Here is a 123,149-nt window from a genome sequence, read left to right as displayed (position 1 = left end):
TCCATATTAATATGTGTTTGGAGACCAAATTTTACATTTTTTGAAAAAAAATTTACTATTTTTTTAGATTTATTGAAAATCACTGTTTTTGGATGGTCCAGAATTTTCAGATCAAGTGATTTTCTAAATATCTAAATAACTACTAAACAATTTTCAAAAAATGTAAAATTGGATCTCCAAACACATATTAATATGGAGAACAAGATGAACAGTTCGGATCGACCGTTAGGATTTGAAATTCGAATATAGAACCGTAGCACGGTAACAACCCGTGATATGCATAGTACCATAGACTCACTCTTATATTTTTCTTTAAACTTTGATCTAGTTCAAACCCACTGCTTTAGCCCATTTCATTTTTTTTATTTTCAATTTTGGGATATTAATTAATATCCTTATTTATGTGCCCAAAAAACAATCTCAATCTGATTTTTTTTATATTATTATTACTACTATTATTTTTATAATATCATATTTTTCATGGCTAATCTAATTTTCTTGAACTCTTAAAAATTGTATTTATTTGATATGTTAGGTTGATCAAATTCATTTCATGCCTAGTCTAATTTTCATGCCCAATTCACTTTCGGATATTTCCGACCCTTTTTAAAGATAATTTAATTATTAGAAGATGGTTGAAAAAAAGTGGATTTTGTTGTGGGCCTGGCCCAGTTTGTGAGAAGTTTTTAATGTGGGAAGAATGCATGTAGGTTAACGAAAAATTTGAATTATTCTTTTCACATTTTGTCACCGACAAAACAAATGAAATAAATATATCAGTATTCAATGATTTGTTATCGAGTTTGTTGGTGGCTTAATTTATGTGTACATTATAACAGTGAGAGAGGGAGAGAGACAAGTAGAAATGCATGGTATTGTATTTATTGAACCTTGATAACATTTAGACTTTTGTACAAGCAAATTAACTAGCTGAATAACAACCTAACATAAAAAATGGTCACACTAATCCTATTTCCAATTACACATGTTTGATTTTTACTCAACTCTTTAATCTAGAGCCGCGGAGGCAGTCGCGTCTCGCGTGCGTGCAGGCTGCAGCGGAGCAAAGAAGCGTGGTTGGTGACTTGGTTCTATTCGCTAACGAAGCGGAGCGAAGGAAGCATTCTTCTCCTAACGGACTGTGAAAAAATTGGGTCAGGGGTAGGCAGATTTTTTCAAGCCCATTAGAAAACCTGGTCCAAATTTTTTTTTTTTCTAGGGGAAGGTAGCTGCCTACCCCTGATGAACAGTAGCTCTGTCCCTGGGTGTTTGGTGTGAGTATATGTTCATAAAAGCATATGTAGAAATGAGGAAATAAATATGCTGTGATTATGTGGGAATAGCATAAATCTGCGATTTCAAATTCAGCCGTTCAGTTTTCTTTAAAATTTGTGCATGAAAAAACATCTGTTTTAATTAAGATTCGAGTATAAAAAAATTGAACAATTTGAGTTGAAATCGCATGTTCTTTTTATTTCCACAATCACAGCAGATTTATTTCCGTAGAAATGAAAGTATGTTTCAAAAAAAAAAAAAAGTAGAAATATATTATTGATTTTTTTTAAAGTCAAGAGGATAAGTCCACTCCCTGATTCAATGCGATGCCACCACCGTCATTTACTAGAATTTAAAATATAAAATTGCTTATTTTATATTTTTTTTAAAAGTGATTGAAAAGTTAGGCATCATACTTTAATAAAATTAAATAATCTGTAGAGGTGAGTTAGGTTATGTCAATTTAGGTCAGCTTAAAAGTCGCCTTATTATGTCTTAATCTAGTTTAATTAAATCACATTTAGCAGAATAAGTGAGACTAAAACTCTTATTTCACTGTTTAGTTCAAAATTAAACATGACCATAGATAATAAGAATCAATTTTATAATAATATAACATTATAGTCAAAATTATACCAAAAAAAAATCATATTTAAATGTAAAAAAAAATTAAGAAAAAAATAGAGGTCAACCGATCTCATTCTCTTCACTTGTGTCTACTCCTGTGTATACATGCATGCAACTAATTAACTTGTTAAGTGTTTCTCTGAAATAAGTTTTCATTTTTGAATTCTCATTTGGTCTCCAAACACATTTTTAATATAGATTAAACTTCTAACGGTTTGGATCGACTGTTCGGACTTTAAAAATCAAAAAATCGAGTCATTTGCTCCAGAGACTAGAAAAAAAAATATTTTGAGCTCAGCCATTATCTCTCCATACAGTAGATTGTGATGTGATTAATATTAGTGGGCTTCATTAATTGATTAATTTGAGTCGGAGTGCGATGGTAGTTTAGGGGTGCAAACAGGTTGGATATTATCCGACCGTATCTGACTCCGTATCAAAAAATTTAATACAGATATTCGATACCCGAATATCTGTGTGGATACGGATACGGATATGGTTTTGAATTTTAATTATCCGTATCCAAATAATAGATATATATATATTATATAATTTAATATGAATTATGAAAAAAAATATGTTATTCACTATTATAAAAAGCGGATATCCATATCCGTATCCGGTTAATATCCGATCCGTATCTGTATCCGTCTAATATCCGATATGTATCTGTATCCGTATCCGTATCCGTATCCGGAAAATAAAAACAGATACGGATATGGTTTTACCACTATCCGATCCGTTTGCACCCCCTAGGTAGTTGGAATCCAATCCCCAGATGAGAGGAGCGTTACTGTAATTATGGACGTCACAACACACATTGCATCATCAAAAATTTATGTATTTTGTGAAAATATATTTATTTCCCCCTACTTTTGTTTACCAAATCAATCTCCCACCTAATTTTGACCTAGTCTTTTTTTTTTTTTTTTTTTACTCTTTCCATATTTATTTTTTGCTAAAAGCTAGTGCGTTTATTTATTTATTCCATATATTTTTATAGCATATGTCTTAATTATGTATTACCGTCATTTTCTTTAACAAAAATTTGAAAATTTGCGAACCATATATAGTGTGAAATTGCATGCTAATGTTTTTATAGGTAATTATAAATTGATTCTCACATTCCTTGAATGGTGATTTAATTAGTTCATTCATTGAATCAAAGAAAATGAGAGAAAAAACAAAATAGATGGATCTTTTGTGAACCATATATAGTGTGGTTTTGTTAACTCGGTATCGGTCGGGTCTGATGAGAGTTTCACGCGAGTCTTGCGTCGTCCATGCGAGTTTTTCAGCAAAATTCGGTTAAACAGTATTTGACTCGGCCGAGTTATCCGATTTTCAAGTCGAGTTAGTCCGAGTTAGGCCGAGTTTCACCCGAATCAGAGCGAGTCAATACCATAGGCAGTGATTAAAAGTTAAAACCGTTTGCTGGTAAAAAGATGTTTGCTGGTATTGCTGGTAAGTACCTATCAGACCTAATCATTATCAAAAGGCAACTTAGTTCTTTTTAGCTTTATATAAAACTTGTCATTATCAAAAGGCATGAATGATTCATCTTATTTGAAGTGCCGAGTGTTTTTGCAATAATTTTTCATAATGTACAAATACTTGCACCTAAGTTGTGAATATAATAACATATACATTCAGGTAAAAACTGCATATTATATAAACTATTTGTGAGCAACATATGTAATGCAGCCAACTTAATATAGTTTCTGGCAATAAAAAGTGTGTTCTATTTGTAATACTTGTATTACATTATATAATTAGTGGTTTATTTCAGTGTAATATTTTGTCTTAATATATATATATTTTTTTTACAAATTATTTTTTTACCAATTTTTCTTACTTTTTGACTACAAAATAAGTTTCTGCCAAAACAAAAATTCGAATTTCTGATTCAATTCTTCCGATTTTGATCAATTCATCCGATTCCGATTCCAATTCCGATTTTCATTTTGAGTTTCAGAACCATAAACCATACGCTGGTAAAAGATGTCAACAAAGTCTCCACATACAAAAGATAATCACTATTTTCTGTAAATTAAAATGGCTCACTTATTTAACAAAATGTGAAGCGTCGACCAGGATTTGATAGAAATAAAAATAATTATTCCATAATTTTCATTTTAGTGTACTAGAGGATGATCCACGGGTAATTAGTTTTTTTAACAAATTGTGTATGTATCAAATTTAGATCAATTTAAAAGTCGTTTAGCATTTTATAAAAAAAAAATTAATCTTTAATTGGTAGAAGAAGCTACCAATTAAGTTTTACGATGGATATATAATCAATTAAGTTTTACGATGGACAAATTATTTAAAATTTTAATGGTTGAGCTGTAACAGTTTTACGATGGATAATCAATTAAGTTTCAAATTGGCACAAATCTTAAAACACACTCTATCTAAAAGATGGAGATCATAGTTTTTAACTTTTTATTAATTATATTTTTTTTAAATAATTAAATATGCGATAAATGTTAGATGTATGTTAAAAATGTCATTACATGAGACCAAAAAAAGCACAATGGTTTATAAACCATAAAAGGGCTAAAATGATGCTTATCCAAATTCATGGTACTACTAGCTAGAATTAAAAAAAAAAATGAGAAAGCATAGGAATTTTTTTTTAGAAACCATAAATAAAAAAATAAATTTTACCAAACCAACTTGATTGCTTTGTTTTTTTACAAAAAACCATAAGAATCGAGATGTCATTTCGGTCCCTTTTTTTTTGGACCGAATTGCCATTTCGGTTCCAGCTATTTTCACAGATTTCGAGAAAAAAAAATACGTTGAAAAATTGTAAAAATACCTGGGACCGAATTACTATTTCAGTTTTTATGGTTTTTGTAAAAAAAAAAAAAATAATCATGTTAGTTTCTTAGTTACATATAAAAATCTTTTTTTCTAATTATGGTTTATAAAATAAAACTCAAAGCATAGCTAGAAATCTAGAACACAAACTTTATCAATACCAAACGTTGATGTCTGCCATTGCCAGCATGCACACAAGACAAACACATAACAACAACAGAAAACACAATAAAAACACAAATTAGGATTGACAAAATCCTGATTCGGCTTTCTTTCTTTAAACAAACAAAAACACAATACTTAACAACACACATTGAAACCACCACGTGGCAGACAATATAACTGGCTACCTCAAGGGCATATTAGTACTTACTTTTACCAGCACTCCCCTGGTTTTTGGAACCGAGTGAGTAATATTTTTTACTCTAGGAGCACCTACATTTCTGAAACTATTATAAATTATTAGAGTTTCTAATTTGATATAGCAGTTTTTAATTCAGTTTCAAAGATGTTAGAGGGTTTTTTATTTAGAAACTATACGATAAAGTTTTTTATTAAGAAACTGTTTATAAACTCCATGCTGACTAAATGATTGGCTCAAATTATTTCTCATTTTTAATTTGTTACTGACATAGCTTAATAGAAATTCTAAAATTAATTTCAAAAATGTGAGAGTTAGAAACTTTAAAGACCTAAATTTTAAAAAAAGTAATTAACAGTTATTTAGAAACTCAATTGAGTTGTTGGGATGTAAATGCTCTAAATATTAAAACAATTAGGAGTATAAATCTAAAGGATGGAATTAAGTCGGGAGACTCTGAAGTAGGGGTGTCAATGATATCTTTTTAGTCCTTTACCCGATTCATATTGTATTGGATAAGGCAGATATGGGTAAGATTTTTTTTTTCATTACCTTATTGGGTATGGTATGAATAAGAATTTGTTTTGTTAACCAAATGAGTAAGGGTATGGGTAATGACAATTTTGTACCCGTTACCCTATAGGATAATTTCTAAATATATATTCAATTCAATTTCCAATCCACTTAAATATATATTCGTGTTTTTGAATTTTCTTTCTTTATAAAAAAAATAATTTAGTTGGAATTGATTGCACATTTTTTTTTATTATAAATGCAATTACATATGTGTAAAATGAATGAGTTTTTGATGCTTATTTGTAAAATATAATAAAACTAATTATTATATTAGTATATTCGTTATTTACCGGCTACTGTTTTATTACCCAATAATATTAACCGGTAAGGATAAGATAGGATAAGTTAATTTTTAATGAATATGGGTAAGATATGAATAAAATCAATTTTAATGGATATGGATATAAAAATGTCTCCACCCGACCCGTGCCGTACCCATTGACACCCCTACTCTGAAGTTTGAAGCGCTCTCATTTTTCCAACTAGGAGCGTCTATTCCAGGTATAACAAAAGTATTTATGATAGGGTGGTTGTAGTGTATATTAATTTAATTTTTATGATATGCTAACTTGATACTTTTAAAAATAGAATTTTATTTTTGTATATCACTTATTGAAATTCTTAATGGTTGTGTTTTAATGTTAATTTTATGATGGATAACCAATTAAGTTTCAAATTGACACAAAACTTAATATGCGCTCTATGACCTCTATCTAAAATATGGAGATTAAAATTTTATAAACTCTTTTTGGTTTTTATTACTTTTTTAAATATCAAATAAATATGTTATAAAAAATTAGTATTGTATGTTGAAATTGTCATTGACATTACATGAAAAATGGTCATGATCAGTAGAATACATGATGTGAGACTGAAAAAAGAAAAATGGTTTATGGAACATATAAAGGGTTAACCATTTTAAAAGGCTTTCATGACTAGAAAATAATTTTTATCAAAACTTCATGGCACTAGAATTCAAATAAAATTAGAAAGCATAGCTAGAAGTTTAGAACACATGCCAACTTTATTAATACCAAACATTGATGTCTGCCATTGCCAACACACTTGCACACAACACAAACACATAACAACAACAGAAAACACAATAGAAGCACAAATTGTTATTTATCAAATCCTAATTCGGCTTTCTTTCCTTAAACAAACTAAAGCACATGGACACAACTACTTGGCAGACAAAGAAAAAGGCAATCTCAAGGGCATACAGACTAGCTAGTACTCAGTTTTACCAGTACTCGTCTGGTTTTTAACCAGGCCTTTCTCAGTATCCAGTTCAGAAGCCTTATTTTTGAGACACAACTCAAGCTTGTAATCTAGGAATTCACGCATCATACCGATGAGCGATATAGCAGTGGCACAAGAGATAACGGCACAAAGCCCCTTGGTAACAGTTTGAACTGTTTCGACAGTTTCCTTGTAGCCAGTGATGCTCCATAAGTTGATGAAATGGGTAGCACCACAAAAGACGATGAAAGATCCAAACTGCATAAGGATTCTGCGGTATGGGGCGAGAGACGACTTCCTGGACAGGTACAATAGCTCCAGTGGGATTGAGAAGTATGCCACAGAGATGAACAAATCAGAGACCAACTGGTACTTGGCTAAGGTGTTGTTAGAGGACCAAAGGGAACCGGTACAGTGGCATGCATCCATTGGAAAAAAGAAACTTGCTGCAGGAGAAAGACAGTAGGAAGGAAGAAGGTGGAGATATAGAGAGGAGATAATATTGTGCTGTGTGAATACTTGTGTTTTTATAGGTAATAAATTGATTCCCACATTCATTGAATAGAGATTTAATTAGTTCATTCATTGAATCAAAGGAAATGAGAGGGAAAAAAAATAGATGGATCTTTTGTGAACCATGCGGGTAAAAGATGTAAATTAAAATTTTGAAACAAACTTAATGTCTAAGTTATTTAAACAAATGTGAAGCGTCGGATCAGGATCTGACATATATGAGAAACTAGAATATAAAAATAAATAAAAATAATTATTCAATGGATATGCTCATCAACGTGTCATGTCTAATTGTCCATTGTGAAAACGGACAATTATCTGTATTCATTCATAGCATGAGATGTATATTTAGTTATTTACTGCTTTTGTCGTTTAGTACTCCAGAAATCACTTTAACTTACAAAATCTGGGTTTGATGAGCTGAGCAGGGGCGGACGCAAGATTTTTGTCAGGGAGAGGCAGAAATTGGATTCAACTAACTTATTAGTTAATTGGGTACAAATAAATAAAGTAATTGCACCTAACTTGAAAATTAAATTCTTATAACTAAATTTTAAAAAGTTGCTACAAACCTCAAACTACCCATCCCTTTTCAGTTTGTAAAAAGTGAAAAAATTAAAGGATCTACTTGTAACTTTTCAAATTCCCTCTTCTGACAGCTCTTTTCATTTACCAGAAAACGGAAAACTACATCTGATTCGCCTCCTCAGTCCTGATTTTTTTACCAGTGACTGTTCCTTCTTGTTTGTATATATTGTGTTGTACAGCCTGTATTGTATTAGTCAAATTAAGGCTAGGCAATTCTCTGAACCAATTAATGGCAGTTATGAGGTTCAACACACCCACATTTGTGCACCTTCTAAAGTTTCTGATTATGTTTTGGTTGGATTTAATTTGTTTCAAAGCTAGTAAAGAGATGAAAAATTCACAGGACCTATATATACTATTTTAAACTGCATTTGACCCGTGTTAATCAAATACTAAATTGCAATTATTCACAAGGCCTATATATAGTTATATACTATTTTGAACTGTATTTGACCCGTTGTCAATCAATTACTAAATTGCAAACTAAAAATAAGATCTGTGTCAAGGCAGCATCAAACATGATGGCACATTTCAATTTACAGTAGTTTGCAGGTTGGCATGATTTTCAGAAGGATACTAAATAAAAAGGCCTCTTAAAGCCCGGCCCATAACTTGAAAGAAAAAGAGAAGTTGCTTTTTTCCTTTCCTCTCTCTCGTTGCTCTTTCTTCTCCACTCCGCCGCAGCAATAGTTTCTAAGAGGGGCAAAACAAAATTAGACTCATTTTTTTTATTAAATCTCAAAATCCGGGGGCAACTGCCTCCCTCTGAGCCAACGTGGGTCCGCCCCTGAGCTGGAGGACCCTCCTATCGAATCCGCATCACCCCAGGTACCTGAGGTGCAAGTGGTGAATCTGGACCGTTCATTTCACTTGACACGAATCTCAAAGCAGACCCCCTACAGCCTCAACATGCACCGGATTGAGTTTGATATGAATGAAATTGATCTGGGCTGTCCATTGTTTTCAATTGCACCACCGGTACCAGGGGGATACAGACTCCCTCCTATCTGCTTTAAAATTTGTATACGAAAATTGACGCAAGTGTGTATAAATATTAAGAGCACACGGATCTTAAAGCTAATTAAACAGTCCTGAAACTCATCGAACCTAAAGGGTCCATTTGGCAAGAGTGGAATAGAGTGGAAAATATATTATATTCCCGTTGAACAAGAGAAGAAGTAAGTGGAATTGAGTTTGAACTTTTGCAGTCAAACTCCTGTTTTTGGCATTTTTGTCCCTCCTCTATTCGTCTATGAGCTAAATCCCTATTTCATAGAAACATGGACGGACCCACGTTGTGTCGAGGGGCAACCCCTCTGGAACTTGAGTTTTAGTGGTGATCTATCGGTTCTGATCAACTTTGTTCCCTTGAAATTTTTTTTAGATGGTGTTTAACTCGTAATTCATATTAAATTTAAGGTTAAAATCTTAATAAATTTCTTGAATTATAATTGATAATTACAATTATAAGTTAAAGCATCATAAATTACAAGTCAGAATATTATAAAGTATAAGTCAAAGTATTGTTTTTTTATTGAGTATCCAATTAGTTAATAGATTTAAACCCAATTAGCTATTTAAATCCGATTCGATAATTTTTTGCCCCCCCCGGGACAAAAATCATGGATTTGCCCCTACACTGGAAAAACTTAATATTCCGTATTCCAAATCACAATCTACCATAAAACAAAAAACAAAAAGGAATAAATACTAGCTAGGAGACGCAAACTTTTTTAACATTATGTCCATTGCAACTATAAAAGCTCACAAACTCACAATGACGAAAGAAAAATTAAGATTGATAAATTCTAATTTCATTTCTTTCATCCTACAACAAACAAAAGCATGGTAGTATAACAAGACATGTTTTAGCCCAATTGACCATTTATGGGCATTCTAGTAAATACCCTCCTAGATTTTAACCAGGTTTTTCTCAGCATCCAATTCAGAATCATTACTTTTGAGAGAAAATTCCAGCTTATAGGTTACGAAAGCACGGATTATGCTCATAAGTTCTATCGCAGTGACACATGACACAATGGCACACAGCACCTTGGCAACGGTCTGAACAATATCAACAGTTTTTGTATTGCCGGATAAAACCCATAAATTAATTAAATGGGTAGCGCCACAAAGGACGATGAAAGCTTCAAACAGGTAAAAGATCATGCTGTACGGGGCAAGGGACGGCTTCCTGGAAAGGTACACTAGTTCGAGCGGGATGGTGAAGTATGCCAGAGCTATCAGCAAATCAGAGACAAACTGGAACCAGGTTAAAACATCATATGATTCCATGAGAGAGAGAAAGAGAGAGAGGATATAGTGTGGTATGTATGTAAATTCTTCTGTTTTTATAGGTGAAGTGGACCCTTCCATTGAATTACCATAGCACAACATTTTGTTGTTTGTATCTGAATTTGTTACAGGAGGAAACTACCATCTATTGTTTGTTTGTGCATTTGCTTTGGTTCATGGAATGAAAGCAATTGCCATATCCACTGAACCAAAGGAAATTCAGAAACAAACAACAACTGGAAGCATATCCACTGCTTTATTGTTTTAGATAGAGACAATTGAGTATACTCTCAAAGAAGAAACACTGCTTGAAGAAGATGATGTCAAGTTCTCCGTATCCAACAAAATATCATTATTTGATTTAATGCCTCAGTACTTGACAAAATGTCAAGCGTCTGATGAGAATGTGACTTTAATTTCTGAGAAACTAAGGTATTGATAGAGATAATTAAATGGATATGTAATGTGACTAATTCATAAAAGGAAAAAAAAATAATAAATAACATGAAAAAAGGAGGCTCGCAAAATTTTAAAAAATAATTAGAATAACAAAATTGCAATTGCATATTGAGCAAAAGGATTCCACTTTGACAGCTACCTTTTAATTTATTTGTAACCTATAAACTACTTAGCACAGAATTGAACCTTTAATTTTTGTCATTGATCATAAGCTGCTTTGTGGAGGCCTTACATCATACCTGCATTCAATATATATCAAAGCAAACCATGGATGTAAACATACATTATACCACTCGCAAGAGGTAATGGTACATGGTCAGAATGCACAGGAACCATATCAAAGTCTCCTTCTTTGTGTTTAGCTTTCCAAGTTTTAATTCAAATTGGTTTATTTGCTTTTATGCTTCACCGCTTCAGTGCAGGGAGTACAACTCAATGGTACCGGGAACAATTGATTTTCCGGCATGGAAAGAGAGGAGATAAATGAAAAGAATCTGAAATTCCTTAAATTTATCTTACCTACTATGATCAATGCAATTCCTCAAAAACTGACAATCACCCCCATCATAGTCCACATTCAAAGCTACTTCCTACTAAGTTTCTTAGCTCTCTTGGGGAACAGTTCTCGGCCTTCGAGAAGAATTTCTCTCTGCATCTGGGCCCAATAGTCAGCATACATATGTGCATACTTCTGTTGAAACCAATTCTTAATTTCATTGTACAGAAAGTTTGGATTACTGCACCAAATTTCTCTCAAAGCTGATCTACTATCCACTGCCCTCATACCAGTACCCGTCTTCATTCTATTCAGTAGGTCCCCAACCCTTGTCTGACCCTGTGACTCTGGCCTCAAAATAGCAGATGGAGGTCCCACGAGGTACTTCTGAGCAGATTTAAGACATGGTAGAACATCCCCTTCGAGTAATGCACATGCAAAGACTAAAACCCTAAGACCCTTTTTCTCTATCTGTGAGCTGTGCAAGGGAATCGACCAGTTGTGAAGCCCGAAACTTGGGCTGACCCAATTGAAGACCTGATCATTTAATGGATCATAGAAAGGTTTCGGGTCTGTTAATGGTGCAGAGAAAGTACAGAGTGCACTAGCATATTTTACAAGCCATTCTGGCTTGATAGTTGTGACCCCATGCATGTACAGCCTTTTCTTGTGTACCAGCTCAGTGTATACCAAAAATTCAGTAGCAGAGCGGGCAACTGAAGATGAACGGTGAAGATATATTGGCTCTTTCAAAGCACAAGACAGGTAACGCACAGCCCGAGTCTTTCTATCTTCCTCAGGCAGATCACGGATCTCACTGAACTTGGCCCGTTTTGCAACACGGTCAGCCCATCCGGCACACACTGCCTGGGCTATGGCCTCCTCTTCTTCTATCTTTAACGGGTTCTTATCAGGTCGGGTCTCCCACCAAGCCCTCTCCACCTCCTCTATGGTCCCACCTCTCCATGTGAACTCTTCGCATGATTTACTATTGTGAAACACCAGTTGCAAGAGTTGTTTTCTAAGCTTTGACATGTCATCCATGGTCTTTAGATGGAGCGAATTATCTTTACAAAACCCAACCCGGTTTCCTGACAGCTCAAATTGGTGCAAGGCAAAAGCAACTGTTAAAGCATCACTGGTGGGGTTAGAGAACTTTGAAAATGACTCTTTTGCCCTTTGTTTATCCAATACAGGCTCGGCATTATCCTCCTGTTTCTCACCAAAATGAAAGAGGAAAGGATTGGGAAAGCTCAGGGCTGATGTGGCAGCAATTGTGTATGCAAGAGTTAGCTCAGGTCTGTCATGATGAGTTGTGATAAGGTTAATGGATGTGAGAAGCATGCGGGAATGACGTGGGCTCATCGGGTACTGTGCCATTCCACGACCAATTGGTGTTAATCTGCTGTTCGTGTCAATTGCTTGGAGAGCCTTGAGGCACTTCTCAGCCTCAACAAGTGCTTCCTTTTCAGGAGAAGTTGGAAATGGAAAGTTATCAACCTAGAAAACAAAGTGTATAAAATTTAGAATGTAAATACTTATAAAAATGAGAAATTATATCGTATAGTTCAATAAAACATAGCACAAAGGTATATTCACCACAAACACCAAAAATGATATTTAAATAATTTCCAACCCCAAGTTCTACAAAACAATCGGAATACGGCCTAGATACCTTTCTTTTCTTTTCTTTTTTTCAATTATTCAATTTTTGGCTTATTTGTTGCTAATTTGCACTAAATTAATAAACAAATCACGCAGAAACTTAATTTAAATTCAATATAAGCAACTACATTAATTCCATGATGGGTACTACCTTTCCGATACCCATGTTCTTCAAGAGAAGCACCACACCATCGACTGGTGTTTTCACAATCTCAGGAACAGAAAATTCTGGGAAGACTTCCTCTTTCCCATAGGCACCACTAGAGTAGAGCCTATAGCAGTGGCCAGGCCCCACACGCCCAGCCCGACCGGCCCGCTGGGCTGCCGAGGCCTTGCTTATCCAGTTCACATCATAGCTTGCCACCCCAATGGCATGGCAATAGTTCTTTACCTTCACCTTGCCTGTATCTACCACATACTTTATGCCTAATAAACAAACACCAAAGAAAATAGCCTGTTAGGCAAGCTTCCATTTATATGTATACCAACAGGTCAAACAGGTCAAACAACAGACAAGAACCCAACCGACCTCTGGCATAAAGTTGAGTAGTGTCGAACAACTCAACCCTGTATACTGGTATAACCAAAGCATCAAAATTGATTGCCTTAAGATACACGTTTGGTTTTGTTGTTCTCAAGTATTATAGTAAATTGCATGCCACACAGGGTTGGTTGAGACAGACCGTCCATTAGGTCAAGAAATGGACCTGGATCCCAAACAACTGACCCAATGATCAACCCTAAATGGCATGGATGGATAAACAAGTTCCAGCCCTATATTCTAGTACGTTGTGCAGGTACACCACACACAACTGAGTTATGTAAGAAATCCAATGTTACCTGGTATCGTCAGAGAGGTTTCTGCCACATTTGTTGCTACCACAACAAGTCTCTTTGACTGAGGTACATCTTGGAATACACGGAGCTGCGCGGATGCAGGTAGCATTGCATAGAGAGGCAACACGTGAAGTCCACCATGGCAAGCAGGGACAGAATTGTCCTTTTGTTGTAGTTCTTCTTTAGTGGTGGTTTCTTCGGCTGATAGTTTGGTTCCCTTACTTCCTAAGGCATCAAAAGAAGCCTTCAAGAAAGAGAGACTCTCTTCATCTCTGAGCAAATCCAGAACCTTGTTCGAATCTGTTTCAGGGGCATGAAAAGTAATCGGATCCTCCTCTTCTTCACTATCAGAATCTATCTCACAATCAAGTTCTGACCCAGAAGAATCAAAATCTGTATCCGGGAAGTGGTTTCCACCATCATAAGAGCTGCAGTTGCGAGAGAAAATGAATATTAAAAAAACCCAACCAAGTAAAATAAATCTGGTGTTCAATATCAAGCCTGTCAGGAAATTTACAAGTATTGCACCAAGAAGTAGGGAACTACCAGCATATCCACATTCTTTTAATTGAGGTTGTATGTAAATATTGAGGCATAACATAAACCAAAATACGAGAACAGTGTTGGTTTTTCATGATAGTTGGGACCATTGGCTTATATAAGATAAGCTTTGATTATACCTGTCATCTTGGTGCTCAGGTGTACAGTTCTCCCCATCAAATGCTTCACTTATTTCTTTGATGCCATCCACATCAGCATCCACGGGCTGCACAATTCCTTCTACTCCCTTAGCCTTTTTATCGTCTAACCGTCTTGACACCTTCCTTAGCTTCTTACACAAATAATCAACCTCTCTTTGTCCTGTGACAAACACCAAAATTCCACCTTCTGGAAGCCTCTTATGAATTGAAAGAACCTTTTTATAGGCCTGCCCAAGGTAATCTTCACGAGTGTTTTTGGAGAAGTGTATTGTTACAGGGAACTGCCTCACAGGAACCTCTATGACAGGCGGAGCTGTGTCAAAGAGCTTTTTGTTTGAAATGAAATCCTCTACTCGAAGTGTGGCACTCATCAGTATGAGCTTCAATTTTGTTATCTGTTTATCTAAAGGAATGCTGGCACCTGAGCATATCTTATGTTGTTGTTCTTCAAATAATTCCTGGAGAGTGGTTGAGTTGAAATAAATTATGAAAAAAGCAATAAAAGATAACTTTATTTTCTCAGGAAGAACACAAATATAGTCTAATGAAAATTTTGCAGAGCATTTTAAATTTTTTTTTTTATTGGATCAATGATTTAATGTCAAAAAAAATTAGAACATGTTACATTGCTTAGTCAGCATCCGCATTGACTATACCACCTGACTATTACATGGCGATACTGAGCAAATACCGATAGTGCTGGTAATACCATTGTTTACCAGGCCAAAATATACGTTCACGATAAAGCTCTATTAGGTTTTAGTTAATGTCAAAAAACCTTCATTCGCTCCCAATTCCGGCCTCTTTTAAATTGAAAGACATATATTCACTACAATTCTGGCTTTATACAATACTAATTAGTCATGGGATCTGTCAATTCAAAACAAGGAACATTTTTGGGACAAACTGTAACCTGGCGAGCCTTTATAATACGCGATAGCATGCCAATTAGTATGTCCGTGTTTAAGCTCCTCTCATGAGCCTCATCCAAGATAATCACAGAGTACCGTTTCAGCAAAATGTCACTCTGAGAAAAGACAAAGGAAGTTAGTGTCAGGAGGAAGAGAAATGATAAAGGCACATCATATGTACAAGTATCAGGCATGTATGTATGAATATCAACCAAGTTTATGTATGCTTAGTCTTTGGACCGAGTCAAAATGGCAATTACTATATTAGCATGGTTTGAAGGCACAATAAAACAAATACTCAGGTCAATAGATTCACTATCCGCATTATGTTATCTGCATTATCAGGAAAAAATCATGAAATTTCACTTGCCTAGTCTACTTACATCCCAAATTAAATAAGCATTCTTTGTTTTATTCATATCCTCACATCTAACTTCACCTTTTTTGAAAAAGGAAAAGAAAAAAGCAACCCAAGTTGACTGGCATAAACTAAAGTTTCTGGTACTGTTTCAGTTCTAGCTGGTACTGTAACAATACCTAATTTCATAGTAAAAATACTTGATTGATGTAAACCAGCGCCATAGAAGTGTTGCTGGAAGAAATTACCAGAACAACACCATAGAGATGTTGCATCTAATATACATAGTACAGTAAGATGAGCATGAGTTTGTCTGTTGTGGTACTTTATATCAGATTTTGAGTGCTCAATTAGGTTCTCTTAAGGTATGCTGCAGTTACAAGTACGGTTGAAGGAAAGTTTTGCTGTGCAAGGGCATAAATGTAAAAAGGACAATAGAGCAGAACAAAAAGGGAAGTCTAGCAAGTATGACAGAAGTAAAAAAAGAGGTGTGCCTGAAATGTCAGAGAAAGGAAGAGAATAATGCAAAATTAACAGTTCAATGTGGGATGTAAAACTTTAAGAAAAAATTAATATAGGGCAAGTGAAATGATTTGCTTGATGTAATATAAACATAGGAGAGTGTAAAAATAGTTTCGAGTAATCAGTAATGGCGGTACATTGGTACCACCTTTTTCAGAGAGAGAAAGAGAGAGAGGACCTGCAGTTCACGAAGCAAGATACCATCCGTCATGAACTTGATAGAAGAATCTTTTCCGATCATCCTATCGTGCCTGACTTGAAACCCAACCTCCCTTCCCAGATGAAGCCCCAACTCAACAGACACACGCCTGGCTGTAGAAAGGACGGCCACTCTCCGTGGCTGAGTCACCCCTATCATGCCTCTCTTGTCAAGATGATTGCTGGAACCAAACCCGGCCTCATAAAGAAACTGTGACATGAAGTGTAAAAACAATTACTCGCTATGGTATCAAGTCTGATGATATTTAAGGTATAGAAACAACCTTGAGCATAGCTTTTATGTAGAAAGAAGAGACTGTTCATATTAACCTAAAAAAAATTTAAAATGGGTAGTGCTGATAAAGAAAGCAACATAACCAGTGCCTTTCCGGCAAAATTACCTGTGGGACTTGGGTAGTTTTACCACAACCAGTTTCACCACACAGAATAACAACCGAGTTCTCATTAATTGCCTCCATTATTTCTTGCTCCATCATTATAATAGGGAGATCTCTCCTTTTCTCTTCTATCTCAGGGGGTCTCGACACTCGCACCACTACAGGAGCAATTACAACTGATTTCTTGTGTTCCAAATTCTGATTTTCTTTATTTAAAATTTTATCCGGCGCCATAACAGGAGGACAGACTTCTGATTTCTGGTTGTCACTTTTTCTGTCTTCTCCCTCTACCTTTGAAGTTGACAGCACAACAGGAGAAGTTTCATACGATTTTTGGCTTTCCATCTCTTGTTGCTCACTCTCTAACTGATTCTTTACATCAGATTTCTTGATTTTGATACTTTGTTCTTCTCCAACAAGTATTGTGGCCTGGAAAAAGAAAGTATAAACAAAAAATATTCAGAACTTACTTCAATCACTAAACCACCCTTTACCATCATAAATTCATAACCAAAACCAGCACTGTACAAATTAATATGGTTCCATTCTCCAGATGGCTCAAGAAAATACTAAAATGCTAATCAATTTACAACAGATGAAATAGTGGAAAATAAATTTAATCGATCCCTATGTAAAAACAAAAATTGATAAATCATTCAGCACCTTGGAATCATGAACACCTGCAGTATTGCAAGCCTTTAAACCAGGTAATAAACTCCCATCTTCTATCATGCTACTAACTCTGACTGAACCTTCTATCATGTTCTCAATCGGCAGATCATATTGTCGATCCACAAAGTTTTCATTATAATAATCCATATTAATTCCCTTCTTAAAAATTGAAATTTCTTCTGGAACCTCCAAACCAGCTTTTGAATATTGCACGGCTCGTCGACGCTTTTCCTTGATAGTTTCAACCTACAGTGTTGTAATTTACATATTGTAGATGAAGCATTGGTTCTTAATTCAATAAAGAATTGTGCCTAACAAAGTGAGGTATCATAAACTTTTAGTAAAATAATTAACAGCTTGCATTTTGACACTACATCAACAAGGCTCAGTTAGCTGCTAGGAGTAAATACACCCAGCAGGATTGACCAGTAAATAACAGCTTACATTTTTTACTATTCAATTCCCCGACTATTATGCTGGAATGTCCAATTGGTCATAGCTTTATCTTGTGTATAGCTATAATATAATGTAGTGTATAAATAAGATAAATCTTCAATTATTAGTTTCTTACTAAAATTAAAAAAATATATAGGTAATAATGGACAGTAGCATACTTGGCCTATAGTTCCAGAAGAATGGAGAAGTGAATATGCCCCATCAGATATCTTGTATTTCCTGTGTAAGTCAAGATAAAACTTTTAGTTTGATAAATTCAACTAATACAAAGACAAAGTATGTGAACATAATGAGGTAGACAGAGAGTTCAAACCCAAGTAGCTCAATGCTTTTAGCTTGTAGAAGCTTCTGCTTCTTCTCCTCCTATAGGTAACAAAAAATAAACAACAAAAAAAAGAGGAAAGAAAGAATTAAACAAAAGACCCATCAAATGAAATACTTGAGCAAAGACATGGAACCAAAAGCTTTACTAATACAAAATCAAGCACAAACAGACCTCCAATTTTCTTAGTTTCCTTTGCTTGTTTTTGCTCAAAGCAGGAGCTTCCTTCTTTCTCTTTAAACCCTGAATATATAAATAGAAGATGATTCAATCCAATATCTAATGTAGAATAAGAAAATTTAATCAAAGGTCCAATGATAAAGTACCTTCTCTTTCTCCTTTGATTTATTTTTCCTACTACCGGGTAAAATAAGAGCATTGCTTCCATCCCCACTCAAGCTGTAAATTTAATAAAAGAAACAAGCACATAACCCATTACTGCTGTGCACCCCAATAATTTTCAACTTCAAAATTTAGAAGTAAAATAAGGAGCACTAAATCAGGAAATATACTTACTCTTGTATTTCTTCTGGTTCCTTTTCCTTGCTCAATACCATCTCTCTCGCCTTCTATCAGAACTCTGGAACTACTTGAACTAAATCTCTTTAATAGTTGATATTGGGTTGTGCCTGCTAATCAAACTGAGGCAGTCGAATAGAGAGAAGAAGAGTCGGAGAGAGAGAGAGAGAGCACGGCCAGGGAGTTGGGGTTTTGGGGAGAGAATCTGGAGGCGGTATCTCTGTAGAATGCAATGCAAAGCGATTAGTGACGAACCAAACAAGTTGGGTTACAGATAAGATGGGCTCGATTTAATTTGATTAAGGAGCCCAATTTGAACATTCTATTAAAAATAGTCCAAATTTAGTACATCAATCACCCAATTTGGACATTCTATTTCTGTAATAACTGGAGGGTGGTTTACTTCTATGAGACAGCCTGGTTTTAACTTGTACCAACCTGGAATACAGAGAACATGTAAGAAAAGTAGTTTCTCTTATTTGAGACTAGGATGATATAAAATGAGTACTGGTTGCTAATCATATTTATATATTTCTAATAAAAGCATCTTCACTTCAATTGCAAATGCTTATATAGCATTTATATCCAGTGGCGAAGCTAGGAATTCAATCAAGGGTAGGCAAGCATAACTATATAAATAGTTGTAAAAAAAAAATTAACATAAATGAACATCAAAGGTTTCAACTAAGTCAAAAGTTTATAACAAATATTCTTTTACATATCAAAATATAGAGTATGGCTAATGCGCTTCCTCTAGCATATGGGCCGAAATGCTTTCGGTGGAAATTTGAAATTTCAAAATCCAAAAAGTCGATCTGAACCGTTCATCTCCTTCTCCATATTAATATCTACTTGGAGACCAAATTTTACATTTTTCTGAAATTTTTTACTATTTATTAAGCCACTTTAAAAATCGCTGATCCAACGGTGGCTTAACAAAACAGTAAAACCATTGGATCAGCGATTTTCAAAGTGGCTTAATAAATAGTAAAAAAATTCAGAAAAATGTAAAATTTGGTCTCCAAGCAGATATTAATATGGAGAAGGAGATGAACGGTTCAGATCGACTTTTTGAATTTTGAAATTTCAAATTTCTACCGGAAGCATTTCGGCCCATATGCTAGAGGAAGCGCGTTAGCCGTACTCCAAAATATATATATATATATATATATTAATGCTACAAAATGGGGGTATATTTTAAGCACAAACTGGTGTCTAATTAAGCAATTATCAGAGACCTATTTTCAAATCTTCAACAAAATGGGGGTATATTTGCAAACACTGGAAAGAGGCCTTTTTCGATCCGTCTTTATCATGATATGCTTTAGAAGAAAGGAAATTGTAGGGATCTTTTTGGTGAGACTTATGGGTTGCATAATATATATATTTTCTATGGTACTCAAACAGAAATCTCAAACCAATTCAATATCCTTATTTGCAATCATATCATGAAGTATCCTATCTTGGAGTAATCGCAGTTGTATGGATCTTGTGTTGAAATTAAGAGTTATGTTTTTGTCGCCGAGTACGATACAACAAAAAGAACCCTGTGAGCAATCAATTATATATGAGAGATTTAATAATACATCCATGCAAATTATTTAACCAAGGCCATCTACGGTAAAAGAGAACAATTTAAACCAAGTCGCTCTTCTAGGACTGGCATGTCCATCCTAAATTGTACTCTAAACTCAAAGAGTTATTGTTTTGGCCTAATAGTCTATAACATAGTAATTCAACTCTGTTGTTATGAGTTATGGCTAAGATTTCCAGAGAACATTGATCTGTGCAACTCTGTTCTTTGATTTCATTAGACGGTAAACTTACCAAAAACCTAGTTTCTCAGGCTTGGCTCATTGTGTATGATTGAATTGCAAAGGCATATCAGCCTTCGGCACGACGGCATCCAACGCGTAATTAATTTGAGAAATCTAAATAATAATCCTTTGTAATTCTGTCTGAGCAATATTGCCTATAAAAGGGCAACCTTTGCAACCAATTGGATTACGAATGAAAGTTATCAATTTCTCTGAGACAAGATCACATCAAGAAGCAAAGAACAGAAGAGAAAGGGGATTTACCGAACAGCAGTACTGCAGTACAGGCGGAGCGGGTTTCTTCTCCTTCGCGCAGGCGCGGCTGGCACAGGCGGAGGGATTTCTTCTCCTTCGCGCAGGGGTTTCTTTTTTTTCTTTTCTTTTCCTTCGCGCAGCGGAGCTTTTTTTTTCTCTGGGCTATGGGTTGAGCGGAGCGGAAATGAGGGTTATTGGGTTTGGGTTCTGGGTCCTCCGCTCAACCATCAGCGTGAAATGAGGGTTATTGGGTTTGGGTTCTGGGTTCTGGGTCTGGGATAGGCAAGCCCAGTCAAAAGGTCCGGTTCAAAAAAAAAAAAAAAAAATTTGGGTAGTTTAAAGTTTAAACCCTAAACCCTATATCATTAGTTCATTACTATTTTAGCAATCGACGGAAATTATCACATCAACATGTTCGCAAATTTTATAAATCACTAATGAGGGTTCAAATGCCTGCCTTCATTTTTAAAAACTTAAATAACTCAAAGTTTAAAACTTAAATGTCAAAATAAAACCGTTAGATGTGATCTATGTTATTTTCTTTATGTGACCATAAAAAATTATCACATTTTAATTTTGCTTTTATATGAATCAATAAATTGAAAAATCAACATCTAGAAATTATCCACATTAGTATACATTTTTACAAACTCAATATGACAACCAAAACAAAGTTGAAATGTCATAATTTTTTACAAGTGCATAGATAAAATGATGTAGTTCATATCCAACGGTTTTATTTTGAATTTTAAGATTTAAATTTTGAGTTATTAAAATTTTTAAAAATGAAGATATGATGGAGACACAAAAAATGGAGGCATTTGAACCCTCCTCATTACTAATTATAGAGGAGTAGGTTAGATTCCCCATTATTTTTGTGCTCCAATTATGTTCGCATTTTTATCTTTGTTTTCAAAATCCAACCCGTTAATACAAACCATTCAATATGATATGCATATTAAAATGTGTTTGGAGGCTAAATTTTATATTGTTTGGAAAAAAAAAACTTTTTACTAATTATTTAGGTTGATACAAATTATTATTTTTGAATGGTTTATAATCTTCTAAAAAACAATAATTTTCTATCTATCTAATTTCTTTTAATATGTAATTTGATTTCTAAGCACATTTTAATATGAAGATTATATTGAACAGTTTGAATCTATTATTTGGGGTTTGAAAATAAAAATAAAGATATGAGGCATGATTACTTGATTAGACCCAAAAAAAAAATTTAATCATATTTGTTATAGAGATGTAAAACTAAAATATATTATAATAGCCTGAAAATTAAAATGAGAATGAAAAGTGGTGATGAAGATGATTTGATATTGTACCACTGTTGGTTCCAAAAATATTGATATGATAAGAGAGATTATTGTTTTGTAATTATAGAAATGAAGATACTCTCGTACCTCTGATATGTTACATCTTCGAGTTTATAAACTCAGGGATGCTGATAGCATGGCACCACGTGCAACAGTGCACGAACCCAGTTAGCGGACGGGAGAGTATCCTCTGCGGAGTATTTTCTGCAGAGCTGTGCGGAGATTTTAATCTGGTCCGTTTGTTTTAATCTGACAGTCCGTCCAATCAAAACAAACAGACCAGATTAAAATCTCCACACAGCTCCGCAGAAGATAGCGTTCCGTTAGCGGACATGTCACATGAATACAAGTTTTGGAAATAAATCTGTTGTTATTTGAAAGAAATAATTGGAATCTATTATTCTAATTTAAACCTTTGATTTTTGATGAGATTCACTTTAAGATTTGTACGGACTAGATTCACAGTAATATTAAAGAGCTCTTAATTATAGACTGTGATCAGATTAACTTTGTTTAAAATCAGACAATTCAGATGTATTAACTCATATGATATTTTTTGAGTTAATCGGACTCACCTGCCATGTCCACGCAAAAAAAGAGAAAGTTTTGACTTTGCTTTGGACATTCTCAAAATTTGAGTTTAGATCCGGACCGTCCAATCAGATTCTGAACTAATCCAATTCGATTTACAATGCACGGGTCTCTTTAATATTCGTACAGATTGATCCATATTTACTTTGGGGTGGCAATGAGCTGTTAAAGAGCGAGTTAGGTCACACTCGTACTCGACTTGTTGGTGTATCAAGCTGAGCGAGCGAGTATGGATTTTAAGTCTCGAGCTAAAATTATTGCTCAAGACCGACTCATGGCTTGTCCGAGCGAGTCGAGCTAAATCGTTACTAGTTTGACAGATTTATAAATTTATATATTTTCTTTCCTGCTATATTTTAAATTTTTATAACACATCTTATCAATTATAGCTTAAACAAAATAATATTTATATGACTAATTACTGAGAAATACTCTTAATTCAATTGTAATTAAGCAAATCAACTACTATAAATTAACTTTACAGCTAAATTCATACATACAAATATATCAAAATCTTAAATTCATACAAACATATTCACATAATAAATTCATGCATACCAAATCAAACAAATTCATACAAATTAACTTAATTGCTTATAATTAATTCACACATATATACAAAATTACCAATCAACTTAAACACAGTCCAAAGTGCAATTGCCATAACACTGATTATAACATCCATAGACCATAATATCCCCAATCTGAAATGAAATGAACGGATCTGATTAAACTATTAAACTATGTATATTAAATAGCTCGTTAACGACCGAGCTAGCTCGTGCCGAGCCAGACCAAACTCAAACTCATTAATTCTAGCTCGAGTATGTAGCGAGCGAACTAATTTTAACTCGATCCACTAACGAATAAGTTGTTACCGATCGAGTCATGGATAAATACCAAGCGGGCCACGAGACACGAGCTTTTTTGGCAGTCGTAGGAATCTGTATCGCATATCAGAATAGCTTAACACGATCAATACGTTGGATGTTGATCCAACAGTTGATATCACATTAGAAGAAGTCGACCCCACCTGCAGTCTCAATAGGTAAGGCTGGAGGTCTTGAGTGCTATCCTCTGAGATATCTCATATTTTGCGTGACCGACGTGTCCCGTGCCTATTCGGGAATACCGTAGGGGCCAGTTTTATTTGAGCCTTGAGATTCGTGCAGAACGTATTTGAAACGGTCGGAATTTGCAAAAAGTCACGCAAAATATGAGATATCTCAGAGGATGTGAATTCCTGGGGCTGAGAGATGAAATCACTCGGCTCTATCCAATTCCAAGCGCAAGCGGCAAGCGGTAATGCGCTACAGTAGCGCAAGTTGCTCTACTTCTGCCTCCGCCTGAAGCGATGCATCCTACAGCAACAACCCCATCTTACCTCCCTTTTTACACCCCCTTCTTACCAACTAGCCACCACCTCACTGGAAGAAAGCGCGCTCTTTTTGTACGAGCAATGGCTACCAAAGACCGAAAGCGCAAACACAAAGCTCAACTGTCAGAAGACAGCACGAATGAAGGGTTATCGCGAATTCTGAGGACTGAAGCGGCGTTGCTAGGGATAGGCCGAAAAGCGGCTGCAGCCATGGCCAATGCCAAGTCGAAACGGAGGTTGTCGCCGCGAGCTGTTCTGGAAGCGCTTGATGAGGCAATTGCGAATGGTAGATGGGATTCTGCTCTTGAGGTGCCAACCTCTTACTTTTTTTTGTGTTTGTGTTTAATTCGGGCCTTGCTAGGTCATTTCGAGGTGTGAATTTTTCACCTCTATGGGGTTTTCTGTCTATAGCACTGGATATCAATAATACATTTTTTGGATACTAATTTAATGGAGGCTTTGGTCAAGCTATCTCTTTCATAGATGGAGACTCACTTGGGAGATGTGATCTTCCTCTTATCTCATATTTACCCTTAGGTCAATTTCAGTATAGCCACATAACATAAGCTTTTTATGATGCAATTCCCTGTAACAGGCAGTGCCTCTGAATGTGTGAATTTATTTTCAATTGTTTTTTTTAAGATATATTTGTTAAGTACCAATTCTTTTATTTATTCCAACAAATTGCAAAAACTTTTAAGGACCAAATTGAATGCAGCAAAAGAGAAAGAAGTTAAAGAAAGAGAAAAAAAAAGTGTGGAACCGTAAACTAAAACTGAGAAGATTGTATCTTTTGATTATATTCTTTACTGCTACTACTTTTCTTTACGATTGCCCTTAAAGCTGAGGTTAGCTTGGACATTGGCATCATACAGCTCTCTCATTACTCAATAAACACTAAGCTCAATAACAAAAAACAAGTCGCCCAAACCCAGCTATTAGAACCGAACAAAATGAACATAAAAGAGGCAATATCAGCAGGCGTAGTAGCCCATGGGAATAGTTATCCCCTTTTTTTCTTTTTAACTGTCCCTCTGAATTCCTTAACCCATGTCACAGACTTCCTCCAGAACTCACCTTTGTCTACTTCCAAGAACCGAACAAAATGAACATAAAAGAGGCAATATCAGCAGGCGTAGTAGCCCATGGGAATAGTTATCCCCTTTTTTTCTTTTTAACTGTCCCTCTGAATTCCTTAACCCATGTCACAGACTTCCTCCAGAACTCACCTTTGTCTACTTCCAAGTTCTTTCCAGCCAATTCAATCTGAGATCTAACAATATTTTTATGAATACTCAATTTGTATTTTTATAATTTGTGTTTTGAGTTTTGATTCTGACAATTATTGATATTTATATTGACGAGTGTCATTTGTTTTTTCACATATCTGCAAAAAGATTGCCGTACTTGAACTGTTGTCCCTCTTCTTCTCAAAATCTAACATATAGACCCTCTTTTTGGCAATTAATTACAGATCTTCACATTGCTTCGAAACCAACTGTGGTATAAGCCAAAATCCCAGACATATGCAAGACTGATAACATTGCTTGGCAAATGTGGCAGAGTCAAAGAAGCCAAAAGTATCTTCCATTTAATGTGCTCAGAAGGGTTCAAACCGACCATAGATGTATATACATCTCTTGTTGGTGCATATGGCCATGGCGGGCTTGTAGAAGAGGCATTTAAAATACTAGATGAGATGAAAATATTGCAATCCCCACCTGACGAGTACACATATACTGTTTTAATTAACGCCTGTGTGAGGCTGAAACGGTTTGATCAACTACAACACCTTCTTGATGAAATGTCGTATGTGGGAATTGAAAGTGATATTGTTACATACAATTCAATTATTGATGGGTATGGCAAGGCAGGCTTGCTAGAGGAGCTGGAATGTTTCCTTTCTAATATGCTAGAAGAAGCAAAATGCATACCGGATATGTATACCATGAATTCTGTTCTATGGGCTTTTGGCAATAAAGGAAAAATAGATGAAATGGAAAGGTGGTATGGTGAGTTTCAAATTATGGGTATTGAGCCCGATGTGCGAACTTTTAATGTATTGATCAAATCATATGGAAAGGTCTGTGAATATGGGAAAATGATTTCAGTATTAAAGTATATGAATAAACGGTTTTTTATTCCTACGGTGGTGACATTTAATTTACTTATTGAGTGCTTTGGTAGAAATGGGGAGATTAAGAAAATGGAGTATTATTTCCGCTTGATGAAAATGAAAGGTATAAAGCCTAATTCCATAACTTATTGTTCATTGGTTAATGCGTATAGCAAGGCTGGGATGCTATCCAAGATTTCAGGTGTTATCAGACAAACAGAGAATTCTGATGTGACCCTTGATGCACCCTTTTTTAATTGCGTGATTTATGCATTTGGTAAAGCTGGGCAGGTTAAGATAATGGAAGAAATATTTTCTATAATGAAGAAGAAGAGTTGTAAGCCTGATAGAATTACTTTTGAGACTATGATACGAGTGTATGACTCTTGCGGTATGGTCGAGGCTGCTAAATCTTTGGAAATTGACATGAACGAAGTTGGAGACAAGTTGTTGGTATGAAATTGCTTGTATCAGCAGGTATGCTACTGTCTAGAGCAATTGGTGGGGGGGGGGGGGGGGGGGGGGGCCCGAGGGGGAGGGGGCATAGTGAACTAAAATTGATGCTACATAACTACATATGATTGTGTTTAAGATTTTTGCATGGTCGAGGGTTAACTGGACATGGAAATACCTTATTGGGTAGGTTGGAGCTCACTTGCAATTTTTGGCAAAAAAAATAATTTAAATTTGCTAGATCACATGTCGGTCATCATTTTTTGATTAATGTATAGTGGGAAGCCTAAGATATGGATATTGCCTTAATCCTTTATGGCCAAAAGAATATTAATCGCCCCTTTTTAGTGTTGTCATAACTGAGGACGTCTGCTGTAGTTGTACACTCTTGCCTATGTAATGATGTATATACATTTTTCTTTTTCTATAAATAGAATCCTTGAAATTAAAACTATTTTGTATTGCAATATCTGTGAATAGAATTGTGTTATGCCCTTCGAAGCACCTTTAATTAGAGATTAGATTTCTCTATCGGAAAGTTACAATCCTTCCACATTTACCCATTTGCTGCTTTAACTAGGTATACCTCATTTGGTTGCTGTTTGTTTTCCTCTTTTACCAAATTCTTTGTTACATGACAACTTGTTCCCATTTGTAGAAGGGCTAAACCATAGTGATATAGCCTTGACCACTCATTTTTCTAGTGTTGTCTTGTGTTGTCTCTCTGATTTTTTTTTTCTTTTTCTAATGCTTCACAACTTGAGGATTTGAACTATTGAACTTGGTTCAATTGAGCCGCGGGAACTCTTATTTTTGGTTCAGTTGGTCTACTAAAATATTCCATTTGGTCACTCAAGCCGTTCATTTTGTTAGAGATTAAAAATGATGATGTGACATGTGCGAGTCATGACGTGGCACCATTTTGACGACATGATAAGTGTTGCATTCAAATGATTGATCATGTTGTGCCACATCATGTTCTTTTTATTGAACTGGGTGTTGGTCAAAACCAAGTGCAATAGTTGAGGGAGTTGATGTTACACGAAATTTTTGTAAGATCCTAATTGAATCAAGTTCAGTAGTTAGGGGTAAAACAGTAAAGAAAAGCATATACCTATAAAGTACATTTTAGTAACAATGTATCTAGCAAACATGTATTGTACCTATGCCTATTTCTTGGTACGAGTACAAAAATATATTTTCTTTATTTTTTTCTTCCAATGTGTAATAAAATGTTATGAGGTTTTTTTAATTAAATTTTGAACTTATATAGCTTTTGACAGCACTGCCCCCTCCAGTGGTTTTGTTCCCGTGTGGTACCTTTTTGTCCAGACTAAAAATTTACCACTCTGTTTGCAAATAGGAAAAGATTGTCATATTGGTGCTCCGGCGGACCTTCTCCCTCTGCCTTTTCCAGTTTGGTAACTCTCTGCACTTGTGCAGATCTTGTAGGAGAGGGCATAGATGTCGGGCACTGTATCATTGCAAGTCATAGTTGCAAATCGGATTGCACTGCATCAGCAATTTTATGGTAAAAAAGGTAATTTAATCTAAAATTGATTTCGTTAATTTCAATGTATTAGCATTTATGGTTTAGTAACCGCCCCCCCCCCCCCCCCCCCCCCCCCCCCCCCTCTCTTCCCTCTCGCTTTTTCAAACTCTCTCTCTCTCCCTTCTCTTTTTTGAGAAGGCTTGGTGGCGGCTGTCAAGAACTCTCTCCCCCTCTCACTTTTCAAATTCTCTCTCTCTCTCTCTCTCTCTGCCTTGCTTGCTCCCTCGACCGCTTGGCCCCTCAGTTTCTATCTCCACTCAAATCCTTGTCGTCTGTAAGGTATTTCCCAATAATATTTCTTGATTTCTCTTCTGAAAGAAATTATACAAATTAAATAGCATATTTGTAATACTTCACTGTGTTTAGGGTTTACTGGTAAAATATTTTGGATTTGGATGCATTTTTCTTGAGCATATTTATATATAGATCTTTTAGGTTTGGTCTGGGTAAATTGATTTTACAAATTTTGTGGATTCAGATTTTAAGAGCAAGGCAGTTTTTCTTGTGTCAGATCAGGTTTTGCCGGTACTTGCATGTTTTGGGTGTTGGTAATTTGCTTATTTTAGAGATAAGAGTGCCATGTCCATTATATTGATCATTTCAAATTTGTCCTACTTTTGTTCTAGATTTGTGTTTTTATTTAGGAAAAGACAAACTGTTTCAAATGAAAACAACAGTCCCCAATTGATTTTTAGGAAAAGCAACTCCACCGTACAATTGGTACGGTGGAAGATGGGAGGGTTTTTATCCACCGTATCAATAGTGCGGTGGATAGCATTTCACAGGTGCACCACAATTGGGTGGAGAGCATTTTTAAACACTCCCCCATCTTCCACCATACCAATTGTACTGTGGAGTTGCTTTTCATAAAAATCAATTGGGGGCTACTTTCTTCATTTGAAACCGTTTGTCTTGTCCTAAATAAAAAAAATCCTTTGTTCTCTGAAGACTGAGAACCAGGCCCTTCCCTCTAATATCACATTCCCAATAATCAAATTCTGGTTATGGTTAGCTTTAGCATCTGAAATTGGAGAATTTTTATGATGATTTCTAACACGGTTAATGTTCCTGTGTTGTATTTGATGTGCCATCAATTCAAATTCTTTTAATATGACTCAAACTCAATTTCCTTTAGTTATATGAATTTGTAGTTGGTAAGTTATATCCTTGTAGTTTTTTTTACTATATATGTTTATGCAGCTAGTGATGCAGAACTTCAACCTCAACAAAGAGTACATTGATTTAAACAGCACCCCTGCTGATTATGATGCTGGGCACTTACCAGTACTGTCATCCGAGAATATCCGCATCTCAACAGAAGAACACAATGATGGTCAACCCACGGGTGGACCCACCTTAATTGAGGTGAGTGTAATTTTTCCATGTACTTGTATCAAAGAAGTACAATTCCTGTGCTGCACTGCTATAATTACTCGATATGATTTACTAAAACCTAAAATTTGACCTTATCTATACTTGCAAAGCTTAAGAAAATATTATTTAGATTAGGGTCACCATTGTAACTTTTCCATGAAGTAGAGCTTTTAGTGTTTTAGATAATTCGTGAAATCTTAATACAGTCTGAAAGTTGGGCACAAGATTTGTAATCTGTCTTGAAGACTTTGGCTAGGGATTATTGGCAACAATGACAACCAACAAAATGCTTACCAGAATCACTAAAATAAATTGTACATATGTTCTTTTTAGTTTAGATTGGTTGTGTTTAAAATTTGGTGTAATTTGAGAATTTTTGATCATTATTCTAGGGACAATGAAACTGAACCTTCAACTATTTCTATGGATGATCAATCCATTTTTCATATTGCATCAAATTTACATATCAGATCTAAACTATGGAGGCGATTATCTGTAATTTTACCCAACTTTACCTTTTTTATAACTGTTTAGTTGGTTGACACAGTTGTCAAATTAGTTTGTTGTCAATATAATTATAACGTATCCTTTTACTTTCTGCAACAAAAAAAAAATATATATATATATATATATATATATATACAGATTAATTGAATGTTACCAAGATGCAGAGTATATATGCGGATAAGACTACTTGAAAATCCAAACAGGACAAATGCAACTTGTATGTACATCGAATGATATATTTGCTTTCCTTAAAGACTTTGGGGTTGTACAAGTTTAATAATGATAATATTTTATATTTCATGTAGATTTCTGGGGAACCTTTTTTCCCCTCTATGCCTGGAGAAACTAGCGGCCCATCACCAAAGAGGAGGAGCTACAAGAGGCTGCAAGATTTGCCTGATGGTTGGACAGTGCAGGAACATGTCAGGCTTTCTGGCAAGTCTGCAGGGAAAACATACAAGGTACTATAAACTTGTCTTATCCATTTCCTTTGGACCCTATTGCAAAATAGAAACCAAACCTGATGTGTTGTACACAGTAGTGCTGACTACTAGGAATGATTTCTCAGTCATCTGATGGTTTCAAGACCAAATTTAATTGAACTACAATCTAATGCCATTCCTTGGAAGAATGTTTATGTTTCTGTGTTAAAGCAATTTTGCCTGCACTTGAAAGAATTGCAAAGCTATATAGGTTTTTGTAGGCTCGGGACGTTTTGATCTTGAGTCACCTGTTCAGATTTTTATCGTCTTGGTTAGCATCAGCTTTGCATGATCCGGGTTCGTATCCTCTCTAGTTAGGGTCATTTCATGTTCATGTCATTTTGGTCTCTGGTCATTCAGATCTTGTGGCAAGAAAGTTGAGGTATATGTCAATGAGATTGCTTCGGGTTATATTTATAAAATTGATTTTGGAGTATGCATCAAGTTTTTTTCTGGTCAAATTGGGCAGTTAGTTGAGTTGAGCATGTCAGGTGTCTGCATCTGGTGGGTCTTATTATGTATCAGGTCTACACTGGTTCGGTAAACTCAGGATCAGGGCTAGTCAGGATCCCTATTGCAGTTCATTGAGCTCGGGTCATGTTAAGTTTCATGTCATTGATTTTTCAAAAGAGTGATTTTGAAATATAGTGTCCTGGAGGAAAATAAAACTGAAACTTGCTTAAAGAAATGTTTCTCATTGCTAATTTTATCATTCTTGTTCATTACAGTTTTTCATCGAACCAGGAACCAGGAAGAAGTTCAGATCAATGCCGGAGGTGAGGCATCACCTTGGGATGGCTGATCCATGAAGTTTCAAGTACATGAAGGTATATTAACCATGTTATTGTATATTATATTTGTTCCAACAGCAAGTATAATCCATCAAGTTGAAAAATAACATTTTTTCGCAACTGTTTTGCAAATTGGAAAGACATTTTCTTTGTTCCTGTATGAGTTTCAAAGACATTTGACTTTTAAATCTGAGTTATCCGGCAATATGGTAATAAAATATCACTTTGTTTTATAATTCCTTAATTAGGGAGTCGTTGAAGGGGAGAGGCCGAAAGGATTTCTGCTAAATATTGCGGCATCTGAGGCTGTTCATTTTAATAGGTAGGAATTAAAGTACCAAAATTTGGTCTGTTGATTTTGTTAACTCCTGACGCATACCAAAATAAATTCAAAATGATATAATTTTTTGTATGCATGAGTTGTATGATATTTATAAAATTTGTAAATAAATAAATTGCTTAATTATCATTAGACTGTTGTTAACTCTTGGTATTGGATCACTCTAATTATATTCAAGAAAATGCTAATTATCGACTGTAGCCTACTCTTTTATTATTAGTAAAAACAACACATGTTTCACTTTTTCTCTCCAGTGAGAAGATAATATTGCTCTTTCACATATGTGATTGGCTTAAAATGTTCTTTAAAAAGGTTCGATGATCAACAACATTTTTATGTACTTTTTACGCATCGTGAAATGCATGTCTACATATTGTGTTGATGTATATTTGTCTCTAGGGGGGTGATTTCAAAACCCTAACCGTTGCCGTTGTCATTTCTCCTCCCCTACTCTTTTCTCCTCTAGTTTGTTCTTTTCACTCTTCTAGATCTCACTTTTGACATAGCTCCCCTCTCTCTCGGCTCTACTTTCTGGAGCGGAGCGGAGAATGAGAGAGGGGAGGAACCAGAACCGAGTGGAGCTGATCAGAACTGAAAGTGTGGTATTATTGGAGCTCGGAATATTGAATCTCTACGCCCTCTCGATCGGAGCGCCGGTGAGTAGATTTGGAATTTGGAGCGCGATGGCAGTCGAAAGAGCAGATTCAATTATAGAGAGTGATAGGGTTTAAGATAATAGATAAATTAATAATTAGTATATATAAGTGAGACTAGAAGATTAGAGTTATTTTGAGTAATTTTGTGAATTTTGTGAGAATAAAAAATTAGATTTTGTATTGGAGAGTCATTTGACTCGTTGTAAGTTCGTTTTTTTTATCAATAAAATTATTAATTGACACTTAATACCACTATCCTTAAAAAAAAAAAATATTTGTCTGTAGGATCAATGCAGACTTGTCTCTTTGAGTTAAGACATTCTGTTGATAGTTGTCACGTGATATTAACCAAGTTAAAATGCGTTTGACAGCTATTGACACTCGTCTTGACATTACAGACTCGTTTTTAAAAAAAAAAAATTAAAAGGCACACTTGACTATTGCTCAAGACACTTAGTTATTGCGCCAATAAATTTATACTCATTCATTTTTTTTAATTAAACAAAAAATAATTGGAGATTATTTAAAAAGTGAGAGATGAAATTACATATAATATTACAAAAAAACCTGGATATGAGTGTGAACCCCAGACTCTTTTTGAGTTGTAGTTGAAAACTTGAAATTAGGTAGCATGCGCTGTGTAATAAGTTTTTATATATTCATGGATGAAACATTTCTATTCGAGCACAGAGAACTTTTTATTATTATTGATCGTGTGTTGTTTTAATTCAGACCCGGCTCATTAACAGGCCCGGCGGCTTTTCTGGCAGAACACAACATTTTCAATTTTTATATGTACGCTCATCTAGCTATCACCATATACAGTTGGATTTCTTCTCATCTTTGTGGATATACATCATAGATACAATATGTGAATTAAAATTGAAATAAGTTTGCCCGTCGCATTTAGTATATAATTCAGCAATTGATGGGGCCAATAAATGATAGATTAGGCTATAAAGTACAATTGATGGGTTAGGCTCAATGACACGGTGACAAATCATTGGTGAATTACAGCAGGTATCATGTGACTGATTCTGTGCACATTAAGTATTTAAATGTGACATGTGAACTCCCTCACGAGAAGGAAGACATACATTGACCTAAATTTTCTAATTAATATTATTTGCAATAGTGGCATCGTGCCAAGATGACTTAAAAATAATAATTAAACTATGCATAATGAACATAGTTTCAGCCTAGTTTTTCTTCATCTACTTCTAAACAATAGTATCAAAAGTCAATTGTTATTTCTTTCTCATTGCTCTCTGAAATTCTGAGATCTCAATGGAGGTGGGATTTGTTGTTGGTGGGTGGCTTGCAAGCACGGTCATCTCCAAGCTCATCAACTATGCTAAGGACCAAAAGATGCAGCTAGGCCTGAAGGACGAGCTTGTGGCACGGCTTGAGAATGGCCTACCAAATATCCAAGAGGTGGTGAAAACCGTAGACCAGGGGCTGATCCGGGAAGAGAACCCTGCACTGGAGAAGTGGTTGTGGCAGCTGAGGGATGCTGCCGACCAGGCTGATGACGTGATGGACGAGATAAAGTACAACTATGAGAAGGAAAAAGTAGAGGCTGAGAAAAACAAGTTCAACAAGAGGTTATACGTGGAGGCTGAGGAAAACAAGGTCAACAAGAGGTTAAAAGTGGAGGAAATCACTAATAATTTTAGAATTTTTTGTTTAGGTGCAGTTGATGAGGACCCCTTTTTAAAGAGTTTAAAGAAAGCTGTGAAGGCAATAGATGAGGTTGCTGAGGATGTCGGGCTTTTTTCCATGCTCGTGCAAAACCTGGTCTCACATCAAAAGAAAAAGGTTAAGTTGGTCATCAACAGCCGTGAAACCACCTCATTTTTTAATTTCCGAAATCATGTATTTGGTAGGCAGGAAGAGAAGGAGGATATAATTAAGAAGTTGTTGAACCCCAATTGCAACATCGAGGAAAACAATTTTGTAGTATTGCCCATTATAGGGGTCGGAGGAGTTGGCAAGACTACTCTTGCTCAACTTGTGTATAATGATCCGATCGTCGAGAAGAACTTTGAGTTGAGGTTGTGGGTTTGTATCTCTAACAACTTTGATTTGTTCTTGCTTACAAAGAAGTTGTATGAATCTGCTTTTGGGCAGAGAGCAAATAATTTTGATAGTTTTGATTTGACTCAAAACAAACTTACAGAGAAATTGGAGTCTAAGAGGTTTTTGGTTGTTTTTGATGATGCATGGAATGATAACAACAAAGAAGATTGGGAAAAACTTATAGCTCCATTAAAAAATGGAAAGGAAGGGAGCATGATGTTATTAACAGCCCGAATGAAATCAGTTACCACATTGATTGGACCAAACCTATTGGATTCAATTAATTTGGAGGGTTTGAGTGAATGTGATATGTGGGATCTTTTCAAGGAGTGTGCTTTTGCGGGCGAAGACCCCGATTATCATAAGGAGTTGGTGGAAATTGGAAGAGATATTGTGAAAAAACTAGAAGGGATCCCTCTAGCAGCAAAGACGGTAGGAGGAATATTATGCTCTAATCTAGATGAGGATCATTGGACCAGTGTATTAGATAGTGACTTATGGAGTTTAAAGCAAGGGAATAATGACATCATGCCAGCTTTGAGATTAACATATCAATATTTATCCCCACATATGAGACAATGCTTTTCATTTTGTAGCATATTCCCCCAAGATCATCTCTTTAATAAGAATGATTTAATTAACATGTGGATTGCTCTAGGTATGGTGCCCCAGAGCGTCAATGGCACAATGAAACCAGAGGATGTAGGGTCCAAATGCTTTGATGATATGGTAAGTAAATCAATTTTCAGCCCGCGACCTAACATGTATACTAATTATAAAAATGAATTTGTGATGCATGATTTGATACATGACCTTTCGACACTTGTTTCTCAAGGAGAATGCCTGAGAACTAGTACAAACAAATTGGTGTATGTTCCAAATACAGTTCGCCATTTGTGTGCCCATATTGATGGTCCTTGTGAGTTGAGCATTTCTGGTTTAAAGAACTTACGCTCTCTCGTTCTAGATATTGATGAATCTTATCATCCCGAACAAGATTCACTTGTTACTGAAATGCTGAAAGGAATGGAAAGTCTTCGGCTTTTAGTATTGTTTGCTCATAACTTGAGTGAATTTGCTGATATTAGTGCTGAAAAATTATTGCACCTTCGTTACTTGAGTCTTAATTCCACTAGAATGAGTGCATTGCCGAAATTTATTTCCAGGCTTTATCTTCTAGAAACCATGGTTTACAAAGATTCTGGGAGTAGTCAAATAAAACAGGCAGATGCCTTGGGTATGCTTTTCAATCTGAGGCATCTCATTGCACCAAGGTGGTTGTCAACCAGAATTGCTAGTATAGGAAGACTCACTTCACTACAAGAGTTGTCTTTTAGTGTGGGCAAGGATAATGGATTTAAAATATGCGAGCTAAGTGGTATGAGAGAACTTCGGGAGTTATATATTAGTGGAATTCAAGAAGTAGGGAGTCGTGAGGAAGTTATCCAAGCCAACTTGAAAGACAAGGTTAATCTTCATACACTGAGTTTAACATGGGGTCGCAGAAGCCCAAATAAGCAGGCAAATGGTGGTTTCCTTGATCACCTTCAACCGCATACTAGTTTGAAGGAGTTGGTAGTACTTTTCTACGAGTGTACTGGAAGACCTCCTATTTGGTTCAGAGCACAAGCTCTTACAAATCTGGTACGTTTAAAACTTCAGTGTTGTAACTTCACGCACTTACCTTGTTTGGAGGAACTACGTCTCCTAAAGTATATAGATTTCCGTGATATGAATGCATTAGAGAGTATCATTCATGAATGCAACCTCTCATCTACAGGAGATGCCTTTCCATCTCTGGAATGGCTCTACATTTGCAGGATGAGAGCAATAAAAAAATGGTGTTTGGTAAAGCAACCTAATAAATGGATGCATTGTTTGAGAAAACTCGATGTTTTTAATTGCCCAGAGTTGCAAGCTTTGCCTCCTATTCCCATTGGTGTCAAGGAAGTGACATTGAAAGTATTGGGATTGAATGCTCTGCCAAACATTTGGAATGATCAAAGCAGCAAATCAAGGAGCATACCAGCTCTTGCTATTATGTCAATAATTGAATGTGAAAATTTTGTGTCATTAAGTGAAGGTTTGTTCCAAAACCCTGAACGATTTGTGGATCTGGAAGAACTAGAAATTTATAATTGTGCGAAACTGATGCACTTGCCACCAGGAGGTTTCAATAAATTTATTTCACTGAAAAGTTTGAAGATAGTTGGATGTCCAAATATAATGGTGAAAGAAGAATGCTTTCTCCCTTCTGCACTACAAAAGCTTAGTATTTCACGTTGTGGTCATTTCGAAACTAATTTGTCAAAAGCTCTTAAAGGCATTCATTCTCTCATTGGATTGGAGTTGCGTGGGTGTCTAGAATTTACAGGTCTTCCTTCGAAAGAAGTGTTTAGTAGATGGAAAATACTACAAAGACTAACCCTTGAAGATTGTATAGTCTTGACATCCCTTGAGAGCTTAGTTGGCCTCTCTTGTATAGAATTTCTGGAAGTTCGTGGACGTAACCAGTTATCTCGAGCAATTCCTGATCCGTTACTATTGAATAAAGATGAGACTGAAAGGAAGGAAGAAGACAGATCCATTTCAGCTCGACCACAACCTCTGTTCTCCGTGGATGAGCTTGTCATAGATAATCCCTTCCTTCTCTCTGTAGATCCATTAAGGAGCCTCTCTACTGTCAAAGAATTGACCATTGAAGATTGTTCAGAATTGCAGTCCCTGCCAGATCTTCCGCCTTTCCTCCAAAGATTATCCATTCAACGTGGCAGTCCAGAGTTGTGGACGAGGTGCCAAAAATCAGATCAAGATTGGCCTAAACTTGCTCAGATACCTAAGGTGTATTTTAATAGTTCTTTGCTGTCAATGAACGATTTTGTAGAAGAAGACAATGCAGGGTACCTGGTATGGATCTCCTCTCTTCTTCCTTTCCTTTTTCATGCACGTATTCATGTATATGTTAATTTGTACCACTATGGTAATGTTTAAAAAACAAAAAGTCCGTGACACTTATCCTTCTATAGTTCCAGACAGAAGCATAAAAAAAAAGAAGAAAAACAATTACTGTTTTGAATAGCATACTTATCTCCTACTATTATTCTGTTATATATATTACAAATGCTCAAGCATGAATATATAAATAGCAATTGAACTTTTTGTCTTAATTTCTTATTTTTTATTGTTACTATAATCTTTAGTTTAGCTATTTTGACTATAATTTATAACTGTTGATGCAGCTTGATTAGATCATCATATGCTGGATTTTCTCCATTTTAACCTTGTAAATGGAAAAATAAAAAATAAAGCAAAAGAACTAAAGGCTTAGATCTAGGAAGGAAAAGAAAAGAAAGAAATTGTAATAAATATGTAACGGCTGCTCCGCCAAAAAGGAATGAATCATGGAATAGTGGAATTGTTGCTTGGGACGGCTGACCGAGCTACCTCATGGAGAGGTCTTCAGGCCCGTGGAGTAGTTCCTTCGGGAGATACCACGATAAAAATCAATTGTTCTTCTTCTCTGTTTTCTAGTTTTGCTTTTGTACTTTGAAGATAAACCTAACATTTCCTCATTAATTATCTGTGTGAGTTGCAATTTTCCCCTTTGTGCGTGCTACAGGATGGTTTCTTCTTGTATAAATATAACAAATTAATTGAATGGAATGGTTTTGTTGAGTCGTGATCAATTGGCGGATATTTTCACAAAACCGCTACCAAGCGAACTTTTCGAAAAATTCAAGAAATTGCTTGGAATGTGAGAAGGAAGATAATTAAGTTTAAGGAGGGATGTTGAAAATAGTAAACTTAATTAGTTGGTCAATTAGTCAAATGTATTAGTTAATGTGTGAATGAATTGTCATGAATGTATTGGAATTGTCTAGATGCATGTTGTAGTCTTCTAAATTGTCTTGAAAGATGAAAAAACGTGTATAGGAAATAGAAAGAGTTAATGAGAGGATTAAATGTCATTTAGTGTTAGTGGAGTGTGTAAAAAGTTCCTATGAGTCTATATAATGTGTAAGGAGTCTTTTGAATGTAAGAGAGTAATATTGATATTAGAAGATAAATTTCTGTCATAGTGTTCTCTCTTTCACTATTAAATATATTAAGTTTACTATTTTCAACATTCCCAAGGTTTAATAGGTGCTCCACCCATGAATTGTACCAGTATGACACTGTTCTACCATCGCCAATCTACCATTGAATACACCATTGGAATAGAGGGTGAATTCTCACCATCTGATTCCAGGTACTGATGGAGGATCTGTACATAGTTTGTGTTGATGTGAGGGATGTCACTTGAGCAATGTACTGCTGTACAACAGTACAAGAATCTATCTGCAAGGGGTTGAAACTTGTGTGAGGAAGCAATCGCAAAATTTTCTGATCTTGTTGACAAAATATGCAATCTCTATCCCGAATTTCTTTCTTTGATCCCTTTATATAGAGTTACTTGACGCCTTTTCTTGTTTTTACGATCATAAATCCATATATTTACTTGTTGTGATTTCATATAGTCCTGTAAAAGGTGACGGGTTTACCCAGAGCTGAACGTATCTTTCAAGGTAAAAGGTGAGTACCCTTTTTCTTCCTTCTCTTGAAAATTGCAATATTTGTTCATGTTGCTCAATTTTATACTTGTGTTATTAGAATTGCGGAAGATAATTAAGCAACCTTGGTTGGTGCGAGCAGGGAATCCTTCAAAGAAGTTAATTGAATTGGTTGGATCGAGGATATTATCAAGGGATACCGTCGTACTTTTTGAAGAACAAAGGATGCATCTACTGATTCTATTCATTCGACGCTATGACTTGCGTACATATGCAAAATACAATTATGTTTATTTTTTGACGCTATGACTTTGGTGCTTTCTTGGAGTAAAGCTAATGTTGAAACATTTAACATGTATTTTGTTTTAAATCAAGTTGAAATTGCATGCATCCATTCACTGACCATTTAACGCAAGAAATAAATATGATTGCATATATAGCTTGCTTCAGTATTATGATCGAAAATTTAATTATTCAATGAATATTTATATTATTTTAATAGGATCAAATTTGGCATGTGGTTATTTTCTAGGACTTTTCAGAAAATGATATATGGTTAATATAGTTGTTAATTAGAAAACTTCTTATTGATTTTTATATTTTTATTGTACTGATGGACTATGGAGCTAATTCGTGGAATAAACGTTAATCCTACACAAAACCAAGTTGTACTGTTCATATTTGATTAAACAAATTTGTACGAGGTTTTCTTGTTAATTTTGTTTGAATCCTATATAAATATGTTCAGCCCTAGATAATTATATGATTCACATTTTACAAATTTAATTTGTATATAGTTCATGTTGTAAAGAGTGAATTCTATGTAAATTTGTACAATCTCGCAAAAATTTTACGAATTCAACCATACACTGATCAAAATTTTACATAATTTAAACTTGAGAAAAATAATATTTAGACATACTTTTTTTTATCAATATATTATTATATTTTAATAGAAAAATGAATAGATACATATAAAAGGTAATATAAGATGTCTCATTGAAAAAGTTTGTTAAATATTGAGAAATAATATTTATGAAATAGCTTTCTTATAACTCACTCTCTTACCTTTTCTTTAAACTATATCTGATAGAGAAAAATAAAATAAAAATAAGAGGATAACTCTTGTCACATTAAATAAAAGAATAATCATTTGTGTATCCGCGCTACAGTAACTGCATTTAGAGGAATAATGTATTATGGTTCCTACTAATTATATTGTGTCCACTAATTATTATTCTAAAAAGATATTATATAGTCTCAACTAATTATTATTCTAAAATCCCAGCAGCACCCTTTTAAAGCCTCGGCACTAATTCCGCGTCAATATTTCTCTAACAAAAATAGTTGACCTCATAAAAATAAATGCTTTAGTGCATAGATATAAATACTTTCAATACTTAGATATTAATACTTTCAGTGTCATATGTAAAAAGAGGAGGGATCCAATTACAACATTATGGCAGTTTAGGTCCCCACAAGCAGTTATGTAAAAATTACAACATTGTTTACTATATAGATATAAATACTTGTGTTCTTTGAACTATATACTTCAAGATTTGACTATTAATATTAAATAGATCTGGAACGGTTGCGGACCCCACAAGCAATTATGGCAGTTTAGGTGCGGGTACGATTATTTAAAAATAATTAATTTATCATTTACATTGTTTATTATATAGATATAAATACTTGTGTTCTTTAAACTATATACTTCAAAATTTGACTATTAATATTTTAAAATAAAGTTACAGATCTGGAACAGTTGCGGTCCCCACAAGCAATTATGACAGTTTAGATGCGGGTACGACATCAAAAATTTCAAAAAAAAGTGCAAGTACGATTATTTAAAAATAATTAATTTATCATTTACATTGTTTACTATATAGATATAAATACTTGTGTTATTTGGACTACATACTTCAAGATTTGACTATTAATATTAAAAAAAAGTTACAGATCTGAAGTGCAGTTATGGCAGTTTGGTCCCCACAAACAGTTATAACAGTTTAGATGCGGATACTGTACAGGTACTGTAGCGCGGGTACTCATATCAGCTTCCTAAATAAAATGACAACTCCTATTATGTAGAGACAAAGAGTTATCACCTTATCCACCTTATTTCTCTACCAAACATGATATAAGAGTTATTTTTGTACCAAACAATGTCATGAAATTGTTCCCTTGTACTGTTGTACATTCACTTTATTTTTTCATTAAACATGGTCTTAAAGAAAAAAAGAAAAGAAAAGAGCATATTCGCATAAAAGGGTTAATAGTTTTGAACACTCTTTGAATGAAAACTTTGCCAATATTAGAAGAAATGTTATTGAAATCAGCATATAGTGATCAACATGTGATAGGGAAATAGCGAGAATAGTTTTTTTTTTTTTTTTGAATGTCTTACATTGTTCTCTTTAATTGAAAATGAATTCATTGATTCGAACATTCACTAATTCAAAGTCCATTTCTGAATTTCGATATAATTGTTCATTAAATTCATCAAGTTACTCTAGAAAAATTATTTGATTCATTACTTTTCTTATTTAGTAAGTTTTCTATTCACATTGATGCATCAATTTGAATTACTAATTTCCAATTTCTTAAATATGAATTGATATTATTCAAATTTAATTCCCAAATTTGAATTGTATTCATTAATTGTATTAATTTATTGAATTAACCTTAAATGTGCATGTTTATTGAAATTGTTTGTTAAATTCATCAACAATTTTTCCCTAGTCTAATTTTCACGTTTCTTGCAACATTTAATTAGAAGATAATTATTCACATTCCTGCACTTTATATGACCAAACATTCTTAATATCTTTTTATTTGAATTGAAATGAAATGATGTTCAATGTTGTCATTAATTATTGCATTTATATATTATTAAATTTATTACGGCGCCGGTACTAATTTATTCAATTTTCTTATGGAATAAAAATTTAAAATAGATACATTAGATACAACAATAAATGACGCCATTTTACATAATACACCTACTATAAATTTGAATTATATTTTATATCTTTTAAAATAGTATTTCTTTTCATTACTTTTGGATGCCACAGCTTCACAATTTAATATGATTATTCATTAATTGTAATAATTTATTGAATTAATATTAAATTTACACGTTTATTGGAATTATTTGTTGAATTCATCAAATTTTTTTTCTCTAGTCAAATTTGAACTGATTCCATCATGTTTTATTCAACATTTAATTAGTAGGTAATAAATCACATTCATGCACTTTAGAGGAGTAATATATTCTTTATATTTTCTTATTTGAATTGAAATGATGTTGAATGTTGTCATTAATTATTGTATCTATTTATTTATTGAATTTATCATGCAGCCGGTCCTAATTTATTCAATTTGTTTATGCACTAGAATTTGAATTAGATGCAGTAAATATGACAATAAATGACGCCATTTTACACAACACACCTACTATAATTTTGAATTATATTTTTGCATCTTTAAAAATATTGATTCTTTCATCAATTTTGAATGCAACAACTTCACATTTCAATATGATTATTCATTAATTGCAATAATAATTTATTGAATTAACATTAAATTTGCACTTTATTTGAATTATTATTTGAATTCATCAACAATTTTTCCCAACTCAAATGTTAATTGATTCGGTCATTTTTTTTTCAATATTTAATTAGTAGGTAATATTCACATTTCTGCACTTTAGATGAGCAACACATTTTTAATATCCTCTTATTTGAATTGAAATGATGTTCAATGTTATCATTAATATTGTATCTATTTATTATTGAATTTATCATTCTGCCATGCTGGCATCCACTGCCAGTTCCATTAAAAAAAGGAATTTATTAGTCCGCCGGCTCTAATTTATTCAATTTGTTCATGCACTAGAATTTGAATTAGATACACTAGATATGACAATAAATAAAGGCATTTTACACATCACACCCACTATAAGTTTGAATTATATATTGCATCTTTTAAAATAATACTTCTTTTCATCACTTTTGGATGTCATTATATCAAATTCAATATGATTATTTGTAATTAATTAAATACTAATCAGAATAATATATTCATGGCCATAAAAAGTTTTCAATTTTTTGGAGGACTAGAATTGCAAAATTTCTAATCTCTCCTATAAATAGGTTCCATCTTCAAGGTAAACAAACCCAAGATATATAGCTTCCTCTTTGAATTATTTTTCATTAAAGCAATAGAATGATGAGAGAACATTCCTGTGGACATCTTCCATCCTTGTGACTACAATTAGCGCATAAAATTGTAAGTGAATGTATTTTTTTGCAATAATATAATAATTTGTTTGTTAATTTGTGTTCATGTATTTTATTAGAGAATTTCCTTGCATTCCTTTTTACTCATATATTATATTCATAAACTATAATCTCTTGAACCAAACTTCATTGTTCAATCGTTACACCTCTCCCTGCTATCTCAGCCTCAACTCGGAGCACATATTTCAAAAATTACAGTCACTACACCAAAATAGACTATTTGCAACAGCTTATTGCAACGGTAAAAGAATTAGTAGCTATAAATTAAGGATTTTGCAACGAAAATAATTTGTTGCAATTAACGTTAAATATTGCAACCAATTATTTTTTTTGCAACTAAATTAGATTGTTGCCCGAAAAATACTTTTTGCAACAAAATTATTTGATATGGCAACGGAAAAATATGTTGCAAAAAAAAAATTCACGCGGCAAAATTCTCTCTGAGACAAAATTAGTTGCGTCAAAATTCACTTGGTTGGAAAATAAAGAAGGTTTATGTTATGGTAGTAAAGAGGTATATATTCCGGTAATAATTTTTCTTCTAGATTTTTGTGAATTCATCTATTTCTGTGTCAAAAGTATTTCGGTGGATGCTATATGTGTTTCTATTTTTAATGGTGAATACAAATAGCAAATGTTTAGAAAATTGCATTTTTATGCTTTTAAAAATAGTAATAACAAAGAGGTTAATCAATTAGTCACTTATTTGATATGTGTATATGCTATTAATTTTTATAGCAAGCAAAAATAAGACAAAAAACAGTTGCATGTGATAGATTGAAAACTCTAAATGTATATAATAAGAGAGAGAATACCAATTTTTTCATCTTCTCCTACTCTAGGCCGACGAGCATGTGAAGGTCGATTTGGTTCATCAATGAACATGTTGGCACAGTTATAATTTTGGTGAGCAACTGCAAAAGGTCCCCCAATCATTTTTTTTTAATCTGCAATTAAACTATGTGAATATATATTGAATCTTTGTAATAAACATTAATATAAGCCATAAAAAAATTAACCAGATATGATAGAACTCTTCTAACATAAAACAAATTGTGTTGTTTGCCTTTGATATTTTTTAGTTTTGTTTTCCAAAAACAGTTTTACCCCATGCGAATTACAACAATCTTTAATTCTTAATATAAAAAGCTAAATAACTTACGTTTGTAAAATTGAGGCAGAAATTGGAGATCGATTTGCCTCTGTGATATATTAGTATAATGATACTCCTGAATCTTAAATAGAGGACGATAAGTAACTTATGGTAATAAATTTCCGTTACTACTATTTGTATTTTCCAGTGGAAACATTTGATTCCGCGCCAAAAATTTGATCTCGCGCCAAATTCTATACACTGTAATCTTTTGTTAATATGTCATATATGGGTCTACACCACAAATTCTTTGGTATTAATTTGATAATGGGCCGTTAAAGTTAGTATATAATATTTATTAGAAAGAACAAGCGTAATTATTGGCAGAAGTTAAAAGATCAATGAAATTTTTTTAATAATTAATTGACACGATTCATAATTTGTTAATTAATTTATGAAACAATTCAAGACTTTAAGTACGTATACGTATAGTTGATAATAAAACAACAAATTATGAATGTCAGATTTTTGAAAAAATATTTAAATTACTTAGTGAATGACAAAATATGAACAAAGTCTTAAATTTCATATGTCATATATATATATATATATATATATATATGAGATGAGCTACGCTACTCTATGGAGTAAAACGCGTTTGTACTCCATGTCGTATTTTCATTTTGAAAGTCCAAACAACCGATTCGAACCGTTAGATGTGATCTCCATATTGAAATGTACTTGGAGACCAAATTTTATATTTTTTGGAATTTGTTTACTATTTATTAAAAAACTGTTATTCAATGTTTGAATGGCTAATTGCAACAATATATTGATTCAAAATAGATTATGTCAGCATACCAATTGCATTAAAATATTTTATCATTGCATTAAATTTATTAATTGCAATCATATCAATGGTTGCAATAAATTTTGATATGCATTTTTGGCAATGAAAATTTTGTCACATTTATTTATCAAGTTGCAACTATAATTTTTGTTGCAATATACTACCTTATTACTACTATTTTTCAGGTGTGTTAAATGTTCAATAGCAACCGTTTATTTAGTTGCAATAAATTATTGCTACGCATTTTTTACAACTAAAATTTAGTTGCATTTAATCAACAAATTACAACCATGAATTTTGTTGCAATACGCTACCTTATTACTACTAATTTTCGGTTGCGTTAAATGCGCAATAGCAACCATTTATTTGGTTGCAACAAAATATTGCTACGCATTTCTCACAACTAAAATTTGGTTGCATTTATTTAACAAATTGCAACCATAGATTTTGTTGCAATATGCTACCTTATTACTACCATTTTTCGGTTGTATTACATGCACAATAGCAACCATTTATTTTGTTGCAATATCTTATTGCTACGCCGTTCTTGCAACCAAATTATGGTTGCAATAAAAAAAAAATTATTGCAACCAAGCAATTGGTTGTGAATATATTGCAACAAGAGATATTGCAACCACCAGCAACCAATTTTTTTTGTTGTAAAATTATTTTATTGCAACCAATTTATGCCTATTGCAACCAATTTTTTGGTTGCCCGACATAGAAAATGGTGTAGTGAGTTTTCCCCTTTTATTATAGAAAATTATACCACTAAAAGTTATCCACCATACTGGTTGAAAGAGCCATGCACCAAGCAGTATGCTGGTTGTGATTCTGGTAGAGAATTAATCAAACTTATTAAATAGATGAGTTATTTCAAAATCAATAAATAGTTATTGTTACTATATTACAATATTTCCTTGATGACAATTTAAAGGCATGTATACTTATGTTCAGTATTTTTTTTTATAAAAGTAGAGAACACTCCACTGATTTCATTTATTAAACGAAACCTACAAGAATCAATAGATAGCGGTACCAAACCACTGGTACCAGACCTGCTCGATCATACCACAGGCATATATACTTATGTTCAGTATTTTTTTTTTTTTTTTTTGTAAAAGTAGAGAACACTCCACCAATTTCATTTATTAAACAAAACCTACAAGAATCAACAGATAGCGGTACCAAACCACTGGTACCAGACCTGCTCAATCATACCACATAATAGAAAAAACAACACCATAACACCTTCTACTACATTAACTACTAGATATTAAAGGAACAGTAAGCAACATACCATGTCCATCCATACAACCAACTACATCAAAATACCAGAATCAAGCTACCCTACAACAATTACCAGAAAGAACCTCCTTGAATAACTGGTACCAAAAGTCAGAAGCTGTCAGCCTTGTTCTTCACATCACTTTTTAATCTCACGTCTTTTTACATAATTATATAGATCCTTTATCAAGTAAAGTACATCGTGACAAAAAAGATATAAATCTGAAACTAAGAATGTGTAAAATTATGCAAAAGAATTCAGAATAAAATAATTATTAAACTATAAACATTTTAAGGTAATTTTCTATTCCAAAAGAAGAACTCACTATTGCTAAATAAGTCGACGACGAACTAAATGAAGGATTGATTTGTTTGGAAATTTAAAAAAATACAAAAGTAAAAACTTATTTTCTTAGGCTATGTGATGATTTCAAATGTCTTAAAATGATAACATTTCATAACTTACAATGTGTGCCGATTATGTATCGCAAAGTAGTTTTGCGGATAGGTTTGTTTTCTATTTTTCATAAAATAGTAATATTTGTTTGAATACACTAGTTCAAAAATAGTGACAACGACTATCTAATTAGAAGCCTAATATAGAAAAAATTTCCTATCACAAGGTATAATAGAACTTTTTAGTTAATTTTTGTTGATTTAGTTTATAATTTTTATAAATATACCGGAAATATTTTTTTTTTCATAGGAAAAATGAGGGTCTAGCCCCTATTTGTTTAATCTGTTTAGTTTTTTTTTAAATAGTTTTTCTTTTACTATATATATATGTTTATGCAGTTAATGATGCTGGATATCAATCTCAGTAAGGAGTTCATTGATGTGAAGAGCATCCCTGTTGTAGATTTACCAGTACTGCCATCAGATAATGTCCCGTACGTCTCCACAGAAGAACACAATGATGTTCAACCCATGGGTGGACGTCATATCCTAATTGAGGTGAGTGCAATTTCAATTTCCTTGTAGTTGTATAAACGAAGTACAACTCCTGTGCTGCACTGATATAATTACTCGAATTGATCACTATATCCTAAAATTTGATTATATCTATATTCTATACTTCTTTGTGAAAGTTTAAGTAGAGATTTTGATGTTTTAGAATAATTCTAGAATTCTTAATATAGTCCTAAAGTTGGTTACAATGATTTATAATATGTCTTCAAGGCTTACTTTTGGTAACCAACAAATCAAACTCAGTAAAATAAAACTGTAGAATTTTTTATATAGTTTATGTATATAAAATTTGGTGTAAATAAAACCAATTAGGTCTCACAAATTCAGGTAAGTGAAGTTTCTGGTCTAAGCTGGAATATATTATGGTTGATTGGATTCAGGTTGTGTTAAGACCCGGGTCATTGATTTTTGCAAATAGTGATGTGAAAATAAAGTTAGAGTTAAGGGAAAAACTGAAATATTAGTTATTTGCTTGAGGAATTGTTTGTAATTGATAATTTTGTTCTTCTTCTTTGGTGCAGTACTTCATTGAACCAGGGACTGGGAAGAGCTTCAGATCACTGAAGTCAGTGTGGCATCACCTCGGCTTACCTGATTCTAAGCCTTCTAAAAATAAGCACAGGAAGTCTCCAGCTCGTGGAGGTAAATTAACAATGCTATATATTTTACTAAAATATGGTTTTTTTTTTTTATATTAAATCACGAGTGATCTAGCAACATGAAGTTGTTATATTCTGTCTGCAACTTTTAATGTTAATAAATATTTTGGAAATTGGTAGCCATTTCTTTGTTCTTTTTTCTCCATAAACATCAGAAATAAGCGACTTTTACAATTGTTATAACCCTTATAGGAGTAACCTTATATAACATAAAGTTCCTCCTGTACAAATCTTTCTATTTAGTTATTTGACAAGTAAACAATAAGATATTCACTAATTGTTTTGTAATTCATCTTGTAGTTGCCAAGTCTCTGAGGAGAGGAGATCTCAAGCTGGATTATATTTTGGAATGTGAGATGGTTGAATTGCACCGTAGCTGTGCCAATTGTAATAATGACTATTTACTGTATTCTAATGTCCTTTAATTTAATATTGTTGTAGTTATATGTACCTTTAGTTTAAATATCTCTATGTAACTGTTATGAAGTTTATATATTCAGAATTGTTGAATGCGAGATATGTGAAGCAGTTCATTGTTTATTTCAGATTAGTTATGTTAGGTCAATGGCAATATTGTTAATTTTTTATCATTTCCATCAGTTATTTATAACCTGTAAAAAATTGTAATAAAACGATTATGCTATTAATAAAATTCATTCTCTTTTCTCAACTCTACTTTATATATTTCTCTCTTTCTCATTATTCTCAATTATTGAGAAATTGGTGCTAAGTAATTAGGGCTATCAACGAGCCGAGTCGAATTAGGTAAAATTTGTACTCCGCTCATTTCAGAACCTTAATAGCTCTATTTTAAAGCTTGATTTTGATCATCACAAGCCAAGCAGTGCCTGGCTAGCTAATTAACAACTATATTTTAATAATATTTAGGTTGAACTTAACTATTGTTATGGAACGTGCACTACAACAAAGTAGACACTTTTTGCAAGGAAAAAAACGCTTTTATGACGGTCGTCCGTCGCAAAAAAAAAAACTGAATAATGAGAGTAGTCCATCGCAAAAAGTTACTTTTTTATCCTCGCGAAAAGTGTCTCATTCTTGTTGTGGCGTATTCTCTACATTAACTTAAAATAGAATATTTTGAGTTAATGAATCTTAATTGTCTTATTTTAAACAAAGACAATCTGGTTCCTATTTATGATATAGAAGGCTTTTCAATATTAATGCAGATCTAGTTCGTAAAAATCTTAAAACATATCGAATGATTGAGATTCATTAACTCAAAAAAATTCCTTTTGAATTAAAGCAGAGGATACGAATTCATTGTTATGGGTCTCATGCATTGAACGTTTTGCATCTAATGCTTCTTTCTCTTTCCTTTTTTTTTTCGTTATGTATGAGTTTATTTTACTCTTGTGGTGCTAAGTAATTTGCATAGAAAAAATTTAATGTCAGTTTTCTTGACGGAAAAAAAGAGAGCAAGAGACAGTTTAGATGACACAAAAGTAGAGGCCATTTTAGAATATACAGTAACTATTTGAAATAGCAATGTGCATTTAAATAACATTTTTGTTATTTGGAATAGCTAGAATAGTTATTATTCTCTATTCCTTGTAAATGTTAGAATAACTAATATTCGGAAGTTTCAAGAGAGAAGATAAATGTTTTCTTTTCATATTTCCGCCAATACAGTTTTGAAATGACAAATTTGTCACACCTTTTGCTATTTTCACGTCGTAACAATTTGTTTAAGATCGCACTTGTTTATCTTTCCTCTTAATTAGCACCTTATTTATCTTTCCTCTAGTATTAGTGGTGGTTGGAGGTATTTTATCAACAAAAAATCCCGATTACATTACATGGGTTGACGTATTGTAAAAAATGGATTGGTACACTGAAGGTAGGAGCTACACGGATGTTGTATCCACCAGTTATGAGGATTTGCCAATTGTTCTTAAGTCCTGCTTCATGTATTTTGGTGTTTTTCCGTGAGACTATCAAATCAAAGCATCAATTCTAATTCAGTTATGGATTGCTGAAGAATTCATACTATAAGACGGAATAAAACTATTGGAGGACATTGTGAAAGCTATTTGAAGGAACTTGTGCAAAGGTAACTTATTTTTATTATCATTAAATTATTATTTCAACTGCAGTCACATATAGTCTTTGCAGTTTCATTTTTATAAACATGATTGGTTTTTATTTTATGTATAAAATCCACAACGGTACAAAAAATGCTATTATGCCAAACAATTCTCATGTCTATCTCTTAGTTTGAAGCATCTCGTTGAGGATGGTTAATTTTCAGACATGTACCCCTCTATTTTCTTAATACATTGGCAGCCGCTATTAAAAGTTCTTCCTCTATAGCTGAGACTAGTAAAACTGTTGGGATTTTTTTTATAGAAAATTTGGATAGTTAAATAAACTAATTAAAATAAATCAAATTGAAACAGTATCACTCGGATCGTATATGAAACACTATTCTTAAGCATATTCCATCTCTATCATGCAAGATTTGGAGTCGCCATCAAGATAATGTGGTTCCTTAGTTCACAATTGTAAAAATGACTGATGATAACTCTACAATATTCAGCAAATAATTAATTGGAGGATTAATAAAATATGCATAAGAGAAATATTCAAAACAATATGATTTAGTTTATTTTAATCTGTAGCGAGAGAGTTGAAGAATAGTAGGATGATATTAGGTCAAAACCCATTCGTTTCAATTAAATTTATACAAGGAAAACTCAAAATATGAAGGGTACGTTAGATGGAAGCTAGAATAGCTAGAATGTGAAATTTGATAATAGTAAATGAGAATAGGAAAAAAAATAGCGATTTTTAGATTAATTAGTATGAAAATGATGCTATTCGGATTAGTAAAAATATTATTTGAATTGTACATTTGGAATAATAAATAGCTGTAACTGATAAATAATAGTGTTAATAATGTGCTAATTAAGAGGAAAGATAGGCAAGTGGGGTCTCAAACGAATTGTCACGACATGAAGATAACAGAAGTGGTGTCAATTTTGTTATTTCGGTACTGTGTTGGCAAAAATACGAGAAGAAAACATTTTTTTTCTCTCTCTTTACACTTTCGAATAGTAGCTATTCTAATTTTTTCAAGGAATAGAGAATATATAACAGCTATTCTAACTATTCCGAATAGCAAAAATATTGTTTGAATGCACATTGCTATTCCGAATAGTCTCTATTCTCGAACAGCTCTCTATTATAGCTATATTCTCACTTCATCCAAACATACCCGAAAGTTGTAGGACACTGAATTAGCTTCTGGATATATCTAATTTACTGAAATTAGTCTATGATAAAGTTATGATTAAAATACTTGATCCATCATTATTTTTCTGAATCTTTCAATTAATTATATTACTTCATAATTTTCAAAATTTATACATTTCGAAATATATGAAAATGGAAATATTTCAGAGAATTATTATAAATGTGTTGTTTTAATTGAATTAATTTTCGAATGATTAAATATGTCATAGTAGTTTTTAGCCTTAATCCGGTACCTATTCGGGGATACCGTAGGGGCCAGTATTAGTTGAGCTTCGAAATTCGTGCATAACGTATTGAACGGTTGAGATTTTCCAAAAAGTCACGCAAAATATGAGATATCTCAGAGGATGTGAATTCCCTTTTTATTTCTTACCAAGAACTCCTTTCGGACTTTCTCTCTCTACCAGATCGCGGAGCCCCGCGACCAAATCCATCTCTCCGTCTCTCTATAATTTGTTCAATTAACACCTCGATTAACCGAATTTCTCTCCAATTACCTCCAATTCGAAGCCACTGATACGTGCGGGCCCGTCGGAAATCTAGGGTTTCTGATTTTTGCGCGAAATAGCTACTCAATTTGTTGGGAAGGTGAAATCGATGGCGGATCTAGGGTTTGGAGGTGCTTCTTGATTCTAGGGTTGCTTCTTGCTTCTTGATTCGATGGCAGACAGTTCACAAAACATGGGTACTGGAAGCCCCTCCTTCCCTTCCTCCCAGCCCAAGGGTAAAAAGAGGGAAAGAAATGACCAAATTACTGAACCTGCAAGTAAACGCGCGTTGCGAGAACGCTCCATCTCTATGAATGCTAAATCTGATGATGCCGACCCTGCTAGCTTTAAGTTTGACAGCATGAAGGCCGAGAGTACCAAAATGACAGAGAAAGGTGGGCTGGTAGATACAGACACCGTTGATAAGCTTGTCAGCTTAATCCAGATGGACCGAACTGAGCGGAAGCTTGATGTGACTGCTCGAGTGATGCTTGCAGATGTGATTGCGGCTACTAACCGGGACGAGTGTCTTGACAGGTTTGTGCAGCTTAAGGGTGTACCAGTGTTAGATGACTGGCTCCAGGAGGCACAAAAAGCAGGGAAGCAAAGCGGTGACAGTGGCAGCCTGAAAGAAGGAGATAGTAGTGGCAATAAGCTGATTGAATACCTGCTTTTAGCTTTGCTCTGCGCACTTGATAAGTTGCCAGTGAATCTAAATACTCTCCGCTCTTGCAATATTGGTAAATCCGTGAATCGCATGAAGAACCATAAGAACTTTGAGATCCAGAGAAAGGCAAGGAACCTTGTTGATACTTGGAAGAAACGGGTTGATGTTGAGATGAGGGAAGATGGCTGGCTCGCCAGACTTAGTTGGCAGGGAAAACAGGGTTTTTTGGAGGGAACACATGCCGGAAACAGACGGTCAGGATATACTGATCCGGCTATTAGGAGTCCTGCTTCCCATCTTGTTGGTTCAAAGTCTCTCCCTGCTAAGGCAATGCTCACTCCTGTTGCATTGGTACCCTCAAAGCCTCAGTAACCTCTTTCTGGGGCACCTGTTTACAAGCAAACTTTGGCTGCAGTCTTCCCTTCGAGAAGTTGTTTCCCTTAGGGATTCCGGTGAACAGAATTATAAATGAGTGTTTACAAGCAGTCTTCCCTTCAAGATTCTGGTGAACAGAATTATGAGTGTAATCTTTGGTTGTAGTTATGTTAAGAAGTTGTTTCATGTCATTTTTAATTTTACTGATATGGTGTAAATTAGGTGAGTGAGCTATGTCATTTTTAATTTTTAATTTCTCTGATTTGTATGGTGGACTGTGTAAGCGTGCGTTTGTGCATATTGTTAAATGCAATGTCACCTAACAGCTTCTGTCATGACATTTAAAAAAAATATATATATTTACTATTCCATATGTACAATTCAAACAACATTTCTACTAATCTGAATAGTACAATTTTCACACTAATCTGAAAATCATATTCTCATTTACTATTCTAGCTACTCTAGCTCCTATTCAAACGTACCATATAGGAACGAGAAAGGGGGTCCGGATTCCTTAAAGTAATCCAACTTTTGAGTTTTAGATATGGACCGTCTAATTCAAATCGATCGTTCGAGATCACTTCGGGATTTGGATTTGTTGCTCGGAATATGGGCGCTCCACTTTAGATGGATCGTCGCAGATTCAAATAAAACAGTTCTAATCTAAAATCTAAAAATTGAGTTACTTCAATGGATCTGAATTCTTAGGAAGGGGTAAATACATGAACCTTTTCTCGCTCTTGTTTTTTTTTTTTTTTTTTTTGTCAATTTTGGTATGTTATTTTTTTCCACCGGGTTCCATATACATATATATATAGAGGTAGGCTAATATACAATCGATTGTTCCTGAGGTTCCGTACAACCAAGTCATTTTCCTATTTTTAAAGTTCAAATGATCGATCCAAACCGTTCATCTTGTTCTCCGTATTAATATATGCTTGGAGACCTCAGGAACAATCGATTGTATATTAGCCTACCTCTCTATATATATATAGAGAGAGAGAGAGATAGGCTAATATCAAATTGATTGTTCCTGAGACATGGAGCAATCAAGTTTTAAACCGTTGGATCTCATTTTAGATTCGTGCTTCGTCTGATTAGATGGAGTCGCTGATCAAAGTAACCAAACGGAGAAAAATAGAAAAATTTAGCGCTCCGTCCATTTTGTCCATTCGTGCTTCATCTAGGTTTTAACCTTTTCTCTCCCCCGTCCATCCCGCCTCTTTCTCTCTCTCTCTTTGTTCGAAATCCAGGCGATTTTCTTTTCTCCTCCGCTGTTGATCAGAAGGTGGATCCGATGCGATTTTCCTCTTCCCCTCCGCTCTCAAAAAGGTAAGCACTGCCTCCCTCTCTCTTTCTCGTTAACTCTGTCCTAAATTTTGAAGAGATTTTACTGAATACATCTCAGTCATGACCGACTTTGAGAATTTTGTACTTTATTATTAAACTATTCACATATATAATTGAGGGGCTCGATTTGAAGATTCACAATTTCATACCTACTGTCTAGACTATTCACATATTTTTATGGGCTAAAATTGAGTAGGTACTGTCTAGATCCTAATTTATGTGGTTGCGGGAAATTCTTGAATTTTGTTTAGGTAAGGGCTGATTGTTGTGGGCTGATTAGGAACAATACAATGGGCTGATTAGGAAATTCTTAAAATTAAGGAGCATAGTACCATTTAAATTTTGATTTAGAACAATACAATTTAAATTTTTATGGGCTGATTAGGAAATTGGAGATGCAAATTGAGGGGCGTAACTTGAAAAACTTTCATTTATACAATTTTGATACAATATTTACTATCTGCAATTGTTTAATTTTGAAGAACTTTCAAGGTTGTCTAATACATTTCAATTTTCAGGACTTGGTAACTTCTAGTTGATGGATGCTCGTATGCTTTTCAATTTGTCTTGCCTCAGAACTGATGTCATTCTCTGATTGCAGCATGAGTGTTGGAGTTGAATTGTTCATGCTTTGAGGATAACATTTGACTATAATCCTCAAATGAATTATAATCAGATGGTTATTAATCAGAAATTGTGTTAAAGGGTTATAGATGAAAATGTTAAGGGTTCTAGTGCATAATTGTGGTTTACATGGATTTTGAGTTTTTTCTCTTTAAATAAATGTAAGAACTGAGATGGTTATTGATTGTCAATTGATGTCATTTTGTTATGTTGTTGGACATTGTCCAGACATTAGCGATTTTTATGTTTATGTATGTTGCTAGAAAGTATTAAAGCAATTTGACAATTATAAGCTATCTTGTATGGAAATTTCATTGTTTAAATACATTATGTTGTGCAAGTGTATGCTTATGCTTAACAGTAAGCTTACAAGTGACAATGTGCTTATTGTGCTTATGTTTGTAGTATACTTATATGCTTAGAAACAATCGTAAACAATTTCTCTAAAAAAACAGCAAGCCAACAGGACTCTAGATGCAATTTTGTTGATAAGTTTCATTCACTAATTAAACATAATTTGCAACACACCACCTGTTCCATTCACTAATTAAACAAAATTTTACAATATCCATAATATTACGGGCATGCTAGTTTGTAGAATTGTGCATCTAAATAAAAAAAGAATCAAATTCATAAAATAAAATGTTCAAAGAAACATTCATAAGCACCTATTTCTACAATTTTAATCTCACTAATCAAGCAACTCAATCAAAGAGTAAGCATCATCTTTCAAAGAGCATCAACTACAAAGTCATTACATCAAAAACTAACATCCTATGCTGAGATAAACTATATCAATATTTATTCTTGTTTCTTGGTGGAGCATGTGTTTTGTTGTTGCATTTGTTGAAGTGTCCTTCCATCAACCATGGTCTTACGCCGGGCATTAGGCCGAGGCCTCGATCTGGTTCGTGTTTGTTGCCTCTCACTTAATCAGCCATATATATCAATATAGAACACTTTTGGCCATTGTGACACATCCTGAAATATAACATCATATCCTAAATATTTACATTTTGCCACTATTAATGAGTTCTTTTTTTTATATCATATTATCCTTTTGCCATTTTGTCATTACTATTAATCAGCATGTATCCATTATCCTAATAGGTACATACCCTTACATGTACAATGGTAAAAAAATATGAACCATTCGTCTAATCCAGTTATCCGGCGGCTCTGATCTTCTATTTCATACAAATGGCATGACAGCTAACCAGATCTCTTCGCCTAGCTCGACTTGGTCTCCCTTGGATTTCCTTTTCCTTTTCACCAGTATGTTTAAAGGATTGACCTTTTGCTCAACTCCTCATCAGTATGTTAAAAGGATAGACCTTTCCAGAAATTGAGCAAAGCTACTTTTCTATTTTAGATAAAAACTACAAAATCATAACATATCAGCTTTTATCTTATAGAACAAAATTAAAGTTGATACTATTTTATAAGAACTGGCTACACAAAAGTGCTTAACAACTTGGTAACTTGCCTTTTCTCCCTTTTGAAGAAGATACTTCACAAATTAAACCATCAATTCCTAAAATGGTACTGTATAATTAAGTTTTTCTTTCTAACACCTGAAAATACAAACATTGGATTTGAGACTGGTATCAGTTTTCTGGTAGCGGGTACGGTCTGTATCAGCGTCGTTTCACATTGAATTTGAGCCTAAATTGACCTCATTTTAGATTTATTTATACAATTAAGTGTATTTGTTCTCAAAATGGCAAACGGTAAAAGCTTCACCAATTTCAGAACAATGTGAGTGAATTAATCATGAATGCCCAGGTGCAAAGACGAAAAAGAGAAATAATATTAATAGCACAATCTGTCTTATACCGGAAGAGAGAGAGAGAGCACCTGAGTGAGAGAAGAGTGACCGAGCGAGAGAGAAGAGCGACGGAGCGAGATCGAATGAGCGAAGATGAGGGCAAAAGACGGGAAGAGGAGAGAATACAGAGAGAGAGAGAGGCGGGATGTTAAACCCTAGACTAACGGAGCACTAAATTTTTCTATTTTTCTCCGTTTGGTTACTTTGATCAGCGACTCCATCTAATCAGACGAAGCACGAATCTAAAATGAGATCCAACGGTTTAAAACTTGATTGCTCCATGTCCCAGGAACAATCGATTTGATATTAGTCTACCTCTCTCTCTATATATATATATATATATGAGCTGGGCTACGGTGAGTTGCGAAGTAAAGCGACTATTTTACTTCACGCTCATATTTTGTGATTTTAAAGTTCAAAACGTAGATCCAAACCGTTCATCTTGTTCTCCATATTGAAATGTGCTTGGAGACCAAATTTTACATTTTTTGGAATTTTTTTACTATTTATTAAGCAATTTTGAATGCCGCTGATCTGAGGGTTCACAAAATTTTACTGTTTTTTACTGTTCACAGCAAAACAGCAGTTTTAAAAAATGCTTAATAAATAGTAAAAAAATTCCAAAAAATGTAAAATTTGGTCTCCAAGCACATTTCAATATGGATTAAACATCTAACGGTTCGGATCGGTCGTTTGGGTTTTCAAAATAAAAATACGGCGTGAAGTAGAAACGCGTTTTACTTCGCAACTCACCGTAGCCTATCTCATATATATATATATATATATATAGAGATAGGCTAATATCAAAACGTTTGCACTAACCTCTCCCGTGCAACCAAGTCATTTTCCGATTTGCAAAGTCCAAACGACCGATCCGAACCGTTAGATGTTTAATCCATATTGAAATGTGCTTGGAGACCAAATTTTACATTTTTTGGAATTTTTTTGCTATTTATTAAGATGGTTTGAAAATCGCTGTTTTTATTAAAATTCTGCACCACTGGAAAACAGCGATTTAAAACCATCTTAATAAATAGCAAAAAAATTCCAAAAAATGTAAAATTTGGTCTCCAAGCACATTTCAATATGGATTAAACATCTAACGGTTCGGATCGGTCGTTTGGACTTTGCAAATCGGAAAATGACTTGGTTGCATGGGAGGGGTTGGTGCAAACGTTTTGATATTAGCCTATCTCTATATATATATATATATATATATATATATAGAGTTAGGCTGGGGTGCTATGGATAGCATAGAGGCCTCTATGCTACGGCTCAATATTCGAGTTTTCAAAATCCAAATGGTCGATCCGAACCGTTCATCTTATTCACCATATTAATATCTGCTTGGAGACGAAATTTTACATTTTTATGAATTTTTTTACTATTTATTAAGTATTTTACAAAATTGTTGATCCAACGGTGGCTGCACAAAACAGTAAAACCGTTGGATTAGCGATTTTCAAAGTGGCTTAATAAATAGTAAAAAAATTCAGAAAATTATAAAATTTGGTCTCCAAGCAGATATTAATATGGAGAATAAGATGAACGGTTCGGATCGACCGTTTGGATTTTGAAAACTTGAATATTGAGCCGTAGCACGGGAGGCCACTATGCTATCCATAGCACCCCAGCCTAACTATATATATATATATATATATATAGGACGTGGCTACGGTGCTATGGGTAGCTAAGATGCCTCCGTGCTACGGCTCGGATTTCGAGTTTTCAAAATCCTAACGGTCGATCCGAACCGTTCATCTTGTTCTCCATATTAATATGTGCTTGGAGACCAAATTTTACATTTTTCTGAATTTTTTTACTATTTATTAAGCCACTTTGAAAACCCCTGATCCAACGGTGGCTTAACCCAACAGTAAAACCAGAAACTACCGTTGGATCAGCGGTTTTCAAAGTGGCTTAATAAATAGTAAAAATATTCAGAAAAATGTAAAATTTGGTCTCCAAACACATATTAATATGGAGAACAAGATGAACGGTTCGGATCGACCGTTAGGATTTTGAAAACTCGAAATCCGAGCCGTAGCACGGAGGCCTCTTAGCTACCCGTAGCATATTAGCCAAAACCTATATATATATTAGCGTCACAAAACAACAATTTTCTTCAATTAAAGATGATTAAAAATTTCTCGGCGTTATATCATTTTTTTTCTCTTTTTTTTGTTGCCAATTTTGCTGCAATTATTTTTCACTAGGGTTTGGACTTTAAATAATGAAAACCATTTGAGAAGAAAAACTATTCTCTCATCCTTCAAACCAAAATAATTGTGATAAAAAATCATGCAATTATTCCCAATAACCCAAATCCTTTTGTAAAATAAAATTTTCAGCATTTGTAATTATACAATTTTAATATACCTTTAAAAATTCTAATAGCGAATATAATAAGTTGTTAGTATTTTATCCGTTCGTTACAACGAAACATATTATTTAAAAAATAAAAAAAATTCGTACAAAATGATATATTTTCACGGACCGGTCCGTATCTCTTCTTTTCAATCGAATCTGAACTAGATATTTTAGACCGTTTGTATCACCTCCTGTCCAAACTTTATTTAATATTTATTCGACCCGGTTGTCCATAGACAAACCTGTCCAATTAGCAGCCTATCAATATGGAATTGATCTTTGTTCAATTCATTCGGCCCCCATTGTTACAGCAAAGTCAATATGCCAAAAAATAGGGGGAAAAAAAAAGAACAATCGATGTGAATCGGACAAGTTCAAAACGAGCAAAACAGATGTTCCTCTTTTTCCAAAAGTTGAAAATAGTTTTCTTATTTCAAAATGTAGTAGTGGGACCCACTACAGAAACATCAGGTGGGCCACCTATGATAATTAAATTACTTATTTCATTTTATTTTTATATTTTATATCTTGCTTCATAGTTTAAATTAATATATTTTATAAAGTAAAAATTGAAAATATATTTATATCTATGACAGCTAGGAGTGAAAACGGAGCGGATATGGTGCGGATAGTGCTAAAATTATATTCATATTTTTATTTTTATTTTCCGAATAGAGATAGAAAGCAGATATCAGACGGATTCAGATCCGGATCCGGATTAGATCATATATTTTTTAAATGGTATAAAATAATATTAAAGAATATTAAAATTCATAATATTTATCTAATTATAATTGTGAATAACATAAATTTTTCATAATATATATTAAAATATATGGTATATATCTACTATTCAGATACAGATAATTGAAATGTGAAACCATATCAGTATCCTTATTTACATGGATATTCAGATATCGGATATCCACATTTAAGTTTTCGAATACGAATCAGATACGCATCAAATATTATTCATACCGTTTTCACCCCTAATGACAGCGTATATTATAAGTGAAATAAATATAGAGTAAGTTAACACTTAAAAAAGATAAAATAAGTTACTACAAATTAACTCACTTTTTACTTCATTTTAGTTCTTATTTGACTACTTATTTGACTACTTAAATGTAGAATAAGAGATTTATTTTACTTCTTACTTCACAACTAAAATATGACTAAAGTGTAGCTCTTTATGTTGCATTGTGTTGTGTTGCGCTTAATAAAACTTATGACGGTACCACATAGACAATAGGAGGATTCGTATTCCCTCCGATATCCATATAGTTAGGGTGTGCTCCAGAGAAGGGTATAACTCCATTAAAGAGAAGGAGAAAGCTCAAAAACAATGGGCTGTTCAAGTAGTTCACCTACTCCAGAAGAGGGGAAATGGAGAGGGAGCGGAGGAGAGGTGTAACTGTCCGGAGGGGAGAAAGGAGAGGTGTGGTGTTGATTTTTGACAAAATTTGTCACCTCCGGAATGTGGGATTAGAGAACTCTCGTTTCTCTTCCTTTCCGTCCCTTCCCCTTTCTCTACGGACGCTGATTCTGGAGCACACTCTTAGAAAAAAACGGTCCAGATTTAGTTTGGGACACAAAAATTCGGTGCCTACATTTTGAAGGATAATGGATTCATAGAAGGATTGACAATTGCGTGTAGCAATTTGATTGGCCACTGATCAGTTGCGGACAGATATACAGGAGCCCTGTTATGTGTGTGTGTATTTTTTTTTTTTTTCCAAATCTCATGTGACTCTTTTCTATATACTAAGAAAACTAAAAAAGGCCCTTTTGACCCATTTGATACTATAATTTACCCGCACTATTATAAATAACATTATAGTTGTCACACAATAAATATCGAAAATGCAGAAGTGTAAGAAATCCTTTATTTCAAAAAGTAAGAAATTAAAAAGAAATTCGAATCATAGAACTCACTGAAATTGAATTAAGAATGAGGAGATATAGACTTAGAATAAGAGGTTTAGTTAATTAGTTTCCTCATACAAATGAAAAACTATTTTTATATACACCAACATTTTCAAACAACAATATTAATAAATCTACAGCAAGGTTGCGGTTTAGAACTTGTGTAGTCTCTATTAAGATATACATCCAACATCTTTTAATTGTATGTATAAATATAATCAAATTTATAAGGTTATAACATGTCATAACCAAGAATAAAGTCATTTATTTTCCATTAGAAATTGAGGGCAAAACATATTAATAGAATTTGTTTGGTTATATATCCAAAAGTTATAAATATATATTGCGCCCCAATTGCTTATGGAAATATATATTTATTATTGATAAGTTACAATCTCATAATTTTCATCGTATTTTATTATGCAATAAAATGATGTTGGACATATATTTAAATAAAGAATACATAGATCTTTACAGCATCCCTGCTGTAGATTTACCAATATTATCGTCTCAAATCAGGGACAAAACTAGAATATTGAGATGAGAGGGACTAGAAAATAAATAGTAGTGTAATTTTATTTTATAGAGGGGGCCAAAAGTATTAATACATATAAAAATTATATGTATTAAGCGGACAAAATTACAAATTTTCAATGCATGGGGTGGCTTCGCCTCCTTTTGATTCTATTACCTTCCGCCCTGCTCAAATTGACAGCAAGAGTGTTGTCGTTCAATGCAACTCAACTTACAGGTAAGTGTTGTTCAAATCAATGAGCTCCTTATTGAGATTTACACCCAACATAATCAACTGCAATCATATATGAGGAGGATTCAAATGCCTCCATTTTTTGTGCCTCCATCATGCCTCCATTTTTTAAAACTTAAATAACTCAAAGTTTAAAATTTAAACGTTAAAATAAAACCGTTAGATGTGATTTATGCTACTTTCTTTATGTGTCCATAAAAAATTATCACATTTTGATTTTGCTTTTATGTGAATCAATAAGTTAAAAAATCAACGTCTAGAAATTATCCACATTAGTATACATTTTTACAAGCTCAAGATGACAACCAAAACAAAGTTGAAATGTCATAATTTTTTACGCTTGCATAGATAAAATGATGTAGTTCATATCCAACGGTTTTATTTTGAATTTTAAGATTTACATTTTGGGTTACTAAAGTTTTAAAAAATGGAGGCATGATGAAGACAAAAAATGGAGGCATTTGAATCCTCCTTATATATTGTAAAAATAAATTTCATGTAAAATTATACAGATTTTAAACAAAATGAACAAAAATTAAGTAAAAGTTATATTCTATCTTGTAATGGCTTCAATATTAAGTTTTGAGTGAGTCTATGGTACTATGCATATCACGGGTTGTTACTGTGCTACGGCTCTATATTCGAGTTTTCAAATCCTAACGGTCGATCCGAACCGTTCATCTTGTTCTCCATAATAATATGTGTTTGGAGACCAAATTTTACATTTTTTGAAATTTTTTTATTATTTTTTTAGATATTTAGAAAATCACTTGATCTGAAAATTCTGGACCATCCAAAAACAGTGATTTTCAATAAATCTAAAAAAATAGTAAAAAAAATTCAAAAAATGTAAAATTTGGTCTCCAAACAAATATTAATATGGAGAACAAGATGAACAGTTCGAATCGACCGTTAGGATTTGAAAACTCAAATATAGAGCCGTAGCACGGTGACAAATCGTAATATGCATAGCACCATAGACTCACTCTTAAGTTTTTAATTCAATAGTTGTCATTATTTTTCAACAATATTTTCAAACAACTATTGTGTACTATATTCTTAAGAATAGAATACTAACCAACCTGCAATAATTACCACACATTATAAATTATAAAATATTTTGTTTCATTATTAATATATATTCTTGTAAGAAATATTAAACATCACAGCGCCAAAATAAAAATCTCGTGGTTTTTTTTAAATATTTTAAACAAATATATTATTCATTTAATTCAGTCGACTAATGTAACAATAATCATGAGTACTTTCTTTGGCATAAAAAAAAAAAATACCCTATGATGTTCACATATAGTTTTAATAATTTTGTATGCTTTACTCTTTTGTTTAATTTTGAACATTTTTAGTTTTATATTTATCTTTTTTGTCATGTTATAGCTTATGAAACAGAATTCAATTCTGCTCAGTGTCTATTTCCCAAACTCATTTGGTCAAAAATGCGTCATTCTAATTTGCCAGATCTATAATGAAACAGAGACAACGGAACACATCATGTGGTTTTGCTCATACGCAGGGGCTTTTTGGAGAGGATTATTTGCACATTACAACAATAATCATGTGGATTATTTGCACATTACAACATGCATGTCCAAATGGGAGGCGCAATGAAAGTGAAATGGGACATGGAGCAGACAAGGTCCACTAAGGATCTACGAGATCATCTTAACCGAATCCTTTGGCGGGAAAGGAATAGGAGATTATTCTCAGAAAAGAGGAAGCCCATTGTTATTTTAATTAATGATATGACATCAGAAATATGTTTTTGGCACAAGATAGATAGAACAGTGGGGGTGGGACGAGAAGGGATCCTAATACAGAAGTCTCTCATGCAAGGGTCTATTGCGCCCTCTTGGCGGCAATTTTTGCAAGTTAATAGTTGTGTTTGTTTTAAGTTTGGGACATTTTATAGTTGTAATTAAATTTTTTTAGAATTAATATATCTGTTGGCAAAATGCCAACCATAAAAAAAAAAGAGTTCATGAAAGTAACATATGAGTAGGAAAAAAAAAATGCAAGGACATGCTTCAATAAAATATATGCACACAAATTGACAAACATATTATTCTATTGCAAAAAGTACATCAACTTACAATTTTATGAGCGAATTGTGGTCGTAAGGATAGAACATGGATACAGGTGAAGTTCTCTCCTCATTTTATTGCTTGAATGAATAATATTTGAAAGAAGAAGCTAACTTGGGATTTGTTTACCTTAAGACAAGGGTCTATTTAAAGAAGAGATTGGAAAATTTGCATTTTGAGTCCTCTATAAAAATTAAGTTTTTTTGGCCCCAAATATTTTATTCTGATGAGTATTTAATTGCAAATAATCATATTGAATTATAATATTGTGGTTAATATTGTTACATCCAAAAGTGATAAAAGGAAACAATATTTTAAAAGATGCAGAATATAATTCGAATTTATAGTAGGCGTGTTGTGTAAAATGGCATCATTTATTGTCATAAGTAGTGTATCTAATTTAAATTCTGATGCATGAACAAATTGGATAAATTAGGGCCGGCGACATGGTAAATTCAATAATAAATGATACGTACATTGAATATCATTTCAATTCAAATAAGAGAATATTAAAATGTATTGTTCATCTAAAGTGTATGAATGTGAATAAATAGCTACTATTTAAATGACTAAAAAGCCATGACCGAATCAATTATGAAATTGTCTAGGACAAAATTAATAACGAGTTCGAAAAACAAGTTTCAATAAATGTTCAAATTAAATGTTAATTCAACAATTTAATAGAATTGATGAATAAATTCAAATTTGGGAGGACGGATATATGTAAATCTTGGGCATTAACTAAGAATATCAATTCATATTAAGGAAAAAAAACACAAATATAATGTGAATATATGACAATTAAGAAAATAATAAAAATAATGAATGGAATAATATTTTCAGAGTAAATTGATGAATTTAATGAACAAGTCCAATGAAATATGGAAATAAACAATGAATATATTGAATTTTCCAATGAATGAATACTTTGATTTGATTTGTCAGTTGGATATCACAAGTCTAAAGATAACCCTAATTAAGGACTTGGCATTGATTCTTAATAATTTATTTTATTCAAATATACACAAGGAAATATAGTTAGATTGCCTCAATGATGTCAACTTCTTGTTTTTTTTTTTTAGAGAATAATTGGATTATTTGATTATTGTTAACATATACTGTTTGCTCGGAGATAGACAAATGAACCCAATAAATAGTAAATGCATTTTAAAATAATTATATGAATAATTCTTGAATAATCTCTTAGGCTTTTGACTAAACAAAATACCGATCGTTGTACGTCTACCGTTGAACGAAAACTTAAACTGAATTTTTTTTTTTTAAATTCTGATGCTTCAAATGCTTGGGGGTGACCCCCAAGATGATATTCAGATCCGTCTCGTCCCCCCTTTCCGAAAAGTTATCATACGCGCAAATCCGACTTTCCTAGCCAAAGTTATGACTGTTTAAAGTTTTTTCGATAGCTGAACTTTAAAAATTCATAACTAATTGTAGAAAAACCAAATAAATTGAAATTTGTGTCAATTCTGTGTATTTTTGAATGCTCTACATGCTGGTATAATTATTTTTTCATTTTGGTCCCTTTATCAGTCCAGATTTGCTGATTTACTAGAAGATGTCAAATTTGATGTTTTTAGTGCGTTGCACTATACCAGTGGCTTTTGCTTAGTGCTTAGCTACTGAGTTTGGACTTGGTACCATACCAGAGGTCAGTCTATGGTGCTTTGTGCATAGACAAAGATCTAATTTGAGGTTTGTTCATATTTTAGTAGCTCTAAACTACTGTTTTAGTACCAGAAATACAGAGAAGAAGATTAACAAGCTGTCAGAGCTTGGAAATTTTTGAATCAATGTCAAATTCTTAATTAGTGTTATCTTTAAACTTGTGATATCCAACTGACAAACCAAATCAAAGTTATAAAGAGTTACGACATCACTGCATAAATATATCAAATGTCTTATTTTTTGACATACACTCTAAACAAGAAATTTTTTTCTTCATAAAATTATTTAAATTAAAATATTAAGATCTCTCTACTAAAAAAAAGGAGGACCATCCGGACCACATGCGGTCTGGTCCCTAGTGGACCGCCCTTGGCCCGGGCGATCTGCTAGGGAGGATGGGCCGCCCGTGGGCCCAGCGGTCGAGATAATTTAAAAAAAAAAAATCAATGTGGGGACAGTTTTAATTTTTTTTTTAAAGATATTAATAAAAATGGCCACAAGATACTTCTTCTCTCCACTTTATTTTATGTGACAAGATTTCTTATCCTTCCACTTTATCAAAGAGAGACTACAGAAAGAATCAAAATGCAACAATCAAACTTTTAAAATATTCAACAACTTTATATGTGTGATATTTGATATGTTGTATTTTTCTTTTTGTTTGCTCAACTTTATATATCTCAGGATTATTTTATCAAATGCTAGTTTAATTTTACATAGAGTTAATATTTATAAATTTTTAAGATTGGCCAAATTTGTATAGAATTTCCTTTTTATAAACGCCAACCATCTACACATTAGTGGACCTAGGCTTATTCAAAATTTTCTCCATGTATGAATTAGATCCAAATTTAATTTGTAATCAAGTAATTTTGTTTGAAAAATGAGCAGATACTGTAATTTGTCTTATAATTAATATTACTGTAGTGAGCCCCGGTTCATATACTGTTACAGACTTATTACAGTTGTCCGTTTTGTTAATGATGCAATTGTCCTGTGTCTATTCGGGGATAGCGCGGGTGCCAGTATTATTTGAGCTTCTAGATTCGTGCAGAACGTATTTGAACGGTTCAGATAAAAGTCACGCAAAATATGAGATATCTCTGAGGATACGCACTCAGATCTGACTGGGGAGATAAACCGAGCATCCATCACAGGAAACGTTGGATCTTCATCCAACAGTTCATATCAACGGATCTTCGATGGAAATGGGGAATCGCTCGGATCCGTATCCTCCCATGTACCTGACTCAACACAATTGAAACAGACGGCTCAGATTTACTCTCAGCCGGTCGGGATTCGAAATGACAGAGGGGGCAGGATAACTTTTGCTTTGAGATTCGTGCCAAGTTAAATAGAACAATTTTGGGCCGTCTGATTCAATTGTACTCAGTCCGGTATCCTGAGGGGATGTGAATTCGAGTCGCTTCCCGTTTCAAACCCCACCTGTCAGTGTCGGGTTGAGGCCTGGGGAAATAATTACGACACCATCTGTTGAGCGAAGCTCCATCGAGTGGGTGCGACCCAGAGCCTACTATAAGGATTCAGATGCCAGCACGAAGGAAGGGTTGTCGACAAATTCCGACTACTGAGGTGGCCGTGAGGCCGCAGACATGGCAACCGTCTACTCGCCTAGTCCAAGTGGCGGTTGTGGCCGTTAGGCGATTGCGAAATGAGAATCTTCTTTTGAGGTGTATGCCTCTTACTTTGTTTTCTATTTTTCTTTTTGCATACTTACTGTCGGTGGTGCTTCATTGAGAATTGTGATAGAAGCTTTTTACAAATTACCAAGCGATTTCAGTAATAGGTCACTTGGAGGTTTGAACTGTTACCCTCATTTGGGTTTTCTGTGCGTAACATTAAAATTTTTGAACTCATTTCCATATGCCGATTTAATAGGGGCTTTGGGTGAAGCAATTTGGTGGTAGATGGTGATCCATCCGAGTGATGTGTGTGTGTGTGTGTGTGTGTGCACACCATACTTATTACATCACCAGCCAATGCAAGTAGTATTCACATCCAGCATTTCAAAATTTGATCTAGGGCTGCACACATTGCCCTCAAAAATTGCATTAGCACTAAGCACTCCAAAATAAAAGGCCACTGAGATGCATCAAATCTCCCTGTTTGTAATTCTGTTAAGTGAGCTGAACTTTGGACATGTGCTGTAGTTATACATTATTGCCTATAGATGAACACTTTTGAGTTAAAACTGTTTTATATTGCAATATCTCAAGGGGTTAATAGTGTTATGCTCATCAAAACTTCTTTAATTAGAGATGAGATATCTTCATATAAAATTAAGATTCTTTCATATTTGCCCATTAGCTTTTTTAACTTGGTATGATCCTAACTGTGTTTTCTGCTTATTTTGTATTTATTTATTTGATTATTATCATTATTAGTATTATTTTTTTTTATTTTTTATTGTTGGTTGGAACATAACTTGGGTCCTATTTGTAGAAGGGCTAAAACATAGTAATATAGCCTTAAGTAAACAATTTTGGAACATAACTTGGGTCCTAACTTGGTGCTTGCTTTTAGCTTTTCATTTTTATTTTTGAAGTAAACAATTTTGTGGGAACTTTTGCTTTTGGCCTTTGAACAATTGAACTTGGTTTGATTGATAGCATCTGAACTCTTTTTTGTTGTTAGATTGGCATTCAAAAGTATTTAACTTGTTTCAATTATCTCTCTCTCTCCATTATAAATTACTAATCCTAATTTGGCACATGCAGGTAATGAAGTGACACATATGAGGCTCTAATGTGACAAATTTTCATGAAATAACAATATGTGGCATTCGAATCATTGATCATGTTACTTTGGATTATATATTTTAATATAGTTAGGTATTGAACAAAGTGCAATAGCTTGGAGACCTGATTTTGACACTAAAAGGTTCAAGGACATGATTGAACCAAGTGTAATAGATTGGGGGTCCAGCAATAACGGCATACCTTTAGTTTTTAGTATGAAGCATTGAGCATACCCATCAAACATGTACCAATGAACATTTGCTTGTGATGAGTACACAATATTTTTTTTTTTTAAAAGTGTAACACAATATTATGCATATTCTTAATTACATTTTAGACCTTATAATTTTCATCAGCATGCTCCCCTCAAATTGCTCTCTATGCTGTTTTTCTGTCTAACCAAAATTTACCACTTGGATTGCCAATAGAAATTGTGAATTCGGTTACTTGTGCCAACCTTTCCGACTATTTTTCTGTACTATTATTCTTACGTGGACCAATTGTTTGCCACGTGTGCAGGTGTTGGGGGTGAATATGTTTTGGACTGTATCATTGGCACTCCTATGGATGAATCATAACGCATAGGTAATTATGGTAAAGTCGGCAACTAAATCTTTTTTTCTCGAATTGGTTAATTTCAATGTACTAGCATTAATGGTTTTATAAACCACCCCTCATAGGGCCAAAATTGTAGGTTGCTTGTAGTCCCCTCTCTTTATCTCTTTGTCTATTTAAATATTTTGCTCTATCTCTCTTCCCCTCCCCCCTTGATCGCGGAACTGTACACGGTCGCAATTCTCTCCTTCTGCCTCAGTCAACAAATATATTCATCACTCAGGTATTTCTCGTCCTTTGATACTATATTTCTGTTTAAAACTCAGAAACCCTTATTATGCAGTTTTCTTTTGTTTTTGAGAGAAAAAATATTAATTGAAGTATATATTATTAAATGGAAATATTTTGTTAAACCCATTATGAGATGCGCCGCAAATCCAGGTTATGTTTCTGTCTAGTTGGAGTGGCTATTTATTTAGTTTTGGATTTGAGCACATTTGGACTTGAGGTCATCATATCAGGTTTTGGGTCATTTAGGGTGTGCTCCACAAGGAGTTACATGAGGGAAAGGGAGGGTAGTACAGGGAAACTGAGCCCTGACCGGATCTGATCAGGATCGTTTATTTGCTCCAGAATGGTGAATTTCGGAGGTGAGTGAATGGGAGAGAAGGGGAAAGGAGGTGAAAACTGTATAAAACTTGAAGCAAAATTTTAACAAATTTTCACCTCTGATTTGGGGTGTAGAGGAGGGTGAAATCGCTGCATGCTCTCCTTCCCTTCCTTCCCTTTCTGGAGCATACTCTTAAGGTCACATTTGAGCAGATTTCAATTTAATCCAGATTCAAGTCGATTAGATATTAGTTTATTTGGTTTTGCGTTATTGTGGATTCAAATTAGTCAAGCAGAGATCTTGGCCAGATCTTCGATTAATTCGATAGGATTGTTCAACATCTTGACTATATTATTTATACATGTTTACAGGTGCCATGTGTGTTTTTTTGGTAAGAAAATAATTCCTATTCTGGTTATTCTCGTCATGGTTACTGGTCAAGTGATTTTTGAATCAGTTGCATTTGTTACATGTTTGGTCATATTAGGACATTTTTTGGTTTGAAATTTTGAATTAGGATGGGGTTTGGGTAATTACAAACTTTGGTAGGTCTTGGGTTCAGAAAATAAAGTTAACAAGAAATCTCTTCTTGTTCAGATCAAGTTTTACCAGATTGGTATTTAATGTGTGTTTGTAATATGTTTATTATATGAGATAGGATGCCATGGCCATTATAATTGTTATGTCAGGTATCGGATGTTGCTATGTTTGGTTTTTACGGTGATTATTCCAAACTAGTCAATTTTTTCTGTGGAGACTGAGAACCAGGCTTCTCTTCTGTCAAACTTCCCACCAATATAAAGAAATTTTGATTATGGATAGGTTTAGCATCTTCAATTGAATAATGTTTACTATAAAGGATAGATGAACATGACATTTAACACTTTCTACAATCATTATGTTGTATTTGATGTGACCCGATTAAATCTTTTAACTTTCTTCCTACTCAAATTTCTCATAGGAACATGAATTAATCATTGGTAAATTATAATCTCATAATTTTGAACATTTTTGTTTATGCAGATTTATAATGTTCAACTTCGACTTAAACGAACCATATATAGATCTAAATAGTGCACCGGATCTGGAACCTCCAATATTGGTGCCACAAAATGCTGATGTGTCAACAGGAGAGCTGAATGGCGTGCAACCTGAGGATGAGAACATTTTATTGGAGGTAAGTTTGATTTTGAAGTTTTATACGTGTGCCACACCAATACAGTTACTTGGTACAAATACATAGTAAAATGTTTACCAGAACTATACTTCTTTGCCAAAGTAAATCTTAATGTACAGTCTTAAAGGTGGGCATAATTATTTATAATGTCTTGTAGAATTTTGCTCGTCCTATGGTCATGTTTGGTTGCTACTTAAATTTAAGGAGGATTAAGTTGCTTACTCCATCTTACTCATATTTTACACCTCGTTTGATAGCTTAAGTCATGGCTTAAATTAATCCGTCTGGAGAATAAGATGTGGAAAATGAATGTCTGCCTATGACAGTGGGCCTATAGGCGAAGTGTGGAGTAAATTAATCCACCGGAAGATGTAGAGTAACTTTCTCCGGATTAGCTCATATTTTACTCCTCATTTGGTGGCTTAAGTGTGGAGTAAGGAGTTTACTCCACCTCTTACTCCACAACGAAACATGGCCTATATGGTCTTTGGCAACTTGGAAAAACTCATATTGAATGAATATCACCAAAAAAAAGTATTTAACTTATCTGTATCTGTACAAGTGAAAGTCAACTGATATGTTTACCTCATATAGATTTCTCAGGAAACTTTAGTTTCCCGTATGCATGCTGGTGAGACTAGCCGTCCACAAAAACAGAAAGGAGGCCCGAAGAGGGTTAGCCCAGAATCTGTTTACACAGGAAAAAGGCCAGAAGGTTTGCCTGATGGCTGGGTAATTAAGGAGCGCGTGAGGCTTTCTGGCAAGCTAGCTGGTAACAAATACAAGGTACTTGAAATTTTTGTTAGTCACATCTCTGTGGAGTCTATCGTGAAATAGAAACTGAGCCTGATGTGCAATACTGTTGACTGTTAGGAGTTATTTTTCATAAACAGATAATAGGATGTTGATAGGATGTTTAAATGTGTGTAAGCTCATTTCATCTGATGATTTCTCATATCTGATGCCTTGTAGATTTGCTTATTATAAATTGGTTACTGGTTGCTGTCAAAAGTTTATATATAAAATATGGAGATGTTAATGTTAGATCTTTTTGAGGCACATGAGACGATTTGTCCCTGCACTTGAATATGAATAATTCAAATGAGCCCTTAGAGGTGGCAGTTTGACTGGGGCAATTTGGGTCAGCTTGCTTTTTTGACACTAAACCCTAAACCTTCAGGTTCTGATTTTTGTATCACAGGTCATTCTGGTCCAGATTTGGGTTCTTGTTTTCTGTTTAAGGTCATTTTGGATTTGGGGTCATTCAGATTCTCTGTGGAGTGGGTTTGATAATTTAATCGTACTAGACTTGGATTTCTATGGGTAACTGTCCTAATAAATTATGGGTAAGTATCCGTTAAGTTCTTTTTTTGTCAAACTGGGATTTAGGTTTGAATTGAACGGGTCAAGGTTTTGGTACCAATTGGGTCTCAAATTCAGGGTAGTGAACCACTCCATTACGGTTTGTTGGATTCAGGCTGTGTTGAGGTTTGGATCATTGATTTTAACAAATAGTGATGTGGCAAAAACTGAAATATTAGTTATTTGCTTGAGCAATTGTTTTTAATTGATAATTTTGTTCTTCTTCTTTGGGGCAGTACTTCATTGAACCAGGGACTTTGAAGAGCTTCAGATCACTGAAATCAGTGTGGCATCACCTTGGCTTACCTGATTCTAAGCCTTGTAAAAATAGGCACAGGAAGTCTCCAGCTCGTGGAGGTCAATTAACAATGAATTTTACTAAAATAGTTTTATTTCCTAAAAAAGTACGAGTGATCTAACAACATAAAGTTGTTTCATTCTGTCTGCAACTTTTAAGGTTAATAAATATTTTGGAAATTGGAAAGCCAGCTCTTTGTTTTTTTTTTTCTTCATAAGCATCAGAAATAATCGAGTTTTAACAATTGTTATGATCTTTATAGGAGTAACCTTATATAACATAAAACGTGCAAACTGGAAAAGGTAAAACACACAAGTTCCTCCTGTTAGTCCTGTACAAATCTTTCTATTTAGTTATTTGACAGGTAATTCATCTTGTAGTTGCCAAGTCTCTGAGGAGGGAGAGCTCTAAATGACTGTTGGGCAGAAGCTCACTAGGAGAACTCAAGCTGGATTATATTTTGGAATGTGAGATGGTTGAATTGCACCGTAGCTGTGTTTGGCTCTAGCCATCTTGTAGATCAAGTTTATCCACAGAGTGTTTGTATTAAAAATATTTAACAATGCATAATTATGTATTGTGAGTATGGCTAATTTGCTGCCAGCAGCATTTCAGCAAACTGCTGCCAACTCTGTAAACCGTTGGATCTTATTTTAGATTCGTACCTTTGATGATGATGGAGAGCTGATTTTATTTTGACGGAACGGAAAATTTGAAAGAGGTCTGTTAGATAAAGTTGGGTTTTGAAGCACCTCCCTCCTTATTTCTCTCGTGCACCTCCCTCCTTGTTTCACTCTCTCGACGGAGCAAGTCCTCCCTCTCTCGTGTGCCTCTCTCGGAACAAGAGCTCCGTCAACGAGTCAGAAGAAGGTTTCCCTCTCTCGTGCACCTCTCTTCTTGGTTCTCTTCATGGTCCGCCTAGCTCGCACCAGGTCCGCCCAGCGAGAAGTCGCTCCGACGACTCGCCCTCCCTCCACCCTCTCTCGTGCTTTCCTCCCTCCGCCCAGTGCCTCTCGCTCTTATCGCTTCTGGTTTTCTCACAGGTTGATTATCTTTCAAAAACCCTAGATTTTTTTTTCAATTTGCCTAATTTTTCTGGTTTATTTCGAATTTTTCTGGTTTTTCAGATTTTTCGTCGGAACCTCTTCTTGCTCTCCTCTCAACACCTCCTCCAATCAGCTCGACTCGGGCTCCCCGGGATTTCCTTTTCCTCTCCCTCCCGCCCCCCAGCTCACCCTTCTGTGAGAACCTCTCTCTCTCTCTTTTCATTAGGGCTTAACTTTTTGGTAAATTGCTAGATTTATTAAAATAAGAACTGAGGCCCCCTCTCTCTGATCTATGTGTGCTTGATTTGTTTTATCAACCTTACAATTTTTGTTTTATGTTAAGGCCAACGTGCTTTCAATTGATTGAAATTGTGATGCTGGAATTTAGGGCTTGCTTGATTGAATAATCTTGAATTGTTAAATCGATCAATTGCGAGTTGTGCGCAGAGCCCTTTTTATCTGTTTGGGTGACTCTCGGTTTCGTTTAATTGAATTTTGGACTGGTACTGGGAGAATGCCGCAGTATGAAATCTAACCCAATAGCATGTTGTAAAATCTGGCACAAAATCAACCTTGTGATAAAGAGGAATTTATATCAAATTATTTGTGCTCATTTTTTTCTGTTTGATTTAGTTATTTATTTAATTTTTCTGCACCTTTTGTTGGTTGTCAAATATTGGAGATTACATGCAAGGGAACATCCAGCATATGATAAAGAGAATTTTCCTTACTATTGGAGTATTGCCAGTCAGGTAGAATGTCTTAATTCATCTTTGTGTCAAGTTTTATTTGGTTATATTTGTTATTGATACCTGAATTTGGGTACAGCACAGTACTTATTTAATTAACAAAGCTGTTACAACATTAATTGGTGTGTTTGTGCTGGTACCAGTCCTAACATTCTCCATTAAAATGCAACGGAAACTCTATTTAGTTTCAAGGGAAAAGTAATGGTACACGTCAGTTCTGAGGTCCGATCGAGATTATACTCGTTGTTTTTATATGTTGTTATCAAATCATTGATCTTCAGTAAAGTTATAGTTAAGGAGTTTCTTGGTTAATAAAATCACACAAAAATGATGAATTCCTTTACAATTTTTTAGTAGGGCAATGGACCATGTTGCAAAGTTATTTTTTTCACCTCAACTCTAACATTGCTTGCATTTTCACTCTTAATTTGGAAGACTTGGAATGCTCAATTTATGCATCAAGATAGAGTTGCTATTTGTTCAATTAATCAACAGAGAAGTATTAGAGGGGAATATTAGTAGCACTGCTATGCTGGTGCCAGTGATATAAATGCTGAAGATCATATGAATTTCAAGTTTGAGAAGCTAATTAACTAGAAGGGTTTGATTTGTAAATTATTCAATTAGTTTGCAGATGGATTTGTTTTTTTATTTGATGTAAAAATTTTCATTTCCATTTTTTTGCATCCGAAAAATATTTGTGTATAGAATGTAAACAAGTTGTGAGCAATAAATGTCTGTACTGTAGGAAAATTTATATATTGTTTTATTATCCTTTGAAATTTTATGAAATTGGTGTGTGAGTGCATATTAAAGTTCACACTAGTGACAATGCATTCATACTCACAGATGTGCCAATAAGTTTATGTACCAGTTTAAGATTGTCTTTTGTTTGAAACTATGATAAAATAAGAAAAACAAGCACTAGTGACAAAATAAGGAAAATGATAAGATAAAATAAGTTAATAAGCTCATGGCATGACATATTAGGAAGAAATAGCATGTAGTCAAAGGTACAACTCGTACCAGTACCAATTTGGAATCATCAGAAATAACATGTAGCTCAAACCAAATGAAGATAAAATATCATATGATTTGTTTAATATCCTTCTATTTACCCCACAGATGCTTAAAATATACATGCTTCTTACTAACTCTTTTACTCTGACAAGAAAAAACAATCAATTTTCTATTTACACCCTAGAAAGTTTAAAATAGCATAATTGAGTAGTATATGCCAAAAAAAAAATTATAAAGAAAATAAGATACAAATTTGAACAAAATAAGAATTTCAAGAATTTGAACAAATAGCATAATTGAGCAGTATATCTTTCAAGAATTTCATAAATCATGTAGGAAACATATGTGCCTCTCAGCTCCGGTCTATGAAAAATCATCTTGATAAATATATAATGTTTATATTCTTGCCATCAGCTCATAGCTCCTGCAAGAATTATCAAAAAGTATATGTCAAAAATCAAATGCAGGTTCCAACACACTTATTACATGGATAAAAGCAAAGTACATGTGCATAATTGAATTTCTGCACGAAATAGGTACTCAAGTGTACCCGGACCTAAGATTTGGATCTTAGATAGTTTATAAGAAATCAGTCAAGTATTAAGCAATAAAGAGATCATAGACTATTTGAAAGCAGTTGTGTATATCAGTATCAAATATCATACCAGTAAGAGGCAAATATGCAGTCTGGTGCTTCCCTTGTATGCAAAAAAATAGGACAAGCAAAATAGATGAAGCTAAAAAAATAATATAACTGCCATAATTCATAAACAACAATATACCACATGCATCAGCTAGCATCAATATCTAATTTCATATAGCCATAATCCATAAACAGCAAGTTCAATTAGCAAAACAACAAGTTCGATAATTTGAAATATTCCTTCTATTAAAGGTATCATTTCTATAACAACAAGTTCGATGATTAAACGAAACCGAGAGTCACCCAAACAGATAAAAAGGGCTCTGCGCACAACTCGCAATTGATCGATTTAACAATTCAAGATTATTCAATCAAGCAAGCCCTAAATTCCAGCATCACAATTTCAATCAATTGAAAGCACGTTGGCCTTAACATAAAACAAAAATTGTAAGGTTGATAAAACAAATCAAGCACACATAGATCAGAGAGAGGGGGCCTCAGTTCTTATTTTAATAAATCTAGCAATTTACCAAAAAGTTAAGCCCTAATGAAAAGAGAGAGAGAGAGGTTCTCACAGAAGGGTGAGCTGGGGGGCGGGAGGGAGAGGAAAAGGAAATCCCGGGGAGCCCGAGTCGAGCTGATTGGAGGAGGTGTTGAGAGGAGAGCAAGAAGAGGTTCCGACGAAAAATCTGAAAAACCAGAAAAATTCGAAATAAACCAGAAAAATTAGGCAAACTGACAAAAATCTATGGTTTTTGAAAGATAATCAACCTGTGAGAAAACCAGAAGCGATAAGAGCGAGAGGCACTGGGCGGAGGGAGGAAAGCACGAGAGAGGGTGGAGGGAGGGCGAGTCGTCGGAGCGACTTCTCGCTGGGCGGACCTGGTGCGAGCTAGGCGGACCATGAAGAGAACCAAGAAGAGAGGTGCACGAGAGAGGGAAACCTTCTTCTGACTCGTTGACGGAGCTCTTGTTCCGAGAGAGGCACACGAGAGAGGGAGGACTTGCTCCGTCGAGAGAGTGAAACAAGGAGGGAGGTGCACGAGAGAAATAAGGAGGGAGGCGCTTCAAAACCCAACTTTATCTAACAGACCTCTTTCAAATTTTCCGTTCCGTCAAAATAAAATCAGCTCTCCATCATCATCAAAGGTACGAATCTAAAATAAGATCCAACGGCTTACAGAATTGGCAGCAGTTTTCTGAAATGCTGCTGGCAGCAAATTAGCCATACTCTATGTATTGTTATCATTATTTATTGCAAAACTGAGAATAATAAATCATGTGTTAATTGATGTGTCTTCATGTTTGATGGTTTAAAAATTAAGAGAGATATATATCTCCATTCCTTTTATTTTTCTAAATTTGAATTTCTGATAATAGAAAGTCCATATTTTGATAAAAAAATTTCCTACACAGGTGACGTCCCTAACTTGATTGCTTTTATAAAATCATAATAGTTCATGATATATATAGTAAGTTAGAATTATGAAGTAAGAATTAAAAATTATGTAGTTGAGAATCTCCATATCCAATTTATTAGATGCAAGGGTCACTTATATATAATTCATATTTCATTTGAATAAAGCAAGTAATAACCAATTTTAGACAAAACATAAAAGTTGATTAATTAAGTTTAGATAAACTAAAATTCAAGAACAAAAAACGAATTATATATAAAGTTCCGTGATCTCAAAAGAATTTATTCTCATTTATATTAGAGACAATCACAAAAATGTTCTAATTAACTCCATGACATTATTAAAATTGCTTTACTGATTCAAGCGTCACAAGTTAATTTCCATCCACTACGCTGAGATATTAATTACCCTTTGGCTTTTGCACGAGAGACGATGCATTCAAATATTAAAATCTCTTGACTTGACTGTACAGAACTTGAATCGATTGTGAAAATTGAAGAGAATAATTAATGAAACTTTATTGTCTTTCAATTAATGTATATGTAGAGGTTTGGAGATTCAGCCAGTGGAAGAACGAAACACAAAAGAGAGAGAGAGATCATGAAAGGATGTGGCGAATTGGGTCTAAGAATGAATAATTTTCATGCGGAGATCCTTGATGCATACAATGGCAAGTCATAATGTATCGTTGTTATTTTTATTTTCAGTCCCTCAAAAGTTTTTAGTTCTTCTTAGTTTTGCCACTGACAAATGTTGTTCTGCAGAATATTCCAAACAAGTTTGCAAAGATGTTCGTAGGTTCCATGAGCGAAAACATTGAACTGGAAGGTCCAAGCGGATATACTTGGAATGTGAAAATTATGAGATTTGACAACACATTTGCTCTGCAATCTGGTTGGAAAGAATTTGTAACAGCTAATAAAATAGATGAAAATGATTTTATAGTATTTAGATACAAAGATAACTCCTCTTTTAAAGTGCTAATCTTTGATCGGAGTGGATGCGAAAAAGTTGCTCCTTTCTTTGCAAAAAATATGAACACGAGCCGGAGAAAGAGATCATATATCTATCTAGTAGTGACACTGATGGATCTTCTTGTGAGATTTCAACTCGTGCCGCTCGAGCACACACGACTGGAGAAAGGGTTTGTGGTAAGCGGATATATCTTGTTCATGATATTCATTATTTTTAAATAATTTTTTGTTTTTATGCATTAATGATTTTATTTTGTGAAGGAATGAGATTGATTCTTCAAAGATCAATGTATGAATTAATAGTATACAGGAAACTATTATTACTCGTTATATGAAAATAATATATGCATCCTCCTGGAATCCAAGTATATGCGTACGTCAAGCATTTCAAGGATAAATGATGTATTTTCGTACAAGCATTTTTCCAAATACTGTCAAACCTGCTAGGCCAACTTCTTTTAGAAAAATGTAAGCAGCAAACACAGACTTCTACAGTTCTACTTGAATAATTTTAATTTCCAAAATCCCCTGCTAGTATTATGAAGATGGCAAGTAGCTGTGTTCTGGAAATTTCTAAACAGCATTAGCAAATCACAAATCTACATTTTGAAGTAGAAAACAAGATAAATGAACTTATGCCATTTCATTTCTTGTTGTAGATTTTGTACAAGAATCAACTGAGAGTGAGAGTAGCTCAGGAAAGGATAATAGGGCTGTGAAAGCTTCCAGGCTATATGTCGTACCCCAAGGGACTTATTTGACACAAGCTCAAGAGGACATTGCTATCAGGATGGCCCGAAAAACTAAAAAAGATAGTGATTTGTTTGTCAGAATATTGACTCCAATCAATGCCCTTACAAATAGATATTGTGTACTGGTACGTAAGCATTTCCTCCATTATTATTGTAACGCTGGAAACAAGACAAACAAGCATATATGCAATCAATCTTACTGTGTAACTAACTATGTATCAGGGTTTACCAAGCGGCTTTGCGCACAAAGTTCTTCTAAGCAAGAAGAACAAGAAGATTACTCTGTTACCTGCCGATTTAGATAAGCGATGCCCGACATGTACTACAAAATAATACTTGAAGAATAAAAGGATAGTACGTATAAAAGAAGGTTGGCACCAATTTGCACACAGAAATGGACTAAAACAGGGGGATCTTTGCCTTTTTGAACTAAGGAAGCAAGACAAACAAGGGAATCTGACCATGATAGTTCATTTCAATCACAAATAGGTAAGTAAAAAGTTCAACTTGTTTTCACTGAGCTAATTAAGTCCACAAGTTGACATGGTAATTTGACCTAAATGTCATTTCAAAATGATCAATACTTCGCTCAAAAATTGCAAGACGATTAACAAGTATTGTATATTGTAAATAAAATAGAAACACATAATATTAAAATCTCCCAAACTAGGCAGGAGTGAGGTTTCTCTGTTCCAGCTTTTTTGACTCAACTCCTATTACTAGTCACTGATGGCTGGGTCCTACAAACAGACTTAAATTACATACAGAAGCCACCTCATATATTGTAGATACGGCTCGACGTCGAAGTCTTGTGGAGGTTCAATCAACTTGGAAAACATCATTGGTTGTCTCAAAGTTTGGAAAGGAGATGCAGCAAAGATGCTACTTGACCAAACAGCAGGAATTGATACAAGGTTGCAATGTAGTTGTAATAATATGAGTTGTAATGTGAGTTGCTCATTAATTTCTTGATAATTGTAGCTCTTAATTTTTTTATTATATTCCTGAACAAATTATGTGCTATTCTTAAATCTTGATGTTTTACTTTTCTGTATATTATTGGTGCACTTGTTTAACTGATGTAATATTTGAATATTGAATTTTAATAATTTTCAAACACATTCTTTGAGGCACCGCTTAATAGTTGTTCATCAATTATGAACAACATGGTGGATCTATAACGATTCAGGCTTGGATCTTAGGCTTGCATACACTGTTCAATCAAAATAATACTGATGCCAGGTCCAGTACAAAATTTCTGTTTTACATGAGAAAAATTTGGTGATAACCACCTAATAGTAAAACCTCAAAACTTGAAACCGAACCATAATCATGTGACACATTATCTCACCAGTTGTATTTATAAGGTACGTAAAATTTCATTTTAGATCCTCAAATATTTTTCCATAACTGAACTGCCTTATGTGTTGACGAATACTGTAGGTTTAAGATTTTTAATATTTTACACTTTTCTATCTCAATACATTATCTCTCCCTTACTATTTTTGAGTGAGGCTATGGTACTATGCATAGCATGGATTGTTCTGTACTATGGATCAATATCTCCATTTTCAAAGCCCAAACAATCGATCTGCACCGTTCAGCACAATCTCCCTATGGAAATGTACTTGTAGATTAAATTTTACATTTTTTGGAATTGATTTACTATTTTTTAGATTTAGATAGGTGGAAAATCATTTGATCTAAAGACTCTAGACCATTCAAAATTAGTGATTTTCTATCTATCTAAAATAATAGTAAAAAAAATTCTAAAAAATGTAAAAGTTTAGTCTGCAAGTGCATTTTCATATGGAGATCATGTTGAACGTTTCTGATCAACTGTTTAAGCTTTAAATATTAACATATGGATCCATAATATGCATATTTCCATAGCCTCACTCTTTTTTTTTAAATATATATCAGTCATTGAATTACATGTTCTTGGTCACATTAAATGCAGGTAGTAGTTGCAAATATCGGAGATGCAAAAGCAGTATTGGCACGTGCCTCTACTACTACTGAAGGAGAAACCACACTGAAATCTATTGTTCTGACAAGAGAACACAAGGCTATCTTTTCCCAAGAACACACTCGCATTCAAAAGGTTGATTATTTCAACATTTGAACAAAATATGCAAGTAGCTTACATATGTAATTTTCTAGGGCTTATTTCTTTCCTTTTGTCTTAAACATAAAAATGTTGTGTACAATTAAAAGGCTGGAGGTACTGTTGGTCCCAATGGAAGGCTACAAGGACGACTAGAAGTTTCTACAGCCTTTGGAGATTGCCAATTTAAAAAGGTTCTCGTTTTCATTGTAATTACCAGTTTGCTGTCTGATGGGGGGTAAGCCAAAATCGGTCCGATACCCAGTCGTAGCCATCCGATTTGCTTCAAGATTTGTGTGCACTGCTTCAGGATTCACGTGAATCAAGTGCACACACATCTTAGTGCAAATAGGACGCTTCAAAATTTAGACACCCCTGGTCAGTTATGAAACAATTTGAATCTCTGTTTTGTAACCTTTTTCTTTGTGTATTTCATTGTTTCAAGTGTTATTCATGTATGTGGTTTAGCATAATTAGGCTTGAAAGAAATAAGAACTAGAAGCCAATGAAACCATCTTTTATTTTACCAGTTCCATACAGAACTATTCTATCAGAATCAATATTTGATGAACTTATTTTTATTTTTATATTTTTTCAAAACATTAAAGAATATTTGACAAATTTGCGCAGGTTGGAGTTATTTCTACTCCTGATATTCACTCCTTTGAACTAACCGAGAGGGACCTATTTGTAATACTCGGTTGTGATGGCTTGTGGGGGTATTAATTTATTTTCTTAATTCCTAAATTCTTTTTTAAAATTAATTTAGGTAATTAGTAATGTCACACCCCGGAACAGGGGGTCGCGCAGTTTTCGCCAGTGTTTTAAAATGCGGTTGTGTTCATGCATGCGGAAGGCCACTGCATGTCGCATATGCGGATTTATATATATATTGTTATGTTTATGTGTGTGGGCCTGCTCCTAGGAGTATGCGGGGGGGGGGGGGGGGGGTGGCAGGGGGGGCGGCAGCCCCCTGCGAGCGTTGTCTGAGGTTAAGAAGCACCGCTCAATAGAGCCCGGAAAATTTTATTTCGGAGAGGTCAAATTTCATGAAAATCCTTTAACCGACGGCCCAGATTAGTCAAATTTACCGATCAAGATGGACGGTCCAGATTAGTCCTTTTTCACATAAATTTTAATTAAAATACAATCATACTATCATAGGATTTGATTTAAAACAAGTTTGGTTCAAATCCGATTTAATTTGGCTAAGTTATACCCAAAACAACATTTTTCAGAATCCCCATTACGGCCCGCAATAGGGCTGTTGCGGCCCGCAACAAGTTCCAAAATTTCCAGCCTCTGCAAATCGTCTCTGCCTCCACTCATTGCGGCCCGCAATGAATGTATTGCGGCCCGCAATGAATGTATTGCGGCCCGCAATGACCTGGTTGGTCTCTGCCTCCATTCATTGCGGCACGCAATAAATGTATTGCGGCCCGCAATGACCTGGTTGGATTTTAATCTGCGAATTTTCCCTCTGTCTACTCTCATTGCGGCTGTTTTTCATTCCTTTGCCCATTTTCGTGAAATTTCACCCCGTTTTCAAACCCGATCAAATCCCCGTATAATTAAACAATTATTCCCCATTTACTAGAAATTTTAATGACATTTAACATGCAATTTCAACATTTAAGTCAGAACAACAATTTAAAACATACCGTTAGGGTTTTATAACATAATACGGTTCGATAATAACCTATACATCAAAATAACCGACTACGGGTTCAACTACACATTCAAAATGGGCAAAAAAGGGTTTGGCATAACCTATTAGTCCGGCCTATACTCACGTGTCGAGCCCGAGTCCCATTTCACTCGCGTTTACCTGCACATTTCAATTCAAGGGAAAAATTCCCCGAGGGGAGGGGGTGAGAAAAACCTGTCATCCGTTTTCTCAGTGCGGAATTTAAAGGGCTACTGGATTTGTAAGAAATCCATCACCAGAACTAAATACACTAGCAATAGGGCATCTATTTATTTACTCACCAATAATAATAAATGCACATGTACCGGGAATAGATTCAAACAGATTTCAATTCACATCTCATCAACATCAATCAACGAATTTCCAGAAAGATTTGGTTTCACATATATAATATAAATAAGTCTGGTTATGAGGTACAGATATCAACTATCGATCACCTCCGGCTTAACAGTTCTATTTTCTGGTTTCAAGTCATACAATCTCATCAATTCATCACTTAAAATATACACAGGCATATTCCGCGAATATGCAACAGAATACCACTTTTCTCAAAAGAAATCACTGACACTTTCACTGAATCACTGAACCACAGTTCTACCTAAAATTACACTGCACTTCCCTTACCCAACCGGTACTGGGTTCACTAGGGCCATTCTCCAGATGCGCATAAGGGTCCTGAATGAAAGTCTAGTAGCTAGCTAGATTTTCCACTATGATACACTGTTCACTTCACACAATCAATCCAAGTCATACTGTGGTTCCACTCACTTATTCAAAACGACAGATCAACAATCGATAAACCGTACCAACATGAGAATCACAACAGTTATACAATTCAATTACACTAATATCACAATTAATGCAATGCGGCAACAAATGCTTTCAATCAGAGATTCAACAGGCTATGCACAGTTTATTTAAATCAAGCAATCAACATAAATATAATAATATGCACCGTTATTTAGTTCTACGAATAAACCCCAAAACAGATCCCGTGAACCCCCGCACCTGGTTACGTAGGGCACGTAGAGGGTTCGCGATCTCGCGACTCGGTAAGCTCGTCAATCCCGCTAGCCGTGCTCGTTAGGATCTATACATAGGTCAATTTATTAAATTCCGGCACTTTTACAATTTAAACCCTAATCAATTTTTGGGAAAATTCGTAAATTGGAAATTTGGTTGCACTTTGGAACACGGAATCAATCAATTTACACTATAGAAACAATAAAGGCACGAAATAATCAGTTTGGTACGATTCTACGGGTTTTCACCGAAACCCTAAAAACACGGAATCAAGAAATGAGAGAGAAATAGAAAGGGGAATTACCAATGGAACGGATGGATGTGCGAGGTTTGAGCTCCTCTTCCTAAATCTCCGTTTTCGGGCAATACGATCACCGGGGGAGGTTTTAGGGTTGTCTCTCTCTCACTCTCTCGTTGTCTTTCTCTCTTGGCGGAAACAAAAGAAAAGAGAGAAGAGATGGGGGCGCAGGAAAGGAAAGGAAGGAGGGAAAGAGGAAAGAATGACAAGGGCCCCCACTTGTAAGTGGTCTTTTTGCAAAATAAACCCTCCACTTGTTCGATATTGATTAAATGATTTATATAACACCTATTGCTCCTCTTTCTTAACACAATTAATCGTATAATTATTGTTCACCATCCATGTCACTAATTTCGTATATACGTATATATATATTATTCGATTTAACCACTTATTATTTTAATTAAATCTGAATTTTAAAGTTCACAGTGTTACAAGTAAGGCCTATTTTGAAACTTAACTCTGTATTTTTACTTATTATTCAGGTATTTGGACCAAGTGATGCAGTTGAGTTTGTTCAGAAACAGTTAAAGGTAACACAACTGAGACACATCCATATTTTTTTTGGGGGGGGGGGGGGGGGGGGGATTTCATTTATACCCCTCAAAAACATGGGAATTACGTATTTTCCCCTCTAAAATTCATAATTTCATATTTTTGTCCTTCTAAATTTCAAAAACTCACAAATTTATCCATTTTATTGTCTTGTCTATTAAAACTCACTTTCAATTTATAAAATGCTCATTTTACCTTTTATTAAAAAAAGGTATATATGTTTCAAAAAAAATGTGAGTCTTCTAATTGCTCGCTTTATGAGGATAACTGGGTGATTTCTCTACTTATGACGCTTACAAAATCATATATCTAAATGACACTGTGTAAGCATCGGATGTAGAGAAATGACCGATTTGCCCTTGAAAATAATCCAATTAAAAGACTGACATTTTTCTAAAACATACTGCAATTTTTTTAAATTAAAAAATATATAATTTGTTTTGTCAAGAAACATCATCAGCCACAACAGCTGTGTACATGATGCCTTGTGCGAGAAGCAATCCGAGAAAGGCGATGTAAAGACAATTGCACAGCTATTGTTATTGTATTTAAGCACTAATTCTGGCATTTATTTTTCTCATTTTTGTAGTATGATTTAGGATTTTGAATTATTTTCCTTCTCTGATTTTGCAAATTTAGAGTTCAAGTTAGTGAATTTGTGCAAAATTTGATATCCAGCAAATATGCAGTTTGTCCCCATTGATTTTGATATCTCTGAAATAAATATTTTAAAATTGTAACTTGAAGTGTTGAAGAAATAGCAAAAGTAGCTAATTGTTTAAAACAAAAAAAAATATTATAAGTAAAATATTTCTATAATATTGTAATGTAAGTTATAAGGTTATATTTTTAATGATATATGTTAAAAGTAACTAACCTTCTCGTAAATTTAATTAAACAATTGCTTATAATTATAACACAAATTAAAAAAAATTAGTTACTAAACACATTGAGAATAAGGAAAAGTAGATATATTAAGAAATATACTTAAAATATGTTATTTTTTAATAGTTGGATTATAGATAGTTATAGTTCAATATCTATTTTCTTTAAAAATATAATAGGTGGAGAATCCGCTGAATAATGGAGTCGAGAGGATACATATTAAAATGATCATATCATGAAAAATATTATAAAAGACTATCAAATAATATAGAAAAAGTGAATGAGTACTTCTAACATCATGAAAAATATTATAAAAGATTATATGTAGCATTTATTCATGTTTAAATTTTGAACCCGTAAAATTGTACCGATCCAAACTATGTTCCATCATGCAAAGCTGTGGCATCCGGATAAAAAAATGATTTGAATTGGTATCAATTTTACATGCTACAGTACCCCTGAGGACATGCTTCCCCTCTCTTACTGGTTTGTTTTGATTCTGACGGTGATTGGTTTGGTAGTAGAATCTGACACCAAATTTCTTTGCTTGAGAAAGGAACTGATATTAAAATGTATGTACCTAATTAACTGCTATACCGAAATTTTTTATTTAGGCTAATTTCAAAGGGGAAGATGGTTGAAAATATAATACGAGTAAATCAGTAATATAGCTATTTAATTCTAATTTCCTTTTTTTTTCTCAAATAACCAGAATGGTATGAACTAACTTATGATATTTTAATATTTTACTGGTGTTTCTTGCAAATATTCGTCTGAAGAATGTTTTGACTGACGTGCTATAGCATATGAACCCGTGGTAATAAAAAATTAAGCCTTGAACGAAATTCCAGATAAACTGGTACATAGCAAGACAACACAAGGGTAAAGATTTTAACAGAGCAGCTTTGCCTTCAAGCAGCGATGTTTTGATTCTATGGTCCATGTGCTGCATGAAACCAAAACTTCTCTATTAAAATCTTTACCCAACAAAGTGAAAGTATCAAAACAAATTGATTATTTATGTGATTTAAGCTCAACTAAACCAAAGCATACATAAGTGTAGTATATTTTGACAATATAATAAACACATCTTTCCATATAATAATTTTAATATCTTTCTTTTCCTCCATTCACTTAGCATCCCATTTAAATTCTACATTAGCATTTTATTTCATTTCTTTTCATCCATTTATGTTCCTTTTTTTTCATTTATTACAGACTTCCTTTGATGAAGAATTAACTTTTATTATTCTCTTCAACTTATTTTAAGCTATACATTTCAGCAAAACTTGTGACAAGTGATGTTCTTGTTAATTAAAAAACTCTAATGTGAATTAAAATTCAATTAATCAAGTTATGGCATGTGAAAATTAAAAATGCTTTGCTTCCTTCTATTCATGGTGTGTGGATGTGTGTTTTAGGGATCCGTGAAAGGTTGATACTTTGTTTAAGGCATTAGAAACATTAGTGCACAAAATATATATTGATATTTTTTTTTAAGATTGTTGATGCCTTGCTTCCCACTTTCTTTTTTCTTTTTATGTTCCCTTTCTCTTTAATCTTTCTTTTCATATTCCCCTCTCAACGATACCTTAAATAGACTTCTCCACCACTTCTGCATCCAAAGAAAAAAAGAAAAGACATTGTGTATAAGGTTAAGAGGGGAATATAAAAATATGATTAAGGAGAAAGGAATATATATATATAAAAAAAGAAATCGACTAACAGTCCCCCTACTTCAGTCCCCTATTTGTTCCCTGCACTAAAAGACAAAAAAATAGTTAAAACGTGCTAACTACCACCAAAGAGCAAGATTAATGCTATTTTATTAATAGTCAAAATGTATAGTATTCATACCTACGAATTTATAGTATTCATACTTATTATCAGAACCATTCGTCATATGTAAACACAAGCTGGAGGGGACCAGTAACGACCAGGGGGATCGCTGACGTCTTGTGATAGCCTAGAATGGGGACCGCAATCGTCTGAAAGCGACATTTGCCAAGATTGGGGACCACTACAGCGAATCTATATATTATTCATATCTAAATAAAGAAGTATTCATATCTAAACAAATGAAGTATTCATACTGACGATTACGAAGTATTCATACATGTTTGAAATAATTTATACAATTCAAAATTCAAAGTCAGATTCATCTCTCTCACCCCACCTTTTCCAAGAAGTATTCATACTGACGATTACGAAGTATTCATACATGTTCGAAATAATTTATACAATTCAAAATTCATTGTCAAATTCATCTCTCTCACCCCACCTCTTCCAAGAAGTATTCATATCTAACTAAAGAATTATTCATACTGACGATTACAAAGTATTCATACATGTTCGAAATAATTTATACAATTCAACATTCAAAAGTCAGATTCATCTCTCTCACCCCACCTCTTCCAAGAAGTATTAATATATAACATGAAGTATGCATATCTAACAAATAAAGTATTTATATCTAACTAATAAAATATTCATATGTTCCACTGTGACAACCTTCGCTAGGCTAGCATGGATCCTCTCAAATGGTGCACCACGCTCTCCCCGCCGAATCTCGACGGTGCACCACTCTCTCATCGCCGAATCTCGACCGTGCACCATGCTCTCCTCGTCGAATCTCGACGGTGCACCACGCTCTCCTCGCCGGATCTCGACGGTGCACCACGCTCTACTAGCCGGATCTCGATGGTGCACCACGCTCCCCTCGTCGGATCTCGACCGCCATCACAACCATCGGCGTGGGTAGCTGGTGGCGAGCAGTAGAGGAGAAGAACAGAGTGGGTTTTGAGTTGTGTTGAACTTTTTTTTTTTTTTTTTTAAAGAGAAGATTGAAGAGGGTGGATTTTGACCACGTGGGGAAACAAAAAAGGAAGGTTGTTAGGGGGACAGATAGGAGACAGATTCAAGGGCGACAACATCTTTACTCAAAAAAAAAAAATCTATTTCCTTAGTTATGAAGACAATTGCCTATGCAATTTTTCTTTAGTCCATTAGGTTTACAATATTTAACATGATTCTTCAATTAGTCAATGAAAAAATAACATAAATACAATTGCCTAAAAATATCCTCTAATTTATTGAACTTAAAAACACACTAGTTTTACTATATAGTCTATATATGACACTTTTTTTTCTCTTAAATCTTGGCGGTTTATATATGACACTTAATTACTATTTAAGGACCATGCATATATAACACTTTTAGCCAAAAAAAAAGTTGATGATAATTTTGACATCGATCCCTCTACCGTGATTTGGAGTTTAAAGAATAATTAACGTTAAAAAAGTGGAACAATAGCCTTGAAAATCTCGAAATACGGAATAAAATAATATTAAATAAATGTGAATTCTCCGAGCATGCAGTAACATGTATGCATGATTACAATATATATATATATATATATATATATATATATGGTCCAGAACAGCTAGCGGTCTGCATTGTGCTCCACACACATGAGAACGTGACATTTCTTGATGAACTACATGTATGTAGGCAATGCATCGAGTGGGCATTTTAATTAATTAATTAACAGGTGTGGATAAGTACGAATATTAAATGTTTTGAGAATCCGTGAAAGATTGATACTTTGTTAAAGGATTGAAAATATTAGTGCACGAAAGATATATTGATATTCTTTTTTAAAGTTGTTGTTGATATGCTTTGCTTCCTACTTTTCTTTTTCTTTTTATGTTCCCCTTTCTCTTTAATCTTTCTTTTCATATTCTCCACTTAATCATTATATTCTAAACAGGCTTCTTCACCACTTCTGCATCCAAAGAAAAAAAAAAAATATAAGGTTTAGAGGGGAATATAAAAAAATTGATTAAGGAGAAAGAAATATATAAAGAAAAAAGGAGGACTAGGCATATTATAAAAAATATATATTTCCTTAATTATACTGAGTAGACAATTGTCATATGCAATTTTTCTTTAGTCCATTAGGTTTACAATATTTGACATGATTCTTCAATTAGTCAATGAAAAAAATAACATAAATAAATTCAAATATCATTATTATTATTATTATAGAATAAAGGAATTACAAATTATGCCGTCTATAACAAAAATTAACATTTGTGGAAAAACCTAATCCTTAAAATTGTATGTATTCGGTAGCAACATAAATTCTGAGTTCAATCGAATTTGAACCGAGTGAAGAATTCAGGTCAGCTGAATCATTTTTGTTCTATCTCCATTTTAAATAAATGTAAACAATTAATAATATATCTTTGTTTTTAAAAATTTAGCAATACGTGCGTTTGGATGCTCAGAGAATAGAGCTATTCTCAGAAGAGGGTCATCCAAACGTGAAACGAAGATTAAGAATAGCTCCGGATTAGCACTATTCCGCTATTCCGTGAAAACATTGGGTTAGCGATTTAGCACCCGTAAGAATAGCGATTTAGCACCCGCTGGCCTTTGCTATTCCTAACATACAATCCAAACAACATTTCTACTAATCCGGAATAGCCAAAGTTAGTGCTATTCTTGAATCTCTTGGGTTAGCACTATTCTCAATCACTAACCCAAAAATCGCTATTCTTGCACTAATCCTTGCACGATCCAAACGCACCTGCATGCGTTCCCAAGTTCTTCTAGACTTATCTATTCAAATATTGTAACAACTAGACTGCACTTCATGAAGAATTAATAATCTTCCACTGATTTAAAGATATACATTTTAATAAAACTTGTGACAAGTGATAGTTTTGATAAAAACTCTAATTAATGTGAAATCAAATTCAATAAATCAAGTTCTTGGCATGTTCAAATTAAGCATACATTGCTTCCTTTTGTTCATAGTGTGTGCAACTCAAAAATAATATTCATGGCGTGTAGAGATGTGTTATGATTATTTGTAAAGGGTTGATACTTTTTTTATTGTGTTGGAAACACTAATGCATAAAAGATTGATTCTTTACCCAACACAGTCATAGATCACTTCTCCACCAGTTCTGTGCCAAAAGAATTATTAAAGGAAAAAAAAAGACATAAGGTATAAAGGCTGATTGGGGAATGTTTATATTAAAAGAAAGAAAAAAAAAAAGGAGAGCTGGGCACACAAAAAGAGATATTGACATGGAACCACATAAGAAAAGAATCCATCTCTTTAATTTGTATAAAAAGCATACTGAGTAATGAAGGATGATTACTCATTCTTTTGTTCTCATACCTATAAATATTCCATTGTCATTCTTAAAGGCCACAATAACACTTATATAATCCAACTATCCATCTTATCCTTAATTTCTCAATACACTTTTAACACAAATTAAAGAGATGGCTGAGACTGTCGTGAACCTTGTTCTTGGCAAGATGGCCGATGTGGTTGTTCAGGAAGCACTCTTTCTTTACGGGGTACGTGACAAGGTCGAGCGGGTTCAACGCGACCTCAAATGGATCCAGTCTTTCTTGAAAGACGCAGATGCAAAACGCCACAAAGATGAGAGGGTAAAACAATGGGTGAATGAGGTTCAAGAAGTTGGGTATTTAATAGAAGATGTATTAGACAAGTTTTTGGTGGAGGTTGGGGGAGGTAGACGGGAAGGCCTTTACAACAAACTCAAAAGGATAGGCAAGATGCCCATGAAACTGATTTCCAAACACAAAGTTGGTAGTGAGATAGATAATATCCAGAAGAGGCTTAGTGAAATCAAAGAAAACAAACAAATGTATGGATTAGAAGGTCTTGAAGAAACTAGTAGTGGGGCCTCTGTCGAGCAGCCTATGAGACCGTTCTCTAGTCCTGACATAGATGAAATGGAGGTTGTCGGCTTCAACGTTCAAAGGAAAACAATTGTCGACCAACTCATTGATACAAATATTACGAGGCGAGCTGTGATCTCAATTGTTGGAGCCGGTGGATCAGGAAAAACTACACTTGCAAAAGAGGTGTACAAAAGGTAACTACTGCTAAATAACATAGCAAATTCATTGTTTTAGAAAATGTGTGCCATACAAATAAATAGTTTAATTTTTAATTTGGTAACTTTTCCCCTGAAGAGAATTGTGTTATAAACTAAGATGGTTGTTTACTATGAAAATAATTGTTTAGGGAGAGACAAATCATCGCAAATTAAATGTATGATGTTACTTTAACATGCTCTCTTTTTGAATATTAAACAATTAAATAATTAGAACTATCGAAAAACAATAAATTTAATTAGAATTATCGTAAATTCTTAATTTGTGTTTACTTCCAACTTGTATATATGATTATGTTACTTGTATACAAATCATCTAATTAATTTATTTGATGCATTTCACAGTGCTGAAGTTAAACATCACTTTGACATTTCCATGTGGTTAACTATTTCACAAGAATACAAGCTAATTGATATTTTGATGAAGATGCTAGAGAAGATTCGAGGGGTACCTGACTCGGAGAGGCAGAATAAGGGAGAAGATTATTTCATTACAGAGATTTACCAATCGTTGAGAGAGAGAAAATATATGGTTATATTGGATGATTTATGGCCTAGCAATAATGTTTGGACCCAACTTCAGGTTGCTCTTCCTAATTATAATAAAGGAAGTCGAGTGTTAATTACTACCAGGTTCGTTTTCATTTCTTTTATTGTAAAAAGTTAGTGTTACATTAATTACTGAAGGGATGAGTTGACAATTCTTTATATTGACAATCTTAAATTTGAATTCTAACAATAATAACATGATCTATATTATCCACCTACAATACATATAAATATGATAAGATTTGACGTATGTTCTACTGTAAATCAAATAACTTAAAATGTCATGGTCCAAAATTAACAGCCCTCGATGTATCTTCAAACAATAATTGAATTACATAAAATATGGTTGTTAGACTATCTATATGTCCCTTAATTAATATATCTATAAATTTATTTTTAAAATTTACAATTTAGCATCATTTTTATATAAAAAAATTTAACTATTGTTAAGATTGCCAAGTGATTCCTTCTAATAAAATATGCTTCTTATATTTTGTGTATTGATCTAATATCAGGTTCATTAAGCTCGCTGAAGAGGCTGATATTAGATCTGAGCCACATGAGATAAAGCCCTTAAATAAAGATGAAAGCAAACAATTGTTGTTCAAGAAGGTTTTTCCTAATCGATTTTCAAATGAATGCCCCAATGAAGTACTTCCCCTAGTAACTCAATTTACTCAAAAAATTGATGGATGGCCTCTAGCATTGGTGGTGGTTGGCGGTATTTTATCAACAAAAAATCCCGATTACATTACATGGGTTGATGTATTGCAAAAAATGAATTGGCGCGCTGAAGGTAGGAGCTACATGGATGTTGTATCCACTAGTTATGATGATTTGCCAATTGCTCTTAAACCCTGCTTCATGTATTTTGGTGTTTTTCCTGAGGACTATCAAATCAACGCATCAATTCTGATTCAGTTATGGATTGCTGAAGGATTCATATTACAAGACGGAACAAAACTATTGGAGGACATTGCTGAAAGCTATTTGGAGGAACTTGTGCAAAGGTAATTTATTTTTATTATCATTAAATTATTGTTTCAACTACAGTCACATATAGTCTTTGCAGTTTCATTTTTATAAACATGATTGGTTTTTATTTTATGTATAAAATCCACATTATGGTACAGGAAATGCTATTATGCCAAACAATTCTCATGTCTAGTTATCTCTTAGTTTGAAGTATCTCGTTGAGGATTGTTAATTTTTTAGACATGTACCCTCTATTTTCTTAAAACATTGGCAGCCTCTATTAAAAGTTCTTCCTCTATAGCTGAGACCAGTAAAACTGTTGGGATTTTTTTTTAGAAAATTTGGATAGTTAAATAAACTAATTAAAATAAATCAAATTGAAACAATATCGCCCGAATCGTGTATGAAACACTATTCTTAAACATATTCCATCTCTATCATGCAAGATTTAGAATCACCATCAAGATAATGTGGTTCCTAATTAGGTCACAATTATAAAAATGACTGATGATAACTTTACAATATCCAGAAATAATTAATTGTAGGATTAATAAAATATCCATAAGAGAACTATTCAAAACACTGTGATTTAGTTTATTTTAATCGGTAGTGAGAGAGTTGAAGAATAGTAGGACGATATTAGGTCAAAATTAACCCATCCGTTTCAATTAAATTTATACAAGGAAAACTCAAAATATGAATGTTGTAGGATACTGAATCAGCTTCTGAATATATCTAATTTACTGAAATTAGTCTATGATAAAGTTATGATTAAAATACTAACAGTTGGTCCATTATTATTTTTCTGAATCTTTCAATTAATTACTTCCTAATTTTCAAAATTTGTACATTTCGAAATATATGAAAATGGAAATATTTCAGAGAATTAGTGTAAATGTCTTGTTTTTAATTGAATCAATTTTCGAATGATTAAATATTTCATAGTAGTTAATAGCCGAAATTTTTATAAATACCCAAAAAAAAAATTACGAAATCTATCCACTTTTGAAATGTATTTCGATTTATGTCCCTTCCGGTTACCAAAAAACCGGATTTGAATCAAATTTCCGGTCAATGGATACCCGGATTCACTCATATTGTTGGTTACTGGGTAACCGAAAAGAGAAGAAATGTTGGGTTACTGAGTAAGCGGTAATAGAGTTGGGTCATTCCATAACCGGAAAGGCATTTTTTTTTAACTTCCGAAATCTCACTATTTTGTAGCATATTAAGCATATATAATTTAATTATAAAATATATCAAAAGAGAAAGGAAAAAAAAAGAATTGTTATATAAATATACCCATTATTTTCAAAACATAAATATATACATAAAATATTGTATAAATCAATATTATCATATATTATTAATAAGATGAGGGATCCAATTATATCCTTTTTTGGTGACACCGAATTACACTCTTAATTTTCAAAGTTTTCAAATTCCAAACAGTTGATCCAATCCGTTCAACATAATGGATATGTTAAAATGTACTTGCAGATCAAATTTTACATTTTTTGGAATTTTTTTACTATTTATTAAGTATTTAACAAAATCGCTATATTCAGACCGTTGAATTTTTGTACCTATCTTAATAAATAGTAAAAAAAATTTCAAAAAATGTAAAATTTGATCTGCAAGCACATTTTAACATATCCATCAAGTTGAACGGTTTGGATTGACTATTTGGATTTTGTAAACATAAGGTGTAATTCGATGTCACCGAAAAATGGTGTAATTGGATCCCTCCTCTATTAATAATAAACTATGTAAAATATTAAAAAAATAATTTTCATAAAAATATAAAATATAAAATAAATCAAAATCATAATAATAACAAAATTTCGCATAAAAAAGACCAAGCTTTCCCGTTATAGAAAACATTTTTAATTAAAATAATTTGTTTCTACTTCTAATTAAAATTCTACCGAAATAGAAGTTGAAAAATGTATTATTTTTGAAAAAAAGTTGAAAACAAATTAATATTCTAAACAATCTAAACAAATTAATATTCTAAACCAATCTTTCCGGTTATTGAGCTACCGAACTTCTAATTTGTTTCTACTTTGAACTAATAATCTAAACAATCTGAACAATATTCCTTTTCTCTTTTGATATTCTTTGTTTTTATCAAATTATATATGCTACTATTAAATTATATATGCTACAAAATAGTGAGATTTCGGAAGTTAAAAAAAAAAAAAAAGTCTTTCCGGTTATTGAATGACCCAACTCTATTTCTGCTTACTCAATAACCCAACATTTCTCCTCTTTCCGGTTACCCAGTAACCCAACAATATGCATGCATCCGGGTATCTAGTGACCGGAAATTTGATTCAAATTCTGTTATTTGGTAACCGGAACGGACATAAATCGAAATACATTTCAAAAGTGTGTAGATTTCATAATTTTATTATTTTTTTGGATATTTATAAGAATTTCGATTTTAGCCTTATTTAATTATTTGCCAAATTTCTATTACCCTTTAATTAAAATAAAAAATAATTTATATAACGGAATGTTACATCACCACTACTCGATTTGTTTTTCTCCGTGGACCTTGTCTCTCTAAAACAAGATTCAACATGATGCTAATGATTTCTATTTTCTTTTGTTTTAATATTTTCGAGCCTTTCTTATTCTTTAAGTTCCAGTTTAATTCAATTTCCAATTGCTTTCTGTATGACTCGAATCTATGTATGATTCATTTTTTTTCTCTCGTAATTTTCTTAACCCCATTTTAATAATTCTTTGAGATTTTTTTTTTAATTAAGTATATCAAACGTTATATACAATCAATTTATAACATAATAAATTCAAAATTATTTTCTTGTTTTGACATAAGTCATATATTTACTATTATGGCGTACTTCAGTTAGTTATTATATTTATTAATCTATGAACAGGGCCGAATTAAGTCCTAATTATTTGTAACGTATCATTGAGATTCGTTTGATTTTACATTTCAACAATGTGAATGGACATTTATGATCAGCTTCAATTTTATCATTTTAATAGATCAAGTGATGCTTCGATTTTATAATATTAATTAGTTAAAAGTTACTGGTTAATTAATCTTAATCATCAATATTTATTAAAATAATTCCTCATGTTTAAATTGCAGATTAAATTTTAAATTGCATAATGATGGAATTGTAATTTCCAATTCAGTTTTAGTTAATTAATCTGGAATATCCATTTAGAAATCAGATTTCAATTTCCCTTTAAAGCAAATCATTGATCTAAAATAATTCTAAGAACAAAATGCTATTGCATTATTTTTCTTTCTCGGTTATAAAAGAGGAAGTAATCTTGGACTATTAATGGGGATTGTTTGATTTTTATCCTTTCATAGATTATATTAGCTAATTTAATAACTATTTTACACCAAAAACCTTGAGAATTTATTTGTCGATAGTCCAAAAAAAATTTTATTACAAAAAAGTCCAATTACTAAATATCTACCAGTAATTTCATTCTTCTTTTCAATCAATATGAAATCCTTTAAACTGATGAAATTTAAAAAAATATTTGTAACCTTTAAATAAAATATAACTTACTAGGTAATAATTGATTAATTTATTTACACAGGGCCATGTTATATCTATTTACAATTCGTTCTTCAAATTTTCGTTTCACAGACTTGTTTTTTTTTTTTTTTTTGAGAAACTTAACAGTGGCTGCCAATGGAAATTTTGACACGATATATATCTTTAAAAAAAAACATAATTTGTTAATTATGGTTATAATATTATGTACTTTATTCTTAAAATTAATTTGTTCATATATTTCTTTCTTAATTCCTCATTGAATATATTAATAATAAGTGTCCAACTTTTGTGGTAACTAATTAACAGGTGCATGGTGCAAGTCTCAGAGAGATCTTGCATAGGCAAAATTAAGTACTGTCATATCCATGATCTCCTACGGGACCTAGCAATTCAAAAGGCCAAGGAGGATAATTTTCTGACGGTAGTCTCGAAGACTGACACCAACTTGAGTTGGAGCACTTGTGCACGTCGGGTTGCTCTTCACGGTTATGGCGATAAGATGATAGAACATGCTGGCCAAAAAAAAATTCGTTCTTTGATCAATTTCGAAGATGTACCAAATTTCAATAGGTTTCGAACACTAGGAGTTTTACACATGAGTGCGGTGTCGGCCGAATATTTATCTGGGGCAAACTGTTTGAAGGGCTTGAATGCCCTGACGGCCTTGAAGTACTTCAAGCTTGAAATACCTTTTGTTTACGATTGCCAGTTTCCCACTGTTAGGATTTTTAAGAGATCTCCTTTAACTTATTTGAAGAATCTTCAAACAGTGCATACATGGTTTTGTAAAAGTCACGGTGAGTTGACCCAGTCATTTTGGGGTAACAAACAGTTGAGGCATATCAACCTCTCCTGCTGTGGGGGTTGTAAAGCAATTCCAGAGGGACCACCATCCGCAGCAGACTTGCAAAGATTACTGACCTTAGAAGGGGTGAGAGCTAGGCAAGACTGGGTGACAGAACTGCCTAATTTTCCCAATATTCGTAAGTTGAAAATTCTTATACCTGAAGATGTTGCAGGGGAACCATTGATGAATTCATTAAGTAACCTAAATCATTTGAGTTCTCTGTATTTATATATGAAAGCCTACAAGAAAATCACATTTCCAGATTGCATCTCAGCCTTCAGAAACCACAACCATTTGTACTCATTCTTCCTGGGGTCGAGCAGATGGCATAGGAAAGAAATTGGTGATTGTACCCTGTTCCCACCCCATCTCGTTAAGCTAAAACTTCGGTGGTTTAGTTTTGAGGAAGACCCGATGCCCCAACTAGAGAAGTTGCCAAACCTCAGGGTACTCAAACTAGATGGAAACATTGAAGCAGCTAATGGAAATCATATGGTCTGCTCCAGGGGAGGTTTTGGTTGCTTGCAACGATTGCAACTTGAAGTAAGTCATTTGGAGGAATGGAAAATAGAGGAGGGTGCTATGCCCATGCTCAACCAACTCTTCCTGAGTTGCTCGGGGATGCAGATAGTTCCTGACTTTCAATATCTGGTCAACCTTCAAGAGTTGACTGCATATTGTGGGCCTCGGATCAAGTCCTGGCTCGAAGGAGAAGACCAATGGAAAATAAAGCATATTCCCTCTGTACAAATAGAGTGCTACATGTGAAACTTCCCTAATCCCAGTTCATTTATTTATTCATTAATACTATTTTATTTCAACTTGTATACTTTATATATTGTGTTATGTACTATTTCAATTTACACATACTATCATTTCAGCTAATATACGACATGTTACATACGTACTGTGTTCTTTTAATTTCCACTCTAAGAATTATTCAGCAACTTTGGCAGAATTTTACAGAATATTAGTAATTTGACATTTATATGGACTGCATTAGTAATTTGACTTCACACAAATTTGAATTAACGTAAATTCTCTGAAATTCTTTTAATTCAAATTAATATTCATTTTGGAAGCATTATTTATTTTGCATCACACACGCACAATCTTGTTTTAGAATTGAATGTCTAAAATCTATTCTATAAATATATATTTTTAAGTGTTTTATAATTTTACAATGTAATTGTTTTATAAATGATGGAATTTTAAAACCATTAGCTGAAAAGAAAAGAAAATAAATAAGTAGGTGCATATTTTATCTTTTAGAAATAAGTGTCTTACCCATTTTCATATAAGATAATTTTAAAAATAAAATTGTATATATAAATATATATTTGTATGAAGATGATACATGATACAATAAAGATTTGTATTTTATTAAACTTTTATAATATAAATTAGTTGTACTTATTATTATTTTTTTTCTTTTTTTATTGTTTTGAAAAATATTTTATAGAAAACACAAATCGAAATGTTAATGACACTTTTTTATTTGTTTATCTAACCCGTATCTTATTCGAAAAGATAGAGATGGGTAAAGATTTTTTCTCGTTATCAAAATTCATTTTTTTCTTGCTCGGACGATTTCAATGGATAACGGAGTTGTTCATTGTATTTTAAGATTTGTACACATTTTATTCTGAAATTCGTGCACACTAATTTTAAAACACATCGAACGGTTCCAATATCCATTGAATTTAAATTTAAGTCCGATAACTATCGAACCTAATTGCATTCGGTCCTCAGCCAAGGACTTGCAATCCGTGCTACAATATGCGATTCGACAGGCCTCGATCTCTTCGAAGGATAATAAGTTAATAACTATCCGATCAAATGTAAGATAATTTTTTTTATAGACCATAATTAGAAAAAAAAATTATTAAACCAACATGATTAATTTTTTTTTTTACAAAAATCATAAGAACTGAAATGCCAATTTGATCCCAAATTTATTTTTTTTGGGACCGAAATGGAAATTAGATCCCAGGTATTTTCACAATTTTTCAATGTATTTTTTTTCTCGAAATCTGTGAAAACAGCTGGGACCGAAATGACAATTTGATCCCCCCCAAAATAAGACCAAAATGGTATCTCGGTTCTTATGATTTTTGTAAAAAAACAAAGCAACAAGTTGGTTTGGTAAATTTTACTTTTTTTATTTATGGTTTTTAAGAAAAATTCAATGTTAGACATTCTAAATTAGAATTGTGAAAAACCGTATATATTTGACGGAAAGACAGATTATTGTCAAACAAATTGTTTGACCGTTATTTAGTCGATTGAAAATTTAGCGAATATACACAAATATTTATAATTTAAACGAGAATAAGTCTTTTTACATATTTGAGAATAAAATATGTAATGTTTTGTTTTCTACTTAATTAGAAAGTATAGAATAAAAATTTAAACGTCTGAATTTATAATATTTTAGCCATATAAAAGATAAAATATGCACCTACTTATTTATTTTCTTTTCTTTTCAGATAATGGTTTTAAAATTCCATCATTTATAAAACAATTACATTGTAAAATTATAAAACACTTTAAAATATATATTTATAGAATAACTCAAATTTCGATAATTCAAATCCAACCGTCCGATCTTCTCTGGCACGAATTCAAATCCTGATCGGTCGGTTCCAAACTCAAAATTTGAGTTACTTCTGAGGACCATGACTTACTTTATCAGGGGCTCTAGAGGGGCCATGCGATGGAGCCCGCATATATACATTTCAAAAGAATTCTCATACACCTGGTTCACAACGTACAACCAGTATACTTTGACGATTGACATTAATTTTTGTCAGTTTATATTCATTTAAATTCTCGGACCACTGGACCACGTCTATTACGAAGTATTGTACCAAGAAGACTCTGATATTATCGTTCCACATCATCTGTGAAAAGTGAAAACAATGTAACATTAACAGAGATATTATGAATAATAGTAATCGTGCCCGTGCACAGCAACGGGAGGGAGCAAATTATGTAGTAGAAATCATTAAGCTCCTTCATAAGAAGGAGAGATAATTTAAATCAAATTTGTAGTGAAAAATAATTAAATACTATATTTATCTACAAGATAACATATGTGAACTCTAGTGTAGTGGTAAGAATTTTGGGACCAACAGAACCCAACTTTATTCCAATCCCGCCTTCAGCAGAAAAAAAGAAAGGCTCGGTTCGCAGGTGCCGTGCGTGGTTCAGAGGCGCGTTCCACGGGTGCGGCGCGCGGTCTACGGGCACTGGAATCATTTGCGGCGCGACACTGGGATCATATGCGGCGTGACCAGTGCATACTTAAGTGTTGAAGCTCATAATTTGAAAAATTTATCTATATGCGATCTGGAAATTCAACGGCTGAGCATCATTCAGAAAAAAAAACAGTAAATCAGAATCCTTGCAGGATCTAGACATTAAGGGAGCTTAATAAGAAGAAGAGATATTACATGCAGAAAGGTTTCCACAAAAGATCCATCAAACTCGTTAATCTCCCCCAGTAATACTGATTTCTTCTTATTCGTTCAAAGCTCGGTTAATATATTAATATAGCAGATTTGGCTGTATATCATATCCAACGCTGTTTTAATTCTACAGTTTGTGCAGGGACGAAAGCAGAATTTTAGCTATGGAGCAGAAATTGAGTTCAAATAGTTTATCGGATTCAAATATTAGCAAATCAGATACTAAATTTTTCTGAATCAGATAAATTAGTCAGAATTGACTGAATCATATCGAAACCTCAGATTTTTTGTTTTTGCTAGAATCTTATTTTGTTGATAAAATTAATTTTTTTACATCAAAATTAATCTTTTTGAATCAAAATTATTTTTTTGAATCAATTTTTTTCCGAATTAAAATTAAATTTAAAAAAAAAATTCATATTTCTTTTCTTCAATTATTAATATTTGTATATGCATCTATATCCTATAAATTAACACTACACATACTGTAAAACATACAGATGCAAACTATATAACTTTAATAATACTTTAAAATTTTCAAATGTAAACTATAAAACTAACAGATGCAAACTATAAAACTGTAAATCTGAAATCGAAAACATTATAAAACTGAGATAAACACACTGCAAACTTCAATACTATAAATTTAAAAGATATAAACAATAAAACTAACAGATGCAAAATATAAAACATCAATACATCAACTATTCACAACCACATTGTTAAACATTAGTAACTGTTCACAGACATAAACTGTCACTATTGAAAACATCACTGTTCAACAGTAGCAAAAATAAATAATAACATTCTAAACACAAATTCATACATTCCACTCTCAAGCATACTATTCAACCTACAAAAACTTTTACTTCTAAAATTCAAATTGTTAGAGCTAATAAGATAATCCTACTTAATCAATTGTTAGAGCCGTATTGGGCCTACATGGGCCTCATTCCCAACTTGATACATCTGCAGCCTCTAGAGATTCCAAAAGTACCAAAACTAATCACATGGAATGGAATGGAATGTCAGCGCTTTTCCTTATCAAATTGAATATTGATTAACAGATTTAAAAATTGAATATTGATTCAATTAAGTAATCCGATGGTATAAAAGTATTTCTCCCATGCATGGTATGGTAAATGATAATGAAACTACTATTGTAATTAAATTTATCATATCATGCAAACAAGTACTCTTGTTATGACAAATAAACGTTATTGACAACGGAATGCATAGAAGTGTGAGAAGAAAAGAATATGACAAATAAACGTTATTATTTTTAAGCCAACATTGTTGGCAAACTAATTAAGCAATATATATATATATATAGAAGGATTTCTAGTCTTGAAAACCGCGCGTGACAGCTCAGAGCACATGATGTGGGGAAGTGAGCATTTCTTTTTTTTGATCTGTCTTCCTGAAAGATGAATCCATAGTACCTGTTCGGCAAGGCTCCTTTAGCCTCCTTTTCTCTTTAATCCTTACTAATCTATCCGAACAGGTTCGCCTTAGGAAAGATTTAGACACTTTCTTAGCATCAGAATTTAATCCTTCTCCCCCCCTTCCTTGAGGTCAGGGCCTCCTTAGACGTCTCCTTAGGACCTTTTTCAGTTACTTTTAGACTATTTTACCCCCAAGTCCGTACGACTCCTTAGAGAGCTTTCATTTATTTATTATTTTTTACTCAATCTCTCTCTCCCATGAACACAGAACTCTAGGCATTAGAAAAAAAACTTCCCTCGTCTCTCCAACTTAGTTCGACGGTACTCCAGCAACAACTGCGACAATCGAAGGCCACGAAGAGCTTCGCACAAGAACGCTCTCTCTATTGATATCACTTTTGATAGGTGTTCTTCTCAATTTTTTTGGTAAATTCTTCTGTAAAGTTCGATACTGAGGTGCTACCCATCGTCGATTGTTGGAAACTATCTCAGATTCTCAGGGTTAGCTCAAGCCATCTGACGCTGATATCTCAATCCTTTTATGGAAATGTACTAATATGCTTGGAACCTCTAAACTCTAGTAGAATCAAAGCGTAAATTGAATATTGAACCCATATCATTTGGGATAGAAAAAGACTGGACATTTAGCATGTGTGATTGTGTAATTTCAATTTGATCCTTAATATACGGAGTATAATTAAAGCAACTTCAATTTTGTAAGTGTGATTGTGTAAATTTCATTCTCAATCTCAAAATTTACTATCTTATATCTCGTTTTATGTTTTATTCTAGTCTGAAAGCTATTCAATTTCTACTGGTACAGACCAGTTGGTACGGATACAGACCAGTCGGGATGGGTGCTAAGTGCTAACCAGTCGGGACGGGTACCAACCAATTGGTACTGGTATGAACCAGTTGGTATTGGTACGACCAATTGATTCTTGTTGGAACCGATTACCAACTGGTGCAATTGGTACATGTTAAGTTTGTACCATTTGGCGCTGGTGGTTTCATACCAGGTTTGCAAATTTGAAGATATAATTACTTGTTGTGTATTACAAATAAGTCGGTACCAACCTTGCATAAAATATTAAATAGTCACAATTATTAAAGTTGTCTTGATGAATAGAATGAAAACGTAAATTCTAATATTGCGCCGAAGGTATGGAAACTAAGTTGCTGTAATTAATTTTTGTATAAATATTTATTATCATATATATTTATTATTATTATTGTATTTTTAAATTATGAATTAACTTTATCATTATCTTTGTTAGTTTGTTGTATTAATTATTAATTATGAGCTCAGTTTTTCATTATTAATTATTAAGTTCAGGCACTTCTAATTATTTGTAGTAAAATGTATGTTGAAGATGATAATTGTATTAGATAGCAAGGAAAATGTGAATGAGGGTATTTAAGTTTTTGCACACTATAATATATATTTTATTTGTTTAAGCTTTCATTTTTAATCCTATTACTTTGCCGAACAAGTACTCCTTAGATGGGATTAAATTTTTAATCCTCACCCTCTTAAGGAGGGCTGCCGAACACCCCCATAGGGTGTTCGGCAATCCTCCTAAAGAGGGTGAAGATTAAAAAATTAATTATTGTTAAGGATGGGGGTGTTCGGCAATCCTCCTAAAGAGGGTGAAGATTAAAAAATTAATTATTGTTAAGGAGTACTTGTTTGATAAAATTGTAAGATTAATGATGAATATTATAATATGTAAAGACTTAAATATCTCTCCCTTCTCATACTCACATTCTTTCCTTTACAAAAGCCAACTCTGCTATCTTATCCAATAGAGAGAAAAAGAGAAAATAAAACTAGTATTTTTGAAATCTAAAGTCATTATAAAATAATTAAAAGAAAAAATGAAATCTGATAAATAATAAATGTCTTTGCATCAAGCAATTAGAAAAAAAAAAAATCAATTTGCTTCGCAAGACTACATTGTTCCAACAATTCAAAAAATTTTAAGCAAATACCAGCACAAGAGATCAGCACAAGAGATCAGCAAACTGAGATTGACAATAATATCATTGAGATCAATTAATAGAGATGTGCACAAACCAAAAATTTGGGCTCTTCAAGGCTCATTCTTTTGGCATCAGTTACTAAAAATCAAACCTTTATTTCTTATGAGTACGGGTTGGATAATAGGAACTGGTACAAGCATTTCTTATTGGTTTGACTCTTGGTCGGTACCCATTATGGCCTCTGTTGCTGACCCGGTACCATCAAACAGAAAATGGTCACTCAAATTGGCTTTTGATAATGGTATGATTGACAATATCGAGTTCTCGGATATGGCAGAAGACCGAATTATATGGAAATGGGCGACGAATAATGAGTATTCTGCTAAGTCCTTTTATGATGTAGTTATTAGGGGAGGCAAGGAAAGATGGAGGTTTGAGTTCACTTGGCATCTGAAAATACCACCTACGGTTCATGTATTTGCTTTTCTACTATTGAAAAACAAATTATTAACTCATGAGATAATGGAGCGAAGGGGAATGTACTGTGATCTCCAATGTGTTTTGTGTCATTCTTGTCCAATGGAAACATCAATTCACTTGTTCTTCCAATGCGGCTATGCATTAGCTGTATGGTCAAGACTATCACTGTTGGTTGGATATAATATGGTACATAGAGGTGATTCTATTCAATCCATTTTCAGCAACTCATGGAGACAATGCAGAGGGAGAGAATTCAAGAATAGATGGAGTGCCTTCTTCATATCGGCATGTAGGCTAATATGGCGAGAACGTAATAATATGGTTTTCGAGGGAAAACGATGTGATCCAAGAGTGGTAGCAGAATTGGCATGGGATGAAGCTCGCCTATGGTTGCAATATTGCTGATAGCATATCTGTTGTGTTGTCCATTTTTATTTTATTTATTTCGGTAATCTGATAGCAACTATCAGAATCTCAAAAAAAAGACAATAAGAAATGGGGGAATTTCACGCATACCCCTCAAAAACTTCAAAATTACGTATTTCCCCCTCTAAAGTTTGAAATTACGTATTCCCCCCTCTAAACTTCAAAAACTCACAAATTTACCCATTTTATTGTATTTTATATTAAAACTCATTCTAAAATTTTAAAATACCCATTTTATCCTTTATTAAAAGCATATAAAGCCCATCAAACTCAAAATTGAATCTGAACAATTTTTCTACTGTCCAAACTGCTTTTAAATATGCGTGCGCAAGATCAGCATGAATCTTGATGCGAACACGCACGTATATTGATGTGACGTGCACAGATCTTAATGCGATGCGCAGCAATCAATACTGCTTTAAGATCCGTGCATGCTAGATCAACACGAAATTGAAGCACTATGCACAGATCTTAATACGATGCACACGGATCAAACGGTAGAGGAACCCTTTAGATTTAAATTTGAGTTTGATGGGCTTTATATGCTTTTAATAAAGGGCAAAATGGGTATTTTAAGATTTTAGAATGAGTTTTAATATAAAATACAATAAAATGGGTAAATTTGTGAGTTTTTGAAGTTTAAAGGGGGAAATACGTAATTTCAAACTTTAGAGGGGGAAATACGTAATTTTGAAGTTTTTGAGGGGTATACGTGAAATTCCCCCATAAGAAATCAACACACCATATATAGCTCTGCAAATCAGAAAAAGGAACAAAAACTTGACAAAATCAACAATAAAAAAAAAATACAAACGGAAAAAGAAAATTCCATGCAAATTCCATGCAAAGAACTAGAAGGATTGAATTTTTTGAGTTTGTATCAAATAATGAACCAAAAGGTATTGTCAGTAAATAATGAAAGTTATAAATTCAGAAATAATGTAAATTACGGAGCAACAAAACAAAGGTGCGAAGTGGACAAAAACCAAACAGCGAAAATAGAAAAAGCTAATTTTAGCATAATAGTTTATAGCAAATCAAAGTTGCAAAATATTTCTGTTTCGTTTGAGGAGCTGTCTTCTATGATCGATTGGCCGAAGGAAGTTAACTTTGGCAGAGTGATTTAGAACAAAACAAAGTTGCGATTGCATTCTGATTCTTTGCTTCCAATGTATATTCTCTTTCGGCTAGTACCAACTGATGCCACTAATGACAGAGAAAACGATCAAGACAATAACACACAAGAGAAAAATCAGTTCTAGCGCACACACAAAAAAAATAAAAAAAAAACAGAAAGTTTGAGAAATATTCAAGAACTTACAAGAATAGGTTGTACCATGAAAATTCATGAAGTGAAATAATGGATTATACTTATCAAAATGGATCTTAAAAGATAGAGAATTTCAAGAGAAAGATTCCTGTGATATTAGTTTTCGAGATCACCGTCCGACAACTGTGGATTTAGGTCAGAGAAAGAAGGAAGCGTTTTTTTTAAGATGGGTTTTTGTGTTGGTGAGAGAGAAAAAGTGGGATATAAAATTACACACTATTTAAGAAATAAAGGATATATCTTTGATTAAATTTTTTATGCTGAATATTTTTGTAAGATATCAAATGGATGTACATAAAAATTAGATACCTATATTCTAGTGCGTACTATAATTTTGTTCCGGAGATTCCGTGCCACTATTTTTGAGGCTATAAATCATCATAAGAGCATTAATATTTCAAAATATAAAATTAAAGGTCAAATGCGAACCATTAATTTTCTATTTAAGATAGATGAATTTTTTTTCTTTATATTTTATTTCATACAAAATCAACGTGAGGGCTACTGCAATAAGTAGAATACTTGTATTTTTATTTTTCCCAAATTTTTTTCTAATTTTTTATGTTGATATGGCATCCCAATTTTCTAGAAAAAAAATATATTCCGGAACCTACTTTTATTTTATTTTATTACCATACACGTGCCTTTCCGTTTTTCAAATTTGCACATATCCATTCCCATTTTTAATTTTTCTATTTTACTATAAATAAAAAAAATTCCGGGCTGACAGGCAAGATCCTATCCAATAATTCCAATTGCATTTATACGAGTGCTAGCTAGCTTGTAACAATGAACTGTTTCACATATCTCGCATGCAACAATTCTGAATATTTAAACTTCATAATAGTCGCATAAAAATATATAAATTAAAGGTAAATATCACTACAATATTAATTTACTGGACATTAGAATACAGTAAATAGTCATAATTACAATTTGAACAGCTACGGTGCAATTCAACCATCTCACATTCCAAAATATAATCCAGCTTGAGATCTCCTATATCAATATATCATCACCTGGTGAGCTTCTGCCCAACTAAAGTCATTAAGAGCTCTTCCTCCTCAGAGACTTGGCAACTAAAAGATGAATTACAAAACAAGTGAATATTTTATTCTTTACCTGTCAAATAACTAAAGAGAAAGATTTGTACAGGAGGAACTTGTGTGTGTTTTACCTTTTCCTGTTTGCACGTTTTATGTTACATAAGGTTACTCCTATAAAGATTATAAAAATCTTAAAAATTCGATTATTTCTGATGCTTATTAGGAAAAAGAAAAACAAAGTGCTGGCTTTCCAATTTCCAAAATATTTATTAACCTTAAAAGTTGCAGACAGAATGTAACAACTATTTTAGGAAATATAACTATTTTAGTTAATTTACCTCCACGAGCTGGAGACTTCCTGTGCTTATTATTACAGGGCTTAGAATCAGGTAAGCCGAGGTGATGCCACACTGACTTCAGTGATCTGAAGCTCTTCAAAGTCCCTGGTTCAATGAAGTACTGCCCCAAAGAAGAACAAAATTATCAATTAAAAACAATTGCTCAAGCAAATAACTAATATTTCAGTTTTTGCCACACCACTATTTGTTAAAATCAATGATCCAAACCTCAACACAGACTGAATCCAATAAACCATAATGGAGTGGTTCACCATCCTGAATTTGTGAGACCCAATTGGTACCAAAACCTTGACCCATTCAATTCAAACCTATAACCCAGTTTGACAAAGAAAGAACTTAACGGATACTTACCCATAATTTATTAGGACAGTTACCCATAGAAATCTAAGTCTAGTACGATTAAATTATCAAACCCACTCCACAGAGAATCTGAATGACCCCAAATCCAAAATGACCTTAAACAGAAAACAAGAACCCAAATCTGGACCAGAATGACCTGTGATACAAAAATCAGAACCTGAAGGTTTAGGGTTTAGTGTCAAAAAAACAAGCTGACCCAAATTGCCCTAGTCAAACTGCGACCTCCAAGGGCTCATTGAATTATACATATTCAAGTGCAGGGACAAATTGTCATCAAAAAGATCTAACATTAACATCTCCATATTTTATATATAAACTTTTGACAGCAACCAGTAACCAATTTATAATAAGCAAATCTCAACAAGGCATCAGATATGAGAAATCATCAGATGAAATGAGCACACATTTAAACATCCTATCAACATCCTATTATTTATTTATGAAAAATAACTCCTAACAGTCAACGGTATTAATTGCACATCAGGCTCAGTTTCTATTTCATGATAGACTCCACATAGATGTGACTAACAAAAATTTCAAGTACCTTGTCTTTGTACCCAGCTTGCTTGCCAGAAAGCCTCACACGCTCATTAATTACCCAGCCATCAGGCAAACCTTCTGGACATTTTCCTGTGTAAACAGATTCTAGACTAACCCTCTGCCGGCCTCCTTTCTGTTTTTCTGGGCGGCTAGTCTCACCAGCAGGCATACGGGAAACTAAAGTTTCCCGAGAAATCTATATGAGGTAAGCATATCAGTTGACTTTCACTTGTACAGATAAAGATAAGTTAGATTCTATTTTGGTGATATTCATTCAATATGAGTTTTTCCAAGTTGCCAAAGACCATTTAGGCCATGTTTCGTTGTGGAGTAAGAGGTGGAGTAAACTCCTTACTCCACACTTAAGCCGCCAAATGAGAAGTAAAATATGAGTTAATCCAGAGAAAGTTACTCTACATCTTCCGGCAGATTAAGTTATTCCACATCCTACTTTTATTTTATTTTATTTTATTACCATAGACGTGCATTTCCGTTGAGCTATTCCACATCTATTATCCTTTCCTGAGCTACTTTCACTCTCAGTTGATTCTTGTACAAAATCTACAACAAAAAAATTAAATGGCATAAGTTCATTTCTCTTGTTTTACTTCAAAATGTAGAATTTGTCACTTGCTGATGCTGTTTACAAATTTCCAGAACACAGCTACTTGGCATCTTCATAATATTAGCAGGGGATTTTGGAAATTAAAATTATTCAAGTAGAACTGTAGAAGTTTGTGTTTGCTACTTTGCTTCTTATATTTTCTGAAAGAAGTTGGCCTAGCAGGTTTGACCATATTTGGAGAAATGTTTGTACGAAAATACATCATTTATCCCATAATAGGAAAAACGGGCTGTTCCAGAGCGGAATCGGATGGAACCCATCCAATTTCAAGCCGAGTTTCATGGTTAGTGTTGATTTGATCAAATTTCAGCCGGAACGCTCCGATTCCAGTCAAATTTTGGCCGAAACAGCCTGATTCTATGAAACAATCCGATTCCAGCCAAAGATATAACATTTGACCATTTGACCATTTCCTTTTTAGATGTAGTTTATGTTATATAAGGTTACTCCTACAAAGATATAACAATCGTAAAAATCGATTATTTCTGATGCTTATGGAGAAATAAAAAAAAACAAAGTGCTGGCTTTCCAATTTCCAAAATATTTATTAACCTTAAAGGTTGCAGGCAGAATGTAACAACTTTATGTTGCTAAATCACTCGTACTTTTTAGGAAATATAACTATTTTAGTAAAATAGCATTGTTAATTTACCTCCACGAGCTGAAGGCTTCCTGTGCTTATTTTTAGAAGGCTGAGAATCAGGTAAGCCAAGGCCGAGGTGATGCCACACTGACTTCCGTGATCTGAAGCTGTTCCCAGTCCCTGGTTCAATGAAGTACTGCCCCAAAGAAGAAGAACAAAATTATCAATTAAAAACAATTCCTCAAGCAAATAACTAACATTTCAGTTTTTTCCACATCACTATTTGTTAAAATCAATTATCCGAACCTCAACACAGCCTGAATCCAATAAACCATATATAATAGAGTGGTTCACTATCCTGAATTTGTGAGACCCAATTGGTACCAAAACCTTGAACCGTCAATTCAAACCTATAACCCAGTTTGACAAAGAAAGAACTTAACAGATACTTACCCATAATTTATTAGGACAGTTACCCGTAGAAATCCAAGTCTAGCACGATTAAATTATCAAACCCACTCCACAGAATCTGAATGACCCCAAATCCAAAATGACCTTAAACAGATAACAAGAACCCAAATCTGGACCAGAATGACCTGTGATAAGGTTTAGGGTTTAGGGTTTAGTGTCAAAAAAGCAAGCTGACCCAAATTGCCACAGTCAAACACCTCTAAGGGCTCATTTGAATTATTCATATTCAAGTGCAGGGACAAATCGTCATCAAAAAGATCTAACATTAACATCTCCATATTTTATATATAAACTTTTGACAGCATCCAGTAAGGCAGTAACCAATTTATAATAAACATCCTATCAACATCCTCTTATTTATTTATGAAAATTAACTCCTAATAGTCAACAGTATTGCACATCAGGCTCTGTTTCAATTTCACGATAGATGCCACACAGATGTGACTAACAAAAATTTCAAGTACCTTGTATTTGTACCCAGCTTGCTTGCCAGAAAGCCTCACACGCTCATTAATTACCCAGCCATCAGGCAAACCTTCTGCCCTTTTTCTTGTGTAGACAGATTCTGGATTAACCCTCTTCCGGCCTCGTTTCTGTTTTTGTGGGCGGCTAGTCTCACCAGCAGGCATAAGGGAAACTAAAGTTTCCCGAGGAATCTATATGAGGTAAGCATATCAGTTGACTTTCACTTGTACAGATAAAGATAAGTTAGATTCTTTTTTGGTGATATTCATTCAATATGACTTTTTCCAAGTTGCCAAAGACCATATAGGCTATGTTTCGTTGTAGAGTAAGAGGTGGAGTAAACTCCTTATTCCACACCTAAGCTGCCAAATGAGGAGTAAAATATGAGCTAATCCAGAGAAAGTTACTCTACATCTTCCAGAGGATTAACTTATTCCACATCCTACTTTTATTTTATTTTATTTTATTACCATAGCCGTGCATTTCCGTTGAACTATTCCACATCTATTATCCTTTCCTGAGCTACTCTCACTCTCAGTTGATTCTTGTACAAAATCTACAACAAAAAAATTAAATGGCATAAGTTCATTTCTCTTGTTTTACTTCAAAATGTAGAATTTGTCACTTGCTGATGCTGTTTACAAATTTCCAGAACACAGCTACTTGCCATCTTCATAATACTAGCAGGGGATTTTGGAAATTAAATTTATGCAAGTAGAACTGTAGAAGTCTGTGTTTGCTGCTTATATTTTTCTAAAAGAAGTTGGCCTAGCAGGTTTGACCGTATTTGGAGAAATGCTTGTACGAAAATACAACATTTATCCTTGAAATGCTTGACACATACTTGGATTCCAGGAGGATGCATATATTCTTTTCATATAACAAGCAATAATAGTTTCCTGTATACTATTAATTCATACATTGATCTTTGAAGAATGAATCTCATTCCTTCACAAAATAAAATCATTAATGCATAAAAACAAAAAATTATTTAAAAATAATGAATATCATGAACAAGATATACCTACCTCTTTGTTTCCGCTTACCACAAACCCTTTCTCTAGTCATGCGTGCTCGAGCGGCACGAGTTAAAATCCCACAAGAAGATTCATCAGTGTCAGTACTAGATAGATATATGATCTCTTTCTCCGACTCCGTGTTCATATTTTTTGCAAAGAAAGGAGCAACTTTTTCGCATCCACTCCGATCAAAGATTAGCACTTTAAAAGAGGAGTTATCTTTGTATCTAAATACTATAAAATCATTTTCATCAATTTTATTAGCAGTTACAAATTCCTTCCAACCAGATTGCAGAGCAAATGTGTTGTCAGACCTCATAATTTTCACATGCCAAGTATATCCGCTTGGACCTTCCAGTTTAATGTTTTTGCTCATGGATCCTATGAACATTTTTGCAAACTTGTTTGGAATATTCTGCAGAACAACATTTGTCAGTGGCAAAACTAAGAAGAACTAAAACTCTTGAGGGACTGAAAATAAAAATAACAACGATACATTATAACTTGCCATTGTATGCATCAAGGAAGAATTCATCTCCACATGAAAATTATTCATTCTTACACCCAATTCGCCACTTCCTTTCATGTTGTCTCTCTCTTTTGTGTCTTCCACTGGCTGAATCTCAAAATAAATCTCTACATATACACAATAAAGTATCATTAATTATTCTCTTCATTTTTAGAGGGCAGGAAACCTGTCCAAAGTCATTTGTACAGACTTCTCTCCAAATGGTCTCCTGACCACACGATTCATCTTATAAAAAAAATGATCAAATTAATACTAACAGATGTTTTGACCTTCAAAAAAAATACTAACAGATGTTCATTCCCCGTTAGCCTCCTCTCTCCGTTAAGCAAAAAAAGGAAACAAAATTTCTTTCTTCTTTCACTCTCTTTTATAATTTAGGATCAAATTACGAGCAGAGCAACAATGGAAGTTTAGACAATGAGTCATTAGCAGGAAACATCTAAATTCTCACAAATATTTGGTCTCAACTGAGCCCAACCACCAAAATAATTTCTACCAGTAAAAACTCAGGGGCATATATGCAAATTTCAGAGAGTACAAATCTTGAATTGAGAAAAAAATAGTAGACATGAAAATATATGCTAAATCAGATTCAAGATTGACCTGAAAATAGTCGAGGCCAGAGAGCTAAATACTACCACAGTTGGGTGAGACTTAACGGCGAGATCTTCATTCAGTTATCGAGTCCCCAAGGCGCGAATCACATTGCTTCCGCTGAGAGGAGTGATGTCGGCGAAATTTGAGATGTGATCGTGCGGTTTGGGGAGGCTTTGGAGAGGAATTCTGTACTTGGGACAGATTCCTGACCCATTTTCAGAATCGATTCAACTTCTCTACAGTCGAAGTCAAGAGATTTTAATATTTGAATGCATCGTCTCTCGTGCAAAAGCCAAATGGTAATTAATATCTCAGCGTAGTGGATGGAACTGACATCCGAGTATCTGATGTACGTAGGGGTGTAAACAGTCGGATACGGATCGGATGGTCTTACGTATCTGTATCTCTTGTAATTTTTCGAATATGAATACGGATACGGATTGAATATTAAATGTTACGAATACGGATTCGATGTTAGACGGATACGGATATTTTTAATAATTAGCTTGTTGGTTTAATAAACATCTATTATATTATTAAAATATTAGTTATTAATTATGTCGTAGTGTTAAATTATTTATAAAATATATATTTATAGAGAGGGTTCCAATGTCTCGTTTTTTTTATACCTCACATTTTATATTTTCGTTTTCAAAGTCCAAATCGTCGATCCGAACCGTTCAACAAAATATTTATACTAAAATATGCATGGAGATGAAATTTTATATTTTTTGGAATTTTTTTGCTAGTTTTTAAAATAGGTACAAAATCATTGTTTTTGAACCGTTCAAAAAACAATGATTTTCTACCCATCTTAAAAAATAGTAAAAAAATTTCAAAAATTATAAAATTTCATTCCTTACTAAAAGTCAAAATATAACTGTTAAATATGTTCTATGTTATTTTCTCTATGTGCTCATAAAAAATTATCACATTTTAATTTTGTTTTTATGTGAATCAATAAGTTCAAAAATCAATGCCTAGAAATCATCCACATTAGTGTGTTTTTACAAGCCCTTGATGACAATCAAAATAAAATTGAAATGTCATAATTTTTTACATATGCATAGATAAAATGATGTAGATCATATCCAACTGTTTTATTTTGACTTTTAAATTTTTAATTTTGAATTATTAAAGTTTTTAAAAATTGAGGCATAATGGAGGCATTTGAACTCTCCTCTTTCATAATATAGTAACTAAAAGGGGGAATTCAGAAGGAATAAAAATTAGAGACATGCTATGTATATATTTTCCGGTGGACAAAAAAGAAAAAAAAATTGCAACGAAATAAACAAACTTGTTATAGTTGTTTTATTCACATCCATAGTCAAATTATAGTCATTTGTGACACTAATACTTGTTTGAGAAGTTATCCGTACCAAACAATTAATGTTGGTTTTCTGATTCGTGCTTAAATATTAACAAATTTAAATTGTCAGATGTATTTTATATCATACCAATTACATGCACATAAATATTTAAAGAATTTTGACCTCCAAATCAGAATGTACAATGTCCAAAAAAAATTAATAAAAGTTGAGTGATCCATATTTCTTCATGACTTCGCCAAATTTCATATTTTTTTTTTAAAATATCTTCTTCGTTGATTTCTTCTCCAAAATACTCTTATTTTTCATCGATTCTGGACATAAATACAGCAAACTATACCTAATCTTAATACAAAGCTTAAACTAAATCAAGAGATTTGATTAAATTCGGGGTAAAATTCTAGTCAATTAAGTTATATGTTTATTTGATGCTTATTAGATATGAACATAAAAAAAAAATACTTGATGAATAATGTTTGCAATTGAGAAATGTAGAGAACCTTTATTAGTTAAAAAGTTAGAACGAAACAAATGTAGGAATATATATCTCTATGATAGAGAAACACAATAATATTAAATTGTTTGTTCGTAAAGACAACGCGAACAAAAAAGAAAATAAATTCATGTCAAGCTGAAATGTTCTTTGTATGGAAGATCGCATGTTCAAAATTCAAATGAAACAATTCTTTTAAATTTTAAATAGTTGGTTGACTTAACTTCTAATCTTTACTTAAAAAAATTAAAAATTACAACAAATTATATAGTATTAAAAAATTAGGCTCATAGCCTTCCAAAAATGAGTCCGTGTCCACTCAGGTACTCCATGCTATTGCAGGAGAACGGTCCGGATTAAATCCCAGTTGAGCCAAAAAAATCCGATGTCTATTGTAATTTGTAACAATAGAGGATACATTTTAATATTCATCTCAGGTTACAAGAACGGTTCCGGATCTAATCATTGCACCTCAGGTATAATTAGCATAGCTACAAAATTAGCGAATTATTTACGAATTAAATTCAAATAATTTATTTTTTTGGTCATGTCGAATCGAACTTCGAATTATTCGGTTGATCGAAATAAACCCGAATAATTTGCGAATTTTACGAACTTTTTCCGAATTTTACATATTATTTGCTAATTTTTTCCATAACATTTTTTGTTTTTGTTTTTTGCTCTCTTTGCAGGACTAAGATCTTCGGTCCGGATAATTCCAAATCATTCCCAAATTATATCCAAATTATTCTCGAATCACAAATTTTTGAGGTCGCCAAACTGAACCCGAATAATTCATTTATCACTATGGGTATTAAAATGGATGTGAATTTCCCAGAAATATTTACAATAAAATGTACAAAAAAAAATTCAGTGCCTACATTTTGAAGGATACGGATTCATTGAAGGATTGACAATTGCGTGTAGCAATTTGATTGGCCACTGACCAGTTGCAGACAGATAGGAGCCCTGTTATGTGTTTTTTTATACAAGAGTAAGAAAGCCCTTTTGATCCATTTGATATACTGACAAATGAATTATCCGGGTTCGGTTCGGCGAGATCAAAAATTTATGATTCGGGTATAATTCGGAAATGATTCGAAATTATCCAGATCAGAGATCTCAGTCCTGCAAGAGAGAGAAAAAGAAAAAAAATATATTATGGGAAAAAATCGTGAATAATTCGTAAATTTGGGAAAAGTTCGTAAAATTTGCGAATTATTCGGGTTTAATTCGGTCAAAGTTCGGTCAACCGAATAATTCGGCGTTCGGTTTGACATCACCAAAAAAATGAATTATTCGGATATAATTTAGATATTATACGCGAATCTTTTTCACTATGATTTGAACGCTATAATTTACCCGCACTATTATAAATGAGGAGGGTTCAAATGCCTCCATGTTTTTGTGCCTCCATCATGCCTCCATCTCCCTCCATTATTTTCAAAGTTCAAACAGTCGATCCGAACCGCTCAACCTAACCTCTATACTAAAATATGTTTGGAGACCAAATTTTATATTTTTAGGAATTTTTTTACTATTTTTTTAGATAGGTACAAAATCAGTAAATCTGAACCATCTAAAAACAGTATTTTTCTACCTATCTAAAAAAATAGTAAAAAAATTCCTAAAAATATAAAATTTGGTCTCCAAACATATTTTAGTATGGAGTTTAGTTTGAGCGGTTCGGATCGACTGTTTGAACTTTGAAAATGATGGAGGGAGATGGAGGCATGATGGAGGCACAAAAACATGGAGGCATTTGAACCCTCCTCATTATAAATAACATTATAGTTGTCACACAAAAGGTCGAAAATAACGAAGTTCAAGAGAAATCCTTTATTTCAAAAACTAATAAGAATTAAAAAGAAATTCGAATAATAGAATTAGTTTCCTCATGCAACGGGAAGACTATTTTTATAAATCAACATTTTCAAACAACAATATTAGTAAACCTACAGCAAAGTTGCGGTTTAGAACTTGTGTAATCTCTATTAAGATATACATCCAACATCTTTTAATTGTATGTAAAAACATGATCAAATTTATAAGGTTATAACACGTCATAATCAAGAATAAAGTCGTTTTTCCATAATAAATTGAGGGCAAATTCTTAATATGTATTGCGCTCAATTACTTATGGAAATATAGATTTATTATTGATAAGTTATAATCCCATAATTTTGACCATATTTTATAATGCAATAAAATGATGTTGGATATATATTTAAATAAAGAATACACAGAATTTAACAGCATCCCTGCTGTAGATTTACCAGTATTATCGTCTCAAATTGCTAATGTCTTAACAAAAGAGTACCAATAGCTTTCAACCGGAAGATAGACACACCTTATTAGATGTGAGTTTAATTTTTGAGTTAACTTATCAAACAGGTACAACACAGGTGCAAAGTATATATATATCTTTGTTAAACACTTAGAAATGTTCAATTCCACTTACTGTGCAGTTTGACCAAAACACATATATATAGTAAATTTACTGCAGAGGTGTTGTTCAATGCAACTCAACTTACAAATAAATTGACAATTGGAGTGTAGTTTGAATCAATGAGCTCCTTATTGAGATCAATCTCCTGCATAATTAATTGCAATCTATTTAGTAAAAATAACTTTAAGGTAAAAGTATAAAAATTATAAACAAAATGAAGAAATATTAACTAAAAGTTTATTCTATCTTGTAATAGGTTCAATATTAAGTTTTTAATTCAATAGCTGTCACTGGTTTTCAATAATATTTTCCAACAACTATTACATACTGCATTATTAAGGATAGAAAACTAACCAACCCGCAAAGGTTCTTTGCGATACGTAATTGTCACACATTGCAAGTTTAAAAATATTTTATTTCTTTATTGACCTTTATTCTTTTAATAAATTCTAAATCATCACAGAGCCAAAGAAAATAATTTTCTTGTAAATTTTTATCTTTTTTTTTAGTTCCAAACAAATATATTCTTCATTTAGTTCTGTTAACTAATGTAACAATAATGAGTACCCTTTGGCATAGAAAATTACCTTATGATATTCATTTATAGTTTTAATAATTTTTATGCTTTACTCTTTGATTGAATATCCTTAGTTTTAGATTTATCTTTTTTTTGTCATGTTATATAACTTAAATATGCGTGCCTTTATATTGCCATTATGGAAATTTTATAGTGGAACCCACAAGCTATATATGCTAACAATACTATTTATTGATAAATTTTATACTAGAAGTACGATCAAGAGCGGAGCCAGACTTCCAAATTATGGAGGTCAGAGGAGAATAGGGGTCAAATATATAATATTTTTCTGCTGCGAATGGAGATCAAATGTATACTGCTAATAGCATTTTACTCTTAATAATATAAAAAATAGGGTATAAATACAAAAGAAAAAAAATTAAAACAAATGGGGATCAATTGACCCCTTTTGCTTGAGAGTGGCTCCCCCCATGAGTACGACTAACTTAAAAAATCTTGACCAGAGAGGGGAAAACTATAATTTTCGATAGATGTGTTCCGAGTTGAGTAAAAATCACACCTCTTATTTTGTCATAAATATTGATATGGAACTCAATCGATCCCGCAATTTTTATATATAAGAAAATTGAAAAACAAAATATAAAAAACAAGAATGGATCTGTGAAAATTTTAAAAACAGGAAGGGGTACACGACCCATGGCGTCCCTGAGGGACGCCATACCAAATTCAAGTCCGACGAAAAAAAAAAAATTGAAAAACCAGGGACGCCATGGCATACTCCAACCCAAGAATTTCAGCTAAAAAAATAAAATAATTAAATTCTTGGGCTGGGGTATGCCATGGCGTCCCTGGTTTTTCAATTTTTTTTTTTTTTTTTTGTCGGACTTGAATTTAGTATGGCGTCCCTCAGGAACTGAGGGACGCCATGGGTCGTGTACCCCTTCCTGTTTTTAAAATTTTCACAGACCCATTCTCGTTTTTAATATTTTTTTTTCAATTTTCTTATATATAAAAATCACGGCAATCGATCACGTGAATTTTTAAGTATTTTGAGAAAGGAGATACCGAAGAGAGATCATGTGACCATTTGAACCTTGGTTCCAACAGTGAGAGTTCATGAAATTAACATATGAGTAGGGGAAAAAAATGCAAAAAAATGTTCAATAAAATACATGCACACAAATTGACAAATATATTATTCTATTGCAAAAAATATAATAACTCACCATTTTTTGTGTGAATTGCAGTCGTAAAGATGAATGTGGATATAGGTGATGTTCTCTTCTCATTTTATTGCTTGAATGGATAATATTTGAAAGAAGAAGCTAACTTGGAGTTTGTTTACCTTAAGAGAGGGGGTCTATTTAAAGAGGAGATTGAAAATTTTACATTTCAAGTCCTCTAAATTTTTTAAAATTTGTGTGGCTCCAAATATTTCATTCTGGTTAGTATTTAATTGAAAATAATTAATCATATTGAATTTTAATATTGTGGCGAAAGAAACAATATTTTATAAGATAAAAAAATATAATTCAAATTTATAGTAGGTGCATTATGTAAAATTGTGACATTTATTGTCATAATTAGTATATCTCATTTAAATTCTAGTGCATGAAGGAATTGAAGAAATTAGGGCCAGCGGCTTGATAAATTTATATTGAATTATAATATTGTGGCATCCAAAAGTAATAAAAAGAAACAATATTTTAAAAGATTAAAAATAAAATTGAAATTTATAGTAGATTAATTGTGTAAAATATTGTTATTTATTGTCATATTGTAACACCGTGAAAAAATAATAATAATAACATAAAATTTTAAATGCAAATTGAATTAAAAGCCTAAGTGTTAAATTAAATTGTATATATATATGTATATTCTTCTTTTAGTAATATCCAACAAGTGGAGGGTCTATTTTGAAAAATGTCCAAAATGCATGTAAACAATTCAACCCTCTCTTTCTCCCTTCGTTGCTCCCTTGTGTGTTTGCTGCCAAAAGAAAGAGAAGGAGAGATCATCTCTTCTCTCTTAAAAAATCCACCAAGAAACCTTGAGAAATTGAAGAAAAAAATGGAAATTATTGAGAATCTCTCTCTAGTGGCCATCTAGCTTCCCCATTGGTACTGCTTTTCTCTCCTCTCTCATCAAAAATCTGAATTTTATCTCCATTGCTAGGGTTTTGCTCAAATATGAAATGTTTGTATAAATGATGAGTAATCTATCTCCATTATGCTTCTAGGTTGTTAATTTAGTGATTCTCTTCTCAATTCTATCTTAATCTTGATTTTCTATCTAGGGTTTGGTTCAAATCCGAAAATTAGAGAAATATTTTGATTTGTCTAGTCTAATCCAACAAACAAAGGTGTTGATTGGTAAGTTCTTCTCTCACTCTCTTAAAATCTGAAATCAATTTGGTGTTGATCTCTTTCTTTGTTCCCTCTTTTGTGTATTGTGATAATTAAACAAAGTCATAATATTTTTGATGAAGTGCTAATATTGTCTCCGAAAGGCCTAGTATTTATTGTGTATGGTGATAATTAAACAAAGTCATAATATTTTTGAGGAAGTGTTAATATTGTCTCCGAAAGGCCTAGTATTTATTGTGTATGGTGATAATTAAACAAAGTCATAATATTTTTGAGGAAGTGTTAATATTGTCTCCGAAAGACTTAATATTTATTGAGAAAGGCTTGATCATTTATTCCAAAATGGAGGATACTGATTGAGAAAGTCTCTATACTGATTAGGAAAGTCTTAATATTAAATCAAAAGGAATTTTAAATCAGAAGGCTAATAGGTCTCTTTTATTTGTTCCCTCTTTGGTGTATGTTGTTGTTCAATTGGAATCCAAAAAGGTGAACTTTGCATATTCTATGATGTCCAACGTATTGAATCAAAATAGCAAGTGTTGATGAATAAACTTGATTTACCATTAAATTTGTGACTGCACAGTGGACAGATTTTTAGGCTGATTAAGAAGCTAATTTTAATGGGCAATTCTAAATCATTCTGGACTAATGAACAGTCTATTTGATGCGTCTCGGAGTCTAGTTTCTAGTGGTTCAAGTTTCAAGTTGTTTGGAGTTTCCTATAAAAAGTTATTGCAGTTTTAGTAACCAAGGGTCAGAATTTAGGGCTGCTGTCTATAATTCCGTTTTTCATTTATTTTGTGTTCTTGTTTACTCTTTCTCCAATAGCGCTCTCTATTTTTAACACCAAGAAGGTGGATACAAAGTTATATGGATTATGTTAAGGAAAGTATATAGAAAATAATATCACTCAAGTAAGCATATCAATCGTCGAACAAATATTGAATTAAGTATATATGTTAATATAGGTGTAGGCTTGGTTGAGCAAGATTTTGCGGAATCTTTCGAGACGTTCGAACCCTAAGTACGAGATACGCTCTTCATAATCAGGTGCGGGGGTTCACGAGATCTGTTTTGGATTCTATTACTTAGAATTAAATAACGGTACATGTATATATATATATGTGTGCTTATATATATATATACCGATTGAATTGTTAATTGACTTATTGTGCATGACCTCATGTTGGATCTCTATTGTTAGCATTATTTGCAGCATTGCATGAAAATAAGTAATGATATAATTGAATTGATATGATATTGTTGATCTAGCATGTTGGTATTGTTATTCGATTGATTGTTCTATCGTTTTGATAATTGAATGGAACCACAGTACTGAAATGTGAAGAGGGCAGAGGATAAGTTAATTGTGAATGAAATGAGTGAATTGTAGGGACAATGTCTAGCTAGCTACTAGACTTTGTCTCAGGACCCATATGCGCATACGGTGAATAACCCTAATTGTGGAGGGTATCGGTAACCAAGGAGAAAGGCAGAGCTAGGTTAACTGATACCAAAAAGGTAGAGTATAGCAGGAGGATTGAAACTGTGGATAATTGATTGTTATTGGTCTCTCTTTGGAAGAGTGACAACCCGTTGCATGATCGGGAGATATGCAATCCTAAATTGGAAATTGACGAATTGATATGGATGTTTGACTATAAACCAGACCAGAGAAATGTTAAGCCAAATGAGATGGATAGTCGATATCTATCAATTGTAACCGGACTTAGCAATTGTATCTGTTATACCAAACCATTCTATGAATTCTTCGATTTCATTTGATTGTGATATGAGTTGGATTTCAATTGCTTCTATAGGTGTTGCATATGCATTTCTTTTATCAAATTGTTGAATTGAAACTCGTTGCGGGTTTATTTAGTTCCGGTAATGGATTTCTTACAAATCCAGTAGCCCTGACTAAATTCCGCACTGAGAAAACGGTTGACAAGTTTTCTCACCCCCTATCCCCTCGGGGAACTTTATTCTTTTGTATGTGTTTGCAGGTAAACGCGAATAGAAGGGATTCGAGTGCTCGACCAGTGAGGTTTAAGCCGCATAGCGATAGGGTTTTGGTATGGTATTTGTTGTATAGCCTCTTATCGGACCATGTCATGTTGATTGTAACCCTAAATACGACCTAAATATACATACTTTATGTTAATATAGATTATTATGTTTTAAATGTGCTTGAAATGGTATTGGAAATGAGTATTATATGATTGAGAGTATATGTCGAAAATATATAAATCATAGTTGTATAAATATGATTTTTGACTACTTAAATGATAAGTGGTGATGTTGTAAACCGATATTATGTTAGGTTTACACCGTAATTGCCTTGTGAATGTATAGTTATCTATATATTCACGGCGTAACTGCACGACCCCTTGTTCCGGGGTGTGACACATATGTAGTGTATCTAATTCAAATTCTAATGCATGAACAAATTGAATAAATTAGGGCCGGCGGCACGATAAGTTTATATTGAATTCTAATATTGTGGCATCCAAAAGTATTGAAAAGAAATAATATTTTAATAGATTAATAATAGAATTGAAATTTAGTAAGTGAATTGTGTAAAATGTCGTCATTTATTGTCATAAGTAGTGTATCTAATTTAAATTCAAATGCATGAATAAATTGAATAATTAGGGCCGGCGGCATGATAAGTTAATATTGAATTTTAATATTGTGGCATGCAAAAGTGATGAATTCACAAGATAAAAAAAATATA

General features: G+C 33.4%; 6 protein-coding genes and 3 pseudogenes across 15 annotated transcripts; 4 read left to right on the top strand and 5 right to left on the bottom strand.

Moving 5' to 3' along the window:
• Positions 1 to 6,895: 6,895 nt before the first annotated feature.
• On the bottom strand, positions 6,896 to 7,336 carry LOC144544116 (putative ethylene response sensor 1 pseudogene; annotated as a pseudogene).
• A 2,583-nt stretch (positions 7,337 to 9,919) lies between these two features.
• LOC144544115 (ethylene response sensor 1 pseudogene) lies at positions 9,920 to 10,384 on the bottom strand (annotated as a pseudogene).
• Positions 10,385 to 10,817: 433 nt separating this feature from the next.
• FAS4 (RNA helicase family protein) lies at positions 10,818 to 21,040 on the bottom strand. 2 transcript variants are annotated; one of them, XR_013508155.1, is made up of 15 exons: positions 20,899 to 21,040; positions 18,815 to 19,037; positions 18,625 to 18,697; positions 18,473 to 18,541; positions 18,290 to 18,339; positions 18,135 to 18,195; positions 17,512 to 17,766; positions 16,852 to 17,277; positions 16,431 to 16,661; positions 15,375 to 15,488; positions 14,441 to 14,919; positions 13,764 to 14,188; positions 13,075 to 13,349; positions 11,282 to 12,758; positions 10,818 to 11,001 (listed from the first exon to the last, which is right to left on the bottom strand). XR_013508155.1 is itself a non-coding variant. In XM_078292573.1 (14 exons), exons 2-14 carry the CDS (start codon positions 18,853 to 18,855, stop codon positions 11,346 to 11,348), a joined length of 3,912 nt encoding a protein of 1,303 aa, XP_078148699.1. In that variant the 5' UTR covers positions 18,856 to 19,037; positions 20,899 to 21,040; the 3' UTR covers positions 11,114 to 11,345. The 2 variants fall into 2 exon arrangements, 1 of the variants encoding a protein (XP_078148699.1); XM_078292573.1 differs by lacking the exon at positions 10,818 to 11,001 and having other exon boundaries at positions 11,114 to 12,758.
• Positions 14,928 to 85,455, top strand: LOC144544166 (putative protein phosphatase 2C 67; annotated as a pseudogene). The gene is made up of 7 exons (XR_013508158.1): positions 14,928 to 15,369; positions 81,024 to 81,167; positions 81,281 to 81,364; positions 81,801 to 81,889; position 81,991; positions 84,685 to 84,732; positions 85,215 to 85,455. The product of XR_013508158.1 is annotated as a putative protein phosphatase 2C 67 (transcript).
• Positions 24,052 to 41,409, top strand: LOC144544164 (LOW protein: PPR containing protein). Of its 8 annotated transcripts, none has more exons than XM_078292580.1 (5): positions 24,058 to 24,495; positions 29,508 to 29,672; positions 30,494 to 30,649; positions 31,399 to 31,497; positions 41,357 to 41,409. In XM_078292580.1, exons 1-4 carry the CDS (start codon positions 24,163 to 24,165, stop codon positions 31,477 to 31,479), a joined length of 735 nt encoding a protein of 244 aa, XP_078148706.1. In that variant the 5' UTR covers positions 24,058 to 24,162; the 3' UTR covers positions 31,480 to 31,497; positions 41,357 to 41,409. The 8 variants fall into 8 exon arrangements, 6 of the variants coding, with proteins under 6 accessions (XP_078148704.1, XP_078148703.1, XP_078148702.1 ...); XM_078292579.1 differs by lacking the exon at positions 41,357 to 41,409 and adding an exon at positions 31,710 to 31,923; XR_013508157.1 differs by lacking the exons at positions 30,494 to 30,649; positions 31,399 to 31,497; positions 41,357 to 41,409 and adding exons at positions 25,661 to 26,779; positions 28,119 to 28,295 and having other exon boundaries at positions 24,052 to 24,495; positions 29,508 to 29,642.
• On the top strand, positions 67,184 to 75,009 carry LOC144544017 (uncharacterized). The gene is made up of 8 exons (XM_078292441.1): positions 67,184 to 67,391; positions 70,648 to 70,801; positions 71,396 to 71,587; positions 72,400 to 72,520; positions 72,842 to 73,504; positions 73,589 to 73,702; positions 74,190 to 74,259; positions 74,692 to 75,009. The coding sequence occupies exons 1-5, from the start codon at positions 67,249 to 67,251 to the stop codon at positions 72,874 to 72,876; spliced, it is 645 nt and encodes a 214-aa protein (XP_078148567.1). The 5' UTR covers positions 67,184 to 67,248; the 3' UTR covers positions 72,877 to 73,504; positions 73,589 to 73,702; positions 74,190 to 74,259; positions 74,692 to 75,009.
• On the bottom strand, positions 75,361 to 76,951 carry LOC144544562 (uncharacterized). Its single transcript, XM_078293094.1, has 4 exons — positions 76,691 to 76,951; positions 76,495 to 76,608; positions 75,942 to 75,974; positions 75,361 to 75,700 (listed from the first exon to the last, which is right to left on the bottom strand). Exons 1-4 carry the CDS (start codon positions 76,822 to 76,824, stop codon positions 75,673 to 75,675), a joined length of 309 nt encoding a protein of 102 aa, XP_078149220.1. The 5' UTR covers positions 76,825 to 76,951; the 3' UTR covers positions 75,361 to 75,672.
• A 5,244-nt stretch (positions 85,456 to 90,699) lies between the features above and the next one.
• LOC144544574 (disease resistance protein RPP13-like) lies at positions 90,700 to 98,407 on the top strand. The gene is made up of 4 exons (XM_078293105.1): positions 90,700 to 91,561; positions 91,928 to 92,215; positions 92,647 to 93,141; positions 96,964 to 98,407. The coding sequence occupies exons 1-4, from the start codon at positions 90,939 to 90,941 to the stop codon at positions 98,270 to 98,272; spliced, it is 2,715 nt and encodes a 904-aa protein (XP_078149231.1). The 5' UTR covers positions 90,700 to 90,938; the 3' UTR covers positions 98,273 to 98,407.
• Positions 98,408 to 107,513: 9,106 nt separating this feature from the next.
• LOC144544464 (uncharacterized) lies at positions 107,514 to 113,373 on the bottom strand. Its single transcript, XM_078292974.1, has 9 exons — positions 113,239 to 113,373; positions 112,116 to 112,742; positions 111,558 to 111,643; positions 111,087 to 111,278; positions 110,221 to 110,347; positions 109,419 to 109,504; positions 108,948 to 109,139; positions 108,023 to 108,143; positions 107,514 to 107,717 (listed from the first exon to the last, which is right to left on the bottom strand). Exons 2-9 carry the CDS (start codon positions 112,495 to 112,497, stop codon positions 107,686 to 107,688), a joined length of 1,218 nt encoding a protein of 405 aa, XP_078149100.1. The 5' UTR covers positions 112,498 to 112,742; positions 113,239 to 113,373; the 3' UTR covers positions 107,514 to 107,685.
• Positions 113,374 to 123,149: the final 9,776 nt, after the last annotated feature.

Source organism: Carex rostrata, chromosome 26 (genome assembly GCF_964058835.1).
Source record: "Carex rostrata chromosome 26, lpCarRost1.2, whole genome shotgun sequence".
NCBI classification, from domain to species: Eukaryota; Viridiplantae; Streptophyta; class Magnoliopsida; order Poales; family Cyperaceae; genus Carex; species Carex rostrata.
The sequence above is the reverse complement of the archived record's forward strand: the minus strand, read 5'-3'. Positions and strand labels throughout refer to the sequence as shown.

Bases quoted from the DNA above. Each gene is read 5' to 3' on its own strand.
- LOC144544574 (XM_078293105.1), top strand. From the start codon at position 90,939: ATGGCTGAGACTGTCGTGAACCTTGTTCTTGGCAAGATGGCCGATGTG. The intron at 91,562-91,927 runs GTAACTACTGCT...TGCATTTCACAG, and splicing joins GCAAAAGAGGTGTACAAAAG to TGCTGAAGTTAAACATCACT. The intron at 92,216-92,646 runs GTTCGTTTTCAT...ATCTAATATCAG, and splicing joins CGAGTGTTAATTACTACCAG to GTTCATTAAGCTCGCTGAAG.
- FAS4 (XM_078292573.1), bottom strand. From the start codon at position 18,855: ATGGTATTGAGCAAGGAAAAGGAACCAGAAGAAATACAAGA. The intron at 15,489-16,430 runs GTCCTCTCTCTC...GTCTTTTCTCAG, and splicing joins TCTTGCTTCGTGAACTGCAG to AGTGACATTTTGCTGAAACG. The intron at 13,350-13,763 runs GTAACATTGGAT...TTTGTTTATTAG, and splicing joins AACCTCTCTGACGATACCAG to GCATAAAGTATGTGGTAGAT.
- LOC144544562 (XM_078293094.1), bottom strand. From the start codon at position 76,824: ATGGTCCGCCTAGCTCGCACCAGGTCCGCCCAGCGAGAAGTCGCTCCG. The intron at 76,609-76,690 runs GTTGATTATCTT...CTGGTTTTTCAG, and splicing joins CGCTTCTGGTTTTCTCACAG to ATTTTTCGTCGGAACCTCTT. The intron at 75,701-75,941 runs GTATGATATTTG...TAATTCTTGCAG, and splicing joins TGCATATTTGCCTCTTACTG to GAGCTATGAGCTGATGGCAA.
- LOC144544164 (XM_078292578.1), top strand. From the start codon at position 24,163: ATGCATCCTACAGCAACAACCCCATCTTACCTCCCTTTTTACACCCCC. The intron at 24,496-25,660 runs GTGCCAACCTCT...AATTAATTACAG, and splicing joins GATGGGATTCTGCTCTTGAG to ATCTTCACATTGCTTCGAAA.
- LOC144544464 (XM_078292974.1), bottom strand. From the start codon at position 112,497: ATGTTCATAGGATCCATGAGCAAAAACATTAAACTGGAAGGTCCAAGC. The intron at 109,140-109,418 runs GTAATAAAATAA...TACCTCATATAG, and splicing joins AACGGAAATGCACGTCTATG to ATTTCTCGGGAAACTTTAGT. The intron at 107,718-108,022 runs GTAAATTAACTA...TTCATCTTTTAG, and splicing joins GAAGTCTCCAGCTCGTGGAG to TTGCCAAGTCTCTGAGGAGG.
- LOC144544017 (XM_078292441.1), top strand. From the start codon at position 67,249: ATGCCAGCACGAAGGAAGGGTTGTCGACAAATTCCGACTACTGAGGTG. The intron at 71,588-72,399 runs GTACTTGAAATT...TCTTTGGGGCAG, and splicing joins TAGCTGGTAACAAATACAAG to TACTTCATTGAACCAGGGAC. The intron at 72,521-72,841 runs GTCAATTAACAA...TTCATCTTGTAG, and splicing joins GAAGTCTCCAGCTCGTGGAG to TTGCCAAGTCTCTGAGGAGG.